The 127,122-nt window shown below is 46.7% G+C and overlaps 1 protein-coding gene, 1 non-coding gene and 2 pseudogenes across 5 annotated transcripts; 2 read left to right on the top strand and 2 right to left on the bottom strand.

The window, feature by feature from the left end:
* Positions 1-15,957: 15,957 nt before the first annotated feature.
* LOC144118164 (prohibitin 1-like) lies at positions 15,958-23,791 on the bottom strand (annotated as a pseudogene). The gene is made up of 5 exons (XR_013312006.1): positions 23,694-23,791; positions 19,702-19,863; positions 17,023-17,164; positions 16,837-16,953; positions 15,958-15,966 (listed from the first exon to the last, which is right to left on the bottom strand). The product of XR_013312006.1 is annotated as a prohibitin 1-like (transcript).
* Positions 23,792-56,903: 33,112 nt separating this feature from the next.
* TRNAG-ACC (transfer RNA glycine (anticodon ACC)) lies at positions 56,904-56,975 on the top strand. Its single transcript has one exon. It is a non-coding gene; the product is annotated as a tRNA-Gly (tRNA).
* Positions 56,976-61,740: 4,765 nt separating this feature from the next.
* LOC144110360 (E3 ubiquitin-protein ligase KCMF1-like) lies at positions 61,741-122,996 on the bottom strand. 3 transcript variants are annotated; one of them, XM_077643216.1, is made up of 7 exons: positions 122,780-122,996; positions 99,213-99,380; positions 93,981-94,120; positions 81,929-82,030; positions 76,190-76,349; positions 75,554-75,854; positions 61,741-62,301 (listed from the first exon to the last, which is right to left on the bottom strand). In XM_077643216.1, the coding sequence occupies exons 1-7, from the start codon at positions 122,793-122,795 to the stop codon at positions 61,941-61,943; spliced, it is 1,248 nt and encodes a 415-aa protein (XP_077499342.1). In that variant the 5' UTR covers positions 122,796-122,996; the 3' UTR covers positions 61,741-61,940. The 3 variants fall into 3 exon arrangements, with proteins under 3 accessions (XP_077499342.1, XP_077499348.1, XP_077499355.1); XM_077643222.1 differs by having other exon boundaries at positions 75,554-75,833; XM_077643229.1 differs by lacking the exon at positions 122,780-122,996 and adding an exon at positions 99,993-100,035 and having other exon boundaries at positions 75,554-75,833.
* Positions 70,512-72,487, top strand: LOC144110351 (uncharacterized; annotated as a pseudogene).
* Positions 122,997-127,122: the final 4,126 nt, after the last annotated feature.

Genomic DNA, 127,122 nt, shown 5'->3' with positions numbered 1-127,122 from the left:
TGGAATGGCCACACCGTGTGGAAACCTGTCGCTATTTCTTTTTCTCCACAGTGTGTGCACTCTGGTTTGTAGAGTGAGGACTACCATTGATGGAGTTACGAGAGTGTCTATTTGTAGTCGGCGAAAGGTGTGTTATTCTTCCTTGTCTAGAGTTTTGTGAGGTGTGCGGTATGTTTGTCTGGCCTGTCTGCAGGCCTCTAGGTGTTTGGCAAAGCTGATTATGGGCTGCGTAATGTGTTCCTCTAACTCTTCGACTAAGGGGGAATCCAAGTACAAGAGAACTGGGTCTTGCCGGTCGGAGGCATCATTCCCTCCCGTGAGATCCGTGTGGCCTGGAAACCATATGATTGATGCTTGATTACGGGGATGTTTGGCTAAGAGTTGGAGAACTGGGGCTATATTACGGAACTTTCAAATAGCAAAGCTTTCAAAAACTTGTCAAGAACAGGTCAGTTAGTTTCACTCCTCTTATTCGGACGTGTGTGGCCATATTGCTTTTTTTGCGTCATGGGTGGCTGCAGATTACGTCACGTATGGGGCAGAAGTGGTGACGTTGCACACGTAATTAGGCAAGTGCAAATTGAGAGTTTTTTGTGATAGCCCCGAGGCGGTCAATTTCACCGTTGTGTTTGTGACAGAAAATGGCGGTGTACGCGGCGATACGAGTGAGGCAGCTGCGCCGGCGCGAGCAACGGCGAAGGAGAGCCCGCGAAGACGCGTTTGACTTGCCGGACAAGCTGTTTCGACGCCTTTTTTGACTGGAGAAGCAGACTGTGGAGTGGCTCTGCGACGAGTTCACCCGCGATGAACTGGGAGGCGTGCTTGCGAGCGCGTTGTCCGTGCGGCCGCAGGTGCTATGTGCTCTGCTGTTATTTGCCACAGGCTAATTTCAAACCGCCGTTGGTAACGAGGCGCACGTCGGCATCGCGCAACCGATGGTAAGCGAATGCGTGCGGCAGGTGTTGGAGGAATTCTGCAAAGTAAGCACGCAGATGGGGCGGACTCCAGCGGTCACCTCTGTGCCACAGCTGCATATAAGTAAAACACGCTTATGCTGTCAGAGCACTTTATTTTTCCCAGCAAACTGCGCTTCGTGATCGTCTTCTGTTTCCCAGCGGAAAAGAATGAAATAACCACACATCACATACTGCAGCACCACACATTTTGGCATTTTTGTCATCGATCGAAAGAGCCGAACAACACCGACTTCAACAAGTTGTCTTCGTCGATATCGTTCCGTGCGGTCCTTGCAACTTCACTCGGCAGGCACGTATCCTTCACTACATTCGTTCAAATTTTTCTGCGCACTTAAATCATCCGCACAGAAGCTTGATTTCAGACGCCACGTAAAAAAACAATAAGACGGCGTGGAATCGGCTGCTTTCGTGCTAAAATGGAAGAAAAAAAACTCCGAGTGTGCAAAGCGGCTGGACGTTTTACCACCGTCAGCGCTTTCCGACGGCAGCAAAAGTTACTCAGTGGCAAATTTAGTTACAAAACCTTAAGCGCTTTTTTTGTTAATATTTTTCAAGTTTGAACACATTGTTTTGGCAAAATAAAATATTAGTTACTTTGGTCACTGTATATTTCTTAATACTTTTTTGCAATAATTTAGCTGACGGTCCCTCACCATGCAAATAAATCGTGGAGGGAAATAATTGCTTTCGGGGCGCCGCCCTGCTGTAATTGGCTGATTCCTCGTTGCGTCAAGCGGGGACGTCTCATCGGTTAGTCATTTTGACATTCCTGTCCGTACAGTGGCGTTTGGGTTGGTAGCTCCGCTAGCGCAATAGCTGGCTCCTCTGCGTGAGCGAGGTTGGACGTGCGCACTGACGCGCAGCCGATTAGTTTGCCCTCGGCATACGTTATGGCAATGGTGATCCGCCCATGGATTGGACAGGCTGCATCCACATAGAGCGTGTCCCGGTGGCCATCCCTTTTCTTGCGCAGGCTCTCGGCTCTGGCGTTTCTTCGCTCCGTGCTAAATGTTGGAAGCATATTTCTGGCTATTTGATGGACATATATAGATCTTCTTGCGGTTGAATAGAAGTTCCCTCCTTTGGGTCAACCGTGTAGGGTACTGTGAGGTGCATCTTGCTCAGAAGTGTCTGGCCTGTTCGAGTGAAGGCCAGGCGATGGAGCTGTGACAGTCTTTGCGTCCCCCAGATTTCTTGGGGCGTGTTGTGGATGCTGAGAGACATGAGGCGCGATGCTGATCCTGTCTTATGGGAGACCAAGTGCCGTGATTAGTGATTCCAGCTTTGCTATTTCTGACTGGGTAAAGTGGATGTAGGCAGTCCCGTACATTACTCTTAGGACGACAAAATCTTGCACCTGGCGAACTGTGTCTCTCATTTATGCCGTGGTGGCTGCTGCAGATGCAGCTGGGCATCCTGGTTACCTGCTGCGTAGTAGTTGTGAGCTTTTTGACCCCAGGTATGCCCCGGGAAAGGCGGTCGCATGTATTCTATTCGCTAGGTAAAGAATTCATGCTTTATTCGGCTTTCTGTCGAACAGAGAAATCGCGCTGCATTCATGTGACGTCTACTTCCGTGAGACAACATGGCTGTAAATTTGGAGTTGTTTCATGTTCCTGATGTACCATCTGTACTGAAAAAATGGCAGTTGATATTTGCATAGTTAGGCCAAATACGAATATGTACCTTTGGGGTCGCGTTCAAGCTTCTGCTTTAGCTTCTGCTTCAGTGGAGTAGTACAGAATTATTTTTTGGTCTTGGTAGGGCCTCTGTGCTTCTTAGCCAGCTGCAGGCTGCTTGAAAATTTCCCCACTAATTTCAGGCCGCTGATGAAGACCGGAAAAATAAGGGCGCCAAGCGCGGTCGCGACTGCACCGCCCCAGCTTCAAACAAGGCGGCAAAAATGACGGAAGTTCCTCACTCATAGCGATCGCTATCATCACCGGCACCAATGTCACTGTTTGCAAAATATTTACAACCACTACTATGGTCTCTGTATATTGGATTTGAAACTTCAACATGCAACTGCCGCGGCTACAAGTCTAGAGTTTAACCGACATTAAATATAAATATTATAACAGGGCTTTCAAATGTTAGCGCAATGTTGTGGACATGTAACCCAGGTGCCTCGTTTGCCTGATTGCTGTTCTCGTTGGTCATTTTTTTTTGGCTAAGGATGATTTTCTTATGTCATCATCATTACGATAAGTAAATAGAAACTGGACAATCTTCTCTGTAAAGTACGTACGTCTAGCACAAATGCGTAGCGCTGTGGCTACCTCTGCCATACCGTACTCGAACTGCTGGCCACAGCTTCCGCCGTGGCCCGTGGGCTACGACCGGCGTGGTCGACGGATGCGCTTCGTGCAAAGAGGCGGTGGCCGTGAATGATCTGATCGGCGGCAGCAACAATCCGTTGAGAGATAACCAACACTCCATTCAGACTCACTCCCGAATCCGGGTTCACTCAAGGTCCACCCGCCGTGTCGTCCTCCAGCACGCAAGTTGTGTCGTTCCCGGGTCTCGTCAAGATCAACACGGGGTGAGGACGTCGCCTCAACATTGCGTCTTGCTTCTCGCAGCCCCGGCGACTTGTGCACGGAGTCTTTTTTTTTTTTTTTGCCTTGTAGCTCCATGAGCGGAGGTCGCGGTAGGGTCTCTGCTAGCTAGGACCGAGCATTCTTAGCGGAGGGTAACTCGCCTCAGCTCGGGAAACTGCGATCAGCATGTGACCCGTGCGATGATGTTTCTCTTTTTTCCCCCTCCTCACATGTGTTGTTTCGCGAGAAATAACGCCTCGTTCCGGGTGCATCTCCAACGAAGTTAGGAGCGCCACTTTCCGTAGACCGGCGGAGTGTTTCCTCAACTTTCGCAACTGCTTGCGTAACATAGGCTCGATTGACGGAAGACTTTCTGAAAATCAACTAATCGACTAATCATCTAAGCGAAGCCGAGTACCTGTTGATCACGGTTAATTGACAGGTGCCTCGTGTAGACTGCATAGTTTGGAAGGGACGAGGTGGTTGTGTCACGCAGTTGAGGCCTGAGGCTTCAGGCTGACGCCAAGTGCAGTGGCTATGAACCGCTTGCCTGTTTGCCCGTACAACTACAGAAAAAAAATCTTCAAACAGCTGTACAATGCAAAAACGGAAAGTTGTCTGAGCGTGGCCGCTGTGATGACGGCTGAAATCCTGCGGCAAAAGATTACGAGAATCTTTGTAAAAGGAAGCAGTAAGTCAGCCTACAGCCGACGTTGTGGGCTGAGAGTTAAGAGCGTCTTGTTTTCCTATATTCGTCCTTTCTTGTTTCTAGCGGCAGCGTTGCATTGATAATAATAATAATAATAATAATAATAATAATAATAATAATAATTGGTTTTTGAGGAAAGGAAATGGCGCAGTATGTGTCTCATATATCGTTGGACACCAGAACCACGCCGTAAGAAAAGGGATAAATGAGGGAGTGAAAAAAGAAAGGAAGGATAAGGTGCCGTAGTGGAGGGCTCCGGAATAAGTGTCATTGCCAATGCTGCCATCTCGTGTTTACGTTTTGTTTTACGTAAAACCAAGTTTTACGTCGTACTACGCTATGCATATTTATGCTTGTGGTGTCACGTTGTTCACTGATGAAAAACACACATGGCACGTAGTTTGGCCTCTTGATTTATTTAGCCAGTTAAATCATCATTTTTTAAATGGTCTTGACAGATGGTCTGTCTAGAAAGTACAATATGATAGCTACGATATGATAAAATGCAGTATAATATATAGTGCGGTGATATTACTCTGCAGAGACTGAGACTGTTTCTGTGATCACTGTTGCATGACCTACACTCTGCTGAATTAGCTGAATTATTAAGGTGTTATGCTACAGCTGATTTGCAGGTTGTGCCGTGCCCTTGTACGTGCCAGCTGGCAGTGACATACAGTAATTGGAGCATGCCCGGTGATGGAAAATTTTTCCATCTCGCACCTACGTTATGCAGAATATAAACGTGACAGCATTCTCACTGCAGTGTTTCTTCGTTGGTGATGAAAATTTAAGGTAGTGAATTTTCATGCTTGGTTCAGGTTATTTTCATGTAATCTTTGGTGGAGTTGATGCCCACTCTAAAAGTAATTAGGTTTTTGCAATTACATCTTGGGCACTATTTCTGCTGAACTTCGATTTTGTGAAAGCTGACGGAATCCTAGAGGGTTCCTGTGCACTCACGTTGAAAACGCCAGATAAAAAAGATACAGGGACTAGAAGATGAGGGCAGACACAGCACTCCACAGATGTATAAGCTGGACTGCAGTCGTCAGTCTAGGGAAATTTTATGTAAATTCAGTGCTTCGTTATGCACTTTAATGCATATGTATGTAAAAAATTGCAAAAATATTTGCAAGTAGCGTCCACAATGTGCTATATTGTTTGTTAGTGTCAATTTTTTCGTTGAAAATTCAATGTAATGCAATTTTAATTGTAATGAGACTCAATGTAATAATAAGTTTTCAGTGTATTCAGTGTTTAAAAACAGTTTGTGCATGTTGCTTTAAAAGCAAGAATTGCAAATCCGTTTCAAACTTGCAGCCAGAAAAAGCCTGTCCCGTTGCTACAAGAGCTCCACAAAACACGAGAACTTTTTTGCCACATGGCCACGCAAGTGTTGCAAGTTTGCAGCTACCTATTTTGATATATGTTAGCTCTGCACTAATAGTATAAGCAACGTCCCTGGTTATCAATGTTACATGAGGCTAGTACTGGTGCGTCTACATAGAAAGGCTAAAGGTGGCATCCAGTTACGGTGAGGATTATTGGCTGGTGTGCCAAGTTAAAGGAGTGTTGGACACCGTTTGCTCACCACACGTGTCCAACTTCCAGGTCTACTCAACGCCACCGTTAATTTCTTCTTGTTTTATTTCTACGCTCCTGTTAATTCTCTTGCTGGAAGGCCTCGGCTTGTATTGAGCTGAAAACACAGCCGAAACCATGTATTTTTCTACAATGATTTTGAAGTGTGCAGGCCTATGCGCATTCCTTGCACATTTCATAGGAGCATACCTCGGAAATACAGGACACTGCATTAGTGAAAGGCTGCGGGAACGTTATCGCAATTTCCAGGAGATTAGTGCCTCCAGGAATCTTGCAGACCATTGCGAAAGCTGTGGTAGTATGCCACATTTTGAACAAAGTGGCATGCAGTCTAGGGCGAAGAAAAAAACCTAGCAGAGCTATTTGGGAGGCATTTCACATCACCGACAACAAATATAGGAACATCCACAGCCCTTTTATCACACTCACGGAGCTTGAGATCAGATTCATTACAGGATTTATCTCAAGATAAAAGTGCACGCAGTGTACACGTTAGCAAGATACTAAGCAGGGCGACTTCGCCAAACCTATGAGTGGCATGCGTTACTGGGCTCTCTCCTGGTGTGCAGTATGTCATTGTTTGTTCCCAATATCTTTTGAGCGCAATTTCCAGTAATAGACCTCTCCCGGCCTACGTCACCAGCGCACGTGTTTCTGGCCCGGTAGGAAAAATATGCGCCGTGCCGAAGAGGCTTTTATCGGGAGAAGAAAGGCTGCGAAGCGTCTCGAATCGGGGAACAAAGCACCGGGGAGAACAAAGGCGCCGCAGGGGAGGGGCGGCTGCGTTTTTATGGAGGAAAAACGCTAAGGCACCCGTGTGCTGTACGATGTCAGTGCACGTTAAAGATCTCCAGGTGGTCGACATTATTCCGGAGCCCTCCACTACGGCCCCTCTTTCTTTCTTTCTTCTTTCACACCCTCCTTTATTCCTTCCCTTACGGCGTGGTTCAGGTGTCCAACGATATATGAGACAGATACTGCCCCATTTCCTTTCCACAAAAACCAATTATTTTTATTTATTCTAGAGGCCCGTGTACTGGGCGATGTCAGTGCAGGTTAAAGAACCCCAGGTGATCGAAATTTCCACAGTCAATCACTACGGCGTCCCTCACAGCCTGTGTCCCTTTGGGACGTTAAACCCCCACAAACCATAAAACCAATTGCTGAGCGATTTCTTTCCATCAAAAATAAAAAATAGCTGTGGTTCAACTACTGCGAAACCTGGCTAGAGAGCGAAAGCTGTGGTGTATCGGGCAACTAGACGCTGCTTGGAGTCTGTAACGTTGAGTGCGTTCCGCACACTGCACAGGCAGTGCGCCCACCAGCGGTTGGAAAATTGGTTTTCAGGGAAGGAAATGGAGCAGTTACTCTCTCATATATATCGGTAGACACCCGAACCGCGCCGTAAGGAAGAGATGAATGTGATTGGGTCTGAAGGTCGTTCAAGGTCATTCTCCGGCCTACCCGACGACTGCTTTACCTAGCGCAGTGAAGTTTTTCGCTTCATAAACTACCCGCTGCGGTGGCTAATGGTTAGACCACTCGGCTACTGATCCGGAGTTTCCGGGTTCGAACCCGACCGTGGCGGCTGCGTTTCTATGGAGGCAAAACGCTAAGGCGCCTGTCTGCTGTGCGATGTCAGCGCACGTTGAAGATCCCCTGGTGGCCACAATTATTCCGGAGCCCTCCACTTCGGCACCTGTTCCTTTCTTCTTGCACTCCCTCCTTTATCCCTTCCCTTACGGCGCGGTTGAATACGGCTATATGGGAGGGAAAAAAAGAAGTAGCTTACTCCCATTTTACTCATTTCTGTTTAGAGTGCACACGCGCACGCACGCACGCACACTCTAAACATGAATACGCCTATATGGGAGTAATCTCTTGACGTTGCCCGTCGTGCCGAGCAATGCCGCCAGCTGGCTCGCTCGTTGGCGAGTACCACTCAAGGCCTCCGCACATAAGCGAGTGACCGCGGCCAGTCCGCCCATGACTTTCCCACTGACTCGCTCGTCTGGTTGTCTGTGCCGACTGCCTCCAAGTTTGCAGTTAAGTACCTCGGCCCTTAGCGTGTCTTGGAGCGCACGTCACCTATGAACTATACGTCGAGCCAGTGACCCCCTCTTCCGATCATCGCTGTCGGGGCCGCGAAATTGTTCATGCCAGCCGTCTAAAGCCGTACTACGACCTCCGTGTCATCTCTTCCCCCTGAGTCGTCAGGATGGTTCCCTCTTGTCGCCGGGGCAGTCGCAATGAAGAAGACGACAGTGCGCCACCATTGACGACGATGAAGAGGTTCGGCCGGCCTCGGCTGCCGCGCGTGTTGGAGAGCTCGAGCTCGCTCTGGAACTCGGTACTGGTGCCGCTGCTGCTCGGTCAGTTTGTGCAACGGTTCCGCCGCTAGCCCTTTCAGCTCTACAATAAACCGCTCTTCACCATCTTTAAAAGCGTCCCCAATTGTTTTATATGGCGGTCTCCACTGCACAATGCGAACGATGGAAAAACTTCAAAACCAATACTTTACAACACTTTGGAAGAATGGACCATTATCTTCAATATAACCATTAGAGTACCGTACAATTTTCCGCTATGTAAAATATTTCTACAGTAATGTTGTACATGCCCGTTCTGGCGACATCTGACCGCTGACTGTGCTTTTTCCTTTTCGCCACAGATGCCACACCATTGTCAGAGCACATCAGTTCTTTCCGCACCTTGCAAATGAAAGACCACGCTGCGTTCAGAAAGGCGGCTATTTCCAAGTCACTCTGGTGTGCGGCCAGGGTGACGAAGACTGCATGGCGTTTCATTTCCTGCGTCAACCTGTACTCTTCCATCTTGGAACAGATTGAACAGTATGAATGGTAAGGTGTGAATACACAAGAAGCTGCACGCCTAGATAGATGTGGTGAGACAACTGGTATCTATGGCGATAAGAAATAGTGTTCTCAAATAGCTCGCGCGTCCGATAATTCTGATAGGCTTAGAGAGACCGCACCACAAGAGTGCTCCCTTCCAGAAAGAGAAAAATTTAAAAAAAAAACTGAGAGACGAAGAGTACCAAGAAGGCGTGAACAGGAAAAACGCAAGCCCAAAAAGGGGCATTGGACACTAACGAGTGCGAAGTAAGGTAGTATATATAGGCTGGTCGACTTCCAAGAAAACACAATTATTAGTACAAAAAGAAGTAGCCAACGAAGGTAGGAATAGAAAGCCCCGGGAACACAAAGAAAGGAGCATGGAAAAGATAAAGAAAGTAGAAGCCTGCTGAATAAAAATAATACGCAGACAATTGCGTGGGGCTGCAACATACAGACGCTGCCAGGTTTCAGGCCGGCACGATGATCGTCTCATCGGCGTCGCTAAGGCAGGCTGATAGCTGGCGCGGTGGCCAACATTCCCAACTCGGTTCTTGTGTGGTGCCCCGTTAGTGGCCACGCGGCGGGTAGCTCAGAGTCGCAGAACAAATAATGCCAAATCAGCCTTAATTATTCTGACGTCCTCATCTTTATTACCCCGCGGTGACAATATTGTCACGTAGTGGTGACAGCAGTCGAAGGAGCGATGAAGACGGACAAAACGTCTTCTAAAAGAAAACTGTTTATTCGGCTGACTTGCGCCCACAATGGACTGAATCACTCGGCGGCGGCGAATCGACAAGCGTGCTCGGCGGTCGTCGAACAGAATGCCCGCCGCTGTCGGCCGTGCTCAATTTAAAGCTGATAGCGAACTTTCGAGATAAAGAGTGCGAAGTTACTGGAACATACCGGAACAACGTAGAATAACCTCTGCCTGGCTGCGATCAATCGAGATAAATCTAGTCGCGTCTTGCGTCGCAAACAAAGCGATAAAGTGGTGTGGGGGCAGATTTGAAGAAGGACCAAACACTGCAAATATTCGCATTACTCCCCTCTCAAAGAAGCATCGACCCGATGCATTAAAACAAGTAACGCGACTAGTAAGACATAAAACGGATCTTGCGAAAATAGAGTATGGACATGCAGCGTCCTTTAGCGCGCATAATACGGCTTCAGACGGACTACATGCAGAACGTCTGGTCGTACACGGCGTCGCTGGGATGCAGCCATTGCGTCAGGGATGACTTCATAATCCAGTTCACCTAGCCGACGAAGAACCTTGTACGGGCCGAAATAGCTTTTCACTCAATCCACGGCGGTGAATGGGCGTCCAAACCCAGACTTGGCCTCCTGGCTTGTATTCCGCGCTGCGTCTTCGTAGGTTGTAGCGTCTGGCGTCGGACCGCTGCTGATCTTTGATCCGTAATCGGGCAAGCCTTCGAGCTTCTTCTGCGCGTGTATGGTAGGCGGATATGCCGACGTTCTCTTCTGCAACGTTGGGCAGCGTGGCGTCTAGCGTGATCGTGACCTCCCTGCCATGGACGAGCCTAAGAGGCGTCATCTGGGGGGTCTCCTACACTGCGGTGTTGTAGGCGAAGACGACGTAAGGCAGGATGACATCCCAGGTTTTTTGTTCGGTATCGAGATACATGGCGAGCATATCGGCGATGGTTTTGTTCAGTCGCTCGGTCAGTCCGTTGGTCTGCGGATTGTATGCAGTTGTCCTCCGGTGGCTGGTTTGGCTGTAACGCAGGATGGCTTGCGTTATTTCCGCCGTGAATGCTGTTCCTCTGTCCGTGATGAGCACATCGGGGGCGCCGTGTCGAAGAAGAATGCACTCTACGAAAAATTTGGCGACTTCTGCTGCTGTTCCGTTCGGTAGGGCTTTCGCCTCGGCGTAGCGGGTCAGGTAGTCGGTCGCTATGATGATACACTTATTTTTAGACGTTGACGTTGGAAAAGGGCCAAACAAGTCCATGCCGGTCTGCTGAAAGGGCCTTGAGGGAGGTTCAATGTGGTTCGGAAATCCTGCTGGTCGTGTGTGAGGGGTCTTTCGTCGCTGATAATCTCGGCAGGTTTTCACATAATGTGCGGCATCGGCAGACAGTCAGGGCCAGTAATACTTGTCTTGAATGCGGCGGAGGGTGTGAGTAAACCCGAGATGTCCAGATGTCGGCTCGTCGGGTGAAGTGTAGAACTTTTTGTGTAGAGACAAGCAGGTACAACAAGGAGGTAGGCTGTTTTGCTCGCTGCAAAGTTCTTCACAAGGACCTCATTCTGCACACAGAAGGAAGACAGTCCTCGCTTTAATGAAGCGGGGGGGGGGGGGGGGTGAAGAAACCTTGCCTTCCAGGTACTCGATGATGCGTTGATTACCGCCGCTTGAACAACATAACAAAGAACGAACAAACACTGCAAATATTCGCGGCAATATTCTCTCTAAGCATTTCAGCAATACTCAACAGTTGCTTGTCAGTCGTATTCACGCAGCATCTTAGAGTGGTATACCGCTGCTGTCGGAACGTGAGAGGCATTCCTCAAAAAGCCGCCGTGGTGGCTCAGTGGTTATGGCGCTCGGCTACTGCCCCGAAAGACGCGGGTTCGATCCTGGCCGCTGTGGTCAAATTTCGATGGAGGCGAAATTCTAGAGGCCTGTGTGCTGTTCGATGTCTGTGCACGTCAAAGAAATAGTCGAAATTTCCGGAGCCCTTCACTACGGTGTCTCTCACAGCCTGAGTCGCTTTGGGACGTAAACACCCCTAAACCAAACCTAAACCAAACCATTCCCGTCAAATTCATAACTACCGCTAGTCGAACTATATGGAATGTTTGACATCTTGTGCAGACGGCAACCATTCCAAAAGCTGCCTCCTCTTATTTTGTATGCAAAATTAAAGGAACCTTAAACTGCGACAAAAAGGTAATTCATGCGCTGCGGTTCAGCAACTACAAGGTCGACATTCATTTTCTTTTGGAGTATCTCCGTTTAACATAAAACTCTTGCGACAGGAACTGTGTCGCTATTTTCCTAGTCAAGTTTCCGCACAAGTCGTGTACAAGACCGAAAACAGTCGTGGGGCCGAATCCACGAAACAGTTCGCTTTCTGACCTGTTTGCTTTGCCGCTACGTTATTTTGACGTAGGCATGGATGGGGCGAACTTTTTTTTTGCGTTGCTGAGAGGGCGCCACTAATTTCTGAACTTGCGCGGGAAGCTTATGCTGCAATATTGAAATTTGAGCTACTTGGTAGAGCATCTTGGAAATAAAAAGCGCAAAAGATGACGGACAAAGAAAGAAGAGACACCACAAGCGCTGGGTCGCAACTAATCGTTTATTCACAAAACGCCGAATAAGTACATACTCTCAAAACTACAAAAGAGAGGAAATCAATGAGGCGCACTGGTGAAAACCGGTGTTGCCGCTACGTTATTTTGACGTAGGCATGGATGGGGCGAACTTTTTTTTTGCGTTGCTGAGAGGGCGCCACTAATTTCTGAACTTGCGCGGGAAGCTTATGCTGCAATATTGACATTTGAGCTACTTGGTAGAGCATCTTGGAAATAAAAAGCGCAAAAGATGACGGACATAGAAAGAAGAGACACCACAAGCGCTGGGTCGCAACTAATCGTTTATTCACAAAACGCAGAATAAGTACATACTCTCAAAACTACAAAAGAGAGGAAATCAATGAGGCGCACTGGTGAAAACCGGTGGTCTTCAAAATTACCCTCTCCTGCGGTAGTTCGTATGTCGGACAAACCGGCCGATCTTTAAATGTATGGCTGCAGGAGCATAATTTAACTCTGAAAAATAAAAAAAATAAACCGTAGCCTTCAAATCTAGCGAAGCACTGTAGCGAATGCTGTGGGTATGAGCGTTTTCTGAAGCAAACCACAATTTTGTTTAGGCATCGTAATCGAATAACAGTGGAGGTGTCAGAGGCCTATCTTATCTATAAGAACGAGCCTACGTGTTAGTGACCCATCAGTTGTACTGCATGAAAGGTAGTTTTCATATCCAGACACGCCTCAATGATGTCTTCTGTTTTGTTGTTTTTTGAGTGTGTAGTTATCATGAGCTTTGTGATTAAATGATCAGTTGCCAGTTGACAGCGCTTATGCTGTCTTTCTTTCCTACGTCCGTCGTCTTTTGCGCTATTTTTTTTCAGGAAGCCTTCGTTGCGGTCGTTTTCGTGCGATCAGTGCCGGCACGCAGAGGCTGCCGTCTGGGTCTGCACAACTCGCTGCGCCAGCGTGAGCTGCCAGATGAACTCATAGAGCAGTATAGATGAAGCTGGATTAGTTGGTGAACATGCAATGAAGAAAAAACGGTGCTCTAAACAGACGCGGAACGAAGAGACGCGTGCACTAAATATTAAAATGAATATCACAGAATATTTACGCTGCACCTAAGGAAAAAAACAGACGAGCAGGAGAGAGCACCCAAAGTAACGCGCCGTTGTAGTTCAAGCAGCATCCTCGAATCGCTCCTCGCTGTACACTACGGATGGCTGGATGCCACATTCGTACTATGCTGCCGCGGTGGCTCAGTGGCCATGGTGCTCGGCTGCTGACCCGAAAGACGCGGGTTCGATCTCGGCTGCGGCGGTCGCAATTCGATGGAGGCGAAATGATACTGTATACGCGTATACTGTGCGATGTCAGTGCACGTTAAAGAACCCCAGGTGGTCCAAATTATCCGGAGCCCTCGACTGCGACGTTCCTCATAGCCTGGGTCGCTTTGGGACGTTAAACCCGATAAAAAAAATCAAATATTCACTACTACTTGTTCTGGTGACATATGCCTCTATCAGCTCGTTTACTGCAAAGTTTCCTGCAAGAAAACGGGAGCTCGTTTACAACCACGCAAACAGAAGGTACATACCATGTCGCATGGTTACCTTGGGAAAGAAAGGGAGTATGGCTCAGTAAAAAGCAGCGAAACAAAGTTCTCTAAGAAGGAAACCTATAACGCGCGCCACGAGGAAGCGTTTGTGACGGTACAGAGTTCAATGGCAGTGCTTTCACCCGGCAAGCACGCGTGGACGCACAGCCAGGAGCACAGGCAGATTTTGAACAGCGCCTTCCCCATCGTTTTCTGCACGTATCACAGCTATAAGCCGGCCCTCAGCACGCTCACGTCGAGCAGTGCCCAATGTCCTCCTGCTAACGTCCACTCGGAAGCCTATAGGGTCACAAAAAACCTATGTGCGCAGATGATATTTCTCTCTGGTCACCGCGGCCCAAATTGGCCCTGTAGTTCGGGGGACCGCCGGCATACAAATCCGGTCGAAAGCCTGAACTGCCGCCTAAAAGCATCATCAGGCATGTCGATGGGATCCTCACTTACTTTCGCTCGACCGCCGATAACGATTACTCGACAGCGCTCAGATCGAGGAGGCAAACGGAGCAACCACCTTGTTTACACTGAATCGAACGAGCGTCTCGGTTCCATAAACGGCCGGCACAACGGTTAGCTTTCAGTTTAGTGACAACTCATGTGAAGTGTATACAAAAACCGCGGTCCCGCCTCCGTGAAATGTCGTCATGCCAGCGGTGACGACACGCCGCCAATCGCGCGAGGCTGGCGGGGAAGCGAACCTTCTCGTGGATTCAGCCCCTGTTTTATCCACAAATTCTGTACGTCTACGCATGGAATTAATGCAGGTTTCAGCACTTTCTCCCTCCTGCAGATGCACTGACCACGAACAACACAGGTGAATGGCGAAGTGCATTCCGAAGGACCAGAAAAAATGATCTTGCTTAATCATGAACTTATTTGAAAACGTATCTTCCCTTCCTCCTTCGCCAGCTCCTTGGACTTCGAGTTTTACTTGAAGTTTTCTGGAAATGCCGTTTCGCAGAGCGCTTGCTTTTAGTGCGAAAGCACTGCTTTACAAGATATCCTGAAAGAGCATATACGCTTGTCTGAGCCTCTCAGATACCTGCAGAAATAAAATAAATAGTGCTGCGTCTGGATTCCGACCCCGCAGCAGAGCCAACAGATCAGCTACGCTGGCCGCTGCACGACAGCACTACGGTATCGCCGCAGCCGATCACATCTTGTGTTAAGCTGCCAAACACTAGCGCTGTACATTACACGCCGCCGTCTTTATGCACTTCCATCTGAGCGTAAAAATCTCGAAAGTAAAGAAAACGCGCACAACTGGCTCCCTGGGTTGGTGGAAACCTCAATCGCGCTTTGAGCTACGTGGCGACTGCGAGAGCTGTGCGCTGCCTGCGTTTGCGTTGACAACGTTTCGGCAGAAACATGGAGCAATAGGCCGCTGGCGTTCATTGAGTTCACTGCCGTTGGCGATGACAATGTTGAAGACTATGTTGATTTTGAGGAAAGGAAACGCGCATGACTGGCTACCTGAGTCAGTGGACACCTCAATCGCGCTTTCAGGTACCTGTGTCCACCTGCAAAAAAATGCTTCGTGCTTAGCAATGCTAAATCGCAAGCAATGTTTTTTATTAATGTGAAACCATTATATGGCTCACTTCCAAGGTTATGTCCGCAATACGTGTCCGCAAAAAATGGCACCATGTGACCTCACGAGTCGACGGCATGCCAAGTCACGTCATCGGTGTAATACGCCGTAACGGGAAACCCATGAGTGGTGTAATATGTCGCGATGATGACGGCGTCACATCACTGATTAAGGCTAAACAAGATGAATAATTACCATTAACATAAACAAATAATGCTAATTCATGTAATTGAAAGTGGCTGATACTAATTAGAGTAATTATATGACCACTGCCTAATTGGTGTGATTAGTGATGGCATAGGAGTGTGACGTAACATGAAGTCACGTGGCCACGCCGTAATGTGACGTCATACCAAGTGTCGTGACAGCAACGTAATATTCATATCGTCACGTGAAGACGATCCTTCAGTGTTACAGCAGCAAAAGACCAATTTTTCAGATTCCGATGATTGATATTTGTACGAGATTTTGGACTTTATTGAGGAGTTGCCACATACCACATAGAATGTTGTCAGGGTGGAACCAGCGGAACACAGACGCAGGACAAGAAAAGGAGGTACACACACCACAACACACACAACTCCTTTTCTTGTCCTGCGTCTGTGTTCCGCTGGTTCCACCCTGACAACATTATGAACCAACTAGCCCAGCAATTTACGCTCCTGAACCACATAGAAATGCATGCATATTCACGACCAATATCTAGGCCTCTGTTGAGCCCAATGTTCTAAGTAGACTATATATAAAACAGATGGCAGCAAGACTTGTTCAACGTAGCTAGTCAATCTGAAATATTAGAGATGAGAAAAAGCCAGCACAACAACACACACACTCATATGCAAGCATTGTGTCACCAAATAAACTAAATAAAGAAAGACTGAAGCTCCGCCTTACGGGTACGACAAGGCAGCGTTAATGCTTACTGGCCTCTTTCTTAATTAGTGCGTCTTTTTAATTACACTTATTGGCATGCATCAGAAGGCACACTAGACCACGTGATACACCAATGGCACACAAGGCCTCCCTTTAACCATGTCGAACGAACATGCCTCGATGGTAGTGTGACTCGCACCACAAGGGTCGTGGGTTCCATTCCCAGCTAATTTCATTAATGACCTGATATACATTAATGACCTACCTGACTGTGTATCCTCTAACATTCATTTATTTGCTGATGATTGTGCTGTCTTTCGGGAAATTAACAGTTCGAACGATACCAATGCCTTGCAACATGATGTGGATGCTATTACTAATTGGTGTGACTTGTGGAAAATAGACGTTAATACATCTAAATGTAAAGCATTACGTGTCTCTAGAAATTCCTGCAGTCCTAGCGTCTATTACCTTAATAACAGTGCGCTCGAATCCGTGACTTCCTATCGTTATCTCGGAATCGAAATCTCTTCTGATCTTACTTCGTCCCTTCACATTAACAAAAGTTGGGGACGGGTTCATTACGCAAGTATATATGGTATTTTACGACCTGAATGCTATGACTTAGATAGTCATAATTGAACTCGAGTTTTAACCATTTCCATTCCACAGCTCAATGTGTGACGTCACAATCCTATCGACCAACCCTGAACTAGACAATGCACATGGCTCTTCCTCGGAACGTCCGCTCTAACGCTGTGACGCACAAAAAGTTGCACTCACAATGGAGATGTCATCCAGAATGACGCCAAACTGCGAGGCCCGCTCAGTCAGCTCATCGCACACCTTCTGTGAAACCACCTCTCGCTGAGTAATCATTTCACTGGCGTCAAACTGGGCCTGCATCAGTTGAAACAAAATCTGAGCAGCTCACCCCCTTTCCCTGAGCTGGGGAAACGTGTCACTTACCACAACTGCCTTGTGCACTTCATTGGTGATGGATGGCAGCACACGCTCATCATAGTCAACACCCAGTGTGGTGTACATGCGGGGCAGCTGCTCTTGCACGGGCCGAAACAGATCCGCAACGTGATGTTGACATTCTGCAAGTCTGAAATGCACACACTGATGGTGGCAAGTCCACATGACACACCTCAAGTATCATCCCTTACCCTGCACAAGGGACCATTTGGCAAAGCAACAGGCAAAGCGGTAAAATCTAACGAAGTCGGTAAAATCGGCTTCATTCATCAAAATCGCGCATGAGGGAATGCACAAACGGCGAACAGCACATGACGAGCATGAAACTTCGATGCTGGAAGAACACCACTACCACGCGGACTGAATCAAGGGCAACGTGTATTTGTTTCAGAGCTTTGCCGGAGCGGCAATTAAGACGCTTTCGGTAAATAAACAAACAACGCCTGGGGACGAATATTTGGGCGATCGGTTAATCGAGCACGTCATAGCGAGACACGGTAACGGTGCGTGTTTATTTTACAGAATTTCTTATGTTTATCACAAATAAAATTTATTTTCCGTAAGATTTGAGGCAAGAATCGTAAAATCGTAAGACGGGTGAAAATTCGTACATTTTACAGAAAAATCGGAAGGGTTGGCAGGTATGCATCTGCACCCCGAGCACATTGCAAAAATCAGACTAAACCTAATTTCTACCTGAAAGTGCACAGAAAAAGGGATTGAAAAGAAACGCAGTTTTAAGACAGGACCATGAAAATGAAAACAAGATATGTGAACATGCTAGGTGTGTCAATGAAAACAGTAAACACTTTCAGCAAGAGAATATAAATAGAGCATGCATTGCACTATACACAATACACTGAAGAGTGACTGCATGACACAAGCTCGCATTATCCTACTTGAAAATGGCACCGGTCTAGTTTTTTGACAGGTTTTTTTTTCTCTTCCGCAGCAACCACAATTCTGCTTTCCTCCTGCTCTGATTCTCTCGAGCGGGTGCACCATGCGCCTTTCCGATATCTGGCCATCTCTGTGCACCAGTTGAAAATTTGGTGCCAAAAATTTAAGTCAAACCACTCCTTTTCATCTGCAGGATGCAATGCTATGCATGCGATGCACAGGCAATGGTGAGATCTCCCGGTCAGGGATACTTTATTTTTCATTCTTTTTACAGTCCCACAATAATATGTCAAATAGGTGCCCGGCCTTTTATGCGACCAACGCATATGAGAACTACTTCTCAATGAGCACTGAAAATTCCAGTGTAGCACCAGATACTTCAATCGTACTCGAAAACCTTGATGCATATCGAGTTCAATTAGGGTTGGATGTGCCCATGTGACAAGACCCACGCACCCCTTAAGATGCTGAAAATGCACGCGTGCATTCGCTACAGGGTCTCGCACTGGTGAACCCTTCATGTTTTCTAAAGCACCGTCATTCATGAAACTTGTTATCTTGCAAGGCTTTACAGTACACTCTAAATCCGGACATGTGACATCAATTTAGGGCCTCCGTCATATGGCTCAACTTTAACCCCCCCCCCCCCCCCCCAGAACAGCGAAAGGAACTAACCACAAAATCCCAGCCCAAACCTTCCACCCATCGAATCCCTCCACAAAACTACTCATCTGTTTCACTAAGTTTTCTTCCGCGATACACTGGACAGCAAACTCGGCTTACCTCGCCTGTACGTGTAAAGTCCAGAAGTTGTACTTTTTCAGACTAAAATACACATCGCCACTACTGTGGAAGTTGTTTTTCAACTGAAACTTAATTTTTTCGGCCTGACAAAGACTCGAGCAGGCATCACAACCAACCGATTCACCTTTGAAAGGCACCGTATCTTGGATTTATTTGCTCCCCTTTTTCTTCAAATGCCAGCAAAATACGGCTGGCCCTCCCCTGTCCTCCTTCCTTATTCTTCCCCGTCGGCTCACTCCACGGAGGAGAGAACCGTCTCGGTGGTGGCCTACAACAAAACGCGGATATTCATTCGACTGAATTAAGGTGCCCAAAGGGCGATAGAACTGGCAGTCAAAAGAACACGAGAGGTGCTGACGGAGGGAATTAGGTGAACTGGCTTGGATAGGCTTAGTTATGCTCATTTCCGCTGGAGATAACGGCACTGATGGCACTCTATTCTGTCCCATCAAGGCGACCTACAAAGAAGGGTGCGTGACCGCACTAGAAACTGGACAGCTACGGCATCCGCTATGGTGCGGGACAAATGGGAGTAAGGGAACGGGTGCCTTTGGAGGAGCTCGCTTCTTGTGCGTTTCCTGTCCGGATTTTCGCAGCTATCCCTGCCCATGCAAATAGACTGTTCTTGCTTCGCGCAGCGAGTGCATTCGTTAGAGACTTGACCTGCGGCTGCGTCACACTGTCTGGTAGCGTGATGTGGAGTGATGCGGACATGACTGAAGCATGACTCTGACCTAGATACAGTCTAATATATTTACTTGCAATTAGAACATACGGTGCGATCAAGTTCACAACTGAAAGCCAGTTTTTTGTGCGGAAAGTATGGCTTTTCGGACCGTTTGATCACTCGGACCATTTTCCAGGTCCCACAGAATCCAAAAAATCTGTCGGCGACTGTGCCATGTCCTTGTGCCCTTCTTCCACCACAATGACTAGAATCGTGTGAGCAGGAAACAACCCCACCTTTACTGCCCGTGACGACCGGCACATTGCGTGGCCGCGAGCGCACATCGTAGATGATGGGCCGCTGGACCCAGGGTATGAGGAAGTGCGTGCCTTCACCCACCACGTAGCTCTTGACACCCGTGAAGCGCTCAAAGATCACCGCCCGGTGGCCCCCGTCCACTGCATGCAGAAGACTGCTCGAACCGGCCAACACCATGCCGTGCAGGCAAACAGGGCTATTTTGGAAGGCAGCCTCCTCACATGGCCATTATGCTTTCTAAGCTGCTGCAGCCTCACCTGAGAGGCGCAGGGGCTTTCATTTACCTCACAATTTATTGCAATGCCATGGCATTACAGTGGGGAGAATTCAGCTGAAATTTCGACATGTGCACTCAAACCAAGAGGGAAGCAATGAAACGTACATCACAGGGCCTAGCTAATAAAAGAGAACATTTATCGATTGCAGAAAAAAAACTTTCACATAGTTAAAGCACAGCACAGCATACCGGTCCTGTGTAAAGGCTGCACCCTGTTGAAACACAAAATAAAAGTACGGCCCTTAAACGAGTATATACATTAATATTTGGGGTTTAATGTCCCAAAGTGACTCAGGCTATGGGGGACGTCGTAGTGGAGGGCGCCAGAAATGTCGACCACCTGGGGTTCTTTACCTGCGCTGACATAGCACAGCACACGGGCCTCAAGAATTTTGCCTCCACCGAAATTCGACAGCCGCGGCCAGGATAGAACCTGCGTCTTTTTGGGTCAGCAGGACCATCATTTCAATCGCAAATTTAAGTTAAATTATGCTTTTTTGCTATCTCATAGCTCTTTTTCATTTAACTTTCTTAACGATGACAGGCCCCCATTTATAACGTATTAAAGCATGCCTTCTCCCAAATAATTCTGCACACTTCCTTCGTGAACCATGGCTAGCTTTTACGATGCCCTGATGTCAACGACCGTAACGGCACAATCTGTTCACGCAGCTCAAGTATTTTGTACTTAAATGTGCCCCTCAGTTCACTGACACCTTCGAATTCAAGCATCAAAGTACTTTGAACTTCCACACAACTGCGTCAGATGTTAGCATTCACCCGTTCATTTCTTGTTCCTTCAAAAATGAAGACTACATTTTTTAAGTACTACTAGTAGGAGCATCTTGTGCCATCAGCAGTGAACAAAGGAGCAATAAAGCGCCAACAGCATGCACACTGCATTGAAATACTGAAATAAGCGAACATTTTCGCAGGCACAGCAGGGGAAGGAGCCACTTAGAGGAAACAACAAGCTGGCCGAGTACAAAAGCAGCGCCTAAATGTCATTAGGGTCTTTCGGCTGCTGCTAATCCAAAATCAGCCAAATAGCACCGTACCATAACGCCCGAAAGGACTAGGCAACATGGCAGGGTCTATTGTATCCCTCACCACCATTGCTCTCACGCTGGTGGCAAACAGTAGGCTGCACCTCCAAGTTTTCCGCAGTAAAATGCCACAGATTTCTCTTTTTTCTTTACACTTGTCATGAGGATAAGATTCCTGAAAGCATAGGATGTCCGAACAGCTTGATGTTTCTGGCTCAAAAAAGAAAGGGTCAAGTTACTCAATTGTCAACAGTAAATTAATTCATTTGTAAGAGAAAGACGGGCAGCAGCGCGATATCGTTGCGTTGATTGTTGGAGCTCAGACCGCCATTTTGGCTAGCTCTCTTTAGGCTGCTTTTCCAGTAAATCCCTTGGCGCATTCAAAAAATTTGAGCGACAGAAAGCCTTTCACTTTACACCCAAGATGGTGGCATGAGCAGCAAACGCATAAAAGGCTTTTAAGTGCCAGCTGGCACCACCTTCCACAAAGCTGAGCCCGAAATGAGAGCACATGAGTAAAATAAGTGCCAGACCTCCCAAATCAGACAATTCTCCTTCCACCCACTTTTTCATTCACGAGCCTTCATGCGAGCAGAGAGAGTGCAAACAGTCTTCACGAGGTTCCACCTCCCCATTTCACAGGTCCTATACAGAGTGAAGCTCTTCCCACATTATGGGCCAAGAGTCAATCTCATCATATTTTTCGGCATGAGCAGTTTTTTTTCCAGTAATTAACATAATTTAGGAGTAATTTTGCACCTGAAGGTGTTCTTGTAGATAGAATTGCTTTTGCCAATAAAAAAAATGCAATGCGTTTAATGAGACAGCCGGCGGTCAAGAACGCCAGTGGAATTTAAGAGCCAGGTTGACGCGTTGCGGTGGCTCAGTGGTTATGGCACTTGGCTCCTGACCCGAAAGACACAGGTTCAGTCCTGACCACAGTGGTCACATTTCGATGGAGGCGAAATTCTAGAGGCCTGTGTACCGTGAGATGTTCGTGCACATTAAAGAACCCCAGGTGGTCCGGAGCCCTTCACTACGGTGTCCCTCATAGCCCTAGTCGCTTCGGGACGTTAAACCCGCAAACCCAAACGTTTTTTTTTAGGTTTTTGAGTTTGGCTGAGCTAGTGAGAGGGTGGGGTACCACGTAGTCTGCATGTTGATGGGAGCCATGGTCATCACGGCAGCCCGGACAAGATACTTTTCAGAACTACCAAGCACGGTTTCTCGTCAGCGTACTACTTGCATTTGATAAGCTTACTCTAAGCAGACGATGATAGTGACCGAACAGTGCTTTGCTAGTGAGGAGGTGGTGCTAGAGGAGTGTAAAATGCCTCAAAATTGCACAAGTGCGCCGCTTATTCAACACCACCATCCCGTCATGGCTTCTCTACTTAGATAATTTTCGAGTGTAACTCATACTCAACACGCAACTATAATCCATTTCATACATCAGGTGCAACGCTGCAAAAGGCACGAAGTAGTATGGACAAGAAAATAAAGGGAGGGGTGTTACTCCGCGTTTGTTTTATGCCAGCCTAGTTGTCTATGGTACGAGAAAGCGACAGCGTACTGTCGGCAATAACAGTGAATTTAATCAAGATCATGACAAATGTGTCATGTGGTAAGCCTACAGGGAAAGCATTTACTATGTTTCGCTCATCACAAACAACGCACTACTTTTTGGTCACGAATGCAGGCAGCACAAAGAAGAGCGCTAATTTGACAGCGCTGCACATGATGTTTGAAACGGAGTATAGCTAAGTCTTGCATGCCAAGAATACTGACATTTTTCAGTTAAAACCAAATTTCAAAAACTAAATTCGGCGTACTTTTACCGGTTTTTAAACCGAAACGTCCTACCACTAGTCAAGATTTGAATGCCCTAAAAAGCATTTGACCACACTAACGACTGCTTGGCTATATTTCAAACCAGTGCAAACCGCTTATTTTATTCACTCTTAGCTTCTGCTGAACTCCTGCCACCTCTGTCTTGTTCATACTTGATCATTCTTCTTCTTTTGTTGTTTTTATTTGTATCAGTGGCAGGCTTAAAGACATGCCAAAGCACTGCTCATTTTGCCTGGTCCATGTCTGGCACGAGGCCAATGCGAGTGGGTAATGCGCGGAGGTTTTAACGGCGAGCACGGAGTAGCTTTCCATGACGTCAACAGAGAGGCGAAGTTTGTATACGTCATCCCCCTTCTGTTCGCTCACACCACCTAGAATGACATCGTGGAAAGTTTCGTTGCCACTGCTGCTGCCTTGCCACATAGACTATGTTCACCTCTATACATCAAGTAACACAGCCCTGGTCATGGCTATGAGGTTCTGTACTCTCTTCTGAGAAATTCCTGAGTTCAAACCCATGTATTTTTTTTTCCGGGATTTTTTCTCTGTTTGTGTGAGGCAGAAGGATTAGAAGCAGATCGCTGAAATCACTCATCGCAGCCAGTAATGCCAATGCACTGAAAGCTGATTTCGTTTCCTGTTGCGATTGGCTTGCGGGGTAATACAGGACGCCGCGGACCGTGGGCCAGTGCTAACTGCCGTTTTCTTAAGTTGTACCCTACTCTCACATCCGCCCACTGTCAAGTGAGGGGCACGGAAACAGTGCAGGCCTGCTTCGGAAAAAGGGTCCTCTTACCATTGTACAGCCCACTGTTGGCCACGCCACCCACAACTGCCAGACCGATGCCAAGCTTGCCGAGTGTGTTGAATATCTGTGCAGCCATTGTTCACCAATAATAATAACTGCAGAGAACAGATTACAAAACTCGTCCCTTATGAGGGTATCCCTCAGCCCAGAGTGTGCAGGCCACACTGATGAGGCACTATTTGCTCCAAAAGGTGGCCACACAAGGTCAATTTTAAATTATAGGTAAGGTGAGGTGAAGGAACTACACACAGACCAGTTGAAGGGAGTTGGAGCGAGCCTTGAGAGTGGTCACCAAGGCTCGCTTATACCCAGTAAACATAAATACCCACGAGAGCAGCAGTTAGGACAGCCGTCGCCGTAGCTCAGTTGGTAAGAGCACCGGACGCGATATTCGGAGGTCGTGGGTTCGGATCCCACCGGCGGCATGGTTGTTTTTTCTGCTGCTTTATAAGTAATTTTCTTTAAGCGATTTATTAATCTAAGTATTATTATCCCACTGATAAGCATAACACATTAAAAATAATAATAAAAAAAAAATTAACGTTCCCCTATGCACCTTGGTTTCGGTGACTGTTGGCTCCCTTCATATATATATATATATATATATATATATATATATATATATATATATATATATATATATATATATATATATATATATATATATATATATATATATATATATATATATATATATATATATATATATCAAGCAATGCATCGCATGTAAGCTAGAGACGCTGACATTTATCTACTTCACATGCATGTTCAGCCCCTAGACAGTTCTCAAATGATGCTTTGCTGCGCAGCGACGCGCTGTACACTGAAAGGTGAAAAACAGACTACGTTGACTGGTATAATTTTTTTTTCGTTCGGTTATCCTGTAGTGAAGCTTCTCATAACATGCTGCCTCAGAGTATGAAAAGAATGGTGGCGCATAATTTTTATCACTTTGTAAAGTGATCAGCTTGTCTCTCACCCTCCCTCTCCACACACAGGAAACGGAGAAACGTAAATGCAACATGCGGGTCCACACAAACAGGACACTAACGTAACAGCTCGCTTATAATTTGTCCACATGTGCTGAGTGCTCATGTCGATCGACTGATCTGCTGGTGAAAACATGATTCACTTTGGGCATGAAGTTGGCAAATATGTTCTCCTACAACAATTTATAAATCCTAAAAATGCCCATAAACACATACTGCGGCCAGCAATGTAAGGCAACGGGACCCCGCCGTGGCCGGTGTCGCCGTTTTGGAAGCTGACAGTTGCGATTGCATAGGCCTAAAGTGTTAGCTCTGAATTCGAGCAACTCGCATGCAGCACAAATTCCCGAGGAATAAATCGTTCTCCGTTAACATCTTGACAAGCTGTAGTTGCAGAGGCCGAACAACACATATCTGCACACCTACGACAGCGCGGTGCTACCACCGTCATGCGAGAACGGCTGTGTCCGAAGTTGTCCGAGCGAGAAATTGGTGCTCCCTTAAGGAGAGAAAACAGCCTACCTAACCAAATCTCCAAACTTTCACAACGCACTCAAATGTTTACCGCCAACAAAATGCTCGAAGCAAAGCCAAGAGCTGTCCGTGGAGCTCGTAGCAGGCAGTCTGCTTCCGGATCGCAACGGCGTACTGTTTTTGCCGTTCACCACTTGACGGCACTTGGAACATGTTGCATTGCGTTGCGTTGAAGTTGCTGCAGTTTGAGGCAGTGCGCAGCACCCGTTTCTCAGTGATGTGAGCGTTAGTATTAAGGAAAGAATGGTCGAAACCGCACGTCTGCAGGCATTGCCTATACAGACGAAACCGCAGGAAAGACACAAACCCAAAAGTCCAGATTCACGTGACCGAGCTTCGCCGTGACACAATGTCCGCCGTACTTTGGACACCACCTATAGCAGACTACACCAATGAAACGTTTGCTTTTTCGCAATGTGAAAACGGAAGCTTCTAAAAGTAATATTTTAAGTGGTAACAATTTTTTTTGCAAGAATGTTTCCTCGAAAAAGTGTTAATAAAAAAAATATTTTCCACGGTGCGCTATATTTCGTGGCATGAAGAGAAAGCCCTCTCGCGCCATGGGCAAATTCGGTGATCGTTTACGCCCACGTGCTTTTCTGTTGATTTATTGCAACGGTCAGTAAGCATATTTTATACAGGACATATTTATTGTAAAACAACGCTTTTTATATTTTGCGAAAATTTATATTCCTGCAGTCGTAGTCATGTTTTAGGGCCAAGCCAAGTATGCCTTGCTGTCTTGCCAGCATTCCCATGGTGGATTAAGTGCCCTTTCAGAAACTCACATAGACAGTGGCGCCAGCTTTCCCTCTAGATAATATTTAAAAACTCTTATGTTACAGCACTTTTGGCGACATGCAATCGCCATTGTGCCCATTGATTGTGGTTTCCAGCATCGGGATGCATAAAAACTGGTGCATGCACAGTTTTAATAAATTACCTGTAAAAATATCCTAGCGTTTGAAATAAAAACGCGGCGGAATCAGCCCTTTGGACAGCAAGCCTTCCATTGTGCCGAAAAAAATTGGGTCCTTAAAATTCAGTGTTGTGTCCCTTAAAAGGATTGAAAATTAAACCAATCAGCTTTCTGTCCTCTGTTTGCAGTGTATAGACCGTTTACAGCGCGCAGTTCTTCCGTTTGAGACCAGATGGCGCCACAGACGCGCTCGGAACACGGCGCCATTACGGACCTCGTAAGTCGCCGGAGTGTACGCCTCGATGCAGTAATGGAAATATCGCGGGTGGCTGCCGAAGTGTTCTTTCTGCGAAGATGGGGAAAGGCAGAGGAAATACGTGCTTTATTGTGGATTGCAAGAATTGCGACAGAGAGTTAAAGGTGCAGGATGCGATCGTTTGCGAGCCTCACGGAACCGAACTGCACAAGGAAGTACTGCCCCTGTTCGCGCCCGTTTGCCATGCATCATTTCCGAACGGGCGAACGCGACAAACACGTCCGCCAGTGCTAGATGGCCAATATAGAAAGAAAGGTTACGATCTTGGAAAATCTGCGAGGGTAAGTGCGCAACATTGCTTCATGATCAAAGTGTTCCGCCACCGAAACCGTCACTTCGTGCTTTCAGTTGCTGTGCAGCTGCACCTACGTGTGTAGTGAGGCCCCATTGCTCGTAAGTTAAGGTGTTCGGCAATTGTAGTAACAGCAGCGCCAGAGGCCAGATCAGGTACGGAAAAGAAGGACGACTTATGCTCCTACATGCCGCTACTGTAGATCGTGCGCTGCACAGCCGTACGAACGGACAACGCTTACCGTCCGTGTATTGTATGCCGTCTTGGTGCTACTCTTGAACTTCGCTCCAAGTAGAGCGCTTTTCGTGGACCAGATTCGGAATACAGCATTTGCGTTACGGCTGCTGGGCTGGATGATTGCCACTTCCTCGCGGTCCATGCGAGACAGTCACTAAAAGTTACCCCACAGGCCAGCGCCCAGAGAGAAGCTGATTACTTACCACCAACGAGACCTCGAGCATTTTCATGTCCGCATATCGAGAGTGGAGCGTACCGCAATTTCATATGTGAGACTGACATAATTATGAACTTCGTGTAGTGTGAATGCGTTGCTGTGCGCGTTATAAAAATTATATCGCGGAATCCTTCGAAACGATTGCGCGCCAGATTGTGAAGGCTGCTTGATGAATGGTCCTGCTATACATGGTAGTTTACATTTGTGTGTCTATTTATTTTTGTCACCTTTGTGTGCTTAACAAACCAATAGAAAATATTTTCGGTTTCCTAAGCACCGTTAACAGGTTGCAAACAAATGCGTACGATGTGCATGCGAGCGTTTTAGAGCGGTGTCTGCGTGCATGTACAGAATACTACAACGACCTGCGCTGCCGCAGAAGCATTAAACCTTGCCGTTTAAGATAATAACAATAAAAAAACATTCAGAAAAGCCTTCTGCGGACGCAAAGACAAGTATCAGGAAATCCATCCATTGGCTGGCTATGAAACCGGACACCGTTTTCAAGGCCACAAGAGATCAAATTAGAGTTCTCACGTGTCCTTCGAATCTTTGGCCAAACCATACTGTCTCCTTCCCACTATTTTACAACCGTATCAGCCGAAACACAGCCTGTTGGAACCGAACCATCAGACGCGGCAGCCGTCGCGACGAGGCGCGCTCGGAGCAGTCAGGAGGCGTGCAATGGCGGCGTGCTCACGTGACCAAAGATGGCAGCCCCCATGATACGGCGCTGTAAAGCGTCTATACACTAAGGTAGTTAACTGATTCACAGCAACCTGAACTGTCACACAACCAAAGCTGGTTTACACTATCAGGTGAATACCCCCGTACATAGTTCTCATGGAGATGTAACTGATTCAGTCAAACATGAGCAGGCATTGCATGACCAAGGTCTGGATGTGTGAACCGTCTAAAGCAGCTGCTCCCAATTGGGAAAGGCACTATCTCTCCACAGCTGTTTACTGTGTCTTTATGGGAGGTAGTAAGAGGCCTGAATCGGGGAAAGCTGAGAATAAGACAATGGAGAACACCTCCGTAACTGCCAAGCAACCCAGGGGAACAAGTGTGGTGCACGGATGAGGTCCTAAATATAGAAAAACTTCACATACACTCCAGTCTGACAAGGGCATGACTAGAGGAAGCAGTGGGAGAAAACATAGAAGCTGACAGGACAGGCGTCGAACTGCCCACAATTTGAAGTTATTTTGCTTGCGCAAAAAAAGGTGACAGGAGAAAAAGGTGCTTTGCATTGCAGCTTTACAAAGCTCCCACCACCCATGCAGCAAGCACTTGCACAGCACACAAGAGTTTCATAAAAATCCATAAGCAGTCTCCTAAAAGAAACAATCAGCCGTCAATCGTAATTAACAATACAAGCAACCAATAAAACAGCCACTTGAAACATATAATTGAAACAAAGTCCACGGTATAGTTAAACAAAAATTAAAAAAAAACACTCTTGTATGGCATTTTCAGAACGTACATTTGTTTGTCGTCAAGATCACTGGGCGCATGTGATATGGTTTGTTATAGTCATTTCCATACATTGTACGGGAAAATGGAGTGAGCAATGGTGATTGATAGCGAAATAAATAGGCAAGTTTTGTTTTGTTTTTTTAAGTTTGCTAAAATCAGAAATGACTCAGATTTTCCTTGCATTATATTCTTGTAAGCTCTTAACAGGTTATAAGTGTACGTGTCTTCCACTTTTAGAATGTTATGTGTGAGGAAAAGTGGTCCTGTGTGTTCCAAAAATGAGGTTTTTTCAATAAGGCGGATAGCCCTTTTTTGTATCAAGGCAAGTTTATAAAGTCTGATTTGGTGATATTTCCCCAGAATAATGCACAGTAACGTAATTGTGAATTGAAAAGGGCATTATACAAGAGCTTTCTCATAGTCAATGGGAGGGTGTGACAGTTTGTTCATTATACCTACAATCTTAGAGTTTTGTCGACAGATATTGAACATGCTCCAGGACATGTGCTCAGAAAAGCACACGCCAAGCGTTTTCAGACACGTTTCTAGCCCAACCGTATATGGATCGAAGGTAATCATGGGAGGTAGGACTCCTGGTGCACGAAAGAGAATATATTGTTTTTGACTCATTTAGTATTGTGGTGTCATCCTGACTTGTGCACACACTGTCATGCACAACCGTGATAAGGCAGCACACATGAAAGCTTATCACCGCATGCCAACATGGTATGAGACTCCGGAAATTTCAACCACCTGGGGTTCTTTAACGTACACGGACATCGCACAGTACACGGGCCTCTAGAATTTCGCTTCCATCGAAATTTGACCGCCGCGGCCGGGATCGAACCAGTCTTTCGAGCCAGCAGCCAAGCACCATAACAAATCAGCCACCACGGCGGCGCTGACTTTGATACGTTTTTGTTCCTGTTAACTTTTACTTTTGACTTTACGTTTTGCTTTTGACACTGCGCTGGCTCTCGCTTTTAATTTTGTCCGTTTTCGCTGTTTTCTCCTGGTCTTGGTCTCGGCTCACCGGGTCTGCTGCGTGTTGAATTCTTGCTGTGCATGTGCCAAACGTTCGATAACGCTATTCCTGGATGGTGCCTTGATATGAAGATTTCTTTGCTTTCACTGTTTTTCTGGTCTCACTTGGGTCCTGGCTGGCATTTAAAAAGCTGCTCGTTGCTCTCAATAAATTGTTGGTAGTTCGGTGCCTGTCCTGTCAGCTTCTGTGTTCGTCCTCGTCTTTTCGCGCTGCTTCCTCTAGGCACGAAACCTGACCAAAAAACCCAAGCCACTACTCTAGTGACAAGGACCTTACTCCCCATGGTATGCGTGAAGAAATAATATGAAGGAAACTAATGTACAACAACATAGGAAGGGATCAATTGAAATGGTAAGAATTACCTAGGCTGCAACGACTGCAGGTCTAGAGCTATGACAATACCTGGCAGGTACGACATCCCTCAAGAGGAAGAAAGTATGTGACAGCTGTACCTTGCCAGTACTCGCCTGAGGGGGCTCACAAACAATATTCATTTCTGTGAACATCACTATGTGAATTGCTAGAAGTAACGGCCTTTCCAACATGAAGCGGAAGCTGGCACAGAAGGCCTTCTAAACAATGAAAACTTGCTGCAGTCACAATCAATCCTTAAATCACAAATGATAGGGCAGTTTTCAAGTTTGCACTTGATTTATTGTATGCGCCAGTTCTGCGGCCCTCAGACATTCAGAAATATCAAAATTGGTTCAATCTTATCATGCTGTAATTTTTTTTACTAAATCTCCCACCTTTGCAAATTTCTGCCTTCAATTGACCGCCAGTGATGAAACCCTGGAAGTGCATAACTTTTATCCAACAGTGTCAATGTCAGGGCAGCGAGCTATGGAAAGAGAGACGGCATTAAACGGAAGAGAGCAGAGTGAATCAGGCAACAAAAGCGTTCTGGAAAACTTTGTATTCGCTTTTATTAATTGTTCTTTGGCTTTATGTGAATAAATAGTTTGTCTCTGACAACAAAGCCACAAAATATGCCCATAGAAACAAAAAATATGCGCACAGAATTTGTTTTCGCGTGACTCAACCTGGTCACCCTGAGATGGCCAATGAGAATACTATAATCCGTGAAGAAAATAAATCTTTATCACTTTTTGTACACAACAGGTGTGATAAAACCACTGCACATTTGTGGTTCAGAGAACATATCACTGAAACAACAAGCCTGAAGCTGCTGCCAGAGTGGTGATCCAGCAGGCCTCTTGCTCTGGATGAACATAGTCCGACCAGCAACCCGCACGTTTCCGAACATCACTCCGTGTGTTACTCCACCAACAGCAAAGCGGCAAAGGCGATTCGCGCTTGCTTTTCACTATGGCAACCGTGTTGGCCGACTCTTCCTGCTCTCCGTGGCGTGTTAAAAAAGGCGGGAGCCGGGACGTTTAATGGGATTTAACAGGGCCACACGGCCTAATAATTCTAAGCTGCTAAGAATGCTCGCAGCATGTAGATGGAGTTCCCGTAATAAAAAAAAACTCAAAACCCTCTTTAGTGCACTATTTGCTCTTTCCCTACCAAACCCTGCGAGGGTCGCTAGAGGGCCAACCATGACTTCGTGCACAGATTGCGGAACCTTACGGGCCCACTGAGTCATCTGGCTTGTAGTTAGGCAGTTTCGTTTTCGATTTTATTTTTTCCTGCAAGGTGGCATTTTGAATGCGCCCCAAAGACGTAGTTGCATCAGTCACCTCGCAGCCTTCCCATGCATGACGCGCACTCCGAAACTAAAGGTTTCACTTTATCTGCAATAGATTTTATCAACCGGAGATGCAGAGAGTGAAGGTGCTCCGCGAGAGAAATCAGCCTGGAACACAGGCAGCCGCACACTGGTGCCGAATTGTAGCGTTTCCAGTTATTGTTTTGTAGCAATATAGAACTTTCGACTTTTTTACTCAGTGGCCAATAGAATACCTAACATTTTGCACACTTCAGAAAAATCTTGACATTTTTCTTTCTTTTTAAATACTGTGGGTTTCTCAGTGGGCACAGGCCACTAACACTGCGGGTTTGGGCTTTGCGCGAGCCAAGGGCCCCGATCAGCCATCACCACACCCACCCTGGGGCACCGCTGCGGCTCACTCCACCTCTGCAGAGAGGGAAGCGACTCGCCGCAAAGACACAGGCCTCCTCCAAGTTCACGAAGGAGACGTTTATTCACGCCGTCCTCCAGCAATACACAGACTCAACAGTCACCCCAGCTCGGGGCGCACAAGGAGCAACTAGAGTAATGCGCGCCGCTAGCACGCCGCTGCAGGAGGTTGTCCCCGCGGCAATGCTGTGATCTCTCTCGTGTAGGCCGTTGGGCCGTTTGCGAGAGAGAGTGGGCAGTCAACGCAAGGTACGCCTGTCTGAAATCGCTGGACCCCACTGGACAGGCTCGAGCCGCTACAGGTCGAGGACCCGTGCTGGCGACCTCAAGTATGCACTATGTCCAGGAAAAGGCCGGCCCGGACAAACAGTAGCGTACGCACCTTACGCTGTCTCGGAGCAGTCTCTCCCTGGGCTCCGCGGCCGCCCAAGCGGGTCCCGAGTTCTGCCAAAAGGCACCAATGGCAAAGGCCCTTGGGAAGCCGGGGCGGAGCTGTGGCTGAATGACAGTGATTAGTCACCCAGCCATTTCTCCGTCGTCAGAGGCGGGAGAAATGGAAAGAGGAGAACAACGCAGGATGCCGGCAACAGCCGTGCAAGGGAAACGGCAGGAAGCCGGGATTCCCACAATACAAATGCCTCTTTACAAGTTTTTAAATTTTTCTAAAAATCGTTTTGGCAAATAAAATTTTTGTGTTGCTACGCACAACTCATTATTCAACTTGTATCCCTAAAAAGCACATTTCTTCACTCTGTTTTCGTGTATTGCATAAAATTTTAAATGCAAAAGTTTTTACAGAAAAGAAAACTACTGAAACTTAGAAAAAACTCATTTTCCTCACGGTAGCGTAAGAGCTGATATCCGAGCCGAGATCAAGAGGCGGAAATGAGCAGGGGCATGTTATGTAATACAAGGGGAAGATGACTGATTGGCAGGCGTTTTCCAATGAGCTTGAAAAGGGTCATTATCTCTCCCCTTCCTGCTGATGAATGCCCAATCACATTTGAGAGTGTCTGCCTTAGGGCAACAAAGTGAATTAGGGATTAAAAGTGGTGAGTAGCACTCTACTGTGTCTTCAAACCAGTGTCGGGAGAGGCCCACTGCAGACCAGTCGCATTGTGCATGGGTGGACCTTCCAGTCCGCAGTCTTACTGATGAAAACATCGCAATAATGATCCCGAGCCAGACACGCCATCCCCAGAGCTCCATAAATGTTCAGCCACCAGAACTGCACGCGGTAAGTCCTTTTTGACATGCTCTCTGCACTGTTCAATTTGTTGCCATAGCGTCATTTAATGAATGCTATGCACACTCTATACGGAGCAGACATATTCAAAATGTGATCCCCTTAAACCACAGTGCTGCAAGGATAACACAATTAGCCAGCATGACTGGACTAAAGTTGGACACATTGCACAGTCGCCTATAATTTTGGATTTTATCAACTTGGCAAATGTGTATTTACACCAGGAAAAATGGTAACACTGACGTGCAAGGTTGACCTTTTAAGTTCGGAATAACCGCTCATCTCAGGTCACGAGCTTAAAATACTTAGAAGTTATTTGTGACATCAGAATTGAAATGAAATATATGTTGTATAAAAAAGCAATGAAACGCCTTAAATATTTGTGGAAAAACTCTTTGCAAATCCCTAAGTGAAATTACTTGCATACAAGCTCTTCATTACACCAAAACAGACCTAAACGTTATGTCCAGCATAAATCTCAGATTTATTTGTAATTCTTGTAGTTGGAAAACATTCCCAGCAGCTCTTTTGCAATCAGTAAAATTGGTAGAACCTGCGGGCAAGACGACACTGTGAAAGAAATGTGTGTGTGCATTACATAACACAAAGCAATGTGTTTCACACTGTACTAAACGGTGTCTATATTTTGCACATGTCACTTCCATGCCACCCAATAAATGGTGATGACTGCCAAGAACAAAGAATGTAGTCATGGACAAAAGTTTGCGGGATGCGGATTCACAGAAAATTTATTTCTGCGTTGCCTCGCTAGCCGGTCAGACGGTATTCTTCTAGCAGATGGAGACCGCGTGTCTCGTCACTCTTCTATGCATTTCATTCACCTGCTGTGCCTAAAAGCGGCGTAATGATTTTTGCTCCGTGAATACGCATCCCGCAAACTTTTGTCCATGTCTGTACCATGTCTGTCCATGGCTGACCAACTTCTTAACCCACTTTTTTTTCCCCCACTGAAAAGCAAAATGTCACCCCCAATTCACACCTCATGCTATCCAACATGTATTTCTGATCACCACAGAAAATAAATGTCACCACCATTTGGCCATTGCAAGCCAACTACCTAATTCAGCTGTCGCGTAGGCTTTTCATCGCGTACCGACCTCTGTTTTCGTCCGAGCAGGTATTAATTTGTTACTGCAAACAACAGCAGTGCCTTGAAGTAACGACACACGCGTATGCTTGTACAAAGAAAACAAAAAGAAACGTGAGTTCACGCGGGCTCGGATTATGCATAGCAAATACTGAAGGTCGCATAAAAGTTATGCTGCAGTGACTGCAGTGCCTTGGCAGCCGCATGATAGGCACGCGATATTCAGCTGCGTTGGGAGATGCAGGAAAGAAAACGGCGTCGGGGTACCTCCTGGACGTCACCTTGGACTGCGTTCTCTCGGCAAGAAAAAGAAGCCGGTCGCCACAAATGACGGCAAAGTTAATTAAACGCGGTGTTTCGACGCTATTTACATTCACTGCATTCACAGCAAAAAAAAAGAGAAACACGTCAGGACCGCTGCAAGGACAGAAATACGAAACCTTCTTGTGGAGTATTACACGAGCAAGAGAAACGTTTTATAGTAGCCGTCGCCGAATACGGATCGACGAGGAAATCTTTGCGAATTCCTGCGGAGTTTGTTACTATTCTGCGAGCGTCCGATTAAATTAATGCAGCATGCACAGACGAAATGTGCACGGCTTTCTTATCGGAGTGGTATCCGTGTCCATTTGGGGTCATGACGTGTCGTATAGTGCAGGCAGCGCCTCACGAAGGAATAATTCCAACTCCCGCAAACACAGTCGGATACTATCAGAAACCAAGTGGCCCCGATCTAATTTCAACCGGTTCCACTTCTGCTTTCGGAAGTTCGAAGTGGTCTGCTTTGTCTGCGCATAGTGTGGACCACTGTTGAGGTGTATACCGTCTTCACACGTTCCTTGTTTCGGTCCTTATTGGCTCTCTCAGCTTCTCAACCTCACTTTTTTTTGCTCCGAAGCTATGCAAACTCAATAAAGGGTGTTAATCTCGCGTAGTTAGGAAAAAAAGAAGAAAGGAACGTGAGGGGAAGCATGAGCTAATACAGTTTTTAGTTTGCAACGCTGTGTGTTCCTGCCGCGCGAATATTTGCTGCGTGCTGTTCCGTGCTCAGGACATTATCAGCATGTTATTTCTACGCATACGCATGGAAATACTGATTAACGTCGTAGCATGTTTCATTTGCAGTTGGTTCCGAAAACACATGTGAACAAAGCCACCTACCATCGGCATGTTGTTTGGCTCGGATGTCTTTGGCAGGGTCTGTCCAGTCAATAACGTAGTCGCTGACGTTTTGGCCTGTAGATAAGCTTTACTTAAATGCATCTCCAAGTGGAAAGCGTGTGTTAGAAACGCAGGCGTACAAACAGAAAACTACGCTTGTTACGCACGGTAATACCTTTTATTTGTGCGAAACTTTGTTTCTTTTATGCGCTTGCGAGAGCGGCACTGTTGGTGCCGATGAAGGCCACTACAGCGACAAGTGAAGGTGGCACGCTGCATCGAGCGTTGATGGGAGGCGCCAGCTTGGTGTCCGGCCTTCTCGCGTCGGAAGATCGAGGTCTCTGCTGCCGGGAACGAAGGAGTCGAGGTCCGTAATGAAATGGCCGTCTTGGAGCGCAAAAAAAAAATAATTCTACGCCTGCTTGTGGATTGGCACGCAAGCAAACAAACATACCAATTCGGTGACCAACTCTGCAGTGTGTCCGTCTGCCCTTCGTTTACCCATACCCCGAAATATTTGTTCGGCCACTCGGGGTATTTCATGGCCTTGTAAGCTCCTTATCAGTTGTATCGTTGAGCTTAGTTGCGCTAAAACTGAAACCTAGACTGTATCCTTCGTCTCCACAGCAATTAACCATAATTTCAACATCTTCCTGCCTATCTGCTAACAGTACCATATCATCTGCATACATTATACTCGGTAGTCGTTGCTCAGCAGCCTTTCCGCCTAGTCTGTACGACATATTATAACCTAGATTGCTTCCTTGTAGCCTTCTTTCTATACTTATCATACAAAGCATGCACAGCAGCGGTGATAGAGGACAACCTTGCCTTAATCCTTTGTGTACCTCGACAGTTGTCGTACTCTTAATTCCTTCCCATGTTATTTCAAATTCATTTCCCGATATATTTCCTGCAGAAAATCAATTACCTCATGACCGATACCTTCACCTTTTAATATGTTCCACGGGAGCTCCCCGTTGATGTTGTCGCATGCTCCGCTTATGTCCAGGAAGGCTAAATACAGAGGCCTGTTTTCCACCTTAGCTATTTATATGCACCGGGTAAGCACGAACAGGCTATCATCTAAGCGCCTACCACTTATGAACCCGTTGTGAAGTTTTACGAGTATTCTATTACTTTCTACCCATGACTGCATTTTGAATTTCACCACCTGCACTGCCAGCCTGTATATAACACATGCTATCCTAATCAGTCAGAAGGATTTTATGCTCGTCTTATCGGCTTTCCAGTTATAAATCAAATTCACTTTACGCTGTATTCAGCTGTGCTGAATTTGTTTATTTGTTATGAGTGCTTACAATGCTTTTGTCAGCGTTTCCTTGCCTCTTGGGCAAGGAAACTTGATTGGAATTTCGTCTATCCCTGCGGATGTGTATTTCGAAATATTTGCTTCCGCCTTTTTTCAGTTAAGACTGGTCAGTTCTAAGCTGTTTTCTATTGTACTGCCCTGTGTTGCTGCCTCGATTACAATATCGTCTTCCGCCGCCGCGGTGGCTGAGTGGTTATGGCGCTCGGCTGCTGGCCCGAAAGACGCGGGTTCGATCCCAGCCGTGGCGGTCGAATTTCGATGGAGGCGAAATTCTAGAGGCCCGTGTGCTGTGCGATGTCAGTGCACGTTAAAGAACCACAGGTGGTCGAAATTTCCGGAGCCCTTCACTACGGCATATCTCATAGCCTGAGTCGCTTTGGGACGTTAAACCCCCATAAACCAAACCAAACCTATCGTCTTTCCTAAATGACTCAGCTGTGACATTCCGTGTGTGCTACGAGGATCCACGTTCGACGGCGCGGCGTAGACGGAGACCCGTGACAGCGGCATCATCAATTACCCAGCCATGCTCTTTGAGTGACGACCAGAAAAACCGGACCCGCCGCCGCCCCGGGGAAACAGGCTTTATCCTCCCCAATTTCCGGTTACATTCCAGGACAAGGGAGCTGTCAGCGGGCCAGAGCGCGCCGCACCACAGCCGACGCTATGCGCTACCGCGAAGACGACATTCTTTCCCTCCCCCCCCCCCTTTGTCGTGGGCTATCGCCGGGAAGGCACCCACAGCTTCCCAGAAGGGCCGCGACGGACACCTGTCATGGCGGACAGGCAGTACTCGCCAAGAATGTGGAAAGACAGGCGCTAGTGAATTAGCTCCGAAGAGAGAGCCTGTGTATACTCTCACTTGAGAGAGAGAGTGGTGGCGTTTTTGTTGTTTATTTAGTTTGTATTGTTAACAGACTCTGGGTTCGAGGCTAAGCCCAACCCAAAGGGGTGGTCCCCATCTCGCATGTTATTTTGGATTGGAGAATTGATGCTTTGGGCGGGCCACTGGAAATGACCGCCCTTAGTCCTTTGTTAATCAAGTGCTTAAAAGCACATGTAAACGGATGCAGTCCAGTCTGAGCTGGGGCTCCATGCTTAGCATGTAATGTGATGCTACTTAGGCACTAACCTGCCCGGTCGATGAGTAAAGAAGTGCAAAGTTTGTTCTGTTGTAAAATTATGCTCTGCTGTCATCATCTACAAGCTCGCCTCCTGTTCATCTTCCAAGCCGAACGACACTAGAGGAAGGGTTTGTGAACCATCCTCGAAGAAACGGACGACTATTGAAATTCTACTGCAAGCACGCTCAGGACGACATCGTTCGCCAAGAGGGCCTTCAGCGCCGAAGCCCGTCGGCGTGCAGCTTCTGCCAGCAACCGCTCGAGCCCAACTCCAGAGCCACTCCATCGCCCCCATGAAGTCGTCGGCACGTAAGCTCGGACGCCCCAGCCTCTGATGTATAATCTTACTCATGTGTAATTATTGAATATACCTGTTTGTTTAAACTGAGCCATACGGTGTCTCTTTGCCTCTCCGTCCCGTGTGGACCTGCGCATTATGGGGGTCATCACACTGGTGTCAGAAGTGGGGTCTCAAAAGCAAATGTCCTCTGAATGCTGTGACATTCATGACTTCAAAATTGTAATCAAAAGGGAATCACGGGACTGATTGTGGGACTTTTACCCCCATTTGAGAGGCTTGAGGCACTGGAGGGCTTGAAAAAAAAATGACTGTATCTGAGGGAGCTCCCACTCCACAGCCGTCGCTCGGAGCAAGCATGCTGGCATTAGGAAGCGTCATTCCGACGTTTACGGGAGATAAGAGGGGTTCCAATCTGCGATTTCTTTTCCATGCTAGAAGAGATTGGGAAAATGGGGGGATGGTCCGATGCTCAAATGCTGGGAATGGCGAGGTGTAAGATGGCAGGAGCTGCTCATGATTTTGCCTGGCGAGACGAAAAAGTAAAATCCACAAAATCATTTGCGGAATTTAAGAAGCTCGCGTTTGAGCATTTCGACACTGAACCACGTCACGTGCGGGTACAGAGGTTCCGTGACGCCGGACAGATGGTAGGGGAGGACGTGCGAACATTTGCGTCGCGGCTTCAGCGCCTAGCACGCGATACGTTAAGCAGGGAGGAGGAAGGAGACCAGCTAAGGAAGAAATACGCGGAGGATATACTTAAAGAGGAAATGACCGCTTTGTTCGTGGCTGGTCTGCAAGACCCCGTGCGCCGGTTCGTGCTCTCGCGCAAGCCGAGCAATTTCGACCAAGCCGTGGAGGCCGCATTGGATGAGGAACGAAATGAGGCGTTAACGACAGCCGCAGCGAGAGTACGCGTCATAGAGAGAGCGGTGCTCAACCCTGAGGTTGCTCTCTTGACAGAGCGGTTAGATCGCTTGGAACAGCTGCTAACTCAGCAGGTAGAACGCCAGGTTGAAGCGCGCGCTCAACAGCGCCCATTCGCTGGAAACCGGAGACCACCACAAAGCTACAGGCGCGGTATGCGAGATTTTGAAGAAATCGTATGCTTCGCTTGCCAGGGTCGCGGACACATCGCCAGGTTCTGCCAAAACGTGCGCCGTGGGGAGCCACAAAGAGAAGCAGGCGAGACACGCCCTAAGCAAGCCGACAGCGGGGCTCCAGATACCGAGACAAAAAACTAGTTAGTCCTCCCCAGCCTGAGGAGCGTGGGGAGGGAGCAGTAGATGATGAGGTGGTGGTAGTTTGTGTGGCCGACGAGGCATGCCCTGTTGTGCGTTGCAAGTTAAATGGTTGTTGTATGGAATTGTTGATAGATACGGGGTCAAAGGTGACATTGCTTAAGGAGAGCAGTTTTAACACGCTTCGAAGGAAGGGGGACCGCGAGGTGTTGGAAGCGTCTGGTGGTATGGCAACCAAATTTGTAGGCATAACGGGGGATCCTCTTGGCATAAGTGGACTCTACCGGTTACACTTCTCTCTCGGCGGAATTGCATTGGAGCACCCCTGCTACGTATGCCCGGACACGGTGTCTCTGCCAAACGGAGTGTCAGGTATATTAGGGCAGGATTTTTTGAGAAAAGGGAAGGTAGTAGTCTCATTCTCTGAGGAAGAGGTTAATGCGGGCGGCTCAAAAGTTCCGTTTTTGAACAGGAGAGGGGCTGAGATTCGCATTACCGATATTGACACCCGTCAAACAGTGGGATCATTGGAGAAGGTATATTCGCGGGTTGCCGTCCGGCTGGTCGAGGAGGCGGTCGTCCTTCCTTGGTCAGAGCACATTTTGTACGCGTTTGTGCCTTCAGATGTAGAGAGCGGCGCCGTGGGAGTGCTTGAGCCGGTCGACTCTCTCAGCAATGGCCTGAAGGCAGCCGCGTGCCTCGTGACAGTTAATGACGCCCACAGAGTGCCCCTACGGGTGGTTAACTGTAGCCAGCAGCCACTGAGCCTTCCCAAGAACAAAACATTGGCTTTCTTCACCTCTGCGATAGAGCAACGTGAGCCCACCGATACGGTACTCGCAACTGTAGAGCATGCTAGTCCTTCGGCTGCTCCAAAGGTGTCGTTCGATCTTTCTCACGTAAAATCCAGGGAGAGGGAGGCTCTGGCTGGTTTGCTGAACGACTACTCGGAGGTATTCGCCGCGTCCAACCTGGATTTGGGCTGCTGTGGCGTTATAAAGCACAGGATAGAAACCGGCACTTCATCGCCCGTTTACCAGCGTGCGTACAGGATTCCGTACTCCCAACGTGAGGAGATGGAGCGGCAGGTGCAGGACCTGATTGATCGCGGCATTGTCGAACACTCAAAGTCACCCTGGGGAGCACCAGCACTATTGGTGGAAAAGCCAGATGGCTCGTATCGATTGGTAGTGGACTACCGCAAACTAAATGCCGTAACTCGCATCGATCCATACCCCATCCCCAATATACAGGAGACGCTTTCTCAGCTGGGCTCTGCCAGGTACTTCACGGTAGTGGACATGGCGGCGGGATTCTGGCAGATAGCAATGGATCCGGCAGATGCCGAGAAAACGGCATTCAACACGCCCTCAGGGCACTATGAATGGAAAAGAATGCCGATGGGTCTGGCCAACAGCCCTGCTGTCTGGCAGAGAACCGCTGATGTTATCCTGGCAGGTCTTCTGGGGAGGCTGTGCTTCGTGTATATGGATGACATTATCATATACAGTGGCAGTTTTGATAACCATTTGCGCGATATTGAGCAGGTTTTGGTGCGACTAAGAGCAGCGGGTCTCAAACTGAAGCCCTCTAAGTGCCAATTCCTCAAAAACGAGGTGAAATACCTCGGGCACGTTGTTTCAGCTGACGGCGTGCGACCGGACCCTGAGAAACTAAGGTGTGTCTCGGATTTTCCATCCCCGACTAGCGTCCGCCAGGTCCGGCAGTTTCTCGGCCTGATCGGTTACTACCGAAGGCACATAGAGGAGTTCGCCAAGCTCGCTAAGCCGCTCACCGCCTTAACAGCCAAAAATGTCGCCTTTCGTTGGGACGAAAACGCGGAGAATGCTTTTGGGGCCCTGAAAAGGAAGCTAATGAGTGCACCGCTGTTACGCCACCCGGATTTTAGTTTGCCCTTCGTTATGGCCACAGATGCGTCAAAGTTCGCAGTTGGTGCCGTGCTATCTCAGGTTATCGAGGGCAAAGAACATCCCGTTGCTTTTGCTAGCCGACAGTTGAGCCCCACAGAGCAAAAGTACGGAGCTACGGAAAGGGAGTGCCTCGCCGTTGTCTGGGCAGTAAAGCACTTCAGATGCTACCTTTACGGCCGCAAATTCAAGCTAGTCACAGACTGCCATCCTCTGAAATGGGTGATGAGTGTCAGGGACCCTAGCTCGCGACTCGCTAGATGGAATCTACACCTGCAGGAATACTGCTTTGAAGTTGAGCACAAGTCAGGAAAGACACATCTGAATGCTGATGCACTCAGCCGCACAGCTGCCGTGGCAGCTATAGAAGAGTTTGTCCCCGTAGTCGACCCCGCCGAATTACGCACAGAGCAGTGCAAAGATCCTGACCTGAAGCGAATAATCGAAAGCTTAGAGGGCGCACCGTCTCATCCCGATCAGCTAGGTTATTTCATTGACAAAGACGGCACCCTGTGTCGGCGCACGAGGCCAACCAGGAAAGGGAGACCAGAGAAAACCGCTTGGGAGAGAGTCGTCATACCTCGGTCGTGGACAGAAAGGGTTCTTCGCGCGTTTCACGATGCGCCATGCGCCGGTCATTTTGGCGTAGCGAAGACACGCAGGCGTGTGGAGCGTTTGTACTTTTGGAGTGGCATGCGACAGGATGTTAGAGACTACTGTGCGAAGTGTCATTCCTGTCTCGAAAGAAAAACACCCAAGGGACGAAGACCAGCTCCAATTCAGCCGTTCCCTGAGGTTTCGGCTCCCTTCGAGCGGACAGGTATGGACATAATGGGCCCATTGCCCACGACCACTTCCGGAAACAAGTACATTTTAGTATTTGTCGACCACCTTTCAAAATACGCGGAAGCGGTAGCACTCCCAGATCAGAAGGCAGACACGGTTGCAAGAGCATTTGTCGAACAGATCGTGCTCCGACATGGACCCCCGAGGCAACTCTTGACAGATCGGGGAACGAACTTCGTGTCGCAGCTAATGAGGAGAGTTTGCGAGCTGCTTAAGATCGCTAAGAAGCAGACAACACCGTACCATCCGGCTTGCAACGGCGCGGTGGAGCGACTGAACCAAACCGTGGCCGGGTTCCTGTCGCATTTTGTTTCGCGCGACCAGCGGGACTGGGACTTGTGGCTCCCGTATGCAATGTTTGCCTACAATTCCGCAGCACACGAGAGCACGGGCGAATCGCCATTCTTTCTTCTCTACGGCCGAGACCCGGACCAGCCTAGTGAAGTGCCAGAGGGCCCCCGTCGTGTCCCATACGCTTCACTGGACGACTATAAGGTTGAGCTAGAATCGCGCTTGCAAGTGGCGAGGGACATCGCAAAGGAGTCCTTAAAGAAAGCGGCGAAGCGCAGGAAGGAGGTGCACGATCGCAGTGCTAGAGACGCGCCGTTTGATGTGGGGGACAGCGTGTACATTGAAAACTGCCAAAGGCAGATTGGGCTAGCTCGTAAGTTCCAGACGAAGTGGAGAGGACCGTGCGAGGTTGTCGAGAAGCTTTCTCCGGTAAACTTCAGAGTCCGAGACGTGAACCGGCGTTTGATAAGGATACACGCAAATCGCCTCAAGTCGGCACCGGTTCAGTATTCACGAAATGAGGAAAGGGAAAGCGCGGATTTTGATGGGGACAGAAGTGAAGCGGAGCGCGCAGATAGTTCGCAAGAAACGCCCTCTCCTGCATTTGTTCGGCGGGCGCCAGAGGTGACGGCCAGAATGCCACCGGATTTACTTCATGCATTGCTAGAAGAAGAAGCGCGCGAGGTTGCCGCGCAGATAACGCCAGGAGAGGCTCCTGCCACGAGCCCTCGCGAGTCCCAAAGCAGACAAAGGGGCACAGACTTACTTAGTATGACTCATGAAGGCCGATATCCGCTGCGAAATCGGAAAGCTAAGTCGGACTAATGGCGTAAACAGAGCGGAGTTTTGAACTGGTTAGAATTGTGTAATGCCACAGCTCATAACATTGCTATGTGCTTATGTGTTAAGTTATCGGAGTTGGTAGTTAAACCTTTCTGTCATTAAGTAACACCTTCACAGGAGAGCTTGCGGAGCGCATGCAGAACCTGCCCTACTTCCTTTCGTTATCTATATTTTTGTCTGTGCCGTGATCGTGCTGAAGTGGGAGCTCCTTTGTAACTGTGGTAAATTTATTTCGTCCAGTTTGGACTAGAAAGGAGAGGCTTGGGTGCTGAGTTTCATGTTTATCTGTAAAAGAAGATCAGTGCTGCCCCTGGAGACGCCAGTATTGACAGCGGAGGCATATGGTGTTGTGCAGTGGTGTTGAGTGCAGCGAAAAGTGTTTTGTCGGACGCACTGTGCGAGGCGATTCAGAAAGACAAGGGGAGCTGCGTGGACTCAAATGTTCGGAGAACATTCTTCTGGAGGGTGAGCGAGTGTGACATTCCGTGTGTGCTACGAGGATCCACGTTCGACGGCGCGGCGTAGACGGAGACCCGTGACAGCGGCATCATCAATTACCCAGCCATGCTCTTTGAGTGACGACCAGAAAAACCGGACCCGCCGCCGCCCCGGGGAAACAGGCTTTATCCTCCCCAATTTCCGGTTACATTCCAGGACAAGGGAGCTGTCAGCGGGCCAGAGCGCGCCGCACCACAGCCGACGCTATGCGCTACCGCGAAGACGACATTCTTTCCCTCCCCCCCCTTTGTCGTGGGCTATCGCCGGGAAGGCACCCACAGCTTCCCAGAAGGGCCGCGACGGACACCTGTCATGGCGGACAGGCAGTACTCGCCAAGAATGTGGAAAGACAGGCGCTAGTGAATTAGCTCCGAAGAGAGAGCCTGTGTATACTCTCACTTGAGAGAGAGTGGTGGCGTTTTTGTTGTTTATTTAGTTTGTATTGTTAACAGACTCTGGGTTCGAGGCTAAGCCCAACCCAAAGGGGTGGTCCCCATCTCGCATGTTATTTTGGATTGGAGAATTGATGCTTTGGGCGGGCCACTGGAAATGACCGCCCTTAGTCCTTTGTTAATCAAGTGCTTAAAAGCACATGTAAACGGATGCAGTCCAGTCTGAGCTGGGGCTCCATGCTTAGCATGTAATGTGATGCTACTTAGGCACTAACCTGCCCGGTCAATGAGTAAAGAAGTGCAAAGTTTGTTCTGTTGTAAAATTATGCTCTGCTGTCATCATCTACAAGCTCGCCTCCTGTTCATCTTCCAAGCCGAACGACACTAGAGGAAGGGTTTGTGAACCATCCTCGAAGAAACGGACGACTATTGAAATTCTACTGCAAGCACGCTCAGGACGACATCGTTCGCCAAGAGGGCCTTCAGCGCCGAAGCCCGTCGGCGTGCAGCTTCTGCCAGCAACCGCTCGAGCCCAACTCCGGAGCCACTCCATCGCCCCCATGAAGTCGTCGGCACGTAAGCTCGGACGCCCCAGCCTCTGATGTATAATCTTACTCATGTGTAATTATAGAATATACCTGTTTGTTTAAACTGAGCCATACGGTGTCTCTTTGCCTCTCCGTCCCGTGTGGACCTGCGCATTATGGGGGTCATCACACAGCTATAACTGATGTAATGTAGTTCACAGCGTCGTCTCCCTCTAAACATTTTCTCTCGACATCGTGAATCTGTTCCTGCTCTCTTTGATTTGTTTTACCCATCCAGCTTATATGATTTCAGAATTTTCTTGACCCCTTTTAGTTGCTTCGGGATCTTCACCCAGCCAGCGATCAGAGGACTTCTTTATTTTAGCCTGGACGAGGACCTGCATTTGCTGTTTCTTTTGTCGATAAGATTCCCATTTTTGGCCTATTTCCTCTTCAGATAAATGCGCCCTCTTTGCTTCTCTGTGTTCCCGTGATGCCAACCCTCGTTGTTCGACGGCCTCACTAATTTCCTTATTCCACCAACTTCGTGGCTTCCTCTTTCCTCTCCAGCGGTTTACTCCTTTTACTTGTTTTATTTTTGCAATAATGAGGAGTTCTAACTTATTATAATCCCACTTTTCCATGGGATGTGTCTCTATTGCTTCCTCTATGCCGGCCGCTACTTGCACTATTTGTTCGTCATTAAATTTTGCGTACTATTTTTGACTTCCCCGCATTTCTCTTTTGAGCAGGGCTCCCAAATGTAGGCTAATACGCTTATGATCTCTTCCGGGGCTGTACTTCCCCTCTTCGTCTATTTCCATCATTGCGAGCTTGCTATACATCCCCTGCGACATTAAGCAGTAGTCAATGGTCGTTTGCCTGTTACGGGATTCCCGCGTGATTTGTCCCTCACACTTAGTTTCTCTGTTTACCATAGCTAGGTTGTGTCGCTCACAGAAGTCTAGCATCAAATTGCCGTTACAATCTGTGTATCCATCGAGATCCTCGATGTGGCCATTCATGTCACCCAGCAGAATAATATCGGCTAGGGTGCCTAAAACTCCTCAATGAACTAAAATTAGCGACATCTCCTCCCTCCTGCCCCTATGCCGCCGCTCATTCTCTCGGCTCCTCCCGGGCGCCGACGGTGGCGTCACCTAGGCCAGGTGAGGGTAGCAGACGCGCCCAACGCTCGCACTTAGGCGCGCAGTAGACCGCGCGTGCGTTTTCTGCCTTGGCTTCGGTCGAAATGAGATCATAGCACGGCAGATTAAAAATTCGTTACTCAGATAACTGCCCCGAGCAGCGTTGCACTGCTTTATCGAAACTTTTCGTACTGCGATCGCTTTGTTTGCTGTGCACGTGGTGGATGCGGCGTGCGGGACCGAACTCGCAGCCCTACAGTGAATATCCTCAAAAGTGTTGTTTCCCAACGCTCGCACTTTGGGACGCAGTGGACCGCGCGCCCGAATAACTTGTTTGCTGCATTTTCTGCCTTCGATTCGGCCGCAACGAGACCATGACATGGGAGGTTCAAAAATTTTAGTAACACAAATAACTGCCCCGACCCATGCTGCACTGCTTGGTTCGAACTTTTCGTACTGCGATCGTTTTGATTTTGGTGCACACGGTGGAAGTGGCGTGCTCGAGCGAGCTCGCGGCTTTCTGTATAGCCACTGCTTTTTCAGTCGTCAAGGCTGACGCACAGTCTATGCACTTGCTTCTTTTTTTCAGTGCTTTTCTAGCCCGAGATATAATAAATTAACATCTCGTGGCTTTTTCTTGTCACACAGGCACTGTCGCCAGAGCTAATACTTGTACGTGGAGCGCAAGAGACCAATGCAGTTTTTGCATCACAAGAGCTCCTTTATCAATTAGTCTGTCGAGTATAGGCAGTGTATTCTCGCTGCACGGCTGTTTCTTAGGCACCGAAACTAAGGAAGTGAACACTTCTGGAGCACAGTTTCCCGATGGTGGTAGCTTCGCAAGATTGTAGAATGTGAGTGCAATAACAGTAACCAAAAACTGAGCGGCATTCGGATGGTCATAGATCATGATGATTGCCGAACAATGCTAAATACGCTTTCAAGTCTGTCTTGGCTAAATTTTGCAGTCATCACATACTTAAAACGAAGTGTGCTGAGATATGCAACTAATCTATAAGTGTGCTCTGAATTGAAACATGGAGTCCCTCTGCTGTGCTGCTGCTCAAAACCCCGCCGATTGTGGCCTTTGCATGAATTTCCCACTTTGTGAGGTGTTCAAGGAACTCCTTTAAAAATGCAAAGTTTGGTGACAAGCGGGTATAATAACGCTGCTTTTGGCACACACGCAGTCATTATCCTGATAAGCTTTTTCATTCTTTTTACAAAAGATTCAATGCCTTCCACGAAGTCATAACAGCGTCCTAACGGGGTGCAATAAATAAAAAGACCTCTAATTATATCATCACCAAATAGCTGGAATGCTGGAGCAACTCTCATTTTCTCAAAATAATTGGGATTCAGGTGCATTCTGGTGATGTTCGGCATGGCTTTAAGCGAAACACTCTGGCTGCCCATTTTCCAAGCTTCTCAGATCGGTTCGAGCGTGCACCTGACCATCAGGTGCGTTAAACCATTTGCCTACAAATGCATTTCGCGCATTTTTAACTAGATGGTGGAAATCCGAGAGAAAGTGCAGATGGGGCATTGAGCTGGCAAGATGTGGCGCTTGTCACGTTGTCTAGACATGACATCCATAAGAACACACACACCAACACACACGCGAGTGAGCGTTCATGGATTTGGCAAAAAAAAACACCGGTATTATGGGCTTGCGACCAAGAAGCAGTGCTCACCACTTCCGCAGCCACGGCACGACCGCCCCTGCAGGCACGACGTTCCGAGTGTGTGCAGCGCCCCCTGCGCATTCATCCGAGGCGAAGCCAGCCGGTTCCGTAGAGAGCAGACTAGCGAACAGAGGAACGGACAGAGGAAGACGAAGACCTAGTGGGTGGATACGTGTCTGCTTCTAGGTCTGTGTTTTCGCTTTTCGCTGTCTTCTCGTGTGTGGCGTGGGTCGGACAGTGCCCTCCGTGCGACCGAATGCTGACGACGCCCCTACGGAGAAATTCCCGGCACGGCGGGCGCATTCTCAAGTGAGAAAACCCAACCGGAACCCTCAGGGGCAAGCTAGGCTTAGCTCGGCGCTGCCGAGCGAGGCCGCGCTACGCGTCTGCATGGATTCTGCGTTGTCGACGACGGCTACGCGGATGCCCGCTGTGTTGCCACCTGACGCAGCCTCCACGTCCACGCAATCGTCAGCGCCTCTAGGCCTCCAGCCTGCGCCGTCTTCCGATGCTACGACTTTGGCCTGTGACATGGACTGCTCTACCGCCTCCGTGCCCGTGGCACTCCCTCAAGAAACTGTGCCCGTCGCGCCAGTTCAGTATTCCCGCCAAGGGCCGTCACCAGCGTCTGAGCCTCCTCCACAGATGCCTCCCGTGAGTCAAGGCTCTCTTCCGCCTGCTGCGGACTCGTTCCGCGTTACCATCAAGCCTACATTGCGCTTTGATATGACTGCCATCCCTGCCCGGAATGTTCAAGCCACAATTGACCATGCCCTTGGCTCTTCGAACTACTGCGGGTTTGTCGTCCATCGCCCATCGAACACCATCACGGTAAACTTGTCATCCTTGATGGACGCCCAGAAACTTTGCGCAGTTACGCGGATCCCCCTGGATGACAGCAAGCATGTCCCGGTGCAAATATATTTTGCATCTGGTCCTGACACACTCCGCTGCATGGTTTATCATGTCGACAGCACGAGCCCTCCCGAGGAGGTGCGCGCAAATATTCGCTGCTCAACTCATGTTGTACTGCAAGCACGGCCTATGGGTCGCCGGGGCTCATACCTGCTCATCCTGCAAGGCCCGTTGACTCTCCCGAAGTACCTTACCTACTACGGTGCGATCGTCAAACCACAGCCCTTCCGACCTCGTCGTATTTTTTGCTATCACTGCCACAAAGAAGGACATATGCAAAATACCTGCCCTAATCCAGCAGCTGTGGCCGACATGAATGAACCAACAGCTCATTGTGCCCTGTGCAAATCGCCGGACCATGACATTCGCTCCCCCGCTTGTCCAAAGAAGAAGCAAGCGAAGAAGTTTCACAAGTCGCCTGCAAAAATGGATGTTCCTACAAGTAATCGCTTTGCAGCTCTCGCATGTGACGACAACGACTTCCCTGAACTTCCTTTATCTGAGCCTGCTGCTCACCATATGTCTCCTCGCCAGCGTACATATGCACAAGCGGCTCACCTTCCCGGATCAAATGGTACGCCCAAACGTCCAGTGCATCCATCACATGTGGATACTACAGATGAAGACACAGCTTTAGACAATGCAATCGCGGAGGCTCGCCGCCGACTAGACGAACTCACCCAGCGCCGGGAACAGCGTCGTTCTCAATCCTCTCGAAGAATTCTCATAACTCGGGAGCAATCATCAGAGGAATCACCTAGGGTAAGCACTGGCCCACAATCAGGTGCCGACCACCTGTTAGCCGTGACTACCCCGACAGTGGACAAGATATTAGCGCTGATGAAGCAGGTGACATCCCTCATCGTGGAAGCTCTTCGGCCTCGTCATGGATAGCGCATCATCATCGGTGGTGGTGCAGTGGAACTGTCGCGGTTTCGCTAATAAGGCCTCTGAAGTGAACATCCGCCTTCGCGACGGAAAGCAGAGGGCATGGGCGTTCCTACTGCAAGAGCATAATGCACTCCCACGCCTTTCAGGTTTCTGCGCATACCATTCACCATCTATCCCTGATCGCCGTTGCACCGCCTCCTCCCTCAGCCCAGGTAAATCTGCAATTTATATTCACAGTTCAGTTCCGCACACACCGCTCGACCTTTCACGGTGGTGCAACACACGTCAAGAGGTTGTCGTCCTTCTCGTAAAACCTGCACGCACACCCCTTATTCTAGTTTCTTTTTATAGTCGTCCTGGCTCCGCATCTCCCAATCTGGGATGGGTTCGTTTTCTACGTTCTACCAACTCGGGTATCCCTATTCTAGTTGGGGGTGACTTCAACGGCGCACACACTGCGTGGGGTTACCCATCGGATTCCTCAAGGGGTTCACACATCCAAGGGAGCTTTTCAGATCATTCCTTTCAACTTTTAAATCACCCGAATACTTCTACCCGCCGACGAGGTGGCCCGTATTCACCTGATTTGACTTGGTGGTTAGGCCCCGGTAACCCTCGTTGGGCTGTTGATTCTGATACTTGGGATAGCGATCACAGCCCTATTTTTATCTCCCTCACGCCTACGCGTCTACGGAAAATACGCCGCACTGTACGAATAATATCATGGGATTCTGTACGCGCAGACAATCATTTATCTACATTCAACCCCTCTTCAGCATTGTCTACTCTATCTGATGTTCTCGCTACTCAAACTATTACCACTACTGTAAATGAAGATGACCCAAACCCGGACATACATCTCTTGAATCTGTGGGCTCTTCGTCGCCAGGCGGATCTTTACGCTACTCGTCACCCCGATGACCCTTCGGCTCTTCCTACTCTTCACCGCGCTACCGCACGGGCGCGGCGCTATGCAAAGCGGCTAGGCAGGCAACGCTGGGCTGCATGGTGTGCCCGCCTGTCCTCTACGCAGGGCAATCGACACCTTTGGAGAGTGTTTCACGCCATGGAGCGCCCTTCTCAGGTTGCAGATTACACAGAGAGCATTCGCCTCGCGCTAAATGTGGATGAGGACACATTTGCACAACAAGCGGCCCGTCAATTTTTTCCAAACCATGACTGCACCGCTACGTCTCCACCTGACTTATCGGTAACAGAGCCCCCCGATGGGATTACTTCTGACCTCACCATGGCAGAGCTGTTGGCCTCCATTGACCGTTTAAAAACTACTACTACTCCCGGGCACGACGGCATACCTAACTCCTTATTCCGTAACTTGGAAGGGAGGGCTTTGGAAACCCTACTTGATACTTTTAACGAAGTGTGGCTTTCTGGCGTCATGCCGGGAGACTGGAAGCATTCTATTGTGGTTCCAATCCCCAAGTCAGGTCAGCCTCCAGTATCTCTCTCGGCCCTTCGTCCAATTTCCCTTACCCCTACCATCTGCAAGCTTTATGAAAACATTCTAGCCGCACGCTTATCATGGTGGCTGGAATCCCATGATTGTTACCCAGATTCCCAAATTGGTTTCCGCCCACATATTGGAACGGAGGACGGCCTTGCTACTTTGGCTGCTGACGTGCTTGACCACTCTCCACAGAGTCACCTTGTACGAACCGTAATCGCTACAGACATAACAAAGGCATATGATAACATCCTTCACTCTGCCATTCTTGCCTCCCTTCAAACTCTTGGTCTCCCTCACCGGTTCCTCCTCTCCATTCACGCCTTTTTAGCAAATCGAACCTTCAGCGTGCGTGTCCACGGAAAGCCCTTTGGTAATTTCACTTCCAATAGAGGAGTGCCGCAGGGCTCCGTTCTCGCCCCCACATTATTTAATGTGGCTTTAATTCCTCTGGTTCGAGCCCTAGAGACCATCCCTTCTATCCGCGTGCTTGCATATGCCGATGATATCACCTTGTGGTGCTGTCATCCAGATGCGTCTATTCATCAGTCGGTCCTTCAACACGCGCTGGATGTATTGACATCTCGCCTCCCACCTTTGGGTCTAACACTCTCTCCTACTAAATCATGTTTCATTCGAATTGGAAATAAAGCCGCCTTACGGAAAGCTCCCCCTTTAAATTTTACGGTACATAATTCTCTGATTCCTCAGGTTGAAACTGTTCGTATTCTTGGTCTTCTCCTCCATACATCTGGGACTGGCACCCCGTGGCTGACAGCCACCCGTAAATCGGCTCACGCTACTCTAGGTCTGATTCGTCGCATAGCTATGCGCTCTGGTGGCGCACGTGCTCATACGGCCCGCCAGCTTGTGCGCTCTATCCTTCAGCCACGGATAGTATATCAGGCTCAATTTCAACGTCTCACCCGCAGACAGTGGGACTCCCTTGAAGCTATCAATCGTGAGGCTATGCGCGTCATAACATATCTGCCTCGTTTAACACCCATACCTGTGCTACAGGAGTTCGCCCAACTTAATACACTCAGTGAGATCATCGACCAACGGGTGGCAAATAGAGCACGAAAACAGTCTCTCAAACTTCATCGTTTAAAGACACTTCCACCGTGGTCCTATTGCCAGCTCACTGACAATCGCCCCACTGTTTCCCCGTCGGTATCAGCAGCGTATCTGCCTGAAGGGTGCATATTATACACGGATGCATCTCATTCTGCAGAGAGGGGAGTTACTGCTGTGTATAGTCCATCTCATCCGCATCTCAACTCTCGCGCGACGTATACTGCGGATACGTGCACTCCCCTGGCATTGGAACTTCAAGCCATTTACAATGCCATTGCTTCCCTTCCGCTCGTTCCAACATTCAATACAGTTCACATTTACACCGACTCCCGCGCCGCCCTTAAACAGCTGAAGGCTGTTCGACGAACGTTCCAGATTTCACAATCTATTCATGTGCTCTGCGCAAAGTATCCATGTCCTGTGCGCATACACTGGATTCGCGGCCATGCCCAGGATCCACATAACATTCAAGCGGATGCTATGACTCATCTTCATACATTAGACGATCCGCCACCTTCCCCTCTTCCCCCAGATCCGTTCCTGTCCCACGTTTCCGATTCCGAAGTTCTGCGCCAGCGAACACGCGCTCTAATTCCTCCGTGTTCGCACCCTCTCCCCCGTAGTCTTACTCGGCAGGAGGAGGTATCCGTGCGCCGGATTCGGGCAGGGGCGGCTCTGACACCATCTGTCCGTCATCGGTGGCGTGCCAAAGATCTGCCACTACCTGACAGGTGCCCTCACTGTGGCGCTGCACCGGACATATGTGATGTGCGGCACTTGTTGTGGACGTGCCCAGCGACGGCTGCTATCAGAAAACGGCTCCTCAGGGAGGTGGGCCTGCGGTGGAACCGCGAAAGTGACTTCGTGAAGTGGACAATGGACAACCGTTTCATTAACAACCTCTGCGAATACCTCAGCGCAACGGTTCTTCACTCCTTCTTTTAACTTTCAATCCCGTGCATTCCTTCCCCCCTTTCCTTTTTCAACTTATGCCTCATGGCACACTTCTCGAATAAAAAAAAAAGACTAGCGAACGGCAGACTAGCAAGTGTTTCTAGGGACCCTATCATAAAACGCTTCCTTCCTGAGGCCGGATTACGCAACTGTCAATTAGGAAAATGGTCAAAAAGGTGTCAATAAGCCTCGCTCCTATTGGTCGGTCGTGGCCGGCGGCCATTTTGCTTGCGTCATGGGTGGCTGCAGATTACGTCACGGATGTGGCAGAAGTGGTGACGTTGCACACCTAATTATGCAGGCGGAAATTTACACTTTTTTGTGACAGTCCCGAGGTGGTCGATTTGACCGTTGCGTTTTTGACAGAAAATGGTGGCGGTGTACGCAGCCATACGACTGAGGCAGCTGCGCCGGCGCGAGCAACGGCGAAGGAGGGCGCACGAAGACACATCTGACTTGCCGGACGAGCTGTTTCGGCGCCTTTTTCTACTGGAGAAGCAGACTGTGGAGTGGGAGGAAATTTGCTTGCGAGCGCGCTGTCGGTGCGGCGGCAGGTGCTGTGTGCACTGCGGTTCTTTGCTACCGGCGGCTTTCAAGCTGCCGTTGGTTACGAGGTGCACGTCGGCATCGCACAACCGATGGTAAGTAAGTGCGTGCGGCAGGCGTTGGGGGCAATCTGCAAAGTTAGCGCGCAGAAGGGGTACGCCCCCGCGGTCACCTCTGTGCCACAGATGTATAAATAAAATACGCTTATGCTGGCAAAGCACTTTATTTTTCCCAGCAAATCGCACTTCGTGGTCGTCGTCTATTTCCCAAAGGAAAATAAACAGACAACCGCACATCACATACTGCAACATCTCACCTTTTCCCATTTTTGTCATCGATCGAAAGAACCGAACAACACAGACTTCAACAAGTTGTCTTCGTCGATTTCGTACGATGCGCTCCTTGCAAGTTCGCTCGGTAGGCACGCAGCCTTCACTGCATTCGTTCAAATTTTTCTGCACTTAGGTCAACCGCACAGTAGCTTGATTTCAAACGCCGCATAAAAAACAATAACACGGCGTGGAATCGGCTGCTTTCGTGCAAAGCGTCTTGACGTATTACCGCCGTCAGCGCATCCCCGCGGCTGCAAAAGTTACCCGTGCACCAGCAAATTTAAAAGTACATCTTCGAACACTTTTTGTTTTGATTAATATTTTCGAACTTTAAACACAATGTTTTGGCAAAATAAAATATTAGTTATTTTGATCGCTTCGTACTTCTTAAGCCTTTTTTTTACAAAATAGCAGTAATGCAGTAATAGCAGTAATGGTAGTAGTAGCTCTATGTAGCAGAGGACCCCTCGCCGTGCAAATGAATGCTCTAGGGGCGCCGCCCTGCTGTAATTGGCTGATTCCTCGTTGCGTCAAACGGTGATCTCTCATCGTTTCGTTATTTTGACATCAGTGTCCATAACTTTTGACAGAATTTGTGACAGTTGCTTAATACGGCCCCAGATGAAACACACTCTCATCGAACTGATACCCACCAAGCAGAGGAAGCAAAGTATATCCATACTGAACGTATACAGCAGCCCGTCGAAACGCCGCCAAAGCTTCCGTGCGCTGTTTCAGAAGGCGCTCAAGATTGCCGGGTCCCGGGCGCTGATTGTAGGGGGCGATTTCAACGCGGCAGACATGGCATCGGGTTACGGCTACAGTACGACCAAAGGAAGACAGCTCGGGCAAGATGCGCAGGAACTCGACTTCACGTTACTTACGGATCCGGCGCACCCAACTAGAATCGGTAACTCCACTACCAGGGACACGACTCCGGACCTGACGTTCGCACGAAATGCCGGGGCGACGGCCACCACGTGGAAAAACATGGCGCATATTAGTTAGGCGCTGTTCTTTTTTTGTCCCGGGTTGAATAGGGTGTCTGGAAAAAGATTTCTCTGCGGCGAAATTTGAGCGGAGAGCCGTGGTGCTCTTGACAGAGAGAGAGAGCGGTTCACGCTGCCCACTCTAGGCCAGTTGTATTGGCCCGTGTGATTTTAATTGGCGGCACAGTGTTCGAATACGTAATCTACCCCCTTCCTGCAAAGTGCCGCGGGATCATCGAGTCATCGGAGAATCCCCGGGGTTTCGAAACCATTCCCGTCGCCTCCTGGAGAGAAGTGGAGGAAACGGGGAGGGGTCGTGACCTCCCAAGATCACCGCCATCCTTAATTATTCGCCGCAATTATTCCTGTTTTCCCGCAGAATTATTGCCTTCGATTGCTGGTAACGTGGTAACTTTAATCAATATTCTGTAACTGGCCAGTGGTATATCGATCGACTTCCCGGGCTCATAAAGATACACTATTATCATCGTCAGCATCATCGCCATCCCTTCGAGGGTCAACGGCATGTGTCGTTGCATGATCGTTGCAGTGTGTCATACAAAGAGAACTGGCGCGTTTACCTGCTGGGCAATCCGAATGTCATTAGTATGGACCGAGCTGTGGGCACTCTTTGTAATTCTTCATGCGCGCATGTGTAGTAATGTGGGATCTATATGGACATTGAAATGGGTGGGTGGGGACCTGGTATGACGTCACATTACATCGTTGTCACGTGACTAGGTGCTACTTCGCATTACTTCGTCGTCACGTGAATAGGTTTGAAGTCACATTACATCGCTGTCACGTGACCTGGTATTACGTCACTCATAAGCTCAGCACCAATTTTAATTAGTCTTCGCGTTACCTAATTACATCAATAAGAATTGGTTAGGCATGTTGATCGGTGTTAATTAGCGTAAATATATGACATATTCGTAACGTGACTGTAGGCTCGTGACGTCACATGGTGCCGTTTCTTGAGGGCACTTTTTTGCAGATATGACCTTGAAACAGCTATCTAATGCTCTCGCATTAATAAAAGCGGCCGCTCGCTTGTACACAGACATATATACAACGCGCCTCTGTTTGTGTACAACATTCGCAGCTTGTTTTCGAAGGCAGCATACAGAGGACTGAAAAGAGTGTTTTCTGGGTGGCAAAATTTTCATCTACGCTGAGTGTTCTCGCTATGCCGGATAGAGCTAAAAATCTAAATATACTGATATGAGTCTGCACAGCCGCCACATTGCAAAGCATATCGCCGACCAGTTTCTTTACATTCGCTATTTTCAAGTCTAAGAAGAGTATCGTGAATACCCCCCTCCCCCCCAATTTCTGGTAGATGGTGTAGAAGGTACGAGTTTGTCAATTGCCGGTTCGTGCGTGAATGAGTGAGGCTTCGAATACGAAGAAGTATACGCGAAAGTTGCCGAATATTGACGCTGATAAGCTTGCAATTAGTGAAGCAAACTTTATGAGAAAGTAACCTCCGACGTACTGGTGGTAACCGCGTAAGGGACACACCCGTCCGCAGGCCATAAACTCTCCGGGGGTTAATCCCAGATTATAAGCTTCTCTTATTGCTTGCACATCAGTAGCGTTTGTACACATCTTATTAACTAATTACAGACCGCTTAGGGCCGCTATTGTAATAATTAGTCATCACAATGGTATAATTCTGGCTTTTGTCTCACGCGATTTTAAGAATTGTTTTTAACAGAAAAACTTGTACATCGATTTTTGTTTTGTTTTCTGGGGTCAAGTAGCCGGCCTCAACCTCAAAATTTAAGGTTGAATGAGGTCGCCAGTGGCCACAGGAAAAGTGAGTTGAGGTCTCCTACATTTTTTTTTTAGGTTGAGGAAAGGTGGAGATTTTTGAGGTCAAATGCCCACCTCTGTTTGCGGCGTCGAATATTACACCATATTTTGCGAAACCTGTTCATGTAAAGCCGACATTTTATCAGGCCTTAAAAATAATTCTGGCTACAAGGAACGAAAGGTGGAGTGACTCTCGCCCTCGTTTAGGAAGGCACCTCAACCGCGCCGCGGGCGAAGCAGTGGAGTAGGGAAGGAGTGAAGGGCTTCAGAATAAAAATTAATAGACGGGAAACAGACCGTCGCACGTGCAACTGACGCAGGCGGGAGTGGGCACTGACCCTTTCAAAAGATGTCACCCTCCAAGGAACGGTGAAGGTGGGCACCCTGAAAGCGGCAACGGAGTACCCGCCGCGGTGGCTCAGTGGTTAGGGCGCTCGACTACCGATCCAGAGTTCCCGGGTTCGAACCCGACCGCGGCGGCTGCGTTTTTATGGAGGAAAAACGCCAAGGCGTTCGTGTGCAGTGCGATGTCAGTGCACGTGAAAGATCCCCAGGTGGTCGAAATTATTCCGGAGCCCTCCACTACGGCACCTCTTCTTCCTTTCTTCTTTCACTCCCTCCTTTATTTCTTCCCTCACGGCGTGGTTCAGGTGTCCAACGATATACGAGACAGATAGTGTGCGATTCCTTTCCCCAAAAACCAATTATTATTAAGTGGGGCGGCATCCCGGGGACAAGTTTTCCCAACTGTCCTTATTTAAAAACGTTGTGCGAGACAGTTACTGCGTCATTTCCTGTCCTCAAACACCAACTTCAATTCAACAACACGAGAATAAAAGCAGAAAAAAACGAGCCGATTCTGAGGCAGGGATCGAATATTGAGCGGCAACACACCTAACATAGGTCGCCGGTTTGAATCCCTGCCGTAAGCTAGACTCTTAGTAAGTTTATGCTGCACGAAACGCGAAATCGTATACCACCACCCGCAACACACTACGACGAACGGTTGAGCCGCAATGTTCATATGAAGATTCGTAAAGACGTTCATTTGGGGGTAGGTCGCCGGTTCTAATCCCTGTCGCGAGCTAGGCTGTAACTTCACTGTAAGTTTATGCGGCTCGAAACGCTGAATCGCATGACACCATCTGGAATATTCTGCGGCAAACGGATGGCCAACAAATTTTACTCGAATGTCAGACTATTTGGTCCGACTTTAGCGCCTGCTGGACAAGTATATACCAGATCTACGAGTATCGGTGCTTGAGCAGTGAGCATCACGCTGCCACCTGTAATTACATATCATTATGCAACCACGGTTACCATGACAACCCCTGGAATACAATAGGCCTTTTTTAACCTACACTAATGTAGCCAGTATAGCATGGCTTCATTTTTTTTGCCAGTGTAGCTCCGCCCACCTACAGTAACGCGTTTATTTTGCACGTAGTGTAGCACGAGAACTACTTTCTACACATTTTGTAGAGGTGTAGGCTAGCAGACTAAAAATGAAGGCGCGCGTTTCAAACGCACAGCGCCATTTTTTGACGGTAAATGCCGCGAGCGGCTGCAGCACAGCCCCGCAAGTCTGTGAAGTTCCTCCGCCTGGATGGCGGCAGCACTATGGCGGTGCACCCATGCTTCGAAGACAGTGGCAAGCTTACCTTTTACGATGGCGAAACCGCTTACACGACTGAAAGTGCGTATTTTAGTCTGCTGACCGCTTTGCGTTTAGGCAAGCCGCGTTCGTTCAGTTGGTATCGGCGCTAGGTGACCGACGTGAAAAATGCAAGTATATTTGCATACATGGTCATCTGTAAGTACCCATGTACGTTAGTGCGAAGCTCCCTACTCTTGCAGTATCGTCTGTCACGTCTGTGTATTAATACATCTCAAAGCGGTCGGTCAGGCTGCTGGCTGAGAGCAGAGAAGCAGCCATCTAAAGTCGCACCCCATATGCTGCGGAACTCCGGCTTCCACCTTCAACGCGCCTATATAGTGACCAAGTACACTATAGCGGCGCAGAACGCTGCTTCCCTTGTCACGACAGAAACATCGATGTTTTGTCTGTCGCACGAGGAACTCTACCCTTCGTCCGACAATGAACTTCCTGTGCAAGAAATTTGGCGAGAATTTAGTGATATGCTCCATGCATCCGCCGAGCAGATGATACAAGTTGGTTGCGTTGTGCTCCATATGAGGGGAAATAAAAGCGCCACGCAAAAACATTTCGCAGTAAGTGTTTCATCTTGAAATATATTATGAACGAAAAGTTCAGACGTCTGCTCTCGAGGACGATGACGCTCGCTATCACCGTATCACAGTATTGGCTCAAGCTCGTGCAGACGATTGCAGCGCCTTTACGTCATAGCTTTAACACCGCCCTCCACTTGCCTACACGAAGTGTAGCTCAGTGCAGGTTAAAAAAATAGCGCTAATATTTGCTATGGGGGCCGCCATTTTGGATTCTAACCATGAAATCGAGGCTCTAAACGCGACCAGTAGAGCTAACACCCTAAAACAACCACATGCCGCCGATGGGATCCGAACCCGTGACCTCCAAATTTCGCGAAGTCCAGTGCTCTACCAGTTGAGCTACAGCAACGGCTGCCCAAACTTCTGCTTTCCGGCGTATTTAGGTGTAGTGTAACTGAATCTCAAGCGTTCACCAGTGCCACGGAGCAGCGAGGTCAAACAGTGAAGGCGGAAGCTGTTGTGGGTTCGGATCCCACCGGCGGCATGTGGTTTTTAGAGAGACATCTGTTATGCGCCCATCCCTGTGTTGCACTTCATAACCATCGTCACCGGTCAAACTGGGTCGCATACACCCATGGGTGGCTCTGTTTGCAACAGCCGCCTGCCAGTGCAGGGGTGCATCAATATATCCCCAAAACTAAACGCCCTAACAGCTATCACTGAAACTCGCGTTACACAGTCGTAACCGTCGAGTTTGTTCTGCTGCTCTCATTGAGGAAAAACCACAAATTTGCAAAAAAAAAGGAATCCCCTGTACTCCTTGGTTTTGACGACTGTTGGCTTTCGTCACATAACGCCACACAAGGTTGAGAGGAACACACGAGCACTATTTTTCCCACAAATTAATGTGAACTGTGGGGCGGCAATACTGGTAACATGTATGGACAAACACTGCACACACACGGGAGCAAAGATCCTTTTAGGGATACTCGAGGAATCCAAATTCCTCGAGAGATAGCGAGACGGATGGTTTTGTGTAACAAAGCACGTAAGCCATCTGCAACTTCTGCCTCAATAATTTCCCGTTGTTTATCCAAGTCATAGTTTTAGTACGTGCATCTATGACTGTCACGCTATCTCGCAAGAAAATGGAATGTCTACGAAATCACTAAAATGATCTTTGCTTCAAAGTCTGCACAACACTAGGCAGCTGTGTATATTAACCGCCCCACAGTTCATATTAAACAGCTGGAAGTTGGCGCGCGTGTTGTCTAGTCTTAGTGGCTTCGCACCATTTTTGAAGTCGTTACCAACGTGCCCAAACTGCTACTTTATCAAGTTTTGCTTCGTCAGTTTTTACTTGGGCCTCAAGTGTGCTATAAACTATTATTGAAAGCTCAAATTATTTCCCTAAGTAACTTGCTTACACATGCAGAACATTTTTCGTATCTGAAAATTGGAGGCTTGCAGGACTGTTCTTAAACCCAGGGATCGCAAATGGTATGCAACAGTCAAAATGGACCATTGCCAGGCTCAGGCCGACATACACTAGCAACGCTAGGCACTTGATCACGCGAAGGGCCGCATTGGTTGGATCACAAGGTGTCTCGTGCTCGTTCCCCAACGTTGCAGAAGTGAAACAGCCTAAGCAGTCCCTCTACATTCATACTTTTACCCAACCACGATCATCTCCACTGGTGCAACCTTGTAGCTTGCTGGAATCTGCAGCGAAAATCTGTGCCAATCTAATTTACTTACCACCTGCACTGTGGTAGCTTGGTGAAACCAAAGTGTGGTACTCCACTGGGACATCGCATACTAGCCATCAGTAACAGGCACACACACAACACACAGCCACTGAGAAGACTGGAAGCAATCCACACGGGCAGGTTGCTAGCAGCTCTTGCGATCGCAAATCTTTCAAGTGACTTAAATTCACCAAACACTCAATCATTCCTTCCACGTTACCCATTCCCAGGACAGACTCACTGCCAAGACTGCACTGCAGTGGGTTCTTCAACAACCAACACACACTGCTAGTGACCTAGGGCCACTTAATCTACAGGATTAAGTGGTCCTAGGGCATCCAGTGGAAATTCAAAGTACCAATTAAATCTGTTCAAAATGCATACGGTGCAAGTGCTAACAAGTACACAGGCACAAAATTTAAATTGGGAAAAACTTCAGAATTTGCTCAACAATCTGTTCCACAGTGTGCAACATTATTGCCTGGACTGATCAAAGCTCAGCAAAGACAAGCCCCTATTGACCGAAATAAGGTAAGCTCCCCTTTCAAAGCCCAGCCATGCACTATCACAGCACTCCACATACCGCCATTAAGGGAGCCAAGGAAAAAGCAGCATGCCAATAAGAACTGCACATGACTGGGTGAAATAAAGCTACAGCCTGGAATCTTCTGCTGACACATGCTGCTCTAAAACAGTAATTTTGTCCTGTCAACAATCGTCGCATTGTGCCAGTTGACACAGCCAGTGGCAGCGAGACACCACTGTCCCCTTCAGATGTCAATTATCCAGTGGCAAGAAAAACAAATTTTATAGCTTTGTCAGGAGCATGCTAAGATGGCTGATGATTATGCAACAGCCATGTTACGACTCAATAGCAATTTAAAAGTCACTAGCATACACTTCCTTTGGTGGATTCCTCTCGTATGTAAACAAATTGGCATAATTTAGGAATTTTAAAGAATTCATGCTTGCAAAATCAGCAAATAAAATCACATGTTCACTGGAGCCTTACCAGAGCTAGCACAGAACACTGTCCATTTTAAATGCCAGGCCTTTTGGGGTCTTAGCACATTGTATTATGTTCACATTAGAGGCCCATGTATGTATATAGGGAATTTGGCAGTGTTCAGGTTGTGTCCACAAATGAAGAGGCTATACAAATTTGTCCTACTCCCGTTTTCCAAAAAGAAATTGACCCTAAATTTTTGCACCTGTGGCAGTCCACATTGCTGGAGCACATGTTCCGCAGCATGGCCAACTGCAGTGGACGGGTTCAACCACAGTGGCTGAACAGCAGCACTGATCAGTTGCAAACATTTTATTGTCATCCATCATGATCTAGTTATGCTATATCCATGAGGCCAAGCACTCCTGCAGCAGAATAAATACCGGGTCACTGACCCACCCCTCAAAAGTGAGAGACCGGTAGCCGGCGAAGTCCTCCAGCAGGAGGGGGGACCAGCAGCAGTAAAACAAAAGCAGCATCTCCTCTCCCCCACACTCTCAGTGTGGTGGCTCCTTCAGTTTGTTCCGCTCGTCCAGCACGCGCACTACTTTTCGGCGTGACGGTGATAGCCGGCCCCCTTCCCGTGACAGGCCCCGGTCGGGCTGCTGCTGGCTGCTGCTGCGCTCTGCTGGAGGCTTCTCGGGCTCCCCCAGCGCACGAGGCGGCGTCGTGGCTGCCACGGAAGTGGCTGCCACGGAAGTGGCAGGTGTGCCCTGTGGCCAGGGGGCCCCGCCGGGAGGCCAATGTAGCCGCTCTGCCAAGGTCGTCAGCAGCAGCTCTTGGGCAAACAAGCTCCGGTCGGTGCGCTCCAGCTCAAGAGCCTGCTGCTCAGACTCTAGGAGGCTAGGCTCCACACACCTGCAGCAGCAGCAGGCAAACAGGGCTTGTAATCACTAGGTGCAAGCTGGCTGATGGTCCACACAGGCATGCCATGGCCGTTCGATGGAAGTGCACCATTTTCAGGATTTCCGAGCTCAGTTTCACAAAATTTGACAACACACTTAAATGACAATGCCAGGTTCAAGATGGATGCCGGCATTCCCGCATGTGATGCGTACTGCGTGCACACCGGAAAGGGCATGATGCGACAGCAGTTCAGCCACTCCAATATGTGCTTCACTGTGTGTGAAATATCCGAACCTGCTTATGCTATACTATATTATTGCATACAGTTGGTTCGGTAGCTTAAAATGATCTTTGTCAAAGATTTAGGGGCATCACTGTCGACTTTGCGCTGACTTGAGTGAATAGAAAGCCTCTTGCTGCACACTCAGGAGTTTAGACTGAATGAGGATGCTCTTGCGTTAAGGAAGTCACTCCAACTTCGCCTTCTGAATGGACAACATATTTCAACGGTGTAGTTTCGCATGACAGCTTCAAAATGCCTCTCGATTTAAGCTGCTTGTAACTTTTGTTTTCTACAGAATGCACCCAATGAGAATAGGTTCACTTTAAGAGAGCGGTATTGTCTCCTGCTTTGGCTACTTTCATTAACTGCATAAGTCCTGAATTTCTTTGTTTTTGTAGCCTTGATGGTGCCCTTTATTTTGGTTTGCAGTCTTTGCGGCACGCTTCCCTGAGAAGCAACTTTCACTATGAGCAAGTGCTCAGTTTTGCCTCATCAACCAACACAGCATTTTCACCCCTTTCTATGCATTTAGACCCTATGTACTCCAAGATTTGGCGGGTGGCAGGAGGCTCCTGCGTGGCAACCCTGTAGCCCGCCAGCCACCATACTGTTGCGAGGTTCAAAACTGGAAGCTAAAATTGAGGGCTGCTGCACAAAGGGAGGTGGGGAGAGGCCCCACTTCTCTAATAGGTCTGCCGAAGGGTGCAAAAAAAAATTCATTGGATTTGCAGGGACTGTCTTCCTCATGTGGTCGCAACATGACCCATGCAACTAATGTCACATAAATACGGTGCATACTTCAAGGGCAAATTGTTGATCGCATCCCCTCAGCCCAGCTCAACTATCTCCGCGCAATGTGGCAGGCCGCACCTCGTGCGCTTCCGATGAGCAGCCGTGAATATGCTATAAGGCTGAATTTGTTAAGAGCCTGCCCACCAGAAGTTGAGTATGACTTATGTGCATACCTTGGGAAGGATGAATACAAATGATTTTAAAGCTGAAATGGTGTATACAGCCTAAAAGTAGTCGTTAAAATTCCAAGGTGGTGTCAAGATGCTCCCCAGCAACCTCACTGCAAACCCTTTTCTTATAGCCCTGTCATGAGGGCACTGCAAAGGCTTCAGATAAGTCCTTCTGTTCAAAGGTGCACAGTGCGCGTCTACATGGCAGAAATGTCATGCCTTTGCTGCAAATGTCTTTGGAGGCAAAGGCGGCCATCCAAAAACTTTGAAGCCCAATGAAGCGGCCTTCGAAAAGCTACGATTGCAGAGCCATCCAGCAAAGAAAACTAAAAGCAATGAAGAGAAAATCAAAACAGCTAAAGAACTTTGAAAAAGTCTTAGAAATAATAATACAAAAAGGATGCCTGAATCTAATTTTTGGATGCGTCTTTATACAGTTAAACCTTGAAGTAACAAAGCCAATAAAATCCACTCAGATGTTTTTGTCAGTTTTGTAGTTAAAATACAGTAGGATCTTGATACGAATCTCAAGGCGTGGTGAAACATTTCGTACCAAAGCACAGGAAGTGCATTCACGCAGCCACAGAACACTACTTACAAAGCATAAAGTGCGACTGGCGATAGTTATAACAGTGATGTGCGGGCAGTTTGCTCATGCTCACTGCTCCCTGTGGAGACTTGGCGATGTGCAGCTGCGTGCCCCGATAGCGCTCACTGCTTGTGCTGCATACAGGCAGCTGTTAGTGCTTGAGGGTGCGGTCCCAGCTCGCGCATTCGTATCATTCATAGTGGCACGGGACCGTGTTCGAAACATCTGAAATCCCACACATTGTACACAATGCACTTTGTCTGGGGAATTTCACCAGTTCGTTGTTGTTGTTGTGTTGGGTTTAATGGCGCATAAGCAACTACGGCTATCACGCGCCAAGCTCAAGGTATAAAAAATTTTTTTCTGGAGATTTCTACAAAGATATAAATTTTGGCGGTTTGGAAAGCTGAAAAAGTTATTTCCTTCTACCTAGTATTGAGAGCAAAACAATATTGATAAATACCTAATAACTAAAAGTTTCAAAGCAGGTCGGGTAACCTCACCAGCCGTCCTTGGCTGTGCAAGGACAGGAGGCCCCAACCAATCAATACAAAACATCAGCCCTTTTCTCGCGAATGAGAAAGTGGCTGAGGTGCATCGGCGAAGCAGTGTGTCATTTTTTACAACTTTTTAATAACACCAAATTCTGTTAAAAATCTAGAAACGCAGGACATGTCGCCAATTGCATTTTCACCTAAGAGCAGTGCTGGGTGAAAGGGGATGCATTGGTTATAGAATAAAGAAAAGCACCCTTTCCTTTGCTTTTCCAATTGCGAGCATGAAAATAAAATGTGATTAACTGTAAGTTCATCTCCACATGTACAAACCAGTTTGTCTTTTTTCTTAAGCAGAAAGTTGTGTGTAATGTGTGTGTGACCTATACAGAGACTGCACATAAGGACCTCCTTGGAACGTTTGTGGATGACTTACATTGGCCTAAAACTGATTTTATTAGGTGTAGTTTGTTATGTATTTCGTTGTTCCAAGCAGACTGCCATTGTTTCCTTGCATTTAAATGTAGAAATTTTATGCAATCTTTATAGGGGATATTTACGTTTTTCATTTGCGTGCTACAAGTTTGAGCAACGCACAAATCTGCTCTTTCGTTGCCTTTTATGCCGACATGACTAGGCACCCAGCAGAGTCTTATGTTTTGGGCTATGGCTGTTGTAATGTTGTGTACGAGGTCAGCAAACAGCGTAGTTATTGCATTTCCAGAATGGAGGGCTGTAAGTACACTTAGCGAGTCTGTGTAAACACTGTTGGTGAGGTTTACTCTACTATTTTTCCTATGGCTACACAGATGCGTAGCATTCGGCGGTGAAGATGGATGCACACTGTGGAAGTCTATTTCATTCCAATTCCTTTTTACCACTGCGCATCCAACGTACGCCTCCGTTTTTGACCCATCTGTATAATATGCTGTGAAAGTTCTGTATTTTTCCTCGAGTGTAAGAAATTCTTTCATTATAGCTTCTTCTGGAATTTGTTTTTTCCGAAACTGTGCGAGAGTAAAATCACAGATTTCAGGGAAATTATACCATGGTGGCAGTCGACCTCACCTTCGGGCAATGCTTGGCAATATGTCTAGTACAGCGAGGTTCTGGCACATCTCTTCAAATCGCAAGAGCAGTGGCCTGGTAGCTTGCGGTTTATTGTTAAAGAGTATTCTAGATAGGCACTTTGTAGCGGTGGGATAACAAACATGTTTGTGCAGTGAACGGATTTTTAAGATGTACGAGCATGTGAGCATGCCTCTTCTGTCTATAAGTGATGGTTGATTAGTTTCTATATACAGACTATTTATGGGTGACGTTCTGTATGCACCAGTGGAAAGACGCAAGCCGAAATTATGTACTGGATCCAGTCGTTCAAGCTACGATGGCCTCGCTGATCCATAAGCTATGCAACCATAATCTAAGGTAGAGCATACTACCGAGCGATAAATTTGTAACAGACATGTCCTATCGGAGCCCCAGTGTTTCCGTGAGAGTATTTTTAGTATATTTAAGGATTTAGAAGCTTTCTTTTTGAGGGTGTTAATGTGTGGCAGGGATGTGAGTTGTTTATCAAAAGTTATTCCCAAAAATTTGTGCTAAACTTTTACTGGTATTATGACTTCATTCGGATAAATGAAGGGATCAGTGTGCAGCCCACTTTTCAGCGACAACAGAACAGCTACTGACTTTTGCATGGAAAACTTGAAACAATTTTTATCTGCCCATGTCGTTAGTTTGTTTACTGTCAGTTGTATTTGTCTCTCGCATGTTGTTATGTTTGAGGATGTGAAGGCTATTTGGAGATTGTCCCAGAGTGAATACATGATGGACTCGGATTATTTTAGCTATGGAATTCATTTTCATAATAAAGAGGGTCGTGCTTAATAAACACCCTTGAGGAACCCCGTTCTCTTGAACGAAGCTCCTGGACAGGGTTGATCCCAGGCGTACTTGAAATGAGCGTTGGAAAGGAAGCCATTCAGGCACTTCAACATCCTGCCGTGGATACCTAGGTCGCCTAGGTCGCGGAGGATCCCAAACCTCCTTCGATATGCTTTCTCCATATCGAAGAAGACAGCGAGACAGCCCTGTTTGTGTATAAATGCTTCCCTAATTGTGTTTTCGAGACGAACAAGATGGTCTGTTGTTGAGCATGCCCTTTTAAAACCGCATTGATGGACGATGAGAAGTTCGCGGGATTCGAAGACAAACGTTAGTCTTATATTTAGGACACTTTCGAAACATTTTGCGAGACAGCTTGTAAGTGCTATTGGTTTATAGCTATCAGGGGAAGTTGTTGGTTTCCCAGGTTTCAGGAATGGCACTATGACGGCTCTTTTCCACTCCTGAGGTATTTTTCCTTCTATGAATATTTTGTTAAAGTCAAGAGTGCCTCTACGGCAGGCTAGGAAAGATGGGCAAGCATTTGATAGTGTATCTGGTCGGGTCCTGGAGCAGTTTTTGCCGGCAGACAGTACTCTATTTCTTGGAGAGTAATTAAATTGTTGTATTCTTGGTTTGCTCCTCCACTTGTTGGAAGTCTGTCTTTCGGCTATTTTTTGTATTTCAGGAAAGACTGTGTATAGTGCAATGAAGTGTTCCCCCGAAATGTTTGCCTGTTCTTTTATGCATGTTTGTGTGCCAGGTGTTGTCAAGAAAGGAATTGTGAAAGGTGAAAAGGTGCCGTTTAATTTTCGAACCTGTTTCCACATTTTTTTTGATGTCGTTTGACTGTTTAAAAGTAACATAACTTTGCAATGAAGTTTTCTCTGCACTGCGATGGAGGTACCTAGCTTTGGCTCTTGCTTTTTTAAAAAGCACGAGGTTCTCTTGTGTTGGGTACCTACGAAATTTTCCGCAAGCTTGCGTTCAGTAAAATGGTGTATACTCGCCTAATGAACTCAGTCCCCCAATTTTGCAGGTGAAATTTTTTTTTAATTGTTAGCTTTTTGTACCGCATTTCAGTTTTTGCACCATCCGCTGCGCAGCAAGACGCTGTGCACAGAGTTACGTTTGTTTACCTTTTGACAAGAGCTCCTGTGGAAGGCGGGGAGAGGGGCTCCGCGAACTTGGCAGAGCGCCAAGACGCTATGCGCCCTTCACAGAAGCGCCGGCGAAGGTGGCTCGCTCGGCACTCTGCTGCGCACCTGGCGGCATGCTTAGAAACTCGGCGAGCACTGGAGCATCTGAGAGGAGCATAGCAGTCTAAACCAATACCCTACAAAACATCCTCTACACTGCAATGCTGTGAAGGAAGCAGGTCCTTTTGTACCTCCAAGCGATTTGGCATGTTTGAGATCGGGAGCGAAAATGCCTAACCCCTCACCATCCTGCGTGTTTTTCTCAAGCTAGTGTAAATGTTTAACGCCCACATGACCATAATGGCTGGTGTTCAGTATGTTCACTCTAGCTGAATTCGATTCAGTGCTGGTTCACGGCACCAATACTGAAAAAGAGCCGCTGGTGGCAGCGCGGTGCAGAACCAGTTCCGTAGAGCAGGTGCAGCGTGTCAACAACATGCGACAATTTTCAATCGAGCGTGTGCAAGCAGGTTTTGTCTGGTCGCTGTGGAGGTGTCGAGTTCTCGCATGTATTTTTTGTGTGCGGTATGTTTCGTGCCTACCAACACTTCAGTCTGCCATGGAGTCGGCCATGGTCGATGACGACGACATAGCATAGTTCCCAGAGCAGTTCTACTCTTCCGACAGTGGTACTACGAAACAACAGACTCCGTGGTGTCTTTTGCCGCAACTCGCTTGGACAGACCACAGTCTAATTCCGAAGTGCTATAAAAACATGGTTGCAAGCTATTTCAATTTCGAATTCACGAGGCTCTTCAGACACTTTGGAGAGATGTTCAAAGAACTTTCGGCGCACTTCAAGGCCCCTGCATATTTTCCGACGCCTACGGGGGGGTGCCCGGAATTCACCACCAAGAACCCGCCTCGCTCATTTAGCTCTTTATAAGCAGTGATAAAAAAAAAAAAAGTCCTTTGGGACCGCCAGAGGGCTTCACTGCTGCTTAGCGCTAGCCCTGGCGTCCCCGTAGCCGCAGCAGAATGGCCAGGCAGCGGCAAAGCAGCAGCAACTGCCTGCATGCTTAGCGTAGCAGGTACAGGCACCGGTGCCGGTTGTAGCAAAACACGCTCGGATTCACCATGCCCGCAGTTTTCCAACAACCCACACACCACTGTTGTGCTGTAATTAGTTTCGTGTGAACTTGCATGCACACGGACGACCTGTCATAATTAGGTAACATGGCAACTGCAGCACAAAACACAGAAAGTTGCCTGCTGTTTCACAGGTTTCAGCGCCATTTTTTCGCAGAATGACATCAAACCTGTCGACGACAGCGAAGCCAGCGAAGACCTCCCACAATTCACGTTCAGTATTTATGAACTAGCGTGAGTCACCTGCTGAAAGCAGTCTGCATGTGCACAATTTTTTGCACCTCCTTGGCGGCTGGCACCGTGGTTTCTTGCACCAAAGCAACACCACGCTGCACCCAAATCAATCGTGGACAGCGGTGCAGGGGTGCTGTGAATCGAAGGCTTTGGTGCAGCACACCATCAACCAGTGCAGGCGGTGCAGTGAACCACAGCTGAATCGAATGCAGCTTGTATCTCGCTGCGATTTGCCGGCTATCACAAAATCGTCGGATCCCGCTCTGATACAGCAAACACCTTTTGAAGAGAACGATGCTAAACACCAGTGACAGCATGGTTTTGTTGATGATAGATGTATGGATGCACGGACGGGGGGACAGATGGATGCACGATATGAAACTTCTACTCTCCCAAAAATATGTTAAAACTTTTTTCCCGCGTAATGAACCCTCCTCCCAAATTGATGTCAACTTTTCCGGAAAAAAAAAAAGTGAGTTCATTACGCGAATATATATGGTCTGGGCAAAATTGAAAGTGGCGATTTTAGCACCATACAAGCTTGCAGTAAGACACGAATACCATTCCAATAATTACTGAGTTTTGCCACATAGCAGCGAGAACTCCACATTCAACAGTGATTGAGAATCTCGAAGGGTCTCGACTTCATGGCCATTGACAATGACAGCGTGAAAGAGGTATGATGCACAGAAAGCATAGAATATTGTTATGTGGTGGCCAGCCGAAGAATGGGATGTGATGAACGATGGCAAAGATATGGTTTAAGGGGGGACGCGGCCCTTGAAAACCAAAAAATCGCGAAAAAGTCGATTTTTGGAAAAGTGAATATTCTGACAGTTTGTGTCATAAACTACCTGTTCTGCAAATATCAACGCCTAATTCGTCGTGAAAGTACTTCAAATTAAATATGGAACAAGCCGCGGCAGCCGCTGAGCTGCGAGAAAGCGCCGAAAATACCCCAACTTCGAGCGCATGCCGTTTCTCAGCCAGCGAACCGAGTGCCGCCATCTTGGTCTTGTTTTGTTCGTGAATTCTTGCTCTTTTTTTTTTTTGCCTCCTCCGACGACCGCGGCGGCAGCATAGTGGAAGCGTGGCTCGCTTGTGATTGGGCCCTCAAAGCGCCTTTCGAGCTTCCCGCGTTTGAAATGCGAGGCTGCGATTGGACGAAGGGCGCATTCCTCGAGAACGTGGGGGATCGCGCGGCCGCTATTGGCTGCTGTACGCGCTGAAGAGGCGGTCCCCTTTCGGCGGCGGCCAGCGCATCGTCTTGTGTTCACTGTTGTCACCGTCTTTATGATATCTCGCCGTGCCGTCCGAACAGTTTCCTGCAGACTGTTGCGCGGTCAGTCACGATGCGTCCAACAAAGCGAAAGATGCTACACGCGTTCCGTGAGCGGAAGCGTGCTATGAAGTTGGTTCGTGCGGCAAAGCGTGCCACCAACAGCCACTGTGTCGATGCTTCCAGCCGCGTAAGCTTCTGCTACATCGCTACCAGACAGTGATTGCGTCGCCGCTTTCAGCGACGTACCAGCAGCTTCTTCGGTGCACGAAAGCATTGCTTCGGGCACGCCTTGTGTACCGAACTCTTCAACCTCGGTGATTGCGGCCTCCAGCTCCGGTCTGGAATCTACCCCGAAGCGTGACAACGCGTCGCGCACCGTTCACTTGGAAACGCATTTCCTGACGCGCGAGGAGATTGAGGCGGCGGATGCACAACGTGCTGTTGTTCAAGAAAGACTTGGCGCCATGCCAGCGACACAACGGAAGTTTGAAGCGATGACGCCCGATCCAAGATCTGCCACAGCTACAAGTGAAGGTGCGAAATTTTGCCTTGTGCAAATGGATACCCTAAGCGACCTGCTCTCTAGCACCTTGTGCAAGCATTGCCTTGCGCCCTGGTTGACTGTTCAAGAAGGCACCCAGCTTGGACTGGCAACAAAGCTTGAACTGATGTGCCCACATTGTGGGATGGTTGCAAGCTCGTGGAACTCCCAACGCCAGAATGAAGCAATGGCCTTTGAAGTGAACATACGAGCTGTTATGGCAATGAAGCAGATTGGCAAGGGCCAGACAGCTCTCAACAACTTCTGGGCAACGATGAATGTATCTCACAGAGGGCTTCATCATAGCTCATTCCAGAAGCACCTGAAGAAGACATTCAGGGACAGAGAGATCCATTGCATGGACAAGTTCTACGCCGAATCAGCTGCTGCAGTGAAGGAGGTCTACAAGGAGATGGACCCAAGCTTTTGCAGAGACATCACTGCAGCATATGATGGAACTTGGCATAAGCGTGGCCACACATCCCACATTGGAGTTGGGGCGGTGATTGAGTACCATCCGGGCCTCATCATGGATGCTGTGGTTCTGTCTAACCAGTGCCTTGGTTGTCAAGTAGGACCAAAACCTGGAGATGCTGATTACTCAAGCTGGCATGAGCGTCATGTTTTCCAGAAAAACACTGATGCTAAATCCGGGAGGATGGAAGTAGAAGCAGCTTTGATTCTTTTCAACCGTTCAGTCTCAAAGCACAACCTGCGTTACACAACGCTGGTTTCTGATGGAGACAGCGCCACCTTCTCAGCTCTTGTGGAAGAGAACGTCTATGGACTAGTCCCCACTGTTAAAGAAGAGTGCCTCAACCACGTCCAAAAGAGGATGGGCACGGCACTGCGGAACCTTGTGCAAAAAAGTGAAAAGTCACTGGGAGGGAAGGGCAGGCTGACAAAGGCTATCATTGATAAACTGACAGACTATTATGGCTGGGCCCTGAGAAACAACTCCAACGATGTGGCTGCAATGCAGCGTGCAGTGATGGCATCATACTACCATGTCACATCAACTGAAGAGGAGCCTCGCCATGACTTCTGCCCAGAGGGTGCCGTCATAAGGTTGCCGAGGCAAGTGATTCACCACAGCCAAAGCACAAGTACAGCCTTCCAGGCTACGTCGCTGAGGCTATGTTGCCTGTTTACCAGCACCTCTCGCAGGCTTCTCTTCTGCAATGCTGCCTGGGTGCAAAGACGCAAAATGCGTCCGAGTCTTTCCACTCTGTCCTATGGTCCCTGATGCCAAAGGAGCAACACGCGTCTTTGATTGCTGTGCAGACAGCACTGCATGAAGCAGTGCTGAGATATAATGCTGGTTGTCAAAGGACCACCAAAGAGATCTCTATGTCAGTGGGGCTCACACCTGGCCACCTAGCCATCCAGCTAGCTGCAGAAAAAGATGCCCTGCGCATGGACAAGGTCGAGAAAAGAAATCGGGTCAAGAATGAGAGGCGGCAAAGGAAAAAAGTGCGCAAGGACACCACCAGCTATTCTGAAGGGTCATTTTAGACCTAGGAATAGGTTTTAAACTTTCTCGAGGGCCATGTTTAGAAATGACTTTTTTCCTGGTGTGGCTGCTCATTCTGACTGCATTTCGGGAACCACTTATCGGATTTCAATGTTTTTTTTTTTATTTCGTACCTGAATAAATTTCTCAGGGCAAGACAAGCCCACTTTTTCAAGTTATTGTATCTGAAATTTGTCATAAACAATTAAAATTTACCTAATTAAGGTCTAATTAGTGACACTAAATTCAGTGCTGTGCTAAAATTTTTCAGCAAGGAAATTCAGCAAAAGGGCCTTGTCTTGCCCTGCAGTACCTATCTAGCAATAACCATAATGAATTTCACAGTGACAGCGCTGTTTTCAAATTCTCTAGGCCTGGAATAAGGGACCTATGTGAACCATTTTGATATACTCCCGTAACCTTAGAACCAGTGTGCACAGCTTCATGAAACTTGGTATTTCTTCAAATGTTTGTGTTCTGAGCCTACCCTAAAAATTTCATTCAGATATCTCAAGAAACAAGGAAGCTGGTGTTCTCGCAACCTTTGAGGGCTGTTTTCTCAGAATGTATTTTTTGCCTGGCGTGGCTGCTCATTCTGGCTGCTGCTCGGGAACTGCTTATCGGATTTCCATGGGTTTTTTTTTTATTCCGTACCTGAATAAATTTCTGAGGGCAAGACAAGCCCGCTTTTTCAAGTTATTGTGTCTGAAATTTGTCATAAGCAATTAAAATTTGCCTAATGAAGGTCTAATTGGCAACACTAAATTCAGTGCTGTGCTAAACTTTTCCAGCAAGGAAATTTAAATTTAGAAAAAGGGCTCTGTCTTGCCCTGGGGCACCTATCCAGGAATGGCCACAATGAAATTCACTGTGCCAACACTATTTTCAAATTCTCCAGGCCTGGAACAAGCAACCTATGTGAACCACATTGATATACTCCTGTAACTTGAGAACCGGTGACCACAGCTCCATGAAACTTGGTAGTTCTTAAAATGGTTATGCTGTGAGCCTACCCAGAAAATTTAATTCAGATATATCAAGAAACAAAAAAGTTGGTGTTCAAGGGTAGCCTCCCCCCTTAATAAAATTCCTCGAAAGCGGTCAGCCTAGGCGGACATTAAATGAAAGGTTAGACAAAAAGTGTTTAATGGAGTTCAGCATTCTGCCACGGATGCCAAGCTCAGCTAAGTCCTGAAGAATCCCGAACCTCCAGGTTGTATCATATGCTTTTTCTAAATCGAAAAAGACTGCAAGACAGTGTTGTTTGTGTATAAAAGCTTCTCCGAGAGAATTTTCGAGAATTTTCCGATATCCACACTGTGTTAAAGAATCTTAAAGGTGCTTCTACGGCAGGCTCGGAAACATGGGCAAGCATTTCATTGTGTATTCAATTAAGTTGTTGTATTGTTCTTTTTCACCTCAAATTATTTGAAATCTGTTTTTCAGTTATATTTTTGTGTTTTAAAAATGACAGCATATGTGCGATGAAATGGAAACTGCAGCGAAGTGTTCGCCCAAAATGTCTGCCTGTTCCCTTATGCTTGTTTGTGTGCCAGGTGTTGTCAGAAGTGGAACTGTGAACGGCGAGAAGTTGCCATATAATTTTCGAACCTGCACCCACATTTTTTTAGATGTGATTTGACCGTTTATAGATGAAACATAACTCTGCCATGATGCTATCTCGGCACTGTGACGGATGTACCAAGCTTTAGATCTTGCCTTTTTAAAATTTATGAGATTCTCATGATACTGCAAAATTTACCCCAAGCCCTACTTTGTTGTTTTTTTTTTGCTTCCTTGCAGTCTTCTGTCCACCATAGTTCGTCGTTTTGTCACACCACTCCAGAAGACTGAGGAATAGCTAACTGTGCGGCAGTTACGATACAATTAGTGAACTTTTCATTTGTCTGATCGATGCTCAGATTTTCTAAAACTACCATATAAACGTGTGTAAGGGCCACACTTTTTTTTCCAGATTTGAGGGCCAATTTTTGGGGTGCAACCCATACATGCGATTTGCGAAAAAAAAATTTTTTTAAGTAGCAACACACCAATCAGGACGTCAGTGGCATTTATCCTACGTTCAATCGCCACTCGCGGTGCATTCCGACTGAGATGGTGCTGTGCTCCAATGCATGCTCATCCCACAAAAAGTCGCGCAACACATCTGCTGTCCACGCGTAGCCGTAGTTCCACGCTTCCATTACTTAGCAGAGCAGCTCTTCTTCCAGTTCGGGAAACTTGCACGGCTTGCCTCGGAAAGCGCGCTTTTTGCAGCTCAATGTATCCTTTTGGTTGCACCATCGTCGAACACACTTCTCGGCCACGTCAAATTTCCTGCCCGCCGCGGTCTTGCCGTGTTTGACAGCAAACTCTCAGCCATGTAGCAATTAAGGCGCTTGCCCATCGTGCTAAAACTACTAAAATTGCAACGCTCGGCGGCAGCACGCGAAAGCCACAACTACGATGAACCACAACTCTTGACAGCCACAAAACGATGGCGATACTGATACTGATTGCGATACGGATAGCGGAAGCTGGCAACGGAGGATAAAGTTGACACTGATGACCATGAGCCGCGGCCTCTGGCGACATGCAAGTGCACGGCAAACATTGACAAAAGCACTATTCTAAGAAAGTACCACGATCAGCGTGCGCGCGAAATGTATGCAGCGTATCTTATTCATTGCAGAGGGAAAGCCTGTGTCAGTGCACCCTCCTTAACGCTGAAAGGAAAAGAGATTAGATTCCTCAACGGCTAAGCATGCGCAGAACCTTGCTACTTTTTTTACCTTTTTATGTTTTTATGCAGTGGACGCTGCCCTTGGGTATATATTGTTCTTGTCGCAATAAAATTCTTTCAGTTGTTAGTAGCGTTGGCGTATGTGTCTCCTTTCACTTTGCCCCATCCTTAGCGCCTTGAATTATTCTTGTTTGTGTTCCTTGTTCTGGTTTCACATAAGTTGGAGCCACATACAGCACAAGCCCAATGAACGCCTTCAAAGCAGATGTATAACATTCAGCAAAGTTGTACTTTAACTGCAAGTATGAGAGAATTACCTCCCGGGGTGCAAGCATTACTACTTCAACAAAGGACACATATCCCATTAAACAGCACACTGTTCCCAGGCAGCAACCGTGTAACCCATTGCGATTATTAACATCTCTTTACCCTACTTTCCACAACCCACCTGGAAAGCAAGAAGTGAGCGGTTGGGGTGGGGGCCTCCGTACTGGGTGCCAGGGCAGGCGTGGTGGCTGCCTGAGGGCAGTGCAGGGTGGCAGCAGCCGCGGCTGGGCTAGCCAGGTGTGCCTGGCGACGGGGGAGGCGCTCCAGCTGCTGGCGTGCTGCCTGTGCCTGCTGTCGCTCCAACTGAAGCTGCATCTGCAGCTGCTGGATCTGCGATGTTGTACTGGGTGCCGCCAGTGTAGCCGTGCGCCGAACACCCGATGACAGCTGCGACAGCAGCTCTGCATGCAGGGACGCACCACCTTATGAAACTGGAGTAGAACAGCTGCCTCCTCGTGCTTCCGGGGTTTTTGGTCAACTGGCTGGCATGACCACTCACAAGCACATTTATTTCTGCAAACCCACATCCTGGGTACTCTTGCCCAGGGCTGCACAACTTTTTGGAACAAGCTTAGTTTCTTGGCAGTACCACAAACTGCGCACTTCCCAGACCATGCCTCAGGGCAGCAACAATATTCGGTATCAGTTAATGAGTGAAATCATTTAACGGGATTGTTCAAGTCTGAGGCCAATTTCTATTTTTCCTCAGTGCATACCAGTTAAGCTCAAACCAGTCTTGCTTCCACCCTTTGCTCACCAGCGATAGGGTCCATTGAGTCTCGGTTGCTAGGAGACAGTGCTGAGAGGCCTCCCGTGGAAGAGAACTGCATCTGCGAGCGTCGAGCTCGAGCACTGCTCATGCCCCGGCCAGCTGGGTGAGGAATCCTCCGCACATGTCGTGATCCAGAAGGCTCATCCTGCAGCATCAAATTGACATAAACGGCTGCACCACACGCCCATTGAACACAACATATTGTGCTGGCAGGCACATAAGGACTCCATCAGAGTCGGCCTGTGTGCTTTTTGTGTGACAGTCTTCGTGCAAGGTATGCAACACATTCGACTAAGCCCCCTGACCCCAAGTGAGCAGACTTGGTATAACCTTCTGAGCTGAAGGAAGGACCAATGAGCCACTCTAAGAGTGGTCACATGATGAAAACATCCACATGACTGCAAGCGCTCAGCATTTTAACCAGCTCCAACATGCAGGTTGACTGTATTCCAGAGTGCTCCAAGGCGGAGGCAGGTGCTTGGAATGAACCTGTGAACATGATTGGCACACATTGTTTAGAGGCTAGTTTAAATGTGAGGTGCTCTAGCAGAGCACTCCAAAATGTAGCAATAGTTATTATAGTGTCATTGGCACTTCTTGATAAATGCGTGTTTAAAACACACTCAAGTGTTCAGCACCTGCTGGCTGTGAGCTCTGTCCGCCTTGGGCCTCTCGGCCTCGCCAGTTGCATCTGCCAAACGTGCACCTAAATTTCAGCAACACCAAATGCACGTAAAGCCGCCCAACTGCCACTTGCCTTCATACACATCATCACCTTGCTTTAAAGCATTTACTTTCCTTAGCTCATTCTTTTGTGCCCTCTTCGGCATTTGCAGTGTACACCTCGGCTGATCCTGACGCCTTGCTCGAAGTGTTCGGTGCTGCACCCTCAACTTCAAGCGTATTTCAAAAATTACCAACTTGCGTCAAAATTACAACTTATGCAGGAAATGAAAATTCAATGTGTGAACAACAAACCAGATGACTCAGCAAGTCTGTAACGGCCGCGGTCACGCTGTCATAGCAGTTTGAATTTTTCAATCACCTATGATCGATGCCTAGTGGCGTGGTAACGAAAGAGATAAAAGTGCAATGAACTGCCTATTGAAATTGAATATTGAAAAATGTGTTCTTCCCGGCTATTTCGCTAGGTAATCTGTGCACAGCAAGTGGCTATCACAGAAATACATTTTTTCCACCTCAATGTGTTTGCACGTTAAATTTACTGCCACATTTGCACTGAATTAAATGTTACACAGAACTCTCAAGCGTGTTTTTGCAAATTCGATGTATGCGGGTTTAACTAATTTCCTAGAAAGCGACCCCCTCCCTGATACAAGAAAATCCTGGCTACCAGCCTCCATGCGGTACTGCTCAAGTTTAAGAGTTGCCATTTATCACTGTGCTATGGTCACACCTGCACCTGCAGAATGCCATAAATGCACAGCCATGCTGACTACTTGCATAGTGATTGCTGATGGATCACATACACTCTCAAGGAGGATATAACATAACCTCATTTAGCTAATGCTTGCAATATGTTCACACCTGCGCTATATACGGGGTGTCCCAGCTAACCTGAGCCAAGGGTTAAAAAATAAAACAGAGACAGGCGAGTGAAACCAGTTGCATATTGGTGGCAGACATCTTGCGCACCACAGGAAATTTTTTGTTTGGCAATGAAGCAATAAATTAACTAAGGTGAATTATCTAAATTAATAAATATTGACTTTAGATGACAAATTCGATTTGCAAAGTTGTAGAGCACCTTCAGAAACCCCTATTCCATCATTTACGATAAGGGAACCCTCACATGTCTTTTTCCTAGCTCCAAAGAAAGCCCACGAAATACAAAAAAGTGTCACGATTGGGCTGCTCTCAAGCGTGGTTTGAGAAAAAAAAATCAGCTGCAGCCTTAACTCGACGGCCCACAGGCCAATATGTTGGCGGCGGTTTCTTCGCTGTGTCAGCCAGTTGGCACGCGTGATGGTGCAAGTTACAGCGAGTGCGCTGCTCTTTTGAGATGATGACATAGTCCTAATCTGACAAGATACAGAGATGCCGAATTTGCTTTGTCATTGAGAAGCAAAAGAGAAATACGATGCCGGGAGGTGTTGGCGGCAGTGCTATCGCTTCCTAAAGAGGATTTTGAATGCTGGGAGGAGTGGTCAGGTAGTTTGTCGTGTACTTTTGTGATGCAAGTCACATGTGAGACGGAAGCTTTGGTGTAATGATTTCCGGTACAGCAGACATGGTTCTGGCTCTAGGAGCAACTCATGGTAACAGAAGGCGCGCTGCACCCCTTATGCAACAATGGCACCCAGGCAGTTGGCCAAGTCCAATAACGGTCCTGCATACCTTCAAGACCCTGCGATGGACGGGCAGTTTTATGTCCACATGGCATAGAGCCCCTGTTTTTGGTGAGGATGTCGAGAAAAATATTTTATCACTATTCGCTTTGATCCCCAAGCAAGCGTCTGCAGCGTGAGCCAAGATAACAGAGTTTTCAAGTCATCAGTTTGGTGGACACTGCGGAAGAACCGGCTGCATCCGTACCATGTACAGTTGCATCAAGCTCTGGTGCCACGGGAATTCCAAAGCCGGACAAATTTAGCTAATTGGATTCTGATTATCAAACCAAGATTTTTTGAGCAAAGTGATATGGAGTGGTGCGGAGTTTTCTGCGAAATGGACAGGTAAACCTAGACAATGCTCATTACTGGAGCGAGTCAAATCCCCACTGGGTTTCACACCACTATTACCAATGGTCGTTCAGTGTTTGGTGCGCAATTTTCAACAATGGCGTCCTCGGGCCTGTGTTTTTCAACCAGACGCTGACAAGAGAGCGCTACGACAATGACATCCTCAAAGGACCCGTTGACGACTTCCTTTCAGATTTTCCGCTCACCAGGGCCACAGGTGTGTGGTTTCGGCACGATGGTGTCCCCGCACATAGCAGTGACAAGGATCGGACCTGGCTCGATGCCATGTTTCCACAGAAATGGATAGGATGACAAGGTCCCGTGAATTGGCCAGCCAGGTTACCTGACATGACACCTCTAGGCTATTTTTTTGTGGGGTGAAGAACAAGGTGTACAGTGCACCAACTTACACACCGCAAGACCTGAAAGATAAAATAAGGGAAGTCTGCTTGAATATGCCTGATGCGGTCATAAGAAATGCCAACTGCTCATGTGGAAATAAGATGCCAGAGCTGTATCATTGCACAAGGTGACCTATTCGAGCACTTGTTATAACTGGCAACAAACCGAAATGAAATGGGTTCAGGACAGCCACGGGTTATGGCTTTTATCACCGCGCAGCCACGCCATAAACCGCTACCATCTTTTCTTTATGAAGTCCCTCTCGTTTGCTTCCTTCGAGCTTGGCAGTCTTTATTGCGACTGCAAAGCGTGGCGTGCTCGCTGCAACTTGCACTGTCACACGTGCCAACTGGCTGACGCAAACGAGAAACCACCACCAACGTATTGGCCTGCCGCTGCTGCGGGGCTGTTGAGTCAACGCTGCAGCTGATTTCGTTTGCTCAAACCACACTTGAGAGCAGCACGATCGTGGCAAACGAACGTGTTAGGCTTTTTTTTTTTATTTCGCGGGCTTTCTTTGGAGCTGGGAAAAAAAGACACGTGAGGGTTTCCTTATTGTAAATGATGGAATGGGGTTTTCTGAAGGTGCTCTACAACTTTGCAAATCCAATTTGTTTTATGAAGTCAATATTTATATAGATAATTCAACTTAATTAATCTACTAATTGTCAAACACAAAATTGCCTGTTGTGTGCAAGATGGCTGCCACCAATATGCAACTGGTTTCACTCGCCTGTCTCTGATACTTTATTTTTAACCCTTAGCTCAAGTTAGCTGGGACACCCGGTATATACTACATGCAAACTAGTTTACCTTTACTAGTGTTTCAACAGACCGAAGAAGGAAGGTGACAGTGACAGCCGCAAGAGTAGGGCTTCCAGTGAACCTCAGGCAGCTTTCAATACAAGCCCGTATGATCACGGTGTGGCTGAAGAGCGACTATTGGCAGACAATCCCAACCTTGCAGTTTGAAAGGATGCACAGGGCTGCTTTTGAAGAAGCAATACAGCATGATTTAATTTTGTGGCAGTAACGATCATGCATACCGTGGCTCCTGAGGGCATCATGTACATTCAACAAAACTTACAAACCATGCAAAAACAATGAAACACAAAAGTGTTGTGTTGTGTTTAGTGGTGCATACGCATCTGAGGCTATCATGCACCAAGCTAAAGGCATAGGAAAATTTTTGTTTTGCCGAATTTTACACAAATGTGAAAAAATATTGGTGGTGCAGAGGGCCTAATAAATTAATTCATATACCTTGGTACTGATAAAGAAACTAAGCCGACTTTTATTTTCGTTCACTGTGAAGGATATGGTACTTTGGGAAGGTTGGGAGGCTTTGGGAAGGCTTTGTTAAAAGCTGAGAGGTCACATCGGTCTACCCTCTTTCAGAGGGCGATCATTTGAAAGCAAGGAGGCAGCCATAAAAATACATGTTCTTCGGCCATGGTGTCAGCCATGCACCACGAAGCCCAACTAGGGGACAGGACAGGTACTTTAAAAACAACTCCTGCAACTGTATGCCACTGCTAAAACCAAATATAGCATAACTCCGGGTAGTTCGCCACACAAGGTTAACCCTAGCCACGTATTAAAAGTGAAAAAAAAAAAAAACTGAGAAGGGAGGGAGAGACATGAAAGTTGTGAGAAAGAAGACAGGACAGTAAAATGTGGAGGGGAGGATAGGAAAAGGCGACTGCCGATTTCCCCTGGTCGAGTCAGGCTGGAGGTGCCGTCTGCAGGAAGCTGAGGCCAAAGTGGTGTGTTGCTTATTGCAAGGGGCCTTAAAGGGGCTTTTAATAATGTTGCAGTTAGAATGTTAAAGGATGCAGCTTCACAAATATCCTACAAGAATTTTTTAAAAAGGTTTTGTGGAAGCTGAGTTATCTGTCGTTAAAAATTTTAATTCCCGCATTTTCGTGCCTTTGTCTCCTCTCGTCACTTCTGCACACTGAAATATTAGAGCTCCTCCGCCGGCCCCACCCACTCGGCTCCTCCACCGGCTGTCGACGAGTGCGGGAGCCAGCCGAGGCCATGGCAGTTGCGTGATGTCAGAAAGAGTTGGCACGGTGAATGATAGCCCTTAGCTGCTGACGTAACGAGTGCTGCATGACGCATTGGGCGCGGATTCGGGCAAAATCTCGGGACCGCTGGTCACCTCAAAGCTTGGAAATATGAATTTTTAAAAATATATTGTAAGCTATCGGCTCGCTTTTGAGGTCTTGCATGTGGCATGAACGCTCGGTGGCTTATACTCTACACAATACAAGCATATTACAACCAACCTCAACCACCCTTTTTAGGGACCCTTTAAAGGTCCAAACGCTTGGCACTGGCTCAACCACTAGGATCCTCTTTTCTCCGGACATAGCGCTTCCACGCACAGCTAAGCGTGGGTACTCAGGTCCGTGGTGGCACACTGCTCACCATCATTCCTTTGCGGGGATGTCCCTATGGATCCTCGGGAAATCGTGGTGTCGCAACTCACCATCCCCTGCATGTTGCAGATGCCCTTGCGGGGAATGAGACAAAAGGAAGGCCTCCGAAATTCACTACATGCCAGTGATTAGGCCCACCAGGACCACACCCAGCGAATATGTTTGTGCAACCTTACCAAGTCTCGGTTGGCTCTGTGCTCTAAGCTCAGGTGGGTTGCAAAATCTTCGGTTACATGGTTCGGCTCTCCTCCAGGCAAAGCAGCACACACGGGACACACCTGGAAAACCAAACAGCCACTACTCATGAGTTGCTGAACCACATCCAAAATGACTACATTCCAGATAAAAACACGAAGGCACCAAACAGGGCTGGTCGCAATCCATTCTGATGTCACAAATTCAGTTTGTAACATAATATACGCATAAGAACTAAGCAACTATACAGTAACACAGCAAGAAATGTCACAAGTTAAACCTGCATCAAAAGGTAATTTTTGAGGCAAAACTGGACAATGCCACAGCACCGGTCATCTACATTGTCAAGGAAGAGAGACAGCAGGGACGACTGAACGACGCATTCACAGCAACCAGTCAGTTGCTTGCGATTAAGTTCAAGACTCAGAAGAAAAATAAAAGATCAAGGACAGACACAAAAAGGGGCAAACGTGTGCCCCTCACATAAGCCATCTTGGTTACGCAATCAACTGATACTCTCTTGTTGGTTCTTAACCCCTATAAGTATCTTGGCCTACATATTACTATTTCCTGGAACATGCATGTTGAATGTCACTAACAATGCTAACTGAGCTTTGGACTATCTAAGACTTTACATCAGCATCCACCTGGAAAACCAAACAGCCACTACTCATGAGTTGCTGAACCACATCCAAAATGACTACATTCCAGATAAAAACACGAAGGCACCAAACAGGGCTGGTCGCAATCCATTCTGATGTCACAAATTCAGTTTGTAACATAATATACGCATAAGAACTAAGCAACTATACAGTAACACAGCAAGAAATGTCACAAGTTAAACCTGCATCAAAAGGTAATTTTTGAGGCAAAACTGGACAATGCCACAGCACCGGTCATCTACATTGTCAAGGAAGAGAGACAGCAGGGACGACTGAACGACGCATTCACAGCAACCAGTCAGTTGCTTGCGATTAAGTTCAAGACTCAGAAGAAAAATAAAAGATCAAGGACAGACACAAAAAGGGGCAAACGTGTGCCCCTCACATAAGCCATCTTGGTTACGCAATCAACTGATACTCTCTTGTTGGTTCTTAACCCCTATAAGTATCTTGGCCTACATATTACTATTTCCTGGAACATGCATGTTGAATGTCACTAACAATGCTAACTGAGCTTTGGACTATCTAAGACTTTACATCAGCATCCACCGCACTAAAATTTACTCTGTACAAAACACTCGTCTGTACAAAATTAGACTATGCCTGTGCCATATGGGATCCTGTTCATTCTAATCCCATCACTTCCCTTGAAAGCATCCAGAACTACGCCACCCGTTCTATCCTCTAATTATTCACGTCATTCCAGAAAAATATGCACTTACTCTGCCTGACCTTTCACTACATAAAATATACTACCTTAATCCATTCCTGAAAGAAAACCTTTTCCCCGCACCCAGCTACATCTTATCTCGCATCGACCATCAACACAAAGTGCCAACTTGCCGTACTAATTCGTACCGCCTTGCTGCCTTCATAGTCTCCATTTGCGATGCCATTCCCTTCAAGATCGTGGTTGGAAGTGCCAGTTTTTTTTTTTGCTCTGCAACTAACCTCACAAACTCACCACTCTTTTCTGTAATGCCTACGGGCCTTGAAAGTAAGCATAATAAATAAATAAATAAACTAGATACTGTGACAGCACGATCCTACAATTTAGCATAAAGCTGCACATTTCAGTGCAATGAACACAAAACACAGTGCGCGATGGCATTACACATACCTAATTTTAGTTGCATGTTTTCTTCTCTGTAATGATGCACAAGACATTAGAACACATCGATCCCTCTGCAGCAAAGTAAAACATTGGTAATTCGGACTTGAAGGGACCAGGAAAAATGTCCAAATTACCGAAAGGTCTGAATTTATATATTTACTTATACCTGAAATGACCCTATTGGGGTATTACATGAGGGGTGGGCTATTACAGTTCTTCCATGAGTTTCAATGAATGCCTTGAAGTGTGCTGGACTATTGTGATGAACAGTGTTAGCAGGAAGGAGACTCCAGTCCTTTGCTGTCTTAATTAATGAAGAAAGCATTTAGCTGTGCAGTGGTATATGCAGAAGGCGGATAGACTGTTTCACTGTGATTACGACGATGAGAAACACTGAGCAGGCACTGATGAGAGTCGCCAAGTGGAGATTTGTAAAACTTATAAAAATACATTGATGCAAAGCCAACAAACGTGCCTCTCCTATTACGCCTTCTGTGTTGTGTTGGGTTTAATGGCGCTTAAGCAGCTATGGCGATCATGCGCCAAGCTCAAGGTATAGGAAAATTGTTTTGTGCAGATTTTTACTAATATTGTATGTAAAAAAACATGATGATGTACAGGGCCTAGAAATTTAGTACGTTCTATTTAGTAATGAGAGAAGAAAAATTTTATAAATGGCTAATAGTAAAAGAAGGCCAGGTAACATCAGCAGCCGTCCTTGGCTGGGCAAGGATCTTGAGGCTCCCAACCAATCAAATAAAGACCTCAGTCTTCTCAGGAATGAGAAAGTAGCTGATGTGTATCATATAATAAAGCGAATTAGAGGATCAAAATGAACTTTAAGAACAAATGCTCCTTTTAAAAGCTAAAAACACAGGATATATTAACAATGACATTTTCACCTAAGAGCAGCGCTGGGTGCAAAGGAATTCATTACAAAATTGAGTAAGTACTTTTTCCCTTAGTTTTTCCAGATTCACACAAGAGAATAAAATGTGGTTAACTGTAAGTTCACCTCCGCATTGTTCACAAACAGGTTTTTCGTTGTTGTTGTTGTTCTGTTGGGTTTAATGGCGCATAAGCATCTAATACCCCTGTCACACGGACAATGCAAAGGTACTTTGAACTAATGCCCCATTACTCTAAGGACGAACGCGCGCTGCCACACGAATGCGCCAAAGGACACCTAGCTCAAAGGAGCTTCGAAACAAGGGAGCTCGAGTTCGTCCTTTGAGGCTTCAAGGGAGTACTCTCTCTCCCAGTGAGTTAACAGCATAAATAAATTGAGAAAAGAAACATTCAATTTTCATTTTATAAATTCACTTCATAAGATTAGTGGTGTTATAAAATATAAGATCATTTGTTTTGTGGCAGTCACACCACGCCATACTCTCGTTCCAGATATACGAGCGTCACGGTAGCCACGGTAAATATGCCGCCATGCCGGCCCTGTTGTTTGTTGTTTGTAGCGAGTAGCGACGGAGAGCAGCTTGTCACATCTGCGGTGCTGTTGCCACTAGACTCAGGTCGCCACTGCTCGCCCACTATTATCGCGCGTCGAGACTGCACTGCTCTTTTTATACAGTTTCGTGCTTGTTTTTTTTTGTGTGTGTGCGCGTCGACAAAATGAGTGGCGGTGAACCTGCGGCGTCTGGCAGTGCCAAACCGATAAAACCGCGCACCACGTGGACCGAACGAGTCGTCGCGTGGACTGTCACTCATTTTGATGGAGACCGCCGAACACAAGAAACGTTACCACAAAAACAACGATCGCAGGGGCAAAAGAACCAAAGGGAACAACCGAAGAACGAAGCTGAGCCTGAGCCAGACTGAGCGAGTTGGGCTCAGTGTGGCCAGCGCTGTGATGTTATGCTCTGTACTTGGAAAATCATGTCATTATTGCAGTTAAAATTGCGTTGCTTTAACATAATACGGTTATAAAACTAATTTACTAAAAAAATGTGACATTTCTGTATTTACATGTGCAGTGAGGTTTGCAATTTTAATAACGCTTTTCGCCCATGAGGGCGCTAAAAACTTCTTGCGAAGGTCGTTCCACAGCCGTGTAGCACGGAGGAACTCCCTTGAAGTAGTGCTCCTTTGGGAGCGTAAAGGAGCATTAGTTCAAAGTGCGTTTAGAGTGCCAGTGTGACAGGGGTATAAGACTATCATGCGCCAAACTCAAGGTGTATGAAAATTGTTTTCTGCGGAATTCTACAAACGTGAGAAACTCAGTGGTGTACAGGCCTAACAACTTTTGATCGTACTTGTTGTTAATGAGAAAAAAACTTTAAAAATGGCTATTAGTAAAAGCTTTAAAGAGAGTCGGGTAACCTCAGCAACCATCCTTGCCGCGGGAAGGATCTCGAGGCTGCCAACCCATCAAAAATAAAAACCTCAGCCCTGTTCTCAGAATGAAAAGGTGGCTGAGGTGTATCACCATACGTAGGTAGGCGCAAGGTTGGAATTCAGAGTTCTTCAAGGAGGCAAGCTTCCCTTCAAAAGCTAAAAACACTTGAGATATCAATAAATGCATCTTGACCTAAAATCACCATCATCCCCCTGCAGGGATGTCCCTGCGGGTGCTCGGGAACCCGTGGTGTCGCCACTCACTAACGCCATCACGTGGGGAGCCCTCCTTTCCCCCCTTGAGTAGTCGACGGCTTCGCGGGCCATGCACGGAACGGGCAGCGGGAGAGTTGAGAGAAAGAAGACTGAGCAACGGCGATGCAGGCAATTGGGTCTGGACAACGCTGGGAGCCGCAGCTGTCAAGGTTACGGCACTCCGTTTGTGTTTCTCACCTGCCTGTCGCCAGTGCTGTACCGAGGAGGCCAACAGTTGGAGCAAAATAACTGTAACACAACCAAGACGAACACAAGAAAAGACCACACATGACTAGGACTAGCGCGCTAGTCCTGTGTGGTCCTTTCTTGTGTTTGTCTTGGTTGCGCTACAGTTCTTCAGTTACAACATGCACCATCTAGCTCAACAAAAAGTTCTAAGCCAACAGTTGGGAGTTATCCAATAAACACCTTTGCCTGTTGGCTATTCCCTGGTGTGTTATTCTTTGCGGCCGCAGCTGTGGTCCGAGCTAGCGGAGCGGTCCTGTCTCAGACCACACTGCAGGCCTCACAATGTGTTGCTCTCGAGCTGTAACTGTTACCACGCTGTGCATGATGTCACCAAGTATAGAAGTGACTGTGTTTCTAGAGTGGAGGCCTGTAAGTACACTAAAGGAATCTGTGCAAATAATACTGTTTGCGAGGTTCTCATTTACTATTTTTTCTATGGACACAGAGACTGCGCAACGTTCTGCAGTGAAGATGGATGTGCGCCATAGAAGTCGAACTGTTTCCTCCAAATTCCCTCGCACCACTGCGCTTCTTATGTAAAATCAGTTTTTGAGCCATCAGTGTAAAAGTCTATAAAACTACTATATTTTACTTTGAGTGCAAGGAATTCTTGTACGATATGTTGCTGTGGAGTTTGTTTCTTACAGAAATGTGTAAGAGTGAAATCGCAGATTGCAGCGAAGTTGTACCATGGGGGCAGTGGGTCTCTTGTCAACTACGCCGCGATTTTGGAACATCTCTTCAAATCACAAGAGCAGTGGTCTGGTAGTCTGAAGTTTGTTGTTAAACAGTATTCTAGATAGGCACTTTGTAACTATAGGGTAACATGTTTCGGTAGGGAAGGGTTTAGAATGTATAAGCACGTGAGCATGCTGCTTCTGTCTGCAAGTGGTGGTTCGTTGGTTTCTACTTACAGACTAGTTATGGGTGACGTCCTGTATACACCAGTTGAAAGACGCAAACCTAAATTGTGTACTGGGTTTAGTCGCTTCAAGTATGACCGCCTTGCTGAAACCATATACTATGCAACCATAGTCTAAGCAGGATCGTACCACAGAGCGATAAATTTGTAGAAAGCTTGCCCTGTCAGAACCCTACTGTTTGTGTGAAAAGACTGAGTATGTCCAGTGATCAGAAAGCTTTCTTTTTCAACACGTTTAAGTGAGGCAGGAAAGTGAGCTTTCTGTTAACTGTTATGCCTAGAAATTTATGTTCTTCACGGCTAACTCTATTTCGTTCAGTTGTAGGGTGGGATCTGTCTATATGCCTCGTTTGAGCGAGAAAAGAATGGCCACTGCTTTCTGTGGAGAAAAACTGAAACCATTTCTGTCTACCCATATTGCTAGTTTATTTATTGTTAATTGTATTCGTCTTTCGCATGTTGATATGTTAGAGGATGTGCAAGCTAACTGAAGACAGTCTACATAGACAAAATACATGAGGGACCTTGTGGTCATTTTCCTAATAGAATTCGCTTTTACAATAAAAAGAGTGTGCCATCCGGTAAGTAATATATGAACTGTTCATTCAGTTAAAATTTTTTTTTTGAGTTTTCACCGCGCGATGGTTTTTAATAACCCTTCGAAGTTGGGTGATCTGCTGTCGTATCCATGATGGCGTCGGCGTTGCGCACTTCTGCTCCGTGCAAATGCATGCTTCCATCGATCCTGATGCATCTGTGACTTTTATTTTTACGATGATAACAGCTGTGACTCAGAAGACAACTTCGGTTTGCTGGATTTTAGCACAGAAAGCGAAAGTGCGTCGATACAGGCCGGAATGTCAACAGGCATCCGCCAGTAACTTTAGTTTTCTCCGAATTGTTTCACTGCGCTCACACACTGATCTGTAGATATCCTCCGTTTGCTGAAGGCCACAGTTCTTATCTGTAGGGTGTCAACGTCTTTCGGGAGGGATCATTTGCCAGCCACGCAGTGCCGTGTTTTCCCCTGCAAGACAACCAGGCCTGGACCTCAGCATCGCGCTCCGGAGTGCCGCGCAGCGGTTCACCAAAGCCATTTTCTATCTGCTGTTTTGTAGCGATAGCTACATTACGGTAGCATCTCGAGCCTTCAGCGTGGCAGCAGACTTGTGCAGGGAGCTTGATATTACACCGTCAACAATGGCAACGATGCTCAAAGATCGGGACAAGATCATAAAACTACATCGAGAGTCACAGCTGGCTCCCTCAAGAAAACGTCTGCGGCTGGGCAACTACCGTGGACAGCGACTTATGTGGACAGCAACTTTCGAATTATGTGGATAGCGACAGCGCGGCGGCTACATCCGCGGAGCTCACCACCGAAGACATCGTGAATCAAGTGCATGAGCAAGAAGAATGTAGTAGCGACGAAGACGATGCCGACACTGGATCAGCACACGAAGAGGAAGAGATTGTTTCCAGCTCGGATGTCCTAGTCTTTCTAGGAAAGACCCGATCATTCCTCGGGCACTGCAAAGATGTCCCCGATGACGTGCACAGGAAGGTAGAGGATGTGGAGGCGTTCGTCCTGCAGCGCTTGTCGTCTACTCGCCAGAAGAAGATAACAGACTTCTTCAAGCAATAAATTGTAGTTAAACTGTGCCAAGCGTTATCGTATATTATTTACTTACCAATACATAAATCTGCTGCAAAGGTACGGAATTTTAGTTCTTGTGATGCATTACTGACATGCAAATAAAGTTTTTCAAGTACTACAATATTTCAAAATAACGAATTAAATTCGGCGGTCCCGTGAAGTTCGTTGTAACGAGATTCTACTATATTTACATTCTGCACAAATAAACCTTCAGTTGAAAGTTAGCGCTCGTCCAGTCTTTTTGTCTGTTGTTCTTGTTCTCTTGCACTACCACGCATTTGCTTCGGTCCAGTGGCCTTGACTGGAGAGACAGGGAAAGCTGCCGCAAGTACAGGGGCACACAGCATAAATCACTATATGAACTGTGACCACCATGTCTCAGGCATAGGAAAATTGCCTTTTTCTACTGACGACAACGGCAAACAAGCTATACCTACATCTCAGCTGATAACAGAGACCAGTTATAGGCCATGACCTCCAATATCGGGCATGCTAAGCCTTGCCCATCCTTGCTGCATCGCCTAGCATCGGAGGCCATATGTTTGAGCATCATGAACAACGTTATACGAATGAACTGCGTCGCGGTACTGCATGTGCAAAGCAATTGGAACAGCATGTCGCAATGTGTTACAGCGGGCCCCGCTTTGAAAGAGTTGGCAAAGAAAACTATGGCGCGTTCAATTTGAACTTCATGTCTGTTATACGAAAACTTAAGGTTATATCCAATTCTTTCCAAATAACTGAACACGCACAATTTCAGTGAATTGAACAGAAAGATATTCCAATAAATAAAAAAATGCCCCCCCCCCCCCCCCCTGCCTCTTGGCTTACTCCACATTGACTGAAGCAAAGATGCCCCAACAGCAATACAATGGCAGGTTTGCTAGTAAGAAATGAATGCCCCTGAAATGTACTCTGCAGTGCTGATCATCATTGTAGCTCACGGCCTGTGCCAAACTACGATACTGAAATTCACTTCGAGGTGGAATTACAGCCCTGAAAGACTGCATGGCCACTGGCCTCAACAGGCATTCTGACTGCCCACACGACAGCAGTATAACTGTCAATTATAAGTGCTTGCCCAATGGTGCAGTTATTAGGTCGAAATTTCCTTTTTCTTACATCAAGGAATATGTGAAGGACAGTGACCAGTTCAGCTGATCAGTTAAACAAGACACTGCACTGGACTCAGCTATAGACAAGCGTCAGGCCGTGAAATCAAAGAGATGCGGCGACGCTGGCGTCAGCAGTGACTTTCATTGTGTAGGCAAAAAGCGGGAACTTCCGCATTGGGTGCACCACGCTTGCGTGTTTTTGGGCACAATTCACGGCGTGCCGACAAATTGTGGTGCGGTTGGTTGAGCCGCAATACAGAAGAAAGGAAGCGGCATAAGTTTCCACAAGTTTATTGCAGTCAGATAGGCGCGAAAGCAACGGGCAGGGGCCGAGGAGCAAGACAAGTTCCGCGACGGATCTGCTTCACGGCTAATTATTATCGCCGAGCTCCTTTTGCCCCTTGGTTTATTATATTGCATTTCTGCATTCAAATCTAATAAGTTGGTTTGTGTCTCTGACTTCGCATCGTTGCTGTTTGGTCGCGTGGTGAACTGTGCAAAAATCAAGTAACACCTGCAACTCGTTAGATCTCATTCTGTCGTGCTCTCAACATAAGTTTAGGCGCGATATTCCGTGTGCTTGGAATCATAAGTTGAACGCAGGGGGCCATTTTCTGATGCTTATCACTTGGACAACATCCCAAGCATCACTTCGCGCAAAAAACAGACAAAAAGCTGCCGCCAGTCGCCTTCAGCGTTCACACCATGCTGCGCTTGAAGAAGCACCGGACTCGGGTAGTAGCATGCACAATGGTTTTTCCTGTTTTCATTTCCGAGAATTTCAACAAGTGTGTCATTTCACCGATGCTAGGATCTCGACAAAGTCACAGAGTATTATTTCCCAAACTATTTGAATTGTCACATTGTAGGTCGATCAGAACCTGGCGGACACAGCAAATTCCATGCCAAAAGCCACTCCAATCAAGCAAAATGCGCACACATGAATAAATTTTAAAATAAGAAGCAAAATCTTAGAGTTTAGCAGAGTGCGCGTAAATTTCGTTTGGAGCACGAGGAAAACGTCTATGCATACACCCGTGGAGCTCTCAGATCACATTTGCGTTATTCAAAGCAGCTATAGTGTTCTTTAATCTCGAAGGTCTCCGGAGTGAAGTGGTTCGGTGATAATAGGAAGCACATTACAAGGTTCGTCGTGCGAGAAAGCTGATTTGCGTCATTCATCATGTCGTCCTATCTTGCACTAACTAGCAATCGGATATGCCTTATCGGCCCATAAGTTGAGAACTGTGGACGATTAGTTCCTCCCCATACCTCGTGTGCTTTCACCCGCCGTAGCGCTGCGCTGTTACTTGTTGCCAATTAGGAGCGGACAAGAACCCGATGCAGTGCTCCGTTTACTAACTGCGTCTGGCTAACAGGCTGAAAAAGTGCAGAACTACTCTCCCAAGCATCAACAAAAATGTTTCTAACCACAAGCGACGCGCACGCTTTGAAATATTCACATACGCGAGTTGGTTTCGAAGGCAGCGTCGCTTGGCACAGTGTAGGCGTGCTGCGTTGTGCCTACACCCCATGTCGCTGCCGACGGCAGTGCCACCCTTGTTTACAAACGTGACACTGGTCTATATGCATCTCCAAAAAACTGGGAGACACTCAAGGGGAGATGCGCGTCGAAAACGCGAGTTTTCCCGAGTAATTTTTCAGTTTTGAGTTTTTGCCTCTAAAATTATCTTTGGACATTCAGCTACAACTTCCCATAAGATCAAGGCAAAATTCGATCGCGAAATTAGTAAAAAGTCTATTTTATTCAACCACGGTGGCTCGAGAAAGTGCTGTTTTTCGCGCAAATTGTCAACTTTCGAGCGCCTGCATCTCGAAAACGGCGCGTTGCCCGCCATAGCCGTTTGCTGGGAGAGGTAGAGTAAGCCTTTTTCTCATCTGCAGTTTCGCATCTGGCCGAAAATAATAAGAAAAACACTTTTTTCTCGCATGCTCCAGCGGCTCTACTGATCACGTGGTGCTCTAGCGAGGCCACCATTGGCCCAGACTGATGCGATGCTGTGGCGAAGCCTACCTCCTTCCTTTCCTGCTCTCGCTTTGTACGGCTAGTACGGCGTCTTGATCGAGCTCTGCGGCCTTTTAGCATTTGTTCATTCGCGATGGACAACTTGCAAAAGCGCGATTTACGAGCTCGAAAGTCTCGGACGAACAACTCGTACCGAGGACGCCGTCGCAAACCTCACCGGAAAACGGCAACGGAAAGCAGTCACCCGACACCAGCTAGTCCTAGCCAGGCCAACGGGCAATCGGACGAGATCGATGCCGCGGTGGACTTTTTGAGCGCCTCGGAGGTGAAGATTGGACTCTTCAAGGAAGATAAAGCAGCATGCGGTCAACATTCTGCGAGTGCTGCGAGATGCGAAATCAGCACGCTTACGGTGCTGGTAAGCGGTGCTGCTTGCCCTACGGGTCGCACCTGTACCCTTGCGGTACGCGAACCGGCGGAAAAGCGAAAGGGGCTTTCAGCTTTTCTTGAGCTGCATTGAGAAAATAGTGAGTGCCCAGCATCGGTGCTTTCTGCTGTGCACACCTCGAGCCCCGTTGTGCCCAGTGAATTTGCGGATGGCGCCAGCGGAAATCGGGACTATCAGAGTGGAAGCTCTCGCGACGGCTTCGCCGTCAACGTGAAACTGGTGGTGGCTGCGCGCGCGATTGGCGTCGGGCACAAGCAGCTGTCGCGATTTTGTGCTATTCTTGGCCTGCCAAACCCATTTGCAGTGTTTGCTTAATATTTCTCTATTTTGCAATAATGTTTCATGTGCTTTAGTGAAGTTTCTGAAGAATACAGATGTTTGAAACTTTCAAATGCAGTTTTCTCCATTTGTAGTTTTCAGCATTTTTTACGTTTCGTGCAACAAATTTCAAGTACTTTCAATATTCAAATTTGTATGAAATTTTGCACACAGCCTCTTCAAAGTGTGTAGAATGATGTTATCGATCTGGTTATAAAATATCTCTTCAACATTTTTTGAAAAGAATTCAGAATGTTGACACATAGTGCCCAAAATATACACTTTGGTGTTCCTGATTTTGTTTTACAATTATGGGCTAAAATGAATAAATTTGAAGTAGATTTCAACATACTACATTACCAAAGCAACACAATGAGCTATTGCAAGCTGTTCTAAACATATATTTCATTATCAAAAAAGTGTGCACAAAATGCCCTATATTGTGCTTGTGTGGACCCTTTTACATAAAAACTAATATTGCATGCTGAAACTAAATACATATTTGGAATCAGCATTAAAAACTCTATCAGTGGCCAGAGTTTCATAACCTTGGGTTCAATATTAAAGAAAAAGTGTCTTCGAGGAGCATCTCCCCTTAAGCACCGCCTTTAACGGTACGACATGACAGCAGTTCCTCTTGCACACACTGACATGTATAGTATTTCCTCTTCCGCAATCATTATAATAAAGACCACACAACATATATATAAAGCCCCACTTTAACCAAGCCATACGAACGTGTCTGCGTGACGTAACAGTGACGTGTCTGATTCCCAACCTGAGGGCCCGAGGGTTAGGGGTTTTAAATACACCACTAGTGTAGCTGGCACCATCTATGGGAGCCCCTTGTAATCAACTAGTCCTAACTTTTCCGTCCCGCAGACACCGGCTTTTCTGTGACATGGAGCCTTTACATTTTCGTATAAAAGTGCAATCAAGAGGAAGAAAGCCACTTACCACTTCTGAAGAGGCATCAGTGTGCTCGGCTGACGCGTGCTCTTGAAGGGTAAGCTCCGTAAAGCCCATCTTGCCACAAATGGGGCACGTAAATGACTGCGGCTGCTCCACCGAAACAGCCTCCCCACCATAGTACAAGTCTGCAAAAAAACACACCAATGCAGCAGGTTGTGGGGAGAATAGGGAAATGCATTCAGTTCCATCGGAATCGGAAGGGCACCTTACAAGCACCTCTTCATACCAAAGACTATCAGACACATAAATTAAGACTCCATGTTTTGCTTGGCAGCTAAAGATTCATTTATTGCTGAGAAAGTTGGATTTCATAAGTCACACAATTCAATGGGGGCGTAACCTAGCCTCACAGTTTGCTTGTGAACACAGCCAGTGGTGGCAAAGCCTGCAATTTTTTGTCGCCTTTTTTCACTTATAAAACCTTCACTCTCAGCAAAAGCAGCCACCTGCTGTCCTTAGTGTCTTTTTCATGCACACTGAAATTTCAGTCAAAAAAAATTCAGCTGCTGTGCCCCAGCCATTCTGGCATGTCCCCTAACCATCTCCTCCAACATCTTTGTTCAACTAGTGGCTCTGGAATTGATGTCCTGCCTATTGCAGTGGCTTACAGACGCCACTGCCCATGGTAACCTTGCTACGGTGCTCCCATCACATATTGGCTGCTCTATGACGGCACACTGTGAGAAATGAGAGCTTTCTTGCACCCTGTGTACACTGCATGGAACCGTGTGATACCCCTGCCACACGACAAATTTAATGTCATTCCAACCTAATGTCATTCGATGCATTGAATGTCATTTGGTCTCTTTCGGTGCTACACGGTAAAAAATGTCATTCGAAAATGACGTCAGTGACAATCAGTGAAAAAAAAAAAAAGTACAATTGAAAGACATCAGCACGCATAAAAGATGTCTAAAATTGTTATGTACTGTTTCAAAAGACGGTGAAAACATTTCTGTGCAATATTATAAGCTTAACATTATTTCTGGCCATTGTGCACCACTTTAGCCATCAAAAACCAATTCAAATACAAAGTCAACTACGAATCCGATAAATGTAAACAAACAAATGGCTGACACGGCGGCGCACGGATTCACTGTAGCGTGGAGATGCACGGAGCGTGGAAGTGACTTTCAAAAGGTGAAGAGCTCAGTTACATTTTTAAGTACTTCCGAGCTAAAGGAACATGGAACGTCAACCAACAAGAAACACGCAACTCAAATCGATCGACGATCGCGGGAAAGGCCCTGCTTTACGGTCGGCTGCTGCTGTTGGCTGCTGCTGGGACCGAGAGTAACAGCTATCCACGACAGCTTCAAGTGTTAAAAGGTTCGCACCAAAATTAAATTTTTTTAGCAGAACTTAATAAATACAGTTTCTTAACTTTGGCAGTGGCTCAGGTCGCAAAATACCATGCACTCGCTTGCACACTACGTATGCTGGATGCAGTTAGGCGTGCTCGCGGTTGTTACCGCGTGCTTTATGGTATCCTTTGCCCGCCATTGTCATGCAATGACATAAAGGAAGATCAAAGAATGCTACAACTCTGGCAATTCCCACCCGCGGCTGTTTTCTTGCAAACACACATCATGCAGTGAAATGAGCTAAACGTGCTCATGCGGCTTTTTGGCACACTAATGTGCACTGTTCTAAACATACCAACATGACCATGCAAGAGCGGCACAATTTATCATGGCTCTCTACATGAATCAAATAAAATTGTCATTCGCATTAAAATATCCAACACTCCCTTATATGCTCGCTTAACTTCTACACTCATTAAATTATTCTGTGCAATCAACAAAAACGCATTTCTTCGTCGCAAGTGCGCCAGCCAGTGCCCCGTGCTCACCAAAACTGCTGCGGGTGATAACGTGTGCAGCTAAATCTGCGTTTTTTTTTTCCTTGCGCTGCTTTAGGCGTACAGTCGCGAGTAAAAAATATTAGCACAATGACATCACTGGAGTGGCGAAAATCACACCTCATGGCTGGCATGGCACCCTTGCTTTGAAAACACACCCGAGACTTTTGTTATTGGCGTGTTTGTAACTGCAGCGCCGGGAGTTGCTATCTGCCACTCCTGTGGCACGTCACTAGTGCTGATCTTTTGATTTGATTTAGGGAGTTTAACGTCCCAAAGCGACTCAGGCTATGAGGGGCATCAAAGTGAAGGGGTCCAAAAATTTCGACCACCTGGGGTTCTTTAATGTGCACTGACATCGCACAGTACACAGGCCTCAAGAATTTCACCTCCATCAAAATTCGACCGCCGCGGCTGGTATTGAACCAGTTTTTCGGGTCACCAGCCAAGTGCCATAACCACTGAGCCACCGCAGCAGCTTGGGTGCTAACCTTTTTTACTCGCGACTGCACTATGCTGATGGATAGGCGAGTGAGCATAACATCTTCCCCGCTATGAAGCCTTTGGCGAGTACACTCACTGGAAGCGTCAATCGAGAACCACGCTAAACTTTATACCGTGGCCTATTGTGCTATTAATTTGCGAGAAACCTATCGAGGCTGATTTAATCTTCCTTTTTATACTTCTACGCGGATCCCAGAGCAGCAGAGTTGGTCAATATATGCTGCTTCTGGAGTGCGTGGGCACGACGCAGCCGCGCAATCCTGCCGGTAGCTGTAGCAGCTAGTCGAAACAAGCGGGTGCAACCTGTTTTGCCTACTGCGTGAAAGTCGCTACTGACATCAGCGACACCGCATCTTCCATGACGTCGCGGCGTGAAGGAGGCTTACACGTACTGCTAGCAATACGAGGTATGTGAACAGTCACAGAGCAGATGCATGATCACACCATGTGACACCATCATGTGTCTCATAGACCACTAGCAGCTTCAAACTGCATCAGGTTATTCATGGGGACTACTTCATGAGGTCTAACCGGCTCAAGGAGTACGTGTGAAGCTTGGCCTTGAAGGTGACTTTGGAGAAAACTAGCACATCAACAGCCCATGCAGAAATAAAAAAAATTGCTGTGATTGGGTTTCAAACCCACGGCGGCGTGAACAGATCAGCTTCGCTGGCCACTGCATGAGGGCACTATGCTATCACCACAGCCGATCATGCCTTGTAATAAACTGCAACACAGCCTCGCACTGTGCATTGAACATCGTCGTCTTCATCAACTTCTATCTGCAGTGCGAACAGATCAGGTCAGATTAACCTCGATCAAAGCTTAACCCAAATCTAATATTGTCACAAAACGTGCCGATGACGCGCAAAGCAAAACCATGAGCCAACCAGGCTATACACATGGTTTTGCACATCTACTCGGTTTAACTACATTAAAAACATGCATATTTTTACTCACGACTCGTCATTACAGAAAACTTTCTCTATGGACACTTTCGCTTGGGAACCAGCGTCCATATTAACGAAGCACAACTGTACTATAAAGAAGCAACGAGTCGGATACAATTCCAAAGATGCAAATGCCCCCGCCCCCTCAAAGCAGGTTCTCCAGCCCAAGGCGCTGATAGATTCTCACGACACCGCAGTTAATCCCCTTGGACCAGCTAGCGTGACATCAAAGGGCTTAATCGGATTAACCTCAGTGTCATGAAAATCTGTTGACATTATTGGCTAGAGAGCCTCCTTTGAGTGGCCTCTGCTGCTCCTTTCTCTAGTTGTACCGAACTACAATCAATTATGTCTAAGCAGGCAGCAACTCAAACTCCAGCCAGCCATTTGAGTGCTAAGTGCCCAGCAACACTACTAAAACACGATCCTCATCATCATCATCATCAGCCTTACTCACCCACTGCAGGGCAAAGGCCTCTCCCATGTCTCTCCAACCCTATCCTTTGCCAGCTGCATCCACCCTTTGCCTGCAAACTTCTTAATCTCATCCGCCCACCTAACCTTCTGCCGCCTCCTGCTACGCTTACTTTCTCTTGGAATCCACTCCGTTACCCTTAAGGACCAGCGGTTATCTTGCTTTCGCATTACATGCCCTGCCCAAGCCCATTTCTTTCTCTTGATTTCGACTAGGATGTGATTAACCCGTGTTTGTTCCCTCACTCACTCTGCCCACTTCCGGTCTCTTAACGTTACACCTATCATTTTTCTTTCCATGGCTCGCTGCATTGTCCTTAACTTAAGCTGAACTCTTTTCGTTAGCCTCCACGTTTTTGCCCCGTAGGTGAGTACCGGTAAGATTAAGCTGTTGTACACTTTCCTCTTGAGGGAAATTGGTAAACTGCCACTCATGATCTGCGAGAATTTGCCATATGCGCTCCACCCCATTCTTATCCCTCTAGTTATCTCCCTCTCATGATCCGGATCAGCTGTCACTACCTGCCCTAAGTAAACGTATTCCGTCACAACTTCTAGGCTCTCGCTGCCAATTGTGAACTGTTGTTCCCTTGCTAGGCTGTTGAACATTACCTTGGTTTTCTGCATGTTAATTTTTAGACCCACTGATCTACTCTGCCTGTCTAACTCATTGATCATGATTTGCAGTTCACCTCCTGAGTGACTCAGCAAGGCAATGTCATCAGCAAATCGCAGATTATTTAGGTATTCTCCATTTATTCTTATTCCCAACTGTTCCCAATTCAGGCCTCGAAATATCTCCTGCAAACATGCGGTGAACAGCATTGGCGAGATCGTGTCTCCTTGCCTGACGCCCTTCCTTATTGGAATTTTATTGCTGACTTTATGGAAGGCTATGGTAGCTGTGTAGTTGCTATAAATATCTTCCAGTATTTTGACATAAGGCTCTCCTACACCCTGATTACGCAATGCCTGTATGACTGCTGAGGTTTTCACTGAGTCGAATGCTTTCTCGTATTCAATGAAGGCTATATATATAGGTTGGTTATATTCTGCGCATTTCTCTATCACCTGATTGATAGTGTGAATATGATCTATTGTGGAATATCCTTTACGAAAGCCTGCCTGATCATTTGGTTGATTAAAGTCTAACGTTGCCCTGACTCTATTAGTGATCACCTTAGTAAATACTTTGTAGGCAACAGATAGTAAGCTGATCGGCCTGTAATTTTTCAAGTCCTTGGCGTCTCCCTTCTTATGAAGTAAGATAATGTTTGCATTCTTCCAAACTTCTGGTACAGTCGAGGTCATAAGGCATTGCGTATACAGGGTGGCTAGTTTTTCTAGCACGATGTCCCCTCCATCCTTCAACAGACCTTCAACAGACCTTCAACACGATCCTATGAGAGCAAAAATCGATGAACTTACCAAAGTCAGAGCGTGTCAAAATGCACTGCATGGCGTGGTCTGGAGTATGCCTAGTATTAGTAGCTCCTGCCTCGTAACACGTGCCACAGAGGTCGTAGTCGTAACAGATCAGACACTTGTAGCGCTTGCCCCGAAAGTTTGCTTTCATACAGGAATCACAGCTCACACCTGCAACACAGCATTAAAATACAAGCCATCGTTTCAGCCATAAGAAAAAAGGGAGCATCATTATGGTTCACTCCCCCCACCTCTTAGGCCCAGGAACGAGGGTCTACACCTGTTTTCACTGCAGGCAAATCTTTTCACAACCAGTTGGCTAGACACAAGAAATGGTCAGCCCATTAAGTGTTTCATACCTTTTCATACTATCCACATCATTCTTGTGCTGTCATCCCTTGGGGGACACGACAAATAAAAAGGCCAATATGGTCAACATTTTTTATTGCTCAAATCACTTTTTTTTCTAATTCTTTGCTCTCAGTCTGTCTTGTGAAAAAAGCTAGCAAAATATGGCGTAAAAATTAAGGAATTTTTTTTTGTGTGTGCTTATTGAAAATTGGATATACATTATACATGCATATCTAATGAAAGTAGTTTTAAATCACACATACCCCCTCCTTAAAAACAGTTCCTGCCCAACTACTGAGCCATAAAGCACTGACTCCATCAAGCTTAAACAGTTTCATACATTTTTTTAGTGACATCCATAAAACAGTCCACAAAGCAGTTATAAATTACTACTAATGATCTGGATAATAATAAAAATCAACACTGACATACCACAAGGACTGTCCGTCACGGTGACTCAGTGATTATGGTACTCTGCGCCTGATCAGAAAGACTGATTAGATCCCAGCAGTCGCATTTCGATTGAAACGAAATGCTAGAGGCCCGTGTACAGTACAATGGCAGTGCACGTCCTCCACTACGGCATCCCTCATAGCCCGAGTCGCTTGGGGATGTTAAACACCATAAGCCAACCAAAAACCACAAAAACCAGCATAATATTTCAGCAGTCACTTCTCATACATCTATCCCAGCATGGCTGCACCGCTGCGTCAATGCTTCCTTCCAAAGACAATTCAGCTGATTCTGCATAGCCACCAACCACTCCAGTTACATTTTGCTTCATACAGCAGGGCCAGAGCACATAAACCGACTGTAAACTATTACTGTGCTGTGCAGTCACACCTAACCTGCAAGCAGGCAGGCGTGGATTTCCCATTCGGCTCTCCTAATGTTCCTCATTTGTGCAATCAGTGGACGTGCTACCCTCAGTGGCTGCATCCGGCTAGTTGGCCATGATTTCCAGCGCAGCCAATTCTTGAAAACGCTGCTCGTAAAGCTAGCCAGTGATCTCGCTCTTTAGTTCAACTGATTTTACAAGTAACCCGTGTTCAGCTCCACTGAGAGCACTGAGAGGAGTGCCTGTAAGCCTGGTTGGCTACAAACACACGCACAACTGACCTCAACCATGCTTATCAGTTGGCACATCCTACAGCTTTATGGCAGACACTATTATATTCCACTTTTGTATACCACCAGGGTGTCTAATGAGCTCTTCTTTTCAAGATTCTCGACTGCTGTATATTTTCCCTGACCACTGAAGAGAAGGGCAGTGGCTGATGGTAATGGGCAGTATACATGAACCATTCACTGTTTACTGGAACTCTAAACAGCACACTGCAAACGAAATTCTCTTATTTTTTCCTGAAATACGTCCAGCTCAAGCTGTGGTTTTTGAAAACAGCCTTCCAGCTCTATAAAGGGGTGGACATAGCAGGAAGTTGTCCTCTCCATTCTTTTGAGCGAACTGACTGGTGCACAACTTTCTGAAACAAATCCCGCAAACGGTGCACAGGACGGAGGCGCCGCGTCCTTGTTGCTTCCTGTGCACCATTCGCACGCTCAGTAAGGAGTACAGCAGCTAGCACATAACAAAGCAGCATATGCAGTGCTTGCTTCGTGCACAATGAAAAAAGACAAACTAGGCAGACAAGATATCACGCCTTACATGTGTGTGAAGCAAAAAAGAATGATGCAAACGTGCACGGAACGGATGCTGGGCACTCGCTGTACTGTCTCAGATCACTGCAGATCATCGTGTTCATTTCAGTTGGTGCTGACTACAATACTTGAAAAGCCTATCTTTGATACTGATACCCAGAAATTGCATTTCAGATACTGATACTGAACCAAATTGAATTCTGATATAGGTACTCAATACTGTATCAATACTTCAATACAACACTGAAATTGTCAATACTAATAAAACTAGTATTATGATTTGCCAGGTTAAAAACTTTGTCCATGGTTTCTGGTCTTCTTAGTGTATATGATATAGCGCACTGTATTTGAAACGGTTTAAACGAATCCAGCCACATGGATTTCCTTAAGCTCCACTGTGCTGCAGCTGGTTTCGTTAAATTTAGGATTGAAGTGAACCCACTGGGACGCTGAAACGATTACTTCCATTAGCAGCCTAGCAAAATTTTTTTTATAGCTAATGTTCTTCATGTGAGCTGGTCTCTAAGCACTTGTCTATTCGAACAAACCTTAAGTTTTTTTCTAATGCTCTTCGTTTGTTACTGCAGTATTTACTGGTTGCCTATTATTTTTTCAATTCAAGTTTATTTGCATCTATACATGTACAGATGACGGGAGTACAGACAAAAAGCCAAATGAATTCGGCTTGACAGGGTCTGTACTCCCTACAAAAATGGAATAAAGAGAACACAAAGATACAATAATGAATAAACGGAAAAAAAAAGCATTGGTGATCATTCCATAACAAAACTACATACAGGCAAAAAAATAAATGACAGAATGCTACAAGGAATTAAATAACAGAAAGCGTATAGTATAAATGATACAAATAAAACAGCCTTGAAATTCACATGTATAAATAATAAGTTAAATACAAGCAAAGAAAATTGGTTAGGCATTTATGTCGTCAGTGTATACTACAGTAAAGCCAACAAAAAAAATCTACAATGAGCCCCTTAAAAGAAGAGATGGGCATCTATTTAGTTTCTAATGGATTTAACAACGATGGCAGTGTGTGGCGTAACATTTGTAGACCGTGGTTAGTGCGCGCTTTAGGAACATACCATGTTTCTCTGTGACGTGTGTTGTAAATGTTAGAATTCATTGTCAATAGAGATAAATGCTCAGAAAATTTGATGTTCTGTTTTTTCACATAGTGAAATGCTTGACTAAATATTACGATATATGGAGGTGACCAACTGTAATGTAAGGGCGCTGAAAAGAGGCTGCGGATGAGTGTCATATGAAGAATTAGCAATGGCGTGCACTGCTTTCTTCTGCAATAGAAAATTTGTGATGTCAGACATTGTGGTGTTTCCCCAGACTAAACGACAGTAATTAAGATGGGAAAGGAAGACAGAATTATAAAGCAGTTTTTTTATGCTCAAGGGAAGAAAAAATCAAGTTTTCGTAAGTATTCCCACAACATGAGCGATTTTGTTAGCAACAGAGTCTGTATAAAGATTCCAATGTTCTCTTGAAATACGACCCCGAGGCATTTAATGGGTGGCACAAAGTTGATAATTGAGGAAGCCATTTGAAAATGGCCGTCAATGTGGATATTTTTAGTTACTTCAGTTATTGTTAGTTATTTCACTAGCACAATGTTTAACTGACAACTGAAGTTGAACTTTCTTTGTTAAAAGCTAGACAACAAAGAATAAAATGGCTTGCGAGCTTTTATTAAGCACAACATACTGTCCTATTTATTTAGATTTTTGTTACTTAACGGTCGCAAGAAGCACTATTTCCTCGAACCGCCAGTCCGAAAGAGCCCCACGATGTGGCCGTACTTTATAAGGATAATCAACAAAAAATCTGCTGCGGAGATTTCTGGTCCAAATGATGGCTGTGGCACTTAGCTCTTTCCTTACCACGGCACTAGGCGTCGATCACCGGTGATCGAAGTTTTTGAGCGCGCAATTTGAAAAAACCACAGCTCCCCTGGATTTGTGGCGCCATCTAGGTGGTTGTATACAAAGTAGAGTTTCCGTTTCTGCACGGTTCACATTTTTACCGCATGGCGGCGATTTTTAAAGGACGCGCGGGCTCCGAGGTTGACGCGGACTTGAGCGGAGCGATGGCGTCGACATCCGGACTCGCGCGCGCTCAAAAGATCGCAATTTTGCTCGATCCCGACGATCCGGCAAGTGATCTTTTGGACGCATCGAGCACAGATGACTCGGACATCGATGTTGCGTCGTCAGAGTTCAGCTCAGGTGAGGAAAACGCAGCTGATCAGCCGGGAACATCAGCTGTTCCCCGCAAGTAATGGTTTCGGATTTGCCGTCCCCTTTGTTTATGGATATCTAGAGTCGGTTCAATTGCCCTCTTGGTGTCCAAACTATTATTTTCTTTGTTTATAGAGTGTCCACTTCATTTGGGCAAGATGTGCTTCCGCCAGGTCAAAGAAGCGTGGAGTTTCGACCCCAGAGAGATCCGGGCATTGACCTCGGGATGGCGCTCCGTAGCGGTCCGAAGCGGCTATCGCGAGCGCTCGATTTTTTTCGCCTTTTCTTTACGGCGGATGTCATTCTTGCTATTTGTAAAAATACCAACAAGTATGCATGGATGCACATCCTCGAGAAACCTACGTACAGCGAGAAGGACGGTTCGTGGAAAGAAGTGACCCCAGCAGAAATGATGAAGTTCATCGCCTTACTATTGTATATGGGAATACTGGAACTGCCGCGGCTACATTTGTGTTGGAGTACATCAAAATTGTTTTCCGGGCTTCTCCCTCCAAACATTATGCCAAGGCGACGTTTCACCGCGCTCCTGGCCATGCTGCATATTTCGGACCCGGAAACTAACGGCGCTGGCGCACAAAAACTCGACAAGGTGTCCTGGCTTCTTCAGCACATCAACGACTGCTCTGCGTCATTGTTTCAGCCGTATCGCGAAATTTCAGTGGACGAAAGGATGGTGAAATCCAAAGCGCGCTCTGGAATTCGGCAGTACATTAGAGACAAGGTTGTGAAATGGGGCTACAAATTATGGGTTCTTGCGGACCCGAAAACCGGCTACACCATCCAGTTCATAGTATATACAGGGAAGCGTGAGAAACCTAGTGCCAATGGGCTAGCCTTTGATGTGGTAACGAAGCTTTGCGACAAGTACCTTGATCGTGGGTACATTATCTATATGGACAATTTCTATACTTCGACCTCTCTTCTTGTGCACCTCTTGGAACGCAAGACACTAGCCTGCGGCACAACGCGAAAAGATCGCAAGGGATTCCCCACAGAACTGAAAGGCGTCACTTGGGAGAAGAAAGCTAAAAGAGGAGACATCCGCTGGCTGAGAGACAAGGGAGTCTTGTATCTTCAATGGAAAGATCGGCGTGTTGTGCATATGGTTAGCACTGCACACACAGCTAACTCGCACGTGCTTGCCAAACGAAGAGAAAAGAAGGACGGGAAGTGGCATCAAATCGCCATAAAAAAGCCACAGCTCATTGACGAATACAATGCCGGAATGCTTGGAGTCGACAAATCGGACCAGCTGATTGCCACGTACAATGTTTTGAGGAAATGCGTCCGATGGTGGAAAACGTTATTCTTCCATTGCATCGACATCGCAGCTGTGAACAGCTATATTATTTTTCAAGCATATCGCACGCAGCATCCCCAAGCATCCGAGCTTTCTAGGCCTTCTCGATTTGACCAGCTGGCCTTCAGGACAGAGCTGATTGGACAGCTTCTAGAAATAGAGGACACTGCACCAGTTCCTGTCCCTCCCTCGCCAGCTGCACCACGCAGAGGTGTACAGCACAAACCTGAAAGAAAGGACGTCCGCCGGAACTGTAGGAAGTGTTACGAGGAGAAGAAAGTTGAACACAAGACGAATGTGTTCTGTCGCACATGCAATGTGCATTTGTGCTTCACCACGAGAAACTGTTTCGGCGACTGGCACACCAATCTGGTCGAATGAAACATTTATGGCTCCAAAAGTTATCGAGCTATGACTTTCAATTTTGCTGTGATATTCTCCTATGGAGTGTTAACTATTTTCTGTCTATCATAAGCTTTGTAGAATTTTTTGCACTCAAAATTTATGTTACTCATTAGAAATGTTTGCGGTGAATTTCATTAATTATTTGTGATTGCTAATTTTTATTGCGCATTTTGATATCACTGTTTTTCTTTCAAAATGTGCTTTTGTAATGTGCATTTAACACACGCGTTTTGGTATATAATATTGTGCTATAAGTTAATCTTTTTCTTGAAAAAAAAAATTGTATGTTGGACCAATCAAGAACTTGAATATTTCACTATGCGTCATGTAAATTTTTCTAACTCAAAGAGTACTTAGTTTATGGGTATAATTTTTTAAGGCGTTGTAGCCTATTAAAATACCCGCAATTTGTATATTTTAGAATTTCTCTAAAAAAATTTTTGCCAGAGATATTACTCTGTACTCAAAACTTTTTCGAGAATTTTAGTTTTTTTTTGTTCAATAGTTTTTTTTTGTTTATGGCTCCACTTCATAGTGAAATATTCAAGTTCTTGATTGGTCCAACATACAATTTTTTTTTTCAAGAAAAAGATTAACTTATAGCACAATATTATATACCAAAACGCGTGTGTTAAATGCACATTACAAAAGCACATTTTGAAAGAAAAACAGTGATATCAAAATGCGCAATAAAAATTAGCAATCACAAATAATTAATGAAATTCACCGCAAACATTTCTAATGAGTAACATAAATTTTGAGTGCAAAAAATTCTACAAAGCTTATGATAGACAGAAAATAGTTAACACTCCATAGGAGAATATCACAGCAAAATTGAAAGTCATAGCTCGATAACTTTTGGAGCCATAAATGTTTCATTCGACCAGATTGGTGTGCCAGTCGCCGAAACAGTTTCTCGTGGTGAAGCACAAATGCACATTGCATGTGCGACAGAACACATTCGTCTTGTGTTCAACTTTCTTCTCCTCGTAACACTTCCTACAGTTCCGGCGGACGTCCTTTCTTTCAGGTTTGTGCTGTACACCTCTGCGTGGTGCAGCTGGCGAGGGAGGGACAGGAACTGGTGCAGTGTCCTCTATTTCTAGAAGCTGTCCAATCAGCTCTGTCCTGAAGGCCAGCTGGTCAAATCGAGAAGGCCTAGAAAGCTCGGATGCTTGGGGATGCTGCGTGCGATATGCTTGAAAAATAATATAGCTGTTCACAGCTGCGATGTCGATGCAATGGAAGAATAACGTTTTCCACCATCGGACGCATTTCCTCAAAACATTGTACGTGGCAATCAGCTGGTCCGATTTGTCGACTCCAAGCATTCCGGCATTGTATTCGTCAATGAGCTGTGGCTTTTTTATGGCGATTTGATGCCACTTCCCGTCCTTCTTTTCTCTTCGTTTGGCAAGCACGTGCGAGTTAGCTGTGTGTGCAGTGCTAACCATATGCACAACACGCCGATCTTTCCATTGAAGATACAAGACTCCCTTGTCTCTCAGCCAGCGGATGTCTCCTCTTTTAGCTTTCTTCTCCCAAGTGACGCCTTTCAGTTCTGTGGGGAATCCCTTGCGATCTTTTCGCGTTGTGCCGCAGGCTAGTGTCTTGCGTTCCAAGAGGTGCACAAGAAGAGAGGTCGAAGTATAGAAATTGTCCATATAGATAATGTACCCACGATCAAGGTACTTGTCGCAAAGCTTCGTTACCACATCAAAGGCTAGCCCATTGGCACTAGGTTTCTCACGCTTCCCTGTATATACTATGCTGCATATTTCGGACCCGGAAACTAACGGCGCTGGCGCACAAAAACTCGACAAGGTGTCCTGGCTTCTTCAGCACATCAACGACTGCTCTGCGTCATTGTTTCAGCCGTATCGCGAAATTTCAGTGGACGAAAGGATGGTGAAATCCAAAGCGCGCTCTGGAATTCGGCAGTACATTAGAGACAAGGTTGTGAAATGGGGCTACAAATTATGGGTTCTTGCGGACCCGAAAACCGGCTACACCATCCAGTTCATAGTATATACAGGGAAGCGTGAGAAACCTAGTGCCAATGGGCTAGCCTTTGATGTGGTAACGAAGCTTTGCGACAAGTACCTTGATCGTGGGTACATTATCTATATGGACAATTTCTATACTTCGACCTCTCTTCTTGTGCACCTCTTGGAACGCAAGACACTAGCCTGCGGCACAACGCGAAAAGATCGCAAGGGATTCCCCACAGAACTGAAAGGCGTCACTTGGGAGAAGAAAGCTAAAAGAGGAGACATCCGCTGGCTGAGAGACAAGGGAGTCTTGTATCTTCAATGGAAAGATCGGCGTGTTGTGCATATGGTTAGCACTGCACACACAGCTAACTCGCACGTGCTTGCCAAACGAAGAGAAAAGAAGGACGGGAAGTGGCATCAAATCGCCATAAAAAAGCCACAGCTCATTGACGAATACAATGCCGGAATGCTTGGAGTCGACAAATCGGACCAGCTGATTGCCACGTACAATGTTTTGAGGAAATGCGTCCGATGGTGGAAAACGTTATTCTTCCATTGCATCGACATCGCAGCTGTGAACAGCTATATTATTTTTCAAGCATATCGCACGCAGCATCCCCAAGCATCCGAGCTTTCTAGGCCTTCTCGATTTGACCAGCTGGCCTTCAGGACAGAGCTGATTGGACAGCTTCTAGAAATAGAGGACACTGCACCAGTTCCTGTCCCTCCCTCGCCAGCTGCACCACGCAGAGGTGTACAGCACAAACCTGAAAGAAAGGACGTCCGCCGGAACTGTAGGAAGTGTTACGAGGAGAAGAAAGTTGAACACAAGACGAATGTGTTCTGTCGCACATGCAATGTGCATTTGTGCTTCACCACGAGAAACTGTTTCGGCGACTGGCACACCAATCTGGTCGAATGAAACATTTATGGCTCCAAAAGTTATCGAGCTATGACTTTCAATTTTGCTGTGATATTCTCCTATGGAGTGTTAACTATTTTCTGTCTATCATAAGCTTTGTAGAATTTTTTGCACTCAAAATTTATGTTACTCATTAGAAATGTTTGCGGTGAATTTCATTAATTATTTGTGATTGCTAATTTTTATTGCGCATTTTGATATCACTGTTTTTCTTTCAAAATGTGCTTTTGTAATGTGCATTTAACACACGCGTTTTGGTATATAATATTGTGCTATAAGTTAATCTTTTTCTTGAAAAAAAAAATTGTATGTTGGACCAATCAAGAACTTGAATATTTCACTATGCGTCATGTAAATTTTTCTAACTCAAAGAGTACTTAGTTTATGGGTATAATTTTTTAAGGCGTTGTAGCCTATTAAAATACCCGCAATTTGTATATTTTAGAATTTCTCTAAAAAAATTTTTGCCAGAGATATTACTCTGTACTCAAAACTTTTTCGAGAATTTTAGTTTTTTTTTGTTCAATAAGTTTTTTTCATGGAAGTAATTTTTTTGCATTTTTAAAAAAATAAATGCTATTTGAAAGCGCGTCCATTTACCTTCACTTTTATGTATTGCATGACACTGTAAACTTAGTAGCTGTTGCACAAAAATATCCTAAATTAACCATACAAAAAACAGCCGATTTCCCCGTGGTAAGGAAAGAGTTAGAGTGACCAAGACAAACTCTTTTGAAACAGAAATGAGCAGAACGTAGTTATTTTAATGAATATTTCTCAAAGCGCAGCACCTGGCCTGCGAAAGCTCACACAATACAGGATGTGGCGGCAGCCTTATCAGTCGCAGGCTATCACCAGCGCAGACCACACAAAAGTGAACGCGCTTGGCGTGCTGTTGCTTCGTTGTACAGGTCATTTCGTTCACCTTGTGTTCATGCTTCAGGATTCTCTGCCTCCATCTCGTAATTGCATACTTCGGGTGACTACATGATTATTCGGTCAGAATTAATTGGAAATCCAAATCGTCTGCAGCAATGGCAAACCAAAAAAGCAACATTTTACAGAGACTGCACTGGTAGCGCTATCTCGCACCTGCCAGAGGAATGAGTGGGCAGGGATTCCTGAACTGCAATGTCAAGCCAGCTTGCCTACGGCAATATTGAGGGTAGGCGTGACGTCATGCCTGCCAGCCCATAAGCAGGCACTTGCTCAGTGTGGGCCGCTCACAAAATGCCCAAAATACAGCCATCTGCTCGAAAATAACCAGAATGATGACTACACTTGGGTATTAAGCCCATTATACTTAGTGGTTCAGGCTGGGACACATTTTTCTTGTTTCTTGTATTAGTATACCTGGGCAATCGTATTTCCAGATTTTTATTCAGTAACCCTTCAAGCAAAGCAATTGAAAAATCCTCTCCAGAGGAGCCACACGCGCATGTTGCTGTGTTGTATTTTATGAAGGTACCGTTCATCAATGGATGAAAGTGAAGCAAAGTCATGTCAAGCCCCCGAGGAATAGTTAAGAAACTCGTTTCACTAGTGCCTCTTGAGAACTACGGCTTGTTGTAGCTTGTTCCTCAAAATCAAAGGAATATGTCAGCTAACTCATTTGATGCTGCCAGCACCTAAGACCCTCACTGGCCCGTGTGCGGGCTTTCTGTGCGGGAAAAGTGTGTGGGTGCTCAAACGCGTGCATTGCTATGTACAGAAATGTTCTGCTGCCAGAATGAGCAAAAGTGATGGTCAAGAACGTTTTCATCTTCGCCTACAACATTCAAACACGAAGGTTCTAGCCACAAGCGCAGCGTTGCCACCGCAGTCACCCCTCTCCTAGCAGCAACTATACACCCTCTAATCGCTCCACCAGTTGTGATTAGCATTGCAGCCCTCGATACTGTTTCCTTTGGCTGACCACAATAAGTGACACGGCGGAAAGCTGCTGCAACTGGGCCTAACGCCAATTTAAGGCGCCAAATAAGGTGTGTTGTTGTGCAGAGGCCACAGCAAAGGACTAGCTAAGATGGCACTTGACTGCTTCCGGTAAACATGGGCATGTGCAGTGGGCTTATTGAAACCGCTCTATTATAGGTTTTCCAGAGTTTACAGGTCACTGACACCCTGTATACCTTGACATGAATGGTGTCAGAAGAGGCCCATATAAAGCACCTGACCTAGTCAAAAAAATGTGCAGATTTGCAACCAGACTGGAACAGACTGTTTTCAGAGTACAATACAGTAAAGTTTTGGGCCAGTTGGTCAGGCATGTTCGAGAAGGAAAGGAACTGCGACCAGAGACGGCACTCAAGGCAGAGATGGTGTACTGTTTACAGAGGAATGATTGCATGTCGTAGACGGCAAATGAGATTTTTCAAACACTTTTCCGAGCCAAACCGGAAAGTTGCAGCAGTATGGCTTTCCACCACCCCTTCTCCAGGCTGTGGCAGATGTGTAAGCTGCGGAACAAGAGGTGTGGGCAGGAAATGGCGGTCACTATGAACACAGTCCCGCTAGAAGTTGTGCCCTATGTGCACAAGATGGCCCATAACCTGAAGAGGGTGGCGGGTAAGCAAGGCATCTAACTCGTATTTTCAGTTCCTTGCAAGTGCGTGGCGGATGGTCATTGTGGTGTCACTTATGTGGTCAAGTCCAAGCATCCACGCGTGTTCCTGTGCGACGGATACAGTAGAGTACACTAGCCAGATGGGGCCAAAGTCTGAACAGGCTGCGAGAGCACTTCCAGTCTTTGAAAACTGATAACGGTGCCAACCATCCAAGAACTGCAGGGAATGCAAAGGTTGCTGCCCAGAGCTGAATAAACCCACTGCAATCAGGGGAGAGTCTAGGATAGAGATGAAGATTTTGGAAGCGATATGCATGCACTAAATTGGGCTTGACAAGTGGGTAAGTGAGCCTTTGTGGCTCTTTTAGATAAACAAACCCGGTTTTTGATAACCTAGTGATGCACTCTTTTTCCTTGCACTTTTGAGTACGCTAGCACTTACAGTGGCCATTCCGTACATTTAGCCACTGTGTATCTGTCTAAAGCCTACTTTAGCGCAGGCGGCCGCCTGTACACTGGGTTGTGGGCAACCTGCCCAAGTGTGTATGTGCGGGCGCGCGTGCGCACGCACACGCACACACACACACACTTGCCAGCAGCTTCGCTTGCTACGGTTCCTATGTCTGACGCCCGCTGCGTTTCCTCTTCCATTAGGGATGCTTTGCTTAGCCGGCGAACACGCAGGCAATGGTTGCCCTTGCAGGCTGTCCACGCGAGCCTAGCTGGCGGTTACTTGCTGACATAATGCCGCCTTTTTATTGCTTCCTTGGGCCAACATGCTCTTTCTGGGGCGGTGTCGAGAGCTGAGAGACCCTCTTCGATCTCCGTGCTTGCTGGAAGTGCGACCTCTTCAACTTCGAGGAAGAGTTTATGGAGCCTCCTTGTTCGCTATAACCGAGCGATGCGGCCAAAGTTGTTTGTTGTATCTGAGACAAATTAGCATTGCCGTGATCAATATTTTGACGGTAACACCGCACTCATTCATAATAAGAGAGTGTTCATTATTAATTTATATCTGTGGCCATCATAAGTGGGCTTAGCTATTTTGAAAAACGGATCTTTGCACCCGAGAGAGAGGAAATGAGATGCAATTATGCACTCAAATGTTCTAAAAACACTCGGAGTTGCCCCTAAAGGATAAACTTCAAAAATACTATTCGGACATTGGTGCATGTTGTGTTTGGTTTAATGGCGCATAAGCATCCAAGGCTATCATGCACCAAACACAAGGTATAGAACAAAAGTATAAAACAACAGTGGTGTAAAGGGAAAAAATTTTTGAAATGGCTAATGGTAAAAGCCTTAAAGAAGGTCAGGTAGTCTCAGAGGCCATCCCTGGGGGGGGCAAGGATCTCGAGGCTCCCAAGCAATGAAATAGACACCTCAGCCCTTTTCTCAGGAATGAGAAAATGGCTGAGGTATATCAAAGACAAGTCAAGCAAGCATTCACAGTTTATCAAGAAAACCAGCTTCTCTAAAAAAGTTAAAAACATAAGACATGTCAACAATTGTATTATCATTTAAGAGTAGTGCTGAATGAAAAGGAATGTATTGATTATAAAATTGAGCAAGATACTTTTCTTAGTGAGCTCATTTCCACATCTTTCACAAAAAGGTTTGTCTGATTAGTCAGTAAGAAGTTATGTGTCGGGTGTTTGTGTCCTATGCAGAGACAAAATTAAATTCTATAAAACGTTCCTGGTGAGTACCGGTCTTCCATTCCCAGAGGACAGGCTTTACAAAATGCAGCTTATTTCATTAACCCCCGTCGTCTGCCATTTGGCCTTCTCTCATTTAGTCTCTATGGGGCATGCTGACTTTCTTGATTTCATGACTGCGAGCTTCTGCAGCACACAAGTCGGCTCTTTCATTTCCATCTATTCCAATATAGCTTGGCACCCAGCAGAATTTTATCATATGCCCGTGTTGTTACTTTTGCTGTTATGTATTATGTTTCCTACTAAGCGTTCGACTGCATTTCTGGAATGTGATGCCGTTAGCAGGCTAAGTGAATGTGTAGATTATGCTGCTTTCAATACTGCTATTTATTATTCTGCTTACAGCGACAGAGATAGCATAACATTTGGCAGTAAAAACGGATTCACAATTTGGCAGCCTTCCTATCTTTTACCAGTTTACTTGCACTACTACGCTTCCGACATCATCTGCTGTTTTTGAGCACTCAGTAAAAATCTGTGTAGTTCACGTAAATTTTTTGTAGTGCCAAGTATTCCTGTAATATATGTTCGTGTGGTGGTTGTTTTTTTTTTCGAAAGTGCTTTAATGTAAAGTCTCATACTGAGGGAAGGCTGTACCATGAGGGGAGTGGGCCGTGCCTTGAGGCTACATCAGAAAGGGTATCCAGCATTTCCAAGTTTTGGCAAACTTCCTCGAAGCAGAGAAGCATAGGTCTGATTGACTGGGGTTTGTAGATGAACAGTGTTCTGGAGGTGCACTTGGTAACTATGGGATAACAGAGGTGTTTCGGCATTGAACAAGTTTTCAGGGCATATGTGCATGTGAGCACAGTTCTTCTGCCTATAAGGGAGGGTGCATTGATTTCGACATAGAGACTGTTTACGAGGGATGTTCTGTATGGGCCATTTGAGAGAAGTAAACCAAGGTTATGCACTGTGTACAGTCGCTTTAGATATAATGGCCTCGCAGACCCACACACAACGCATCCATAGTCTAGAGTAGAGCGTACTACGGATCGGTAGATTTGTAAAAGACATGTTCTATCTGATCCCCGGCGTTTTTGTGACAGTACAGGGATTGGAAAGCTTTCTTTTTGACGATGTTATGTGTGGCAGGAATGTGAGTTTCTGTCAAATTTTATGCCCAAAGATTTACTTTCCTGTTAACAGGAAGTATAATTGTATTCAAGTTCAGGGTGGGATCAATCTGCAGAACTCTTTTGAGCGAGAAAAGAACAGCAACTGTTTTTTTGTGGGGAGAACTTAAACCAGTTTTCGTTTGCCCAGACCGCAAGTCTATTTAAAGGGACAATGAGGAGAAATTGAAGTTGGCTTGCATCATTAGAATACCAGCTCCTGATCACAAAAACGCCACTCTTACTGAAAACAAAGCTCTTGGAAGGTAGAAAATAGCAAGAACCGCCACAGGCCAATCTCGCAAGTACAAGCGTGATGACATCATAGGAAAAGAGACGCCACCTTGGAGGAATTTTCCTTACTCCATGGTTACGCAAATCTCTGCGGCCGACAAAGGAAGGTTGCACGGTTCAATATTGAAGTAAGTTTTGTTTTGAAACCGGCAGTGCACTTTTATCACACAAGAAAGACAGACCAAACAAAACCTGAATGTTGGAAGCAAAGAAAACCGATGCTTGGTGGTGCCACAGGTGGCCAGGAGAGTTTCGGTTTATGGCGCCTCGCATCTTGGAGCTTTGCGTGCCCCGTGGTTTTGTTTTTGGCGCATCTTGATTTATAAGCGCTGAACAGCACAGGAACTCCTAGTGCCACTTCAAGTGCTAGTTAACCTTTGAAGGAGCCTGTTAAGGCTGGTCAGATGATCGCCACGGCCGGTGAAAAACTATGATGGCACGATGGTCGGTGATCGTACAAGGTAGTTAGCAGTATAAAGAGCACTTGTGTCTTCGTACGCTTGCCCGGTGAAACGTTCCCGGATGTGCCAGTCAACTTCGAACTACTTGACGAAAATCGTTTATTAGGGACTAGAGACAAGATACAAGGCAGTTAAGAAAAAACTGCTGATAGCCTAGCTCTGTTAGGCCAGGGTATCCGTAGCAAAAGCGCGGAGACTTCTGCATCAGAAGAATGCATTCACTAGATGCGCTTTTATTCATGCTTAAAGCTTGAGCCGCAGTGGCGGAGTGGTAGCGTCTCCGCCTCAAACGCTAAAGGCTCTGGTTCGATTCCGAGCCTCGCTACAGGTTTTTTTTTTTTTTTTATTCAGCGAGTGTGCGGGGGTTTCAGTGGCTCCCATAGATGCCGCCAGCGAATACGTTGGTTAGCGGTTAAGCGCAGGCTTTGTTAAGGTGCGTTTATACTCCGGTGTAACGTGCGCGCGTGCGCTGCACAGAGACGTCACATCGGCCAAAGCGAGACCCTCTATACTCCAATTGCGCGTGACCGCCGACGCGTTCGGCGGCTTCAGCGCACTCTGACCACACAGGCGGAGGCTTGGAGCACGTCTCTATCTCACGCCGAGTGCGCCAGCCGCCGCTGGCCCAGCCAGACCGGTTCGTCTCCGCGGCGTGGTGCACGTTGTGACCTCATGTGCCTCCTCGGAGTACCGCCACGGCGAAATCACAAGTTTGCGGCCAGTAAAGCTTTCATTTTAAAAGAGATTTGGAACCTGCAGAGAGCGTGCCTCCACTCTCCTCCAACTCGTTTGTTTGTGGCTCCATTCAATAGCTTTGGCAGTTGGGCGGAGCTGTTCTATTCGAGCTCTCAGCTAATTTAATCCATTCACAATAAACATCTGAAGGTACGTGCAAGCGGGCGAGAGAACCCTATCCAATGTACCCCGTACCTCCGGAAACGAGCAATACCCGTTGAAGCGACGTGCGTCGGTTTTACTTTAAAGCCGCCAACTTTAAACGCGAGCGCCCTTCAGCACCCATCTGTTTCTTGTGGCAACAAATAAATAAATAACCTGGCCCTTGCAACCGTGAGAAACCTCCCCACGCCGTGTCCTGCACCGTGCAACAGCGCCCTTTCAAGGGATCACAATCCATTGGCCCAAAACCTCGGCCAGCCTCCGATGGGTGCGACGTGCCGACCTTGTCCTCACCCCTCGCGGCTCCCCGCACTGGGGTTAAGATATTTAATTAGCAATGGCTGCTCACTGAGGAAGGGAGAAACGACCCGCCGGCGCCTAACCTAACCGTGCTCCCTCAAAAGTATCGCACACTTTGTGGGGCTGAGGTCGCTGAAATGCCGGCCGGAGTTTTTGCGAGAACTTTGTTGCCGGGTTCGGGAACTGAATCCATCGCAACACTGGCAAGACGCCGGTGCAAACGTAAACGAAGCGACCCCTCCGATAGATGCTTTCAACGTGCGGCGACGGTAGCTTTGATTTTGGCTGCTGCTAGACCGCACCGCTAGCCGCCAGAAATCACGGAGTCTGCGTTTACGTCACGTTTCACGTCACTCCACCCTGTGACGTCACAAGAGTTGCCGTGACGTCATAAGAGTGCACAGAGTTTGAATCTGAGGGCAGGAAAAACTTTTTCAACTTCGAATCTAAATTTCGTTGAAATAAATGCACGTTTTGCTCACGGACAAGAGGCAACAAAGCCATGAATTGGCATACAATCAGATTTTGCTAACGAAAAAAAAATTGATGAGTTCTCCTCACTGTCCCTTTAACGTCAGTGGTATCTGTCGCACAGGTTGATCGAATAGAGGATGTGCATGCTATTTGAAGGCCACTGACATACAGAGAATACATGACGGACTTCAGAATTATGTTAGCTATGAAATTCACTTTCACAACAAAAGGGTAGTACTTCAAATACACAACTGCGGTACCCCAATCTCCTGAGTGAATTCTTTGGAAAGGTTGGAACCCAGGCACATATGAAATGAACGGTCAGACAGAAAATCCCTTAAGCAGTTCAGCATCCTAACATGGATACACCCAAGTCTGCTAGGTCGCGGAGAATCCCGAACCCCCAGGTGGTATCATAAGCCTTCTCCATATCAAAGAAAATGGCTAGACACAGTTGTTGGTGTATGAATGCTTCTCAGACTGTATTTTCAAGGCGGACGAGATGGTCAATGGTTGAACAAGATTTTTTTAAATCCACACTGGTGAATGTCAAGAAGTTCATGAGATCCAAGAACGAACATCAGCCTAATGTTCACAACGCTTTCAAACGATTTAGCAAGACAGCTTGTGACTACTATTGGCCTATAGCTACTATAGCTACTAGGGGATGTTGGTGGCTTCCCAGGTTTCAGGATTGGTACTATAACAGATCGTTTACACTTGTTAGGTGTTTTTCCTTCTATGAATACCTTGTTAAAGAAATTCAAAAGAGCTTCTACTGCGGGCTGGGAGAGATGGACAAGCATTTCATAGTATATTTGGTCTGGTCCTGGAGCAGTTTTTTTTGCCGGAAGACAGTACACCATTGATTTCTTGGAGGGTAATTAGGTTACTGCATTTTTCATCAGCACCTCCATTTGTTGGAAGTCTGTTCTTTGGCTATATTTTTGTATTTTTAATCTACCTGTTACCCTAGACTTGTTTGGGTACCAGGTGTTGTCAAAAGAGGAACTGTGAATGTCGAGTAGCTGTCATACAGTTTGGAACCTGCTCTCATTTTTTTTCTATATGGTTGAGTTGTTTATAGAAGAGACATAGCATGATGTTTTCTTGGCCTTGCACCGAATACACTGCGCTTGAGATCTCGCCTTTTTGAACATAATAAGGTTTTCGTGTGTTGTATATCTGCGAAAGACTCCCAAGGCTTTATTCTGTTTTTTTGCCTCCTTACATTCTCTTGTGTACCACACTTTGTGGTTCTGGCGCACCACTCCTGTGGATCTTGGAACTGAAACATGTACGGCAGAAAGAATGCGTTTCATTTATCTCATCTATGCAATGATTTTCTGACATCATATCCTCTAAACTGGCTTTTTTTCTAAACAATGGCCAGTCAGCTAAAATGTAGTTGCCAACGCCATGGTTTTGTTCGAATGACTGTTGGCGAGGATGAGAGACTTGCGACAGAGAGATTATCGCTTCCATATATGGATTGTGTGAAACATTCCAGTTAAAATCGCTAAAAAGACTGAACTAAAAGAGAAATCTATAACACTCATTTCACCAGAGGTTGGGGAGCAGTATGTGGGTTTACCCGAGTTTAGCGAACAGACATTACTGCATATATGCAAAATCCTCTATAAGCTGCTCTTTAGAGTCAGTTTTCTCGCTTCCCCAAAAGCAAGAGTGTGCATTACAGCCCCGAACTACCAGGTAAGGCTCTGGTAGTTGCTCTAAAAGACCCTCTAAATCATGGAGTGTTACCTTCAGCTGTGGCTTAATATATACAGAGCATAGTGTACTGGTTTTATGTGCAAGCCGAGTGGCTGCTACAGCTTCGTGTTTTTTTTTTTTTAGCTCACGAGCCAGGACAAAGTTTCTCATTATGATGGCTACACCTCCAGACGGCCTGCTCTCGGTCTTGGCGGAAAACAGTATAATTCTTACGAATTATTTTTTTAGGACCTCAATTTGTCTCTTGTTGACAGAGCAACAGGGACGTGTGCTCCTAGGATGTCTTTTATGTCACTGTGGTTGTCTAGAAGTGCTCTACAGTTCCATTGTATAATGAAATCTTAATTTTGTTTGTATGGAGTGAAAAACTAGATCAAGTTGTTTACGGCCTCGTGACTCGGGGCCTATCTTTTTTGACCGATCCAGGCAGCCGAACTGTTCGTCCAACGTGGTCGCCACAGGGCTGCCCTGGGTCATGTCCATCGCCTCTGCAGAGGCGCTGCACGACAGTGCTGAGGGCACACTGATGTTAAGAGTGACCTCGACCTGTGAGAAGAGGCCTTGAGGCCCACCGACCCGGGGCTCTGAGCAGCCTGCTTTGAAGTTGGCAGAGTAGTGTTAGCTACTCCACCAGGGGGCGTGGATGGCCCTGCCACAGGCTCACTGCGTTTGGCCTGGACATGGCCGAAGACTGGTGTGGTGCGTCGCGCCCACGCACCACATCGACAAGTTCGTTTTTGCCGTGAAAAGGAATGTGTTAAGGCAAATCGCCTTGCTTCTTTGAAAGAAATGTTTTCAGTAGCTTTCAGAGCAATTATTTTTTTCTTCCAGGATGGACAAGACCTGGAGTATGCAACATGGTCTCTCGCAGTTTGCGTACAACAGGGCAATAACACATTCATCAGGGCGGTGGTCCTTCGAAGAGCATTTCAAGCAAGATTTGCGGCCACGACAACTCTGAGCCGTGGCCAAACCTCTGGCAATTGAAACAACTGCGTGGGTTGGGTATATGTGGCCTTACGTTCCTTTTCAGGTAGCAGACTTCAGTGCTTTCAGGCAGTGTGCTGGTGTTAAATGCGAGGATAAGGTATTTCGTGTATATTCCGCTGAACATTTATGGCATCTTGATTGCTAAGGCCTTCAAATATTTTTCTCAGAGAGGTGGACAAAATAGATTTCAGATATGAAGCCTCGGACTGTGTTTAGAGATCAATGTGAAGTGACGGAGACAGGAATCTTCTCTATGAACATGAGGCTTGAGAGTTTACAGTGTCATGCAGTTCAAGCAGTAAGTCACCGCTGGCCATTTCTGATACCTTGTACCCAAGGTGTCAGTCAAGCACTTTGCTACCAAGAACGATGATATGAGTCTTGCTTCTTTGTCTTCTGCTTTGCTATGGACGACATGGAACTTCAAGAATGATACCTTTTCTTCTGAAAAAAAGAGAGCTGCTTCGTTTCACCCTCTTTTCAGAGTGACCATTTTTGGAAAGAGGGAGCCATGAAAAAAAAATTGTTTTTCGGTCACGGTGCCAGCCACCCACCACGGAACCAACCCGACGAGGGGACGGGACAGAAACTTGCAAGCAAGTCCTGTCTTCGCCATCTGTACACCTTAACTATAATAACCAAACATGACAAATCGGTGTAGTTGGCCACACAAGGCTAACCCTCGCCACCAGGAAAAAAGGAAAGACCAAGAAGTGAGGAGGAGACAGGAGAGCTGTGAGAAAGAGGATACGAAAACGAAAGATGAAGGGGAGGGCAGGAAAAGGAGACTGCCAATTTGCCCTGGTCGAGTCAGGCTAGAGGTGCCATCTACAGGAAGCTGGGGCCAAAGTGGTGTGTTGCCTCCGCCGAGGGGCCTTAAAGGTCCAAACGCTCAGCATCGGCTCAACCACCACGATCGCCTTTTCCCCGGACATGGTGATGCCACGCACGGCTAAGCGCAGGTGCTCGGGTCCGTGGTGGTGCACTGCTCACCATCATCCCTCTCTGGGGATGTCTCTGCGGATGATCAGAATACTGTGGTGTTGCAACTCACCAACATCTGCATGCTGCAGAAGTTGGAGAAGCCCCTATGGGGTCAGACATTGGTGCATTTAATTTTTTGCAGTACATTAACACCCTTGCCACACTAGGATATTTAATGTCATTCAAAGTGAACGAGATTCAGTGCACTGAATGTAACATTTTCTTTCAGTGTGACAGAGTTACAAAGTATGAATTGAAGATGACAGCAAGGAGGATGGTGGTCACGGCAATCGGAGGAAGAAAATACGAACAAGAAGCATTACACTATGTGGAAGTGCTGAAATCTGGTTATGTTAACGGGACCATGAAAAATACTGAGGTCAAGAAAACCACACGAGCGATCGGTATTCCATTAATGATCACCACAATGCAAAAATTTCACAGCTAGCTTCCTTAACCCTGAAAATATAAAAATTGTGCTCCTCCTCTCCCCCTTAACTCAGACACCAGTGTACCAGAAAAAGAGCACTGTATCCTGTCGCGCCTCACCCCGCCCAATGAGAAGGCTCTCCCATACTGCCCATTCACATGATGAGGAGTTCAAGGTGATCCAAGCAGCTATTTTTAAAAATTATATGTAAATTATAGAGTTTACGCACGGCTTCTAAATTCGACTGGAATACTCACAAATATGACCAAAATCATTCCAGAGTCTCTTTAAATACTACAAGGGCATTTTTATGTAACCTTATAAGTAGTAATCCACTTTCACATCACTACTTCCAACTGTATCTATCCACTGCAAGCCAAGGAAAGACAAGCAGGAATCCATGAACTGTGAACAACATTGCAGAGCAGGACAGCAGAATCAAGCACAAAGTTTTATGTCTCGGGCTGGCATCCACATCATCATCAACAGCCAACGAACAAGTTAAATACCAAGCAGGCATGACAACTATGCCCAAGTGGCTGCTGCGAGAGAAATGAATGTGGGCAACTTGCATGCCCGTACCCTTATGTGCAACTGCATTTGACTGCCCTGTTCAATATGGACACCTTTCTGCTCAAGGAAAATGCAAGAAATACTAAGTTGGTCTGGAAAGTAAGAGTTAGTTTTGAAATTAAATCATGTGTTCATCAAACTACAATGTGAATGCCATTTGAACCTAATGGCGATAATCCCATGCAGCAGCTGATTAATGACATTAAATGGCAACTTAATTTGATTCGAATAACACTAAATTTTCCTGTGTGATTGAGGCGCACATTATTTAGCCCACAGCACAGTCGCCAAAACAAGCAAGAGACTGCTGCTGTCAAATAAATAGAAGGTTCACTTACACTTGCGCTCTCCCTTACCAAAAACCCATTCAAAAGGAGTATCAATACCACAGCCCAACATGCTTGGGTGCCAGCAATGCTCATTATGGTGAGCACTGGCCTGCTTGGAGGTGCTTGTTTTATAAAACCCTGCTCTTCACGAGTTTTTGAACAAAAATGGGGCACACCCAGACAGAAAACAGATACAGAGTATGTACTCTGTATCTATTTCCTTCTTGCCTTGCCCCAACTTTTTCTCCCACTCTTGGGAAAGGATTCCGCACATGCACACTTAGCAGAGTAAAGCAAACTAAAATAAACGTAACGCAGTCACCCTACCTGTCTAAAGCACCTGAGCGGCACTGCGGGGCAAGCAATGACGGTCTGAAACACTCTCCTGTCCTTGTGTACATGCACACCGTCGCTACTGAACAATCCTTTGCTCCACGGTAAAGACACACATGCAGCATGTCCACCTCTGCACAGTCAGCCTCATGTAGCGTGCTCAAGAAGTGCCCACCTGGCTGGTAGGTCTATGTGGCACCACTTTTACACAAGCATCTAGGACAATTTAAAGCGGACAACTGGGCTAGTTGGTGATCTTTAGATTCAATGCACATGGTAACTAGCGCTAAAAACAAGGACAGAAGAACCACGGACACCACGGATACCACAGACGCTAGACGGACACCACGAACGCTAGCGTTCGTGTCCGCCTTTTTTTTTCTATCCTTGTCTTTAGCGCTAGTTACCATGTGCATTGAATCGTCTAGGACAAGGCAGCTGACGCCGGGCAGTGCGCAGCTTGTACGCCCCACACACATTTAATGCTGGCTGTGAAACTTGAATAGAACGTAAATACAGCATGTGATCACTGCAAAAAATTGACCAAGAGCATAAGTAAACTAGAGGAAGCAAAACTTGCAACCTCTATTTTGCCACACGCCTATGCCTAAGTTATCCCAGCAGAATCTTCCAGGAGCAGGTGTGTTTTGGACTGCAGTACCCACATTCACACAGCCCTGAGCGCGTATAGCCTACATCTGCAAATGTAAAGGATAACTACTATTTTATGATACCTGCTTTCTGTTCGTGGGACCTCATCAGTTCAGACACGTGCAGCATGTTTAAAAACGTTCTCTGGGTCGCATCAGTAAGTAGCATAAAATCGGCGAAATAATCCGTATAAGAAGTTTCCTTTGAATCACAATCAATTCCTGCGCAAAAAGTAACGGCTACAGCTCCCTCAAGTTAAGCAACAATCCAGTTTTTTTTTTTATGCCAAATTGGAGCGTCTAAGGAGTGACAGTAGAAGTGCCTGTTTGACGAGCACATTTCACGCGGAAAATGAAGGCCATGAAGCTTTTCTCGATTGCTCTCCTCAAAGATTCAATTTTCACGCTAGCGATTCGGGTTACAGCAACACGAAGCGTTTCGAAGACGAGACGCTGGACGGAAATCGCCGTGCAGCACAGGAAACGCCATTGCGATGAACGCAGCTCTGTTGTAACTTAACGCTACTAGCGTAGAAGCTGAATGCAACGAAGCAATGAAGAATGCAATGCAACAAAACTTCCCGCAGTTAGTAAAACCACGTCAGTGAAGAAAGAGCGTAGGCTTAATCACGAGAGAACCACACAAAAGCACGAAGCCTGATTTACCTTCGTTACCATGCGAGCTATGCTGAAGAGGCAAAGGTGATGCGCAGTGGAATGCGGTTGCATATGAACATTTCAACTTTAGAATGGTTTCACGATGATGTTCAGTACTTTAAGCCTTGTGACCCTAGCTAACTCACCTTCATGCCGAGACATCCTAGAAACAGAAAAAAGTAAACAGGGTCCGTAAGATGAGGCGGCAGGACCAATTCCCAGCGTACAGCGGAAATATACATTCAATGTGCGAGCATTGGTGGCTGTCCTTCAGAAGAAATGCCAAAGAAAACTGCACATCCTCAACGGAGGTAAACGCCACTGCCGAACGTACGCCGTCTACACGACGTTCCTGTCATTGATGACGTCACTAGAACGGTAAAACGTGGTGAAAGAATAGCAGTTGTGAAAGAATTTCCGTGTTATTAAGTAAAATGAAGTAAATAAATCCTCTGCAAATCAGTTTACATTTTTGGAATAACGTGTGTAGTTGGTTTTATTATTTTGCGCATTACAAGCAATGCCTCCTGAAGAACATGCCTGAAGCGTCTCCTCGATTTCAAAGAAACCCGAGATCGTCTCAACATTGCGCAGACTGGCCGCTAGGTGGCGTTAAAAGATGACCCTCAATTTCGGTTTCAATGGCTTGGAGACAGTGATGCGTGGCGCCCGATAATGCTGCTTCATCCTTTTTCCAGGTTTATAGCAACAAGTTTATTTTTCTAATGACAAAAAACATGTTTTTTAAGGTCTTAAAGTGAAGCAAATGCTTAAAAAGTCTGAGCTGACTTCACATATTACTGAAAGAGGATCATCAGTTTCGTTTTCGAAATCTGAAAGCGTGCTGTGCACGCCGTTCTATCATGCCGTTAGGACCTTTTGTCTGCTGCATAACCAATAACTTTTGCACTGTTTGCAACAAAAGGAACACGTTCGAAACATCCATATTGCAACAAGTGCTTGAAGTGGCTAGAAATGCCGCAAAATAAGTATTGTCACTGCATGATGCATGGTTGTATATTGTACTGCTGCCAATGGCAAGAAATCGACTACTTCGGAGAAGCAAAGAAGCAAAGTAATCCATGAAATAGAATAAGGACAGGAGGAAGTCCGGAATCACCTGAGCTCTTAAATGTAGCCCGGTGACCAGTGGGAAATGAAGACTGCATGGCGCTCAATGGATGGAAGACGAAGACGTCGCGGTAACTTGCATAGGGAGTCGCTGGCCAGCAGGGGGCACAACCCTCATATCTAATGTTCTTAGAACTTTGCGAAGCGCGCGTCTGTTACAACCTTGCTGCGGAGCATTGCGAAAGATGTTTCGATCGGGTGAAGCAGATCTTGGAGGGCCCAGTCTGCGCTGTTTCTGGTCATTTTTCCGGCGAGCTTTCGCCAAACGGTACCTCTGTGAATAACGTTGACAAATTTCAAATAAACCCATGCCCCTCTTCTTTATTCTTTCCGTAAGAAACACAGCTCACTAGGTTCCTGTGTGATGCACACGCGCACAGTGACTTTTGGAGTAACACTAGCAGGCCTGACTGACCGAATTTCTCCAAATGACAAGCACGTGCTTTGATGAAATGACAACTGGAACAAGGGAGTATCAGACATGGCGAGCGACTTGTGAATAATAAAAAAAAACTGCGCTTGAAGGCACAGATACGTGCGCACTTACAAGGAAAAATGGCATGCGTTGGTGATAAAGGCGACGGAAATCGTTTCGTACTGTCGTTTAAAGAATTTTCGGGAAAGAGGTTTCTTGTTGTACATCTTCGCAACTGCGTTCTTGTCTGTTATGTCAAGTGCATGGTTTGTTAGCAACGGTTTGATTAACTTCTTGCTGATATTATGAAGTAGTGCTCCTAGCTGTGGCCGCTGTCGTGTTCTCACAGGTCAGGACTGTAGGCAAACCTGCTATTTTGTATTTACACTAGCTGTGGAGCAGGCATGTGTCCAGTGACCTTTGAAGATGCGTTAGGTCTTTGGGCATGATATCGCCGAACTTCTTGAGGCCATGTAACACTCTTCGGAGCGCTGACGTCGGGTAAAAGAGCCCACCCCTGTCTTGGTGGGCAGTCAAACTGTCTACAGTAGCATTTCCTTGGCTGGAAATGCAAGCTGGAAACTGCAGAATAATTTGATGTTGTGTTTAGCTGCCAGTTCTTTCTTCGAATTACTTTTAGCCGTTTTTCCCGGAGTTTTTAGTCGGCAGGAATTTCAAGGAACGAAACGCCGGGCTTCTTGTTTCGCTGACTGGACATGCAAAATGGAACGCGACAGCAACGCATTTTCGCTCGCTACTCCCTCCAGCAACTGCAGTCATCGATGCGTCACTTGTCAAACGGTAACACTAAACACACCACATAAATAATATAAGAAATAGCGTACCAGAAGGCATACTTTTTGCTGCAACGGTAGTCACAAGAAAATTTTGTGCTGCCTGCGTGTCGTCTGCTAGGATGGATGGATGGATGGAAGGTAGGAGCGTCCCCTTTGAAACGGGCAGTGGTTGTTGCCACTGTACTCAGTTTTTTTTTCCTTTATTTTTGTTTACTCTGCTGTAAGTCTTTAATACAATTCGCCATTTCCTTAAAAAAACGTCTTTCTACACTTTACAACTTATGTCACCTCTCTGCTTTTGTGCCACCAATCCTCCAATCGCTTTTTGCTAATTTCCACCGCGGATTTATTTAAATGACTATTGTTATCTCTAAACCCTAAGGCCTCAGGAAGAGTGACTGTGCCTGCATCGACATCGGGATGGATACCATCGCATTTTAGGATGAGGTGTTCTATTGTTTCTTCAGATTTACCACACACAGCACATGTGTCATCTTCTTCGTTAAATTTTTTTCTGTAGCTGCGCGTTCTAAGACACCCTGACCTAGCTTCAAAGAGGAGGGCACTGCCTTTTGAGTTATCATAAAACGTTTCCTACCTGATCTGCCTTTTCCAGCATCGATATAGTTCTACACTATGCTTCTTTTCCATTGAATCTATCCAATTTTTACCTTCGACGTTTTTAACCTGTCGTTTAATGCTCTTTCTCCTTCCTCGTCTCTGGCTAACTTACTGGCCAGCTTTCTAGTTCGTTTCCGCCACTGTGCGTCAACGCTCTTTCTGTACAGGTATTTAAATACCTTAGCTGCCCACCCGTTATCATCCACCTTCCTCAGGCGTTCTTCATATAGTACTTTACTATGAGCTTCCCGTGCTTCGAACATTGTCCAGCTCGTATCCCCCTGTACTGCCTCGCTTGTGGTTTTCCCGTGGGCACCTAGTGCTAATCTTCCGACAGCTCTCTGATTTACTTCTAATCGCGACTGAACTGCAGCCCTTAAGCATAGAACCGCATTCCCGAAAGTAAGCCCCGGCACCATTATTCCTTTCCAAATGCCTCTAAGGACTTCATACCAGTTGTACCCCTACAATTCCCTATGTTTCGTTATCCCGGCATCTCTTCGCCCTTTTGCTATGAGAGACTGTTCGTGCTTTTCCGTGTACATATGCCCGTTGTTTACCCATACCCCGAGATATTTGTATTCGGCCACTCGGGGTATTTCATGGCCTTGTATTGTAAGCTCCTGATCAGTTGAGCCGTTAAAAACCATCACACCTTACTTAGTTGCGCTAAAACTGAAACTTAGACAGTCTCCTTCGTCTCCACAGCAATTCACCAAAGTTTGCAACTCTTCCTGGCTTTCAGCTAACAGTACAATGTCGTTCGCATACATTAAACCCGGTAGTCGTTGCTCAACAACATTTCCGCCTAATATATATGACAGATCATAACCTAGATTGCTTCGTTGTAGTCTTCTTTCCATACTTATCATATAAAACACGAACAGCAGCGGTGATAGAGGACAACCTTGCCTTAATCCTTTGTGTATCTGGATAGTTGTACTCTTAATTACTTCCCATGTTATTTCAACTTCATTTTCTCGATATATTTCTTGTAGAAAATTAATTACCTCATGACTGACACCTTCACCTTTTAATATGTTCCACAGGAGTTCCCTGTTCACGTTGTCGTATGCACCGCTAGTGTCCAAGAAGGCTAAATACAGAGGTCTGTTTTCCGCCTTAGCTATTTCTATGCACTGGGTAAGCACGAACAGGCAATCATCTAAGCGCCTACCACTTCTGAACCCGTTCTGAAGTTCTCCGAGTATTCTATTACTTCTACCCATGATTTCATTTTTATTTTCACTGCCTGCATCGCCAGCCTGTATGTAACTGATGTTATCGTAATCGGTCGGAAGGATTTTATGTTCGTCTTATTGCCTTTTCCTTTATAAATCAAATTCGTTTTACTCTGTTTCCAGCTGTGCGTAATTTGCTGATTCGTTATGACTGCCTCCAATACTTTTATCAGCGTTTCCTTGCCTCTTTGGCCAAGTTCATTAATTAGCTTGATAGGAATTTCTTCGATCCCTGCTGACGCACATCTTGGAATATTTGCTTCCGCCTTTTTCCAGTTAAGATT

This window comes from Amblyomma americanum, chromosome 1 (genome assembly GCF_052857255.1).
Source record: "Amblyomma americanum isolate KBUSLIRL-KWMA chromosome 1, ASM5285725v1, whole genome shotgun sequence".
In the NCBI taxonomy this organism is placed as follows: Eukaryota; Metazoa; Arthropoda; class Arachnida; order Ixodida; family Ixodidae; genus Amblyomma; species Amblyomma americanum.
The sequence above is the reverse complement of the archived record's forward strand: the minus strand, read 5'-3'. Positions and strand labels throughout refer to the sequence as shown.

Excerpts from the sequence above, each read along its gene's own strand:
- LOC144110360 (XM_077643216.1), bottom strand. Across the intron at positions 82,031-93,980 it reads CTGATGCCTCTTCAGAAGTG|GTGTGTCCCGTGTGTGCTGC; the intron begins GTAAGTGGCTTT and ends TTGGTTTTCCAG. Across the intron at positions 75,855-76,189 it reads CTCAATGGACCCTATCGCTG|GTGGTGCGTCCCTGCATGCA; the intron begins GTGAGCAAAGGG and ends CAGTTTCATAAG.